The sequence below is a fragment of the Anolis sagrei genome, chromosome 1 (assembly GCF_037176765.1).
Source record: "Anolis sagrei isolate rAnoSag1 chromosome 1, rAnoSag1.mat, whole genome shotgun sequence".
NCBI classification, from domain to species: domain Eukaryota; kingdom Metazoa; phylum Chordata; class Lepidosauria; order Squamata; family Dactyloidae; genus Anolis; species Anolis sagrei.
This window is the reverse complement of record NC_090021.1, coordinates 21,318,458-21,462,636: the sequence shown is the minus strand read 5'-3', so window position 1 is coordinate 21,462,636 and position 144,179 is coordinate 21,318,458. Positions and strand designations below refer to the sequence as shown.

The following is a 144,179-nucleotide window of genomic DNA, read 5'->3' as shown; positions in this document are numbered from 1 at the left end:
TGAGAAAGCTTCAGTGGAGTCCCCCTTTCGCCATGATAACTCTTCCAGGAGTAAATTTCCCTTAATTGAGGGAGGATTCCTTTCACTTCCTGTTGTCTCACTCCCGTTCTTAACTATGAGTCATTTGTAAGTCAGATGTCTGTAACTCAGCGACTGCATGTATTGCATGTTGACAAAAGTTATTACTCTCCAATAAGAGACTTAAAATGAATCAATTGTTCTCTTCCACAAATCCCTGGAGCTGGGAAGCTACCACATGCTTCAGATCCTGCCCCAAAATGGGATGTTAGGAATAAAGTCTCTAAATCAAACTCTTCATTGTTAAGGCTTTGTTTTGTAGAATATGTGGAACACTACTGGCTTTGGAAGCAAGGAGGCAGAGACAGCCAAAGAAACAGGTAGTTCAGATTAGCCAAGGGTACAAGATTCCGAGCAAAATTTAAATGCTTACTCTGAAATCTGTTCAATGCTATGTGAAGGGAGCTGGGTTATTTATTTATTGTGTCAGAAGCAAATTGAGGGTACAGTTATAATGTATTAAAAATACAAAATTAAAAACTTGACATCATGAAAAATGTCCTTTGACCAGAAGCTGGCCACTTGGAGTGCCTCTGCTGTCGCTGTGAGAAGATCCTCCGTTGTGCACGTGGCAGGGCTCAGGCTGCATTGTAGTCAGTGGTCTCTGGTTTGCTCTTCTACACACTCGCAGGGAGATGTGTATTTTTAGAGAACAGACAGTTAAGTTGTGACATGAAAAATAAATGGATCCAATATTTGAAAGGATGTCACGTTGAAGATGGAGCAAGCTTATTTTCCGTGCTCTACAGACCAGTACACAGAGCTATAGAGTCATACTACAGGAAATGATATTCCATTTGAAAATAGAAAGAACTTCGTTATGGAAAGAGGTGTTCAGTAGTGGAATATGCTGCCTGGGTGTTTGTTGGAGTCTCCTTTGGAAGCTTTTAAATAGGATGGATGACTCTCTGTAGGGAGTGCTTTGTGTATTCCTGCATGACTTAATTAATAGACCTTGCAGTCTCTTCCAACCACATTATTATATGTGTACATTAAATATGGTAAAAAGTATTTCCAGAAAATTTGTGTTTCTTTTCACACTTCATAAAGTAAAACATCATCATGCAGTTGGGTCAGTCATTAATCAGAAATCAAGAAACTGAAAGAAGACTAGGACTTGGAAGGGCAGCTATGAAGGAACTAGACCAGATTGTAAAAAGATATAACAAGGAATATTAAATTTAGAATTGTCCACACTATCATATTTCCAATTTCTAAGTACAGTTGTGAAAAGTGGACAGCAAAGAAAGCTTAAAAGGAAAAATCACTTAATCCTTACTTGAAATGTGGTGCTGAAGAAGGGGTCTGTGGCACTCTAGCCTAGAGACACCTTTTCACCGGGGTCCAGTAGTACTAACTACAGAAGTTTATTAAGAAAAGGATGTACATAGGGAAAAAGGATTTCCCAAAAGAGCAGCAGAGAAGGAAATACAAAATAGCAGCAGTCCATATACAAAATAGTAGCAATCCAAAAATGGCAAAGTACAAAGACAAGAGAACCAAAAACACAGGCATAAATCCATGATCATGACAGCAGGAACTTTTTCCAAGGCAAACCCTTCCAGGTATATAGGCCAACACAGGAAACCTGAAGCATGAATTTGAGAGCCAAGACGGGAACACCATCCTTACGGCAACATCGTCTCCTCTGAGAGGCACCAATTAACACCACTTAATTTAAGTACAAGCCCAACTAAGAAGCCATGAGATCATGTTTAGCACACCTGGGCTTCAAGGACATCTCACAGATTCTCTCAGAATGTTTAACTAGTCTATCCTTCATTCCCTCTGTTCTCAAACCTAATTTGGCTTCACGGGAGAACTCCCCATCTCTGAAGGCTGTTTCACAAGGGAACTGAAATCTTCATTTTCTGTTGCTTAGAAACAAACACAGGAATTCCAAACAGGGGATTCCTCGGCCTGCAATTCTCTCTATCACTAGCAGACTCTTCAGTTTGAAACCCATTAATTCCCTCGTCCTCTTAAACATTAGAAGAGACATCAGAAACATCTCTAGCCACTTGCTGAGCCCCAACAAATTCTATGGACACCATGGACAGCTCAAAATAAATAAATTGCCCAAGATCAAATCAAACTGGAACCCTCCCTAGAAGTCAAGGATGACTAAACTGAAACTGTTGTTTTTGGACATATGGGAAGACATGACTCACTAGAAAGGGCCATAATGCATAAGGTAAAAATAGGAAGAGTCAGAATCCATTCCCAGATAGATAGACTCAAGGAAGCCACATCCTTGAGTTTGCAAGCTTTGACCAGGGCGATTAATGCCTTTGAGGGTTTCTCATTCATAGGATCACCATAAGTTGAAGTCAATGTGATGGCACCCAACAACAGCAACAACCACAGACGTACATTTGGGAGAAGTCACACTTTATTAGGCACATTTAACTGGTCATAATAATCACTTGGCATGTTGTGTTAATGCAGTGGTTCTCAACCTGTGGGTCCCAGGTGTTTTGGCCTACAACTCCCATAAATCACAGCCAGCTGTTGAGACTTCTGGGAGTTGAAGGCCAAAACATTTGAGGACCCACAGGTTGAGAGCCACTGTGTTAATGGGTCAAACAGAAATATAGGTGCTCCTATGTCTGCCTTCTCTGGGAAATTTATGAAGTGTGAAAAGCTGGACATTGGTGACTCACGGCAGGTCTCCACCCAGAAACCAAGCTTGAAGAGGTGGAGCTTTTACACATAGCAATCTCATCATTACCTTGCAAGGGGCTGGACTGCCCTTTCGTGATGGGAGTCATCTTTCAGAGCCCAGCATGACAGTCTTTCTGAGTGAGCCTCTTGAGTGTAATAGAAGCTCTCCCTCAAGCTGAAGTATGCCCTTGTGTCAGTTTGACCTGTGGCTTTAATAAATGATAGCCAGTAAGATACACAAAGGTTCTTTGGTGATGGATTCAATAACAAGTTAACTCTCATAGTTACTGCGATTATTGCTATATCCAGTGTTTATTAAGATTAGACCAAAAAGATTTCTACGACCAGTTTACAAAAGAACAGAAAAACCATAATAGTGATATTTTAGCAGAACGTAATGCTCTCATCACTGCATCGTCACCCACAGGAAAAGTTCCTTTGCTGAATTTCTTTTGGTTCCTTGAAAATTACTCATTTTAAAAATCTTTTTTGAAATGCTTCCTTTCTAAATTTACTATAACATTTATGTCAAATGGGCAGAACAAGCTTTTCATTATCATCTTTGTGATAATTTTAATCTCAGTTTTTAATTTGTCACAAATTGGAGATTATCAGAAGCTTCGAGAACAGGCCTGGACAAACTTTGGCTCTCTGAGTGTTTTGGACTTCAAGCTTAAGCGGCTGAGGGGAAAAGGAAGGGGCCTGAGGCTGTTAGGAATTATGGGAGTTGTAGTCCAAAACACCCGGAGGGACAAAGTTTGCCCATGCCTGTTCTAGAATATATTTTCTTTCTTGTACAGTATTCCTCCAGAAATGGTAAAACAAGCGAGATCAACTAACAATAATTGTGGAGCACTCCTTCCACTCCCATTCTGAGAAATGGATGTCTAACGGCTGTAAAATGGGTGCGAGGGCTGTTACAATGTTCAATAGCTATAAAAGTTGCCTCCTCCCATCAAACCTAGTGCCATAAAATGCATACAATACTAGGTGTGTAGAAGAAAACACTACAGGTGCAGCCAAAGTCCATTTGGCAGCTAAAACGCCATCGTGCTTTTTCTTTTTTTAAGCGGCTAGAGTTTCACTCTGCCACTTTCTTGAGCTTTGAACGACAACAATAAAAAACATTTGCAACTTTTGGACAGTCCTCCATCCATATTTCATCATGCATTTCCTAAGTGTTAACTTCAATAGGAGCCCCTGGTGACCTCCAGAAAAGGAGCCTGCCCATACTCTGGGGCAGAGAGTTCCACTGCTGAACAGCACTCAATCAGGAAGTTCTTCCTAATGTTCAGGTAGAATCTCCTTTCCTGTAATTTGAAGCCATTGTTCCGTGTCCTAGTCTCCAGGGCAGTAGAAAACAAGCTTGCTCCCTCCTCCCTATGACATCCCCACACTTATTCATACATGGCCATGTCTCTTCTCAGCCTTCTCTTTTGAAGGCTAATCATGCCCAGCTCTTTAAGCCGCTCCTCATAGGGCTTGTTCTCAAGACTCTTGATCATTTGAGTCACCCTCCTCTAGATATATTCCAGCTTGTCAACACCTCCTTTCAATTGTGATGCCCAGAATTTGTCACAGTGTGATTCCAGGCGTGATCTGACCAAAGGCAGAATAGAGGGGTAGCATGACTTCCCTGGATCTAAACACTAGACTGCTTTTTTTGCAGGCCGTTGGCTTTTTTAGCCATCACATGGCATTGTTGGCTCATGATTAACGGGTTGTCCACAAGTAAATCCTCATTTAATATTTCAATGGGTTTTCGTTTATAATAGGTATTTACAGGACTATGAAATACAACTTTGTCCTCCACATTTGTGCATTTGACTTTTGCAAACTTGATGATTTGTGCAGAAGTTCTGGTGCAACCTCTACCTGCGTTTGATCACATGAATGTGCTGGAAGGTACAGAAATGCATGGAGATATCACTTTTCCAGGCAGTCATACGTCCTTGAGCACAATTTTCTAGTCAACTTTCAATGGAAGTTACACTAGAGGATCTAGAGAGGTAGTCTCTCAGATTTTTTTTAAAACTTTTAAATTTTTTTGCCGCTTTTCCACTTTTGCAGGGTAGGGGGACTGCACCCCTAACACCAATTAATATGGAGACTGACTAACATGAATGCAAGAGTGAACTAGCAATCACACGGCCAAACTCTATATGTATTGTCGAAGGTTTATTGTCGAACTCTATGTGATTTGAATATTTTCAAAATGAGAGCAGCTGAATTACCTCAATTGCAGAAGGGGACATTTTGTCCCACATGCTCTCTGTGCACACTGGTGTTTGCCATTTGCAAAGCCACAATTATAGTTAGGATCTTATGGTGCAATATTTTGGGCAGAATGTCAGAGGGAAGTCTCTTGAGACTCTGGTGAGCACTGTCCAAAACCTGTATGGAATACTCTCGTCTGTGGTCACAGTTTTCTGTTGGTTCGTTCTCTCTCTCTCTGTATGTACATACAGCAGGGTGTGTAGCAACTGTCTTGTTGATGGTGGAACCAATAAAGCTGCCTGTCATAAAAATAACCGGTGCTCCAACTTTAGTCACTGAATGGCGACCTTCAATAAATAAGAAACTTCTGACTGATCAGGAGAGATACTCTTCATTAATTAAACTGGAGCCTTTTTTGATTTTTTTTTTTAAAAATGCAAGTACTTAGATAAAACATGGGCAAGAAGAAGCAATTTTCTTTCTCACAGAAGAAAATGCATTTTCTATAATGCATTAGATAAAATAAATACAGTCAACATCATTAAGAGACACTATAGATTCTTTTTTTCCATCAGGAGCAACTTGAGAAACTGCAAGTCGCTTCTGGTGTGAGAGAATTGGCCGTCTGCAAGGACATTTCCCAGGGGATGCCTGACTATCCTGTGGGAGGCTTCTCTCATGTCCTCGCATGGGAAGCTGGAGCTGACAGACAGTGTTGTAGTTTAGCCCATGGTTATAGCTGATACTGAAGTAAATGGGGAAGTGGATCATGGGAACTTTGGGCCTGTGAGACAACATGAGATTTTAAGTGCTGAAAATGATCAGTCTGTGTCTCCAGAAGTTAGTGAAGGTCACATTCCAGAGAGGTGCCGAGATGGTGCAGAAGAGTCGTTCTCTAGGGAAACGAGTTCAGAGGCTGAAATCCCAGGTGGAGAGAATAATGAGTTGCAAGATAATTAGCTGGTTGATAGGAGACACAGTCACAACGCTTGTTAGAGAAATGACCCGTATCATGAAGTCATAGGAGAAGGCATGATTTCATGTGTATATTAGAAAGGCTGGGGGGATTTTCCAGCCAGTCTGGTCAATGTTGGTAATTGAGGAAACAGCTCTTGCCACATCCTAGTCAAGCTTTCAGAGGGAATTCTAATTCCATGTCTTTGTTCCTGTTTCGTGCTTCCAAGTTTAAAGGCTTGTTTCTGAATTTTTGTATTGGATTTTATGCTGCCTTTTACTTCCTGCTTTTCTTGTATTCCAATGCTGGATGTCCTGTTACTTTGGGATTTTGGATTACTCTTGTACCTTGAACCTTGTGGATTATTTTATAAGTACAAACTTTGACGTTTTTACAATTTTTGCTAAAATGTTTTTTTTATATAATCTTCAGTAAACTGCTTTGCTGATTTAACTTGGACTGGAGTGTGGTGGTTAAATACAGAGGTGTTTCCTGTCCTGGAGTGCAACAGACGGGAGCTTACCCCACTCCCTGGGTTCGAACCGCCAACCTTTCGGTCAGCAGTCCTGCTAGCACAATGGTTTAAACCACTGTGCCACAAGGAGCTCAATATTATAGAATTATTTTATGCATTAGCAGATTTATTTGGGGGGGGGGGGGAGTATTGCCATAGTTTGACCAGCAACTTGAAAGCACTGACCCACACAAGTACACAACAATAAATGGAATCTATCGTTTCTTGTTGTGTGCCAATTGTTTTTGACCTAAGATGACCCTTAGGTGAACCTATCACAATCACAGAGTTTACTTGGCAAGATTTGGTACAGGAAAGAGGTGTAACAAATCTGAGAAAATGTGACTTGTCCCCCAATGGGTTTCCATGACTTAATGGGGATTTGAACTCTGGCCTTCAAAGACCTCATCCAATGCACAGACCACTTTACAACTTTGGCTCTCCATGAAACATATAACAGTGCATTATTCGTGTAACAGATACTGGTTCAATATTCAATGAAGGAAATCACAACTCAAGAGCATTCAAGACCTGAGCAAGGCAGTAGATGACCATGGACTTTGGAGGCATCTCATTCATAGGCTCTCCATTAAGTTGAAGTTGACTGGTGAAAATAATGACAAAACCTAACTATCTAGAACTGTAGGATTGTTCTGTCAACAAACCGAAACTCAATTAGTCAACAAACCTGGTGAGAGCTCTGAAAAACAAGAACTCAGTGCTAATTCCTTAAACACAGTTCTGCATTACATATAAAATGTTTTCTTCTACCTTGTGATAATTATTGTTGCCGTGATTGTTCATTGCTTATTCCTAAAAGAGACAAAAAGTGTCTTATCCCTAAGAGAGACAGAATAGTTTAACCTGTTTCCTTTGCTCTTTTCCTTTCTCATATTTCGCTTTGTAAACATTTAATCAGTATCTGCATTGTCTAATCTTTTACACACTGAATCTATATACTTGGCCTAGGATAAATATATTCACACTTTAATCAACTATGTATGCAATGCTTTCTGGAAAAAAGCCACTCCCTATCTTACTAGCTGTCACCAGTTCAAGCCACAGAGGAGGCTGATTCAGCTCTTGGCAAATGCATATCATGCTTTGTGGAATTTGTTTTGTACCTTGCTCCACAGAACCAGTTCAGCAAGGAGGCTCAACTGTAGCTTGTGGCCTGGAGCTTATAGCGATGGCATGGTGATGATGGTGGTGGTGATGATGAGTCCTGTCTCTTCAAAATTTCTGTATAACACAAGACATTTAAGGGTTTGGAAAAAAGGCTAGAGTAGAAGAAGTTGAGATGGTGAAAAGGACTTTGCTAGCATCCAAAGACACTAAGAATATTTGGTGTATCAGATTTCATGGGTGATAAGAGACCCTCTTATTTCACGGGATCATCTATCTCAACAGTGTCTACAATGAGGTGAGCAATCTGTGGTCCTTCAGATGTTGTTGGACAGCACCTCTCATCAACCCTAGCTAGCACAGGCAATGGTAAGGGGTGACAGCTCTTGCAATCCAACAGCATCTAGAAGACTACAAGTTGTTTATCCATGCTTATAGTAATAAGCCCCCGGTGGTGCAGTGGATTAAACTGCTGAGCTGCAGAACTTGCTGACCGAAAGGTCGCCGGTTCAAATCCGGGGAGGAGTGTGAGATCCTGCTGTTAGCTCCAACTTCTGCCAACCTAGCAGTTTGAAAACATGCAAATGTGAGTAGATCGATAAGTACCGCTCCAGCGCTCCATGTAGTCATGCCAGCCACATGACCTTGTAGTTGTCTATGGACAACACCAGCTCTTTGGCTTAGAAATGGAAATGAACACCAACCCCCAGAGTTGGACGAGTCTGGACTTAATGTCAGGGGAAAACTTTTACCTTTACTATAGTGACGATCAGTGCCATTCTGGCAAATCTGGCAGGTCTTTCCAGGGGTTGGATTTGGATACTTCACATACTAAAATACCCTATCACTAAGATATTGTGGTCTCTCCATCAAAGCCTCCAGTAAAGCTGTGGTCTCTGTTTCATTGATTCCCTTGCTTGTAGTCTTCTAGTTGTTCCTAACTTACGGCAACCCTGAAATGAAGCTACCAAGGCATCTACTATTTATTTCATTTATATCTTTCCTCTCTCCTGGGATTGAAGGTGACATGAACAGAATCAACAGTGAAATGATGTGTGGGGATGGCAGGGTAAGCCTACACATCAACATAGTGCTCAATTTGCAGTAAAATCAAGATTTGCTGGTCGCCCCCCCCCCCCCCGGAATATTCTGTAGATCTTCTGGGGAGGCCCTGCTCTCGATCCCGCCTGCGTCTCAAGCACGGCTGGCAGGGACGAGGGACAGGGCCTTCTCTGTGGTGGCCCCTCGGCTGTGGAACGCCCTTCCCTTTGACATTAGATCAGCCCCTTCGTTAATGGTGTTTCGAAGAAAACTAAAAACCTGGCTGTTTGAACAGGCGTTCGGATAAACGGTGCAATTGTACACGATGAATATAGGATACGGAATTTGGACGACGAATTGGATCATGATTCTAGTTACAAGACGTTAATGTGTTGGTATTGATGTGTTATTACCCTGTATATTATGTTGTTAATGGTTTTTAAATTTTTTATGCCTGTTGGATTGACTTTTTGCTCTTGTTGTGAACCGCGTTGAGTCGCCTACGGGCTGAGAAACTGCGGTATACAAGCAAAGTAAATAACTAAATAATAAATAAATAGTCATGGTTGATTGAATCTGTGGGTACAGAATAATTAGGTAGTTCTTCAGTTGTCCTAATTGTGATGACTGTTGGGATTTGCAGTCCAGCAACATTGGAGGGTCACATTATTTCCATCATAGTCCAAGGAATTCAGGTTGACACATATGCGATTCTCATTTTATCCTAGCAACTGTGGAGAGATTGAGTTTCAAGACAGAGCAAGGATATGAACACACTGGTACAACACTTTGGTGTTCATCTGTGTTTACCTTTCATATTGCAGATGGAGCCCCTGCGGGCGCAATGGTAGAACTGCTAGGTCAGTGGTTTGAATCTGGGGAGAGTGGGTTGAGCTCCTTCTGTCAGCTTCAGCTCTGTATGCAAGGACATGAGAGAAGCCTCCCACAAGGACGCTAAGATATCAAACATCCAGAAGCCCCCTGGGCAATGTCTTTGCAGATGGCTAATTCTCTTACACCAGAAGCGACTTGCAGTTTCTCAAGTCGCTCCTCACACACACACACACACACACACAAAATATTGCAGATTTCTAAGTAATTTACAGTGAAAAGATATTTTAAAAAGTGTTGGGCAATAGGTTGAGCCCGCATCTCCTATGAATCGGTAGAGGCCTTGAGATCTGTTGGGGAGGCACTTCTCTCGGTCCCACCACTGTCACAGGTGTGGTTGGTGGGGACAAGAGAGAGGGCCTTCTTGGTGGTAGCTCCCTGGCTCTGGAATGTCCTCACTAGAGAGATTAGATTAGCCCCTAATCTCCAAACCTTACAGTCTAGCCTGGCTATTTAAACGGGCCTTTGACCTGGAGTAGTGTACTATGGTTGTATGTGATGACCATTGTTGCTTAGTACTTTCGTTCGTGATTAAAGAAGTCCAATGATCCACAGGCTTGACTGTGTCTTAGAAATTTTAAACTCTTTAATTTTATCAGTTGATGTTTTCCATTGTTTGTATTCAGTTAATTTATGTTTTGATTTGATGCTATGCAATTTTATTTGTCTGTGTGGCACCTTGAGTGCTTTTTGGGGAGATGGGGCAGGGTATAAATAAAGTTTTGCTATTTATTATTGATTTATTACAATATAATACTAATACTAGCATTATTTATTTCTTACAATGTAATAATTATTTATTACAATGTAATACTAATAATAACACAATATAATAATTATATATTTCATATTACATGTAATATTACTAATAGTATTACAGTAAAGTGGTAAAATGACTGAATGAATGAACAACAACAAAGTGGTATAGCACAATATGGGAATGTATGTGCTATGCTAAGAATATAATATATTGTATTTACATATAACTTGTACGCCACTTTGAGTCCTCTTCAGAGTGAGAAGGGCGGCATATAAATGTCATAAATGTCATAAATGTCATAAATAAATCTATTATTATTATTATTATTATTATTATTATTACTTTGAGTATGTACTGACTTTCCTACAGTTAACACCTAATTGATATAGGAAAAATCTTTCTTATCGATAGCATAACTCTCTTTTTTATAAATGAAACACTGTCTCTAAGCAAATTTGGCCTGCAATTACATGCAGCCTTGTTTGCCTTGTGAATCAGAAAGGTGTGGAATTCTTATTTTGAAAGGATTTCCCTTCTTTCTTTTGGTTTTGAAATACAACTCAGGTCTTAACTTGCTGCATACATGTGGGGAATTCCTGGCTGGTGCAGCGACACGGCTATTCAGTGGTGCAACAGATCACTTCCCTGAAATAGCTTCAATTACATCTAATTCCAAAAGAACAATTTAACATCAAAACTTTCCATAGCATAATAAGGTCAGAGCAGAGCTTCAAGTTTTACTTTTAAGTTAATTTGTGTGACTCATTACGTTGTAAGGGAATAATTCATTACTATTACTATTACTCAAAAATGCAAGAGAAAAGGAATGAGAAATTCAAAGAGGGGGGAAAAGAGTTTTCAAAATTGCAATCAATAAGAAGGATGGTATAAAACTCTTGACAGGATTTATGCAGGTACTTTTGAAAGTAAGTAGAAACTATTACTCATTGCACCTATAAAGTAGTTTCACTCTTTCTTCTTACATTTCAAAACATAATTTTGTCATACAGCATTACAGCAACTAGTTAAAACCATAGAATCAAAGAGTTGGAAGAGACCTCATGGGCCATCCAGTCCAACCCCCTGCCAAGAAGCAGAAATATTGCATTCAAATCACCCCTGACAGATGGTCATCCAGCCTCTGTTTAAAAGCTTCCAAAGAAGGAGCCTCCACCACACTCCGGGGCAAGGAGTTCCACTGCTGAACGGCTCTCACAGTCAGGAAGTCCTTCCTCATGTTCAGATGGAATCTCCTTTCTTGTAGTTAGTTGCAGTTAAATACATTATCTGATATTCTGCTTGGATCTTATGTTTTCATAAGTGGACTTCTGTTATGCAAAATTGAATCAAGTAGTTTCATAATGTCTTAATTCTGCTAGGGACTGATGTGACCTTATAGCCACTGGTGTGACTGATGTGCCATGAGCCAATGTGCCACAGAGATCAATGTGAATGGGACAGCCTTTGATGCACATCAGGACATTGGCTTGGAAGTGAGTGCCAGAATACAACAATTATTATTATTATTATTATTATTATTATTATTATTTCTTGCATTTATTAACCGCCGCTCTCAGCCCTAGGGCGACTCGCGGCGGTGTACAGTACAAAAAGACACTTTACAAAGAAATCAGAAACAACAACTAACATCACTAGTACATAACATCTAATTTACACTAAAACATCCGCTCCGTCATATTATGGAATCATAGTCAATCTCGTAGTCATAGTTCGTTCCGGTTGTCAATACCATTAACATAGCACTTAGTTGAAAGCCTGCTCGAAGAGCCAAGTCTTCAGGCCTTTACGAAAGGCCATGAGGGAGGGGGCCTGTCTGACGTCAGCAGGGAGGGAGTTCCACAGCCGGGGGGCCACCACTGAGAAGGCCCTCTCTCTCATCCCCGCCAGACGTGCCCAACAAGAGGGACCAATGTGCATTAGAAGTGCCCAACGCACACCAGATGTTCCTGGTGGATGCCTTTACAATTCACTGATAGTTATGGATTGGTAAAGTTATGAGATGTAGGCTTAATGTAGAAAGTCTGTCACTGGTTGTAATTAATGATTTACAAGCCCTGTTTCAGAGCTTATTGGTGAAACAATGAACATATGTTAAAATTACATACATTTTTCAAATGTGGTAGGACCACTGAGGGAGAAATAAAGGTGAGTTGCTGTGAGTTTTCTAGGTTGTATGGCCGTGTTCCTGAAGCATTCTCTCTTAAAGTTTCACTCACATCTATGGCAGGCATCCTCAGAGGTTGTGAGGTCTGTTGGAAACTAGGTGAGTGGAGTTTATATATCTGTGGGTTGATGTCCAGGGTGGGAGAAAGAACTTTTGTCTGTTGGAGGCAGGTCTGAATGTTGCAATTGGCCACTTTGATTAGGATTTAATAGCCTGGCAGTTTAAAGCCTGGCTGCTTCCTGAATGGGGGGATCCTTTATTGGGAGATGTTAACTGGCCCTGATTGTTTCCTGTCTGGAATTCCGTTTTTTGAGTATTTATCTTTATTTACTATTCTGGCTTTAGAGGGTTTTTTTTTTTTATACTGGTAGCCAGATTTTGTTCATTTTCATGCACAATACAACACAACACAACTAAAGGTGACTTATGGCAATCTTAAGGTAAACCTATCACTGGGTTTTCTCAGCAGAATTTCTTCATAAGGGCTTTGCCTTTGCCTTCCTCTGAGGCTGAGAATGTGTGACTTGCCTAAGGTTATCCAGTGGGTTATTACGGTTACGGGAAGTAAAATCTGGTCCCTTGAGACACAATTTAAAACTCAATCCACTTTACCATGCTAGCTCCCAACAAATGTATTACAGTATATTGTACCTTTATTTTGATAATTAATTTCTGAAACTTCACAGAATATATAAAAAAGACGAGTAGATCTTTAGATTTGAAGCAAAAATGTTGTGCAAATCTTCCAGTGTCAATGCCAAAGTAGTGCACCAACAAGGCTTGAGTGATGTCATGATGTTGCTTTACTGAGCATGCTTGCAAGATTATTTTCAGGAAACAGTTTCCTAAGGTCTTTATCTTTTCTCTCTTTAATGCAAATAAGGGATTTGTCAGTAAGCTGAAAAGAAGGGTCCTTCTTCTGACACTAAGGAAAACTCACAAGCCTCTATCACTAAAAAAAAAAAGTGTAAAAAAAGAAGAAGGGTGATAACAGCCACTTGGTAAATAAGAATTACAACTAAGAACCTATTAAGAGGCTCTTATCCTGTTTTTAACATATTCCGGGGAGTACAGAAGACCTGTAAATAGGTGGGTTTATATTTATGGCAATATTTTTATGTGCTGCATATAAGAACAATGAAGTCGCCCAACTATGTTCTCTTTTGCAGGAAGACAGAACTTTAAATATAGTCATTAACGCAGATGTATGCCTTCAGTGGCCCCTTTGGTCATACCGATATGGAATGTTTTATCTTGATGAAAATGTTGTTTTTCCACTTTAGTAAACATTAGCAAGGTGCTCCCTGTGAACTTCTCAGATGGACATACTCAGAAGCAATACTTGTGCATGTCTTGACAGGTTGCAAAGGAACTCAATGTCTCTTGCAGAATTACGAGAGGAAACAGAGAAGATTAATACCACAAAAGTCCTGTATGCATAGAAAGTAAACAGAGCTCGTTGCTGTGCTTCAACTTGTTAAGCTAAAGCGTTGAATTGCAACTCAGCTCCTTCTTTATAAAAATATGGAATAGAGAAAGACACTAGTTTACTTAGTTTTTCCCCATTTTAATGCCCAAATAGCTGCCATAGAAATTAGTGCTTATAGATCTTTCTGGCTTATATCCATTCACAGATTCAGGGAAGTCCTTCTGGGCAAACTCTGTTGTGATAAAAAAAAAACACCCTGTAATCTTCTACATGTACTTGCTTCCCAAACATTTCAACAGAATATATGAAGGAGAACGTCCTGCTTAGCCATGGAATGAAGCAAAGAGCAGCTTCACAGTTAAGCAAAGGGAACAGGCAGCATCTGGGATAGAAGATAAGAAAAAGTCTTCTCGACTCAGACTGAAGACTTTTCTAGACCAGCTTTCTTTTCCTCCATTACCAACTACTTGTGATCAGGACATGAATACAACATCACCACTCTTCTATGTCCCCCATCAGCTCATTTATGTTGAATCATATGGTACTGAAAAACATACTGCCTCAAATAAGAGGTACTATCTGCCATGTGTCTAGCCACTGATAGTCTTGTATTTCATTAATTTGAAATAGATATTGAGGATCTTTAAAATATATTGACACAAGTGACAGACAAGTAAGTAATGACAACTTGATAACTAATCGCCAATGCTTCCTCTTCATCTTGGAAAGAAGTGATGAGTAGAGTGCCGCAGGTTTCCGTCTTGGGCTCGGTTCTGTTCAACATCTTTATTAATGACTTAGATGAAGGGCTAGAAGGCATGATCATCAAGTTTCCAGACGGGACCAAATTGGGAGGGATAGCTAATACCCCAGAAGACAGGAGCAGAATTCAAAATGATTTTAACAGATTAGCGCGATGGGCCAAAACTAACAAAATGAAGTTCAAGAGTGACAAATGCAAGATATTTAATTTAGATAGAAAAAAATGAAATGCAAAGATATAGAATGGGGGACGGCTGGTTCGAGAGCAGTACACGTGAAAAAGATCTTCGAGTTCCCGTGGACAACAAGTTAAACATGAGCCAACAATGTCTGCAGCAGCTAAAAAAGCCAATGGGAATTTGGCCTGCATCAATAGGAGTATAGTGTCTAGATCCAGGGAAGTCATGCTACTCCTCTATTCTGCCTTGGTCAGACCACATCTGAAATCACACTGTGTTCTGTTTTGGGCACTGCAATCGAAGGGAGATGTTGACAAGCTGGAATGTGTCCAGAGGAGGGTGACTCAAAATTTTATTTATTTATTTATTTTGAATTTATTATTGAATATTTGTACCCCACCCTTCTCAACCACCTGGGGGGGGGGGACGACTCAGGGTGGCTTCCAGTCGGCAACAATTCGATGCCTCTATATACGCATAATAAAATACATAACAACCAATAATTATAAATAGTTAAAAACATTAAGGGAATACAATTAAAATCTACTAACAATTACCAGTCTGGTGGCCGTTATGTAGCCAAATTCTGTGATTGAATACTCCATCAAACTTATCCATAATCCATTTCCCAGCCATTGTCAACGTCGTTGTCCACCTAATTACCCAAAGGCCTGGTCCCACATCCACATTTTAAACTTCTTTCTAAAAGTGAGGAGGGATGAAGATGACCTAATTTCCCTGGGGAGTGAATTCCACAGGCAGGGGGGCCACTACTGAGAAGGCCTTGTCCCTCGTCTCCACCAAGCGCGTTTGAGACAGAGGCGGGGCCAAGAGCAAGGCCTCCCCAGTACATCTTAAACTCCGAGGTGGGATGTAGAAGGTGATATGTTTGAACCTTCGGACAGGACAAGGATCTTGAGATCAAGCCCTATGAGAAGCTGGACATGTTTAGCCAGAAGAAGAGAAGACTTCCTAGATCAGAAGAAGAGAAGACCTCCTAGATCTTCCTAGATCTCTCAGTGGCATTCCATACCATTGACTACAGTATCGTTCTGGAGTGTTTGGTGGATATGGGGCTTGGAGGCATTGTACTACAGTGGTTCCAGTCCTTCCTTTTGGAACATCTCCAGAAGGTGGTCTTGGGGGAGTCCTGCTCGACCCCATGGTCTGTGGGCTGTGAAGTCCCACAGGGCTCATCACTACCCCTGATGTTGTTTAACATCTACATCAGTGGGTCCCAACCAGTGGTCCGTGGACCACCAGTGGTCCGCAAGAATTAAAATATGGTCTGTGACCTCACTGTTACTACACAGTTGCAACAAGAGCGACTGGTCTTACAAAACCTCTTAGAGTGCTGAGGCTTATTAAATATGGTTTTCTGTGGCAGATGGCGACTACTGGATGGCATATGTTCTGTATCAGAAACTAGCACTGATGTGGTCTATCCAATGCAATTTTCTGAATCAGCACCCTAAATAACCAAACCGAATCTAAAATACACCAAAAACCAATTTGTAACCCTTTTGGTACTAATGTTGGAGAGTGGTCTCTGATCATAGTGGTTCCTGGTTAAGTGTCCCTGGTCAAAAAAAGGTTGGGAATCATGGGATTTATATTAAACTGCTGGGACAGTTCATCCAGAGTTTTGGGGTGATGCCCAGTTCTACTACTCCTTTCCATCTGATGCTAAGGAAGCAGTTCTGCACCTGAACCGTTGCATGAGGGCGGTAATGGACTGGATGACGGCAAACAAACTGAAGCTTAATCCAGATAAAATGGAAGTACTGCAGGTCTTACGCAGGATCGATCCAGAAATAGGGTTACAACTTGAGCTAGATGGGGTTACACTCCCCCTGAAATCTCAGGTTCACAGTTTGGGGGTGGTTCTGGACTCTGCCTTAAACCTGGAAGCCCAGGTGGTGGCAATGACCAGGGCTGCGTTTGAACAATTAAAATGTGTGCGTCAGCTGTGCCCGTTTCTGGAGAAATCCGACCTGGCCACAGTAGTACATGCGCTGGTTACATCCTTGTTGGACTACTGCAATGTGCTCTACGTGGGACTGCCCATAAAAAGTGTCTGGAAACTGCAATTGGTTCAGCACTTGGCAGCCAGATTGCTCACCACACCACTCCCTTGTTGAAACAGTTCTACTGGCTTTCGATTACTTTCCGAGCCCAATTTAAGGTGCTGGATTTAACCCATAAAGCCTTATACGGTTTCAGTCCAGGTTACTTGAGACACCATGTCTTACCATATAGAATGGGCAGACCCTTAAGGCTGAGTAGTGAGATGCTAATCTCCACCCAGATTAGAGACAGTCTTCACTTAGAACTGTCCAGAGATGGCACTTTCTTGGGCACAGCACCAAAGCTCTGGAATGCACTGCCAGAAGTGATTACAGCAGCCCCCACCCTCATGTCCTTTAGGAAAAATCTGAAGACTTTCCTGTTTGAAATAGCTTTTAGTTGATCTGTAACAGAAGTTCAGGAGTTATAGTACTTTATAATTCTATTTTCTCTCAATTCGGGAAGTTTTTGAGTGTTTTTACTTATTTTAATGATAATTTTGATGTCCTGCAAAGAAGGACTATGCAACCTATTTGGGTTAAAGTGTAGTTGTCTATTTTATATTGTATGTTTCTATGCTGTTGTAAACTGCCTTGAGTCCGTAGATCCCATGTTGGGAGAAAGGCAGAATATAAATAATCTATCCATCAATCAATAGGCAAACACCAATAGTGATGCAGGGATGAAGAGGAAAAATGAATTACAGGTTGATTGAGTCATTTAAGGAAGCCACAGCCCTGTGTTTGCAAGATCTCATCAGGAATATTGATAACAGGGTGACCTGAACATCTTTAATGCATATGAGAAAGCCAACATGTAGAGGCTTGTCTAGGATACTGGGAGGCTATAGGGTTCAAATGCTTGCTCAGCTCTGGAAACAGATTGGGAGATTATGGGCACGTTACACTTAAAGGAAGGTAAGGAAGAAACCCTTCTGAATAAATTCTGCCAAGAGAACCCTTTCATAAGGTGCCTTAAAATCACCATAAATCAGAAATTTTAAGGCCTATGATAACAAAAAGCAGGCATAAATTAAATCCAAATGATAGTTGCCATGTAAATAAGACCTACCCTGAAAGAATCCTAAATTGAGACAGATTTGTTAGTTTCCAAATGATGGCAATGATTGTACTGGCCAACAAACATTTTGGTGCCTCAAATGTTAGCCCTGTTTTTGAGTATATTTGATTTACTGATTCCAAAAATGGCTCCAGTTTTCCCCTATCAGCTATAGTTTTTGAGATACAGAACATATCTAATTTTGATATTTCTAAGTCTTTTGGGTTGGTTTCAGTTCATATAACGGTGGAGAGAGGCGGGTAAGAAATAATAATAATAATAATAATAATAATAATAATATTGATGGAAGTCCATAGTAGAAAACTGTTTAAAGTGCAAAAGAAAAAGAGTGAATACTGTAAAAATATAATGCAGAGCAGAAGAGAAAACTGGCAAAAGAAGGCTCTCCATGATCAGTTCCTGGGAAAAATTAAGAGCAAAACTGACAAGGAAAAAACATGGATGTGGCTCATAAATGGAACTTTGAAAAAGGAGACTGAGGGACTGATTCTTTCAGTCCAAGAACAGGCCATTAGAACAAATTCTATCAAAACCAGGATTGAAAAGTCGACAACAGATTCCAAGTGTAGACTCTGCAAGGAAGCAGACAAAACGATGGTTCACATCCTCGGCTGCTGCAAGAAGATCGCGCAGACGGACTACAAGCAGAGACATAATACCGTTGTTCAGATGATCCACTGGAACCTGTGCCACAAATACCATCTGCCTGTGACAAAGAACTGGTGAGATCACAAGTCTGAAAAAGTTACGGAAAATGAATACATCAAACTACTCTGGGACTTCCGAATCCAGGCTGTTTTGGAGCACAATACTCCTGACCTCATGATCATGGAAAAAAACAAAGTATGGATCATCAATGTTGCAATCCCAGGCAACAGCAGAATCGGCAAGAAGCAACTGGAAAAGCTTACACGATATGAGGATTTAAAGGTAAAACTGCAAAGATTCTCACGCAAGCCAGTAAAGTTAGTCCTAGTGGAGATTGGTACAATGGGTGCAATACCTAAAGACCTTGGCCTGCACTTAAAAACAATTGGCGCGGACAAAATTACCATCTATCAGGTGCAAAAGGCCACCCTACTAGGATCTGCATGCATTATTTGCCAATACGCCACACAGTCCTAGACACTTGGGAAGTGTCCAACGTGAGATCGAATACAAAAGCCAGCATGGTGATCTTGTTTGCTGTGTACTATTCCTGTTGTGTATCAAATAATTATTCCAGTCGAGCTAACCAACCGAGATCAGAGCACTAGAGGTGCTGGTGAAGCTGAGCACTGCGTCATGTACAAGAGAGGGATTACCAAAGACTCTGAGAAAATGTGTCATCGAAAAGCAAGAGATCTTTCTACCAGCAACCACATAAAAAACCAATGAGTAACCGTTTCCTCTGTCTAGCAAAAGCATCATGTGTCTCTTGTCGCGGTGACGCTGGATTATACTCCTCCCCTCCCAGCATCCACCCTTGCCCTTTGCTTCTCCTTTGTACTTCTTTACCTCCTCTGCTTTTATCTTCTGCATCTCCCTTTCTGCTTCTTCTCTCCCTTTCCTGTTCAGAATGCCCTTAGGCACAAAAACAATGTGCTGAACCCAGAAAAAGCCCTGTCTGTTTCTTAACACCTGGATACTCCTCTCTGCTCTAGTTTGGAGAACTATATATCTTTTTGTGCACTTAAAAAAAGTTGAACTTCAGCAGGTACGGCACTTGTAAACAACTTTTTACTTAATGGAGATTAATTGCTAAACCCTGTATTCAACTTCAGATTTGTTCATGATAAATAGAAAGGCAGCATGGTGTAGAGAAGGCATGGGTCAACTTGGGCCCTCCAGGTGTTTTGGACTTCAACTCCTACAATTCCTAACAGCCTCAGGCCCCTTCCTTTTCCCCTTCAGCTGCTTAAACTGAGGGGGAAAAGGAAGGGGCCCGAGGCTGTTAAGAATTGTGGGAGTTGAAGTCCGAAACACCCAGAGGGCCCAAGTTGGCCCATGCCTGGTGTAGAGGTTTGAGCATTGCATAAGGTTCCGGAGACCAGCTTTCGAATCTCTGCTTTGCCATAGAAACCCACTGGGAGATGAGCCACACTCTCTCAGCCTCAGAGGGAGGTAAAGGAAAAACCATCTATGAGCAAACCTTGCCAATAAAAACCTCTGATTGGGAATAAATGCAAAGGCACATAATAACAATAAGAACAAAATATTTACTCCAAAGTATTTATACGTGCATTGATTTGTTTTCTCTTAGAAACAACAATAAATGTCTGCGGGAACTGGGTTGTTGTAGGTTTTTCGGGCTGTATATTCTAGAAGTATTCTCTCTCTACTGGAATTCTTTCTGTTCCTTCATTTTTAAATATTAATAGTCACTTGTGCAAAAAGAATGCAAGAAAATGAGAAGAACAATTAAAATGAATAAAAGGAGGAGGAAAATGAAAGTAAATAAGAAGTATCTGCCCATGTACGAGTATTATCCGGAAAGTAAGTTTACCAGATTTTTTTAAAATGCAAAGAATGAATATATTTTAATAAAACTTACATGGATTGTAGCATAAGTATTACATTATTTTTCCACATAATCACCATTCAGTTCAATACATTTTGTCATCCATGGCATGAGGTTTTGATGCCTGTGTCATAGAAGTTTTCCTTCCCCTTTTTTCAGCCAGCTCATCACTTTGATTTTCACCTCCTCCTCCTCGTTGGAAAAGTTTTCTATCAAGGTGTTCCTTCAATTTAATGAACAGATGATCGTCACTGGGTGTGAGATCGGGTGTGTGAGAGGGGTGGCTTAAAACATCCCAACCAAATGAAGTCAACAACTCTACTGTTGTATGAGTGTGTGCGCATTGTAATGAAGGAAACAGACTCCCGCTGTCAGCATCCCACAACATTTGTTTTGGATGGCTCTGCAAAGTTTCATTCATGGTATCATAATATATTCTGTACCTATTTTGTCACATGCTTTCTTGACATTACATCCTCTCCATAAACTGAAACGAATTCGCAATTAATTGTAGTGGTGTTCATGCCCTTTGTGTTTAGGTAGTGCAGTGGTTCTCAACCGGTGGGTCCCCAGATGTTTTGGCCTTCAACTTCCAGAAACTCTAACAGCTGGTAAACTGGCTGGGATTTCTGGTAGTTGTAGCCCAAAACACCTGAGGATCCACAGGTTGAGAACCAATGAGGACGCTCATCTCTAACCTTCACCACAACGCCAGTCGATGAGCTACTGATGACTGTCACTGCTCGTTCGCTTCTGTTGGCTTCCTGCTACTTAGCAGTGATACCAACTTCCCCCAAGAAAATTCCCTATGAGAGCTACGTGCCTTGTAACCTTGTTTGCCGGATAACGGTCGTATCTTAAAAAATATATGAAACATAGCCAATTTGGTATAATCCCCCCCCCCCCCGGTCTACTTTTTTACTGTATACTTATTGGTGGAATAATCATTCCCATCTGTGACCGCTTATGGATGCTGAATGTGTGGGAGGTAGCTATTTTGGATTAATTAAACTGAATAAAAGGGTGTGCTCTTACATGTGTTTATAGAATTGTGTCATTGTGCATGTGAGAAACTCCATCTCTTCCATGAGTGGTAAGTGCCTGAAATACTATTTTTGTTTCACTGAATTCTGTGAAATACTTGCCAGTGGCAGAAACGGAGGAGCAAGGCAAAATTACAAAATTGTTCTTTATTAATCTTTAGTACTAGTCTTATTTATGTAGCATTTTACAGAGTAACAGGTGCTTTATAACCTCAGTAATGTTTATGTGCCTAGATTATAAGTATTTCTCTTAGACACAGATGAGAAGAAAGTGAGAATGTTTCTTTTGTGGAATTGCAAAAAAGAGGGAGAGAAATTACTGGTCTTTGACTACAGACAAAAGAATAACCTCAATCCAGCTATCAGCCAGAGATAAAGCAACTGTAAAATGTGTTGTTGAAGGCTTTCATGGCCAGAATCACTGGGTTGCTGTGAGTTTTCTGGACTGTATGGCCATGTTCCTCACAACCTCGAGGATGCCTGCCAATAGATATGGGTGAAACGTCAGGAGAGAATGCTTCTGGATGGCCATACAGCCCGTAAAACTCACAGCAACCCAACTGTAAAAAGCTTGCCTCCTCCTATTCCAAACACATTTTGTCTAAGGATGAATCTACACTGTAGAATTAATGCAATTTGACTTCTCTTGAACTGCCATGGCTGAGTGCTATGGAATCTCAGGATCTGCAATTTGCTAAGGTATCAACAGTCTTTGGCTGAGAAGTCTAAAGACCTTGTATGTATGTATGTATGTATTTATTTTGGACATTTGTATCCTGTCCTATCTCGACATCTGCAGAAGGACTCAGAGCGGCTAACAACCTGCACACCATGGTGCCCACACCAAAAGCATAAATATACAATTTAAATAAAACAATATAAAAACAGTATAAAAACATTCAAACAGTAAAACAGTCACCGATTTAAGTCATCGTCCTAAAAGCAGTCCATCAAGTCCATTAAAGCCGTCACTTTGCCAGCAGGTCAGCCTAGCCTGTAAAGGCCTGATGCCATAGCCAGGATTTCACTAGTTTCCGAAAGGTCAGGAGGGATGGAACAGATCTAATTTTTCTTGGGAGGGGGTTCCACAGTCGAGGGGCCACCATAGAAAAGACCCTGTCCCTTTTGTGATGCGATGATGGGGGGACAATGAGCAGGGCCTCCCCGGATGCTCTTAGGGTCATAGTTGGATCGTAGCAGGAGATACGTTTGGACAAGTAAAACCACAACTGCCATTATTCAATCGCACTGAGTCATGACAATTAAAATGGTGCTGAATTGCATTAATTTTACAGTGTAGATTCACCCTAAGTCTGCAAGTGTTAGGAAAAGGACACAATAGTACCTGCCACTGACTAGAGCAGGGGTACTAACCTCATTTTCAACTAGGGCCACATCAGCCTTATGGTTGTTTTCAAAGGGTTGTTGAACCCCCCGATGGAGAATCTGTGGATACAGAGGGCTAACTATATATATTTTATAGGCGGTGGTGCTCTTTAGGTTTTCCCCAGCTTGGGTCCCCAGATGTCATTGAGGGACAATTCCCATCACATTTGATTATCCATTAGTGGACTGGGGATAATGTGAATTGCATCCCAATAGCACTTGTGGCTCTGAGGTTGGGGAAAGGTTAAAGGGCATTTTAACACCAGGCATCATACCCACAAGCCTTGTATTTCAAGTCAAACCCCACTATCCTGACTAAACAGAACAAACTGCAGCCATCCAGATGTTACTGTAACACAACTCCTATCAGCTATGGACATGATGCTGGATGATGAGGAAGACAAGAGTTGTAGTCCAGCCACATAGAATGACATAGTGAGCTGGATTTGGCCCGTGGGCCTTGCATTTGGCACATCTGGACTAGAGAAACAGAGGCCACTGGGAATCTAGGAAATTTCTATTCCAGCAAATTTCTATTCCAGTGTCAGCTTTGAATATTCCTTGCCTAGGAAAACACTATGAAATTAAAGAGGCTGCCACAGGCGATATGAAGCATATATATTATATGCGTACACACACACTAGCCAACCACATAGATATTATTCCTTTGAGTATTCAATATATTTGTACCTTGCCCATAAACCAAAAAGGCTTCCAAAAAGCTTATTATTGTTACATGGTGCCTTTCAACTTATGATGACCTTATTATGGGGTTTTCTTGGCAAGGATTGTTCAAAGGAGGCTTGCCTTTCTGAGGAAGTTGAGAGAGTGTGACTTGCCCAAGGCCATCCAATGGGTTCTGCGGCTGATTCAAACCTTGGTTTCCAAGTTCAAATCACCACATCACACTGGCTCTCTCCAAATAATTAATATGACTGCTCCCTGCCCTCAGGCTTATAACCTAAATAAGGCAGGACACCCAAGGAAAAGGGGATTGCACTGGAGGAGAGGATTCCCTTTATATAAAAGACATACCTCTCTTAGCAAAGACTCTGACATTGAAGTTCTTTTATTTTTAAACAAAGGCTTGTTATGCCAACCCTGACCCCCCTCCCTTTCCTCTTTGTCTTCTTTCTAGGTTTTATTTTTTTTCTTTTCTTTTAGTAGCATTGACTTTGGTATGGTGGTGAAAGACTGCTGGACAAACAGAAACTCTGATGTAAACAATGCAGTAATTAAAAGTTCAATCTGGGAAGGAGCTAGATGCAACTCTAGCTGTCCTGCTGGAGCACTATTCATGCTTGCCTTTAATAGATAAGGTATAGCAGCTGCCTTCCATAATCTCTAACTAAACAAGTGTTAACTGAAAAGCAGAGAGAAAAGAGGAGAGGTGATCATTCTGCCTTATTCCCCCAGCAAGATAAGAAGCATAGATTAGTAGGTTCAGCCATCAAAATGGTAAGAAAAGAGCAGGAAGAGGAAGTAATTCCTGGTTGCCTTTTGGAAGAAGTCTTTAAATGGCTTCCAGAAGGTTCAAAATGCTTTTGTCTGCTCACCTGGCTGTTTCATTTCATGTTGTAGATTTCAAATAAAAGTTTGTTTAAACTTGCTGAACTACTCTTCTTTGTGGCATAAGAAAATACTACTCAGCAGTGGAACTCTCCGCTTCGGAGTGTAATGGGGGCTCCTTCTTTGGAGGCCTTTAAACAGAGGTTGGAGACCATCTGTCAGGGGTGCTTTGAAAGCGATTTTCCTGCTTCTTGGCAGGGAGTAGGACTGGATGGGCCACAAGGTCATGATTCCATGATTCTATACTCCCTTTCTTTCTGTGTTATTTCTGCTTCCACTTCCAAATCCTTTACAAAAAATAAGTAGTGTCCAGGAACCCATCATCAAGATCATTCACTCATTCATTGCAACAGTCTAAAACAGAGAGAAGGACTGTGTTTCATTTTATTTAAATGAACCTGCCATTATCACAGAATTTTGTTTTTGATATACATGGTGTAGTGGTTTCAGCACTAGGCTATGATTCTGGAGCCCAGAATTTGAGTCTCAATTTTGCCATGGAAACTCACTGAAGTCTCATATTCTCAGCCCAGAAAACTGTATGATAGGTTCTGAACAGGACCATAGCCAGAAAATGGGAGGGGGGGGGGGGTGTTTGAAAACCTACCTCTTAGCTCACGCTGAAGCAAAGAGCACAGCAGGGGGCAGAGCAGCCTTCAATAGCCTGCAGCTCCGCCCCTGTCAACCACCTCCACCGAGTCTGGCCTCCTTAATGAGAGCATTCAACACCCCCCCCCCCCCCCAACTTGGTTGCTTCGCTACATCGGCTATTGCTGCAAGTAATGACAGTGTGAATAAATTGTCAAGCTTGAGATAGTGCTTGCAGTTCTGGAGGGACTCTTAATTTTTTGCGTCTCATAGACTTAGCATGGCGATTTGGTTAACCAGTTAAAATTCATGAGTAAACCAGTTTTTTTTTTATTTGAAAAATTTCGGGGGTGGGGGGTTTGAACCCCTAACACCCCCCCCCCCCCCCCGGCTACAGACCTGGTTCTGACTGTAAGTTGGAAATGTCTTGAAGGCCAACAAGAACAAGAACAACAACAAAACAACAACATGCTGCTTTGGAAGATTACACTGGTCGACACATTTTAGTGCCTCAAATGTTAGATTAGACCTGTTTCTGGGTATACAGGCGGTCCCCAGGTTACAAACAAGATAGGTTCTATATATTTGTTCTTAAGCTGAAGGTTGGTTGGAGCTTGGTAAGATGAGCATGAAGAGTCAGCATGGTATAGCGCAGTCAGGGGTAAACTTGAGCCCTCCAGGTGATTTGGATTTCAATGCTCACAATTCCTAGCAGCCAGTAGGCTGTTAGAAATTATGGGAGTTGAAGTTCAAAACACCTGGAGGGCCCAAGTTTTCCCCTGCCTGGTATACACTTTGGGGTAATCCTTGCCCCAGGTGAACCATGCAGACGTCTGTGTACGCATCTGTAGGAATGGGTGTTGTCTGAGGTTAAAGAAGAGAATGAAATATTAAAAGGCAGAGTAAGCAATATCTATAAATTAATATTAATGGACAAACAGGAACAAGACCACTTGAGGGAAGTATGAGAAGTAGATTTAGGAAAAAAGTGAATACTCAAAAATGGGCAAGGATATGGAGTGTGAGATGACTAAAAAATATGTCCATAAGAATTAAGGAAAATTATTACAGAATGGTATGGAGATGGTATCTAACCCCCATTAGACTATTATTTATTTATTTATTTTCTTTATTTACGATATTTGTATACCACCCCTCTCAACCCAGAGGCGACTCGAGGCAGTTTTCTAACTGACTAAATCAGATAGATCAAAAATATTCAAAAATATTCAAATCAGTGCTGGAGAGGCTGTCAAGAAATAGGATTATATCTTCATATGTGGTGGTCCTGTAAAATTATACAAAAATTCTGGGAAAGTGTATTTAAAGAAATAAGAGCAACAATAAAAATAGAGATAGATAATACACCAAATTCAGCATTATTATTTATGCATGACAATATGATTCCCGCACAAGAGGAGAAGGAATTAGTATCTCATTTACTAACAGAGGTGAAATTGCTAATAGCAAAAAACTGGAAAGAAAGAAGGGCAATTCAATTAGAAGAATGGTACAGAGAAATTTGGAACATAGCTATTAATGTCAGGCTGACTTGTGATATTAAAGTTAAAAAGGGAATATCAAAACAAACAGATTTTTGGAAAATATGGGGAAAATTTATCGAGTATATTTTAAATGAAAAGGTTTTAAAGGTTTGCTACATCTCCTCCCCTACAAAGCCTCCAAATCCCCTTTGGGCTAGGAGGATTGAATGGAAAGCGGCCTCAATTGGACTATCCACATCCCTTTTGCTCAAAATTCAAAATGGCACACAAGAATCCCTGAAGCAAAGGTTGCGAGGCATTGCCCTGGGTGCACCTAGAGCCTGCTCAAATTCATCATGCTCTTCCAGAGTCTTAAATGTGTCATACAGAGAGCCATTTACTTTATCACACTAGAGAATGAATCCACTTTAAATTCGGTTTCTATCTCCTGCAGAATTCTGGGGTTTGTAGTTCAGTGAGGCTGTCAAAGGCTGTTCTCTAAACTACAAACTCCAGAATTTTGCAGGAGGCAGAAACCGGATTTAAAGTTGATTCATTCTCTAGTGTGATGAGGTTTGACATGCGAATACCTTAAAAGTCTTACAGTGATCAAATATCGCAGATTCTTTCCAAAGGCGAGATTAAATGTATTTCCCTCAGAGCTGCTAAGAGGCAGATTATCTGGAACTCCTTACTCCCAAAGACTATGCCCCTGTGAAGGAAATGAAGTAGAAACAACAGAACACATTTTATTGAAGTGCTGCTATTACACAATGCAGCGTAGCCAACTTTTATATCCAGTTTTGTCCCGCATGACCAGCCACCCCCCGCAGGGGATTGTTAGGTGTCTTTTAAAGGACAAGTGCCACAGGATGACCCTCATAGTGGCAAAATTCCTCGCAGTGGCAACAAGGCTGAGAAAGAAACTAACCTTGGGTAGGGGTATTACTTGAAACCATATATATTAATTGTCGACAAGGAGACGGGAGAATTTATTAAGAACTGTTTGTTCACTGATGGGTCTATGGACCGTAATAAATATTGTTGTTGTTGTTTAATGAGGGAAATGTCAGACAGTTTGTTACGTCGGGTGAGAGTATATTTATTTATTATTTATTTAAAACTTTAATATCCTGATCTTCTCTACCTCTGCAGAGGGACTCAGAATGGTTAACAGCAAAGATTCAATGCTAACATTAAAAATCTAAAACATAAAACAACAACATTAAATTATCAAATACATATAGGATAAATTACATAAAAGCCGTTCACCAAGATAAGATACAGTCTTGGGGTACTCTTTTCCTAATCTTGAACCAGTGGGTTGTTCCATAGTCTGTTCCAATATATTGTAAAAAGGGGGAAAGGATATATATTTATACATGTTAATTGACAAATCTATATAAATAAAAATGAAATGTTCATTTGTGGGATTAACATAACTCAAAAATTGACACCAAATTTGGACACAAGACACCTAACAACCCAATGTATGTCCTTCACTCAAAAAAATTAATTTTGTCATTTGGGAGTTGTAGTTGCGCGGATTTGTAGTTCACCTAAAATCAAAGAGCATTCTTAACCCACCAACAATGGAATTGAACCAAACTTGGCACACAGTTCTCCCATGACCAACAGCAAATACTGGAAGGGTTTGGTGGGCAGTGTCCTTTGGTTTTGGAGTTGTAGTTCACCTACATCCAGAGATCACTGTGGACCCAAACAATGATGGATCTGGACCAAACTCTACAAAAATACTCAATATGCCCAAATGTGAACACTGGTGGAGTTTGGGGAATATAGAATCTTGTAGTTGCTGGGATTTATAGTTCACCTACAATCACAGAGCATTCTGAACCTCACCAATGAGAGAATTGGGACAAACCTCCCACACAGAACCCCCATGACCACCAGAGTGGGCCACAGCAACGCATGGCACGGGACGGCTAGTCTATATAAATAAAAATATAATGTTCGTTTGTGGGATTAACAGAACTCAAAAACCCCTGGACGAATTGACACCAAATTTGGACACAATACACCTATCAGTCCAACAGGTGACAATCAGTCATAATAACATTGAAAAACACAGCAGAAGTGACTTAAAAAGCCAAAAAACAACAATTACATTACAACATATGCGCAAATCCACAGGATAGATAGATAGATAGATAGATAGATAGATAGATATGCAGCCACACATATACACACACAAAATACATATACACAGACTGGGCCACAGCAACGCATGGCAGGGGACAGCTAGTCAGGGGCGGCTTGTCCATTACGCGAAGTAAGCGGTTGCAGAACACTTCTTTTTGCCAGGGGCGCAGAGGCACCTCTGTAAATGCCCCTCGACCGCCACTTGAGGAGCACCCCCTCAGCTCACAACAGCCCTACAGTCCGGGGAGAGCCTCGGCTTTCTTGCCTCGCTGCCGGGCGATCCTCTTCCCAAAGGGGCCGGGCCCTTGAGCCTCGCCCCTCTCGTTCCTGCTCCACCCGGCCACCGGGTGCGCGAGCAGAGCCGGCGCTCAATTGTTCTCCGCGTTCGATCCCTTCCCCATGACCGGCTCCCTTTCCCGATCCCTCGGCACTCCACCCGCCTCCTCTCCCCAATCTACGGGTGGGCCAAGGGGCGGAGCCACTGAGCCTGGCCCGCTTCTGGTCCGGAGGCGTGTCTGAAGACCCCAGCATGCGCACCAAAAGTTGCCTCTTCTCCTGACTTTCTCTTCAGCCATTGGGACCAAGAGAGAGAGAGAGGGAGCCCTTCTGGCTGGAGGTATCTCCCACCTCCGCTCCCTCCTTTGTTTTTGCGCCTACCTTCAGGAAAGGTGGGCATCTCCACCTCTGTCTCTCTCTCTTGGTCCCAATGGCTGAGGAGAAAGTCAGGAGAAGAGGTGACTTTTGACACGACTCCAGACCCAAAGCGGGCCAGGCAAGGGAGCAAGTGCAGCAAGTGTAGTTACTGGGATGTATAGTTCACCTACAATCAAAGAGCATTCTGAACTCCACCAATGATGGAATTGAACCAAATATGGCACACAGAACTCCCACAACAAACAGAAAATATATATCAATGATTGGTTGGGGGGAGGGTGCCAAAATACTGTTTGCTTACCGTTGAAAATTACCTAGGGCCGCCTCTGCGGCTAGTCTATAAATAAAAAGGTATACATAAAAAAAGGAATGGTGGGAGTTGAAGTCCCAAACACCTGGGAGGGCCAAGTTGGCCCCTGCCTGCCTTAAATAGAGCCATAAAGTTGGCAGAGCCCAGTTTCCCTCTCTGCCTTTCCCCACCTGCGCCTCCTCTCAGGAAAGGCCATATATGGCTGCAGGTGAGTCTCCCAAGCGCCGCCTCGGGGATCAGGCCGCTCCCAGTTTCGCTCAGGTGGGGCGGAGGCCAGGTATAAGGAGCCAGCGCTGGGGGGAAACCAAGCTGGAGCTGGAAAGGAAGGAAGGAAGGAAGGACAGGAGGGCCGCCCTTGTAACCCGAGCAGAAGGAGAGAGAAGAGGGCGAGGCCGGTGGAGGAGGAGAAGGAGAAGGAGGAGAAAGCCAGGGGCCGGGCTTACCTGTGGAACCAGTCCAGCAGCTCCACCGAAGGAGAAGGAAGCTTTGAGAGAGAGAGAGGAGGGAGGGAAATAGTACCTCGACTTGGATCTTTTCCCCTTTCACCCACGCGCGATGGAGTTCCTTCGTGGGGTTGCTTTGCTGCTGCTTCTTGCTGCCACTGTTTCTTGCCAAGGTGAGTGAGTGAGTGAGTGAGCCTTACAATGGCTCAGTGTTACAAAGGTATCCTTACAATGGCTCAGTGTTGCATGGAACCCTTGGAGTTTGTAGTTTGGCAGAGAAGGCTAAAGGCCTTCTACAAGGCTATCATAGTGCACAGACATAGAAAAAAAGTCTGTGGCCACCTCCTGATGATAACACTACAGCAGCCTGTTACACTATGTAACAAAATTAGAAATATTTTCTGCTCCTGGTTTGAAAGCGTTATTTCCTGTTTAATTGTGCGGTACTTTTGCTTTGAAAGTAATTATTACTATACTCCAGAAAACCTTTTTTTTGTGCCTGCCCCAAACTATGTTGGATTGGTTGAGTTGCAATGAGATATTGCAGTTTGATAAACATCATTTCCCAGTTGATAAACATGGAAAAAGTTTATTACCCAGGAACAAAAATTGTTTTACATAGTGCTGAAATTATTATAATTATTAATATGATTTTTGTTCCTGGATTGTAAACGGCATTTCCTAATTGGTCTCTGAGTTCTCATGTATAGTTTTCAGTCTCTTTTAGGAGAAAAAGGCGGAATATTATTATATTAATAATACTATTTATTTATTTACTTACTTCATTTCTACCCTGCCTTTTTCATCCAAAGGGACTCAAGGTGGGTTACAACTCTGGCAAAAATTCATTATATTATATAAACTGTTATATTAGTATAATATATTACATTAATATTATATTATATTAGTATACTATTACATTAATGCTTTAATATATTATATTATATCATTATTATATTATATTAATATTATATTATATTAGTATATTATTACATTAATGCTATTTATATGATTATATTAATTATATTATTATATTAGTATATTACTATTATATTAATACTATTATATTATGTTATAATAGTAATATTGTTATTAATATTATATTATATTGTAGTAATATTAACTATAGTATTATATTATATAATATTAATATTGAGTCCCTTGTGGGGTGAGTAGGGCGAAATATAAATACTGTAAATAAATAATTTGTGCTATTAATATATTACTATATTATAATATTAATGTTTAGTCACCTGCGGGGTGAGTAGGGCGGAATATAAATACTATAAAGAAATAAATAAATTGTGTTAGTATCTTACATTAATATATTACTATATTATATTATAATAAAATATTGAGTCCCCTGAGGAGTGAGTAGGGCAGAATATAAATACTGTAAATAAATATAGTGTATTAGTATATTACATTAATATATTATTATATTATATTATAATATTATTGAGTCCCCTCTGGGTTGAGTAGGGCAGAATATAAATACTATAAATAAATACATAAACAGTGTTAGTATATTACATTAATATACTATTATATTATAATATTAATATTGAGTCCCCTGCGGGGTGAGTAAAGTGTAATATAAATACTATAGTATTATATTATAAGATTAATATTGAGTTCCTTGCGGGATGAATAGGGCCGAATATAAATACTGTAAATAAATAATTTGTGCTAGTATATTGTATTAATATATTATTATATTATATTATAATATTATTGAGTAGGATGGAATATAAATACTGTAAATAAATTTGTTTTAGTATATTACATTATATATTACTATATTATATTAATTATAATATTGATATTGAGTACTCTGTGGGGTGAGTAGGGTGGAATATAAATACTATAAATAAATAAATAGTGTTAGTATATTACATTAATATATTACTATATTATATTAATTATAATATTAATATTGAGTACCCTGTGGGGTGAGTAAGGTGGAATAGAAACACTGCAAATAAATAAATAAATTGTGTTAGTATATTATATTAATATATGACTATATTATATTAATACTATTATATTATAATATTGCGTTAGTATGTTATATTAATATATTGCTTTATTATATTAATAACATTATATTATATTAATATTATATAACTATATTATATTAATACTATTATAATATTGTGTTAGTATGTTATATTAATATTTTGCTTTATTATATTAATACTATTATATTATATTAATAGTTGATTATATTATATAGTAACTATATTATAATATAATATGAATAATAGTGTGATATAATAATAATAATCCACCTTCCTCTCCTCAAGGAGACTCAAAACCATACAAGAGAATTTTTATTTTTTATTTATTTATTTTGGATATTTGTACCCTTCCCTTCTCAACTCCTAATATTTGATTATATTATATAATTATACTATATTATAATGTGATATATATCAATAACAATCCACCTTCCTCTCCTCAAGGAGACTCAAAACCATACAAGAGAATTTTTATTTTTCTATTTATTTCGGATATTTGTACCCTTCCCTTCTCAACTCCCTGGTGGTATAACACTCTTGGGACGTTTTGTACCACCCTGTTGTCGTGTTTTTATCCCACTTCAGCTGCCATGTTGAGACTCTTTTGTATGGAGGAGGGTTGTAGTTCTATTAAAGAGGCTGAAAATCCCAAAATTTTCTCTCAAGGGAGGCTTCGAAGAGTTCTTTAGTTTGAGAAGCCTAATTTTAATTCACAGGGCTGTACAGGATGGTGGCCTTGGGCACAAAATGGTGCCATTTTGTGGGTGAATAAGCCTCACAAGGGAAGTCTGGCCCCATCTAATGCAGTTCAGAACTGACTTCCATAGCAAACACCCTGAATAGGCCTCTGGGGTTTGTGTAATCACAAACCCTCAAAACTTGGCTTGTGAAATTTCCTATGTTATCCCTTCCACAAGGAAAATCCTGTCTTCAATTCCAGTTCGAAAGTGTCTTAAATGTTCACTGTAGATGGGGGCTTTGTCTTCAGGGTCTGTGTGGGGATCAGTGGGGTTTTACTTCCTCACAAAAGTGAGGGAAATGGCGGCTGAGGCTCCTGCCTTGAGGCGTCTGTGAGGGAAACGCCCTGCAAAGCGTTGCTCCTGCAAACAACTCTGCCACCCCACACGGGTTGCATCGACGCCGTGGAATGCATGCAGTTTGGCGCCACTTTCAATGCCAGGGCTCTGTAGTATGGGATGGTGGGAGTTGTAGTTTGGTGACGTGCCCTTATCCTTTGTGAAACTACAAGGCTCAATGATATCCCAGAATGTGATAGCATTGAGCCATGGCCATAAAAGTGGTGTTGTGCTGCATTCGGTCTATAGTGTAGACCAGGTCTGGGCCAATTTGGGCCTTCCCTCCAGGTGTTTTGGACTTCAACTCCCATCATTCCTAACAGCGTCAGGCCCCTTCCCTTTCCCCCCCTCAGCCGCTTAAGGAGAGAAAGAGGGAGGGAAGGAAAGAAAGAAAGAGAGAAAGAAGGATGGAAGCAAAAAGTGAAAGAAGAAAGGAGAGAAGGAAAGAAGTAAAGGGAAGGAAGGAAAGAGGGAGTGTAGGAAGGAGGGAGAGAGGGAGAGAAAGAGGGAAGGAAGGAAAGAGATGGAAGGATGGAAGCAAAAAGCGAAAGAAGGAAGGAAAGAGGTAGAGAAGGAAGAAAGGAGAGAAAGAGGGAGAGAAGGAAAGAGAGAAAGAAGGATGGAAGCAAAAAAGCGAAAGAAGGAAGGAGAGAAGGAAAGAAGTAAAGGGAAGGAAGTAAAGAGGGAGTGAACGAAGGAGAGAAAGAGTGAGGGAGGGAAGGTTGGCCACAGCAACGTGTGGCTGGTACAGCTAGTCTATATAAATGAAAATGTAATGTTCGTTTGTAAGATTAACATAACTCAAAAACCACTGGACGAATTGCTGCCAAATTTGACCACAAGACCTACTAACCCAAAGAGTGACCATCACTAAAAAAAATAAAATGATTTTGTCATTTGGGAGTTGTGGTTGCTGGGATTTATAGTTCACCTACAATCAAAGAGCATTCTGAACTCCACCAACAATGGAATTGAACCAAACTTGGCACACGGGACTCCCATGACCAACATGGGCATTGATGGCATGGACCTTGACTTGGGGAGTTGTAGTTCACCTACGTCCAGAGAGCCCTGTGGACTCAAACAATGATGGATCTGGACCAAACTTGGTACGAATATTCCATATACCCAAATATGAACCCAGGTGGAGTTTGGAGAAAATAGACCTTAACATTTGGGAGTTGAAGTTACTGGGATTTATAGTTCACCTGCAATCAAAGAGCATTCTGAACCCCATGAACCACAGAATTGGGCCAAACTTCCCACACAGAACCCCCATGACCAACAAAAAATGCTGTATTTTCTGATTGTCTTTGGCGAACCCTCTTAACACCCCTTTATGACCTCTCCAGGGGTCCTGACCCCCAAGTTGAGAAATGGTGCCTTAAAGCCATCCAGGAAGTGGCAGAGGCCTCTTTCCAATACTCAACCTCGCAATGCTTGTCTTCCATCCTAACCTAATAATGTCTTTGTGGGTTCTTGTAGGTTTTTCGGGCTGTGTGGCCATGTTTCTAGAAGCATTCTCTCCTGACGTTTCGCCCGCATCTGTGGCAGGCATCCTCAGAGGTTATGAGGTCAATGTCTTTGAAGCACAATGCCTTTGTGCTTTTTCGACTCTTGAATTCATAGCTAACAAGAGGCATTCTACTCTGTACATATTTTTTTATATTTTGGATTACTAAATAAAAAGACCACAGGCCCCTCAGCACATTCATATATCCCAGAATATCAAGGCAGAAAATCACATAATATCTACTTTGAACTGGCTTATCTCGGTCCACACTCAGATAATGTGGGATTTTCTGATTTGATATTCTGGGATATAGGGCTGTGTGGAAGGGCCCTAGACCAGAGTTTCTCAACTTGGGGGTTGGGACCCCTGGGGGGGGGGGGGGTCGCAAGGGGTCACCAAAGACCATCAGAAAGCACAGTATTTTCTGTTGTTCATGGAGGTTCTGTGTGGGAAATTTGGCCCAATTCTATCGTTGGTGGGGTTCAGAATGCTGTTTGATTGTAGGTGAACAATCCCAGCAACTACAACTCCCAAATATCAAGGTCTATTTCCCCAAAACTCCACCAGTGTTCACATTTGGGCATATCGAGTATTCGTACCAAGTTTTGGTCCAGATCTGTCATTGTTTGAGTCCACAGTGCTCTCTGGATATAGGTGAACTACAACTTCAAAACTCAAGGCCAATGCCCACTAAATTCTTTTAGTTCTGTGTAGGAAGTTTGACCCAATTCTGTCATTGGTAGGGTTCAGAATGCCCTTTGATTGTAGGTGAATTATAAATCCCAGCAACTACAACTCCCAAATGTCAAGGTCTATATTCCCCAAATTCCACCAGTGTTTGCATTTGGGCATGTCGAATATTCGTGCCAAGCCTGGTCCAGATGTCATTGTTTGAGTGCACAGTGCTCTCTGGATGTAGGTGAACTACAACTCCAAAACTCAAGACCAGTGCCCACCAAACCCTTGCAGTATTTTCTGTTGGTCCTGGGAGTTCTGCGTGCCAAGTTTGGTTCCATTCCATTGTTGGTGGAGTTCGGAATGTTCTTTGTAGATGAGACTATAAATCCCAGCAACTACAACTCCCAAATAACAAAATCAACGCGCCCCCCCCCCCCACCTCACCAGGATTCACATTTGGGCGTGTCGGGTATTTGTGCCAAATTTGGTCCAATGAATGAAAATACATCCTGCATACCAGATATTTACATTAAGATTCATAACAGTAGCAAAATTAGAGTTATGAAGTAGCAACAAAAATAATTTTATGGTTGGGGGTCACCACAATATGAGGAAATGTATTAAGGGGTCACGGCTTTAGGAAGATTGAGAATTACTGCTCTAGACTAACATAGCCTTTGGAATCCATTTTCTTTGGATAGGGACTTTTCCTCCCAGTTGCAAAGGTTGAGGCTAGGAGGCTCCTCCTGTGAACTCCTGAAGAGGAAGTACCTTTAAAATATATCTGATGAGCATATACTTCCTCGAAGCCTTATGTAATGGTGGCTGCAACATAAAAATGGCTTTAAGTTTCTTCCCTCCCCACACATTGCAGACAATAGAATTGGCCCTGTGAATACATAAGTTGTTAGCACTGCCTACATCCTGCTTCTGAAAGGGAGTGCCTAAAAGACAAAAGAGCAGGCAGATTGTTTTGAGTTCATCCCCTGGTGTCAATTGAGCTGAATGGGGGGTGGGGGGCTCTTCCTCTTTCCCAATACTTGCATTCCCCCAGGAGTAACTTTAGGGTGTGATAGGCATTCAAAGTGACAGGTATGCCTTAACTGTAAAAGACACAAAGAAACCCAGTAGCTCCTTTTGAGACTTAACAGGGAGAAAAGTGTCTAGTGTGACCTTTGTGGTTTTGGTCCCAAAACCGAGTCAGTTTGCAGTTGTGTGCGGTCAAAACCAAAATGAGATGGTGTTGTCTTCTTTCGGGCCTTCCATTCTCTTTCTCTCCCCTGTAAGCTGTAACTAAGGGAGTGGCAGGTTGCTTTTGTAAGATGTATGTTGCATTGCAGAAAGTGTTTAAATTTAATTTGTCTTCATGCAGCTCTGCTTGGTCACCTCTGGGTTAAAAGAGTACAAAATACAGCTGTGTGGGTTTTGCTAATACCCTCTCCTATTAAGAAAATGGAAGCTTCTTTTCAGATGCTAAGAGGCCAAGAGCAAGCTAGTAACATGCTTTGTCACGAACACAATGAGGATAAAAGGCATACTTCTTGTTGGAAAATGGGAACCTTCTATAGAGATCATTAACTGATGGTGTTGAGGGCGATACTTTATTTGACCCTAGAAGTGGAGTATGGTGACCCTTTAAAGAAATCCTGTCATTAGCAATTTCACGCAGGTCTTAGAATCAGAGTTGGAAGAGACCTCGTGGGCCATCCAGTCCAACCCCCTGCCAAAAAGCAGGAAAATCACACTCAAAGCACCCCTGACAGATGGCCATCCAGCCTCTGTTTAAAAGCCTCCAAAGAAGGAGCCTCCACCACACTCTGAGGCAGAGAGTTTCACTGCTGAACAGCTCTCACAGTCAGGAAGTTCTTTAACAAGTCAGGAAGTTCTTTAACAAGACTATAGTTTTCTGGACTAAATCAAAATATCTGCAGTTCAATGTGTTGTTGAAGGCTTTCATGGCCAGAATCACTGGGTTGCTGTGAGTTTTCCAGAATGTGTGGCCATGTTCCAGAAGCATTCTCTCTTGAAGTTTCTCCCACATCTGTGGCAGACATCCTCAGAGACTGGGGTTTATTACCTGTGGGGTTTATACCTGTGGTTCACCTCCTTTTCCTCCTGTCTTCTACTTTACAAGCATTATTGTTTTCCCCCAGTGTGTCATGTTGCTTTACGCATCCAAATTACGACAGTCTCGGTTTAGTCATCTTGGTTTCTGATGAGAGTTGTGGCTTGGTTTGCTGTAGCATTCATGTGTCTTTTTTGCAGTCCATGTTCTCTGTAGGCATCTTCTCCAGAACCACATTTTAAATGTGTTAATTCTCTTCCGGACAGCTTTCTTCACTGTCTAGGTTTCACATCCATATGTAGAAATAGAAATTGTTTGGTTTTGTCAAGTAGGTTCCTGCCCTCTCTCACCTTCCAAACCCCAACCATCAACTGCAGCAGTTCCTCCGAGCTTAGCTATTGCTCCACCAGTGGAGGGTGTTGTGTGCTGTGGCATTCAACAAGAACAGAGCACTAAGTTCCTCTTTATGTATACTTTTCTCAACAACGCCATACAGTATAATCTTGCTTATCCAACCTTTGTTTATCCGACATTCCGTCTTAGCTGACGCACTTATCCAAATCGTCCCCTTTCCAGCAACATTTTCCCTCCAATTAAAGGAGTGCTCCCAACTCTCTCCGTTCCCAGTAAGTAAAAAAGGAAAGACGAGGAGGAGAAGAGGGGAAAGGGGGGGAAAAGGCAGGACTGAAAGCATCCTCCTTCCTTCTCTCTGTGATTTTCACACTTTTCTTCCACATCCAGGCACTTCCTGCTGGGCCCAAGGCATTGCTTTGCCTTAACCCTTTGAATCCCTGTTAGTATTATAGGTGTCTAGTGCCACGTCAGATGGATAACAGTAGGAGACTCTGTATTATCCAGCATTTTTGTTTATCTAATGTTCTGCTGGCCCATTTATGTTGGATAAGCGAGACTCTACTGTAGCTATGATTGACCGCTGGGACTTGGAAGATAAGCAGGGGACAGGACAGGTACTTTTGCCCATCTTGATGAAGTTCCCTAGTCCTGCTTCTAGATCTCCTAAGGATTAAACGTAGAGAGTCCTGGGACTCTCATTGACTAGCTCAGATTTTCCGGCTTCCATGGCCCCACCTCAATTGATATTTGATCATTCACATATAGTAGGCCACACCCTTGGTCTCCTTTTTGCTGAAAATGGTTATGGTGATCTTAGGGTAAGGAGTTCAAAAGAAACTCATTGTTAGGGATAGTTCTCTATTTGATGGGGTTGAGATTTGCTGAGGCTCTTAACCCCTGCAGGGGCAGTGAACTGCCCCAGACATGAATGGATCCTAAAATATTTCTGAATGCTTGATTTTCAAGGAGCTGGAGTTGATTTGGAGGATGTCTTAGTTCAGTGGTTCTCAACCTGTGGGTGCCCAGGTGTTTTGGCCTACAACTCCCAGAAATCCCAGTAATTTTACCAGCTATTAGGACTTCTGGGAGTTGAAAGCCAAAACATCTGGGGACCCACAGGTTGAGAACCATTGCCTCTGTGGAATAGGGAGATGGCTTGGGTAATTGACACAGTTGTGCCCTAGCAGCCTTTACTTAGGAACAGAGCATGGTTTTCTGTGGCAGAATCTACACTGTGATATATCCCATAATCTCACCCCAGATTATCTGTTTTGAACTGGATTATATGTGTCTACACTGCCAGATAATCTGGGATAAGTATATAATCTGGGATCAGATCCTGGAATATAGGGCAATGTAGATCCAGCCAAAGGATCTTGGAGCAGTGAAGTATGCAGGTAGATGACTAGAGTGACAGTGGAGAAAAAAGCAGGATTAACCCAAATGAACACAGGTTAAGGGACTTTTCAGAACTTGGTTAGTAGCATTGAGAACATAAACTCATCTCATCAGCACAGCTTTTCTAGGTAGTCAAAAGACTATTACTTCCTAGACCATACACTGCTGAGAGAAAGCCCTTGAAAAGCACTTTAATTAATTTGTTAAATACTTTGTAGAGAAAATTGCTTAAATTCTCAGTTGGACTCCACACTGAAGGTGTGATGGCAACACAACTTCAGACTTCCTTAGATTCTAATTGGCAACAGGCCTGGTGATGGGACCAGAAGCAGCCTTGGTAGGTGACGTAACTGGGACTTGGACAGGGGGATTGAGTCCCCATTTATCCTTTTGGATCTTTCAGCAGCATTTGATACCATCAGCCATTTTATCCCTCTAGGTCCTCTGACCAATATAAGACTTGGAGGAATTGCTTTGTGGTGGTTCTGGTATTTCTTGGTTGAATGTTCCCAAAGAGTGATGCTGGGGGACTGTTGTGTTCAGCCTTTTGGCCAGTAGCCCAGGTCTCATCAGGGACCAATACTGTCCTCTAGTCTTTTCAACACTTACATGAATTTGTCAAGAGCATTTTGTAGCTTTGGAGTATTGTATTGGTATGTTGACGATACCTATCAGTATGTTGACGATACCAACTATCTCCTTTCAATTGATATCAAAGACGTGGTAGTTGTAAAAGACGTGATATAGGTGAATAGACTTAGGAATAATCTAGATAAGTATTGTTGATAAGTAGGAAAACCAATGTGGGATTGGGGTCACAGCCTGTACTGGATGAGTTTGCACTGACTCTGAAAAATCAGGTTCATAACTTGGAGTTGCTCTTGTACCTGGTGCTGCTCCTGAAAAAGCAGATTGCTAGAGTAGCCAGGAGTGTCTTTGCCTATCTTTGGCCAGTGTGTCAAATGCATTGCTACAGTGATTCATGCCTTAGTTATGTCTTGTTCACACTGGTGTAATTTGTTCTACATGGGGCTGCTCCTGAAAAGTGTTTGGAAGCTGCATCAACTGAGACCATAAAACGCTGGTCCTGCAAGAACTGCTCTGGTTTCCAATTTGCTTCTGCAATCAATTCTGGATCCTGGTGTTGAACTACAAAGCCCTAAATGAACTTGGGGCCAAATGGATTTGGGGTTGCCTTCTCCATTTGAACCAACTAGACCTGTCATGGGCAAACTTTGGCCCTCCAGGTGTCTTGGACTTCAACACCCACAATTCCTAACAGCCGGCAATGTGTTTCAATGTGTTTTACTTTTATTGGTATTTTATTTATTGCCTCAGGAGCCTTTGTGGAAAGGGAAGCGATATATAGAAATACTTTAAACAATTAAGTATTAAATTAATGTGGCAAAAGGGGCTGAATTTTTCTCAGTTTCCAAAACTAAAGATGTTCTTAGGATGGGGATGTTAATCTTGCAACTGAAGCAAGGCTAGTTCTGACATTTTATGTCTCCAAATGGAAAATCATTTTTAATTATTCTACAAGTGCATAACTGAAAGTAATGCAAAAATATAAAATTTGTTGGATAATCTTGCTTCTGTTAGATTCAAGTAAAGATTGTAGTAACATTTACAACACTATTACAGTGCAAATATTTTTGTATAGTAATTAATTTGGAACTGTCCTCAAAAGCTCAGTGCTACTTTACATAGTGGGAACTCAACTGAAATGTCAAATCCTTTGCTTTAGGGCATTGATTCCCAACCTGTTTTTGATCAGGGAGCACTTGACCAGGGACCACTCTCCAACATTAGCACCATAAGGGTTATGAATCAGTTTTTGGTCAACTTTAGATTTGGTTTGGTTATTTGGTGTGCTGATTCAGAAACTTGCATTGGATAGACCACATCAGCTCTAGTTTCTGATACAGAACATATGCCATCCAGTCATTGCCATCTGCTTGCCCACAGAAAACCATATTTAAGAAACCTCAACACTATAAGAGGGTTTCGCGAGACCAGTCACTCTCGTTGCAACGATGTAGTAACGGTGAGGCCACAGACCATATTTTAGTTCTTGCAGACAACATGTTGGGAACCATTGATTTAGTGGGTATTTTACAAATAACTTGTTCCCAACTTGTGTAAGCGGTCAGTGATACTGTGAGACCATTTTCCTTCTCCCTCTAATATAATTACTGTTTGTGTTTTTGAAAATGGTAAGTAAGAACATTTTCTAACTGATGGGTTTTAAATGTTACAGAGGGATGTGTGTGCGAGAAGAACAAACGGACAGGAGACTGCGTTCAAGTCGGCAACGTCTGCCAATGCAGATCTCTTGGATCTAATACCACAGTGAACTGTTCAACATGTAAGTACAAGAGTACAGGAAAGCCTAGAGAGCTTGCTTTTCCGTTCTGAATATGAAATGGAAATGTGTTGCTGCATCACAACTTATTATTTATTCAACATTTTGAAATGAAATGTCTGATAACTTTGAGATTTATATCAAGTGTCTTTTCTTTTTAGTGACATCAAAATGCCTGTTGATGAAAGCAGAAATGTTTGGCACAGGGAGTGGCAGAAGGGGAAGACCCAAAACAGCCTACATAGATAACGATGGCATTTATAACCCGGAATGTGACAACAATGGTAAATTCAAAGCTAAGCAGTGCAATGGGACAACTACTTGCTGGTGCGTGAACAGTGCTGGAGTTCGAAGAACTGAAAAGGGCGATCTAGACCTGACATGCAGCGAGGTCGTAAGGACAAGGTAAGTCTTCTCATGGTCAGTTGAACATACCTTTGGTCCTGTGCGTTTCACCTTAGAATCATTGAATCATAGAGTTGGAAGAGACCTCATGGGCCATCCAGTCCAACCCCATGCCAAGAAGCAGGAAAATTGCATTCAAAGCACCCCTGACAGATGGCCATCCAGCCTCTGTTTAAAAGCTTCCAAAGAAGGAGCCTCCACCACATTCCAGGGCAGAGAGTTCCACTGCTGAATGTCTCTCATAGTCAGGAAGTTCCTCCTTATGTTCAGAAGGAATCTCCTTTCTTGTAGTTTGAAGCCATTGTTCCATTGCGTCCTAGTCTCCAGGGCAGCAGAAAACAAGCTTGCTCCCTCCTCCCTATGACTTCCTCTCACATATTTATATATGGCTATCATGTCTCCTCAGCCTTCTCTTCTTCAGGCTAAACATGCCCAACTCTTTAAGCTGCTCCTCATAGGGCTTGTTCTCCAAACAATTTTAAATGGGAAGATACAAATACCATACCTATCAGATATGGGCAAACTTTGGGACTTCAACTTCCACAATTCCTACCATCCTCAGCCCCTTCTCTCCCCCCCCCCCCATCCACTTAATTATATGGAAGTGTAGAACAGGCCTCACAATAGACTGAGTATTTGGTCCCTGTCCTTAGGCTTGCAATTTAGAGCTGTTCTGTAAGGTGTCTAAACATCTTTTGAGTGTTCTTTAAGCTTATTACTGTATGGACACACTGGGGTTTGTTTGTACTTCATTTTTCAGTTGGATTATTATGGAAATGAAACATGACGACAGAAATAGTCCTGTGGACCAAGCCACCCTTGCAAGGTAAATCTTAATACTATAGTCTTCACAATCAACATATATATATATAAAATTATGATAATGGTGCTCGTTTATGAGTGAATGCTCTGCAGAATGGATCTTAATGCTTTGTATATTTGTATGGTCTGAGTTACCACAATTTAAACCTTTCTCCTAGCTTCTAAGCTTAGATTGATAGCACAAAATAGGTGACCCCCAAAGGGTTGGCTCAGTCTCTATCACTTCTGTCAAAAGGGAGAGATACGATTGGAGAGTTGGGAGTTAAGGAGCCAATAAAAATTACTGAAGACTTCATGTGTCTGTTGGATCACTTAAAGACTTAGGGCTCTTCTACACAACCATATAACCCAGAATATCAAGGCAGAAAATCTCACAATATCTGCTTTGAACTGAGTTATATGAGTCCACACTGCCATATATTCCAGTTCAAAGCAGATAATGTGGAATTTTATTCAGCTGTGTGGAAGGAGCCATAGTGATTACATATGACATGGGTTTTAGAATTGATCACCATGTTAAAATGTGTTTTAGGGTAAATATTTTTGTTCTTTTAATTTCCAGGGAAATCAAAGATTCATTCAGTCGGCGTTATGGTTTGGATCCAAAGCACATATATGTTGAGGTATGAATGGGAATTCTTGTGGGTCCAGGGCAGGCTATGCTTGTGTTCTTAAAGAAAGCAGATACATTTTTACTTGCCTTAACCCATGTTCAAGATACTGCTATCCAAATCTCTCATGGAGGAATTCTGGAGCTGCAATAGAACAAGCCTCAAACATTCCTGAATCTTTTGGGGTTGGCTTCAGGGGCTGCAAAATAGAAGTCACATGTAGTCTTTTTGCTATATGTGCCCCACCCAGTAATGGGAGTCTTCATCAAACATCAATATGTAATACAGTGGTTACCAACCTTGGGCCTCCAGGTGTTTTGGACTTCAGCTCCCACAGTTCCTAACACTGGGTAAGCTGGCTGGGCTTTGTGGGAGTTGAAATCCAAAACACCTAGAAGCCCAAAGGTTGGGAACCACTGATGTAATAGAATCCTAATTTCATAGTTGAAAATATGGAATTCTTGTTTGTTGCACTGTTGCATTACGTGTTGGTGTTCTCCATTTATTTGCACAATGTCAAAGCTAAGCATCGGGAAGCATGCAAATCAGGAACACCAAATTGCTTTGATACTTGATACTTTACCTCCTGTGATGCATCTTTACCTCCTGTGATGCATCTGCCCTGAGCCCCCCCAGGGGGTTGAGAAGGGCCGGGTAGAAGTGCCCGAAATAAACAAACAAATAAATAAATAAATCTTACTGAAACATAAATGGAGCTGGGCTTTAGCACAGCAGGTTAATCAATAGCTGCACTAAATCTTGCCAATTGAAAGATTGACAGTTTGAAGCCTGGGTTGAGGCGAGCTCCTGGCCTTTAGCCCAGCTTCTGCCAACCTGGAAGTTTCGAAAACAGCAGTGTGAGTAGATAAATAGGTACTGCTTTAAAAGCAGGGAGGTATTTAAGGCACCCATAAGTAAATGCCAGAAAATGCCAGTGGTAGATCAAGGAGGAAGCTCTTCAGCAGGGAAGATGGGGCGACAGCACCCCCTGTGGCTGGAACCGAGCATAACCTCAAAGATGCTGAAGATGGGAAAGCCTATATATGTACAGCTGTCTGTCTTGTCAGTGTATAACAGCATTGAATGTTTGCCGTATATGTGTTCTGTGATACGCTCTGAGTCCCCTTTGGGGTGAGAAGGGCAGAATATAAATAAATGTACTGAACTGTGAAGTTTTCAAAGGAATATGATACTTAAACTCTCAAGACTTTGAAAAACATTGAAAGTCAGAGGAAAAGTGATTGGATTGTGTAGTGGTAACTTTCTGCCTTATTCTTTCCAGTATGAAGACCCTTACATTTTTATTGATTTGAAACAAAATGTTTCTGAGAAATCTGTTGGAGATGTGGACATAGCAGATGTGGCATACTACTTTGAAAAAGATGTAAGTATGCTGGTTTGTTGGAACAAGATGGAATGCAATGGCTTGTGTAAATTTAGTGATGTATTAAAAAGTTTATATCATTTGGAAAAATAGTTAAATTATTATATATTTTGTTTTAGGTTAAAGAGGACCCCTTGATCTCAAGTGGCCGACTTGATATTCCGGTTGCCGGAGAAACTCTGAAACTCAGGGATGCTGTAATCTACTATGTTGATGAAAAGCCACCAGAGTTCTCAATGAAAGGCCTGACAGCTGGAGTTATTGCTGTAATTGTGGTTGTAATCCTGGCAATAGTTGCTGGTATTCTTGTATTGGTACGTTTTTGACTTTTACTTTGGAAACGATCCCCATTCTTTATACAACCTCCACAGTGTCTAATATTTAAATTGTTTATACTATAATAAGCTTTCGGTGAGTCTGGAGCTGAAAGGACTTCTGAGAGATCTGTAGTAATGATGATGTACATCATCCTCATCATTATTATAGATTCTCTCAGAAGGCAGATCCATGTTATGTCCAAGGGGGCATCTACACTGTAGAATTAATGCAGTTTGACACCACTTTAAGTGCAATTTCTCAATGCAATCATTGGAATTGTAGTTTTATAAAAGCTTGGTGGTGGTGCCTCACAAAACTACAAATCACAGGCTTCCATAGCATTGAGCTGTGGCAGTTAATGTGGTATCAAACTGCATTGATTCTACAGTATAGATCAGGTGTGGGCAAACTTGGGCCCTCCAGGTGTTTTGGACTTCAACTCCCATAATTCCTACTGGCTGTTAGGAATTGTGGGAGTTGAAGTCCAAAACACTTGAAAGGCCTAAGTTTGGGCAAGCCTGGTATAGATCCAGCTTGATAAAGGTTTGGCAGCCTTATCAGGTTATGCCGTTTACTGGCTTGCTCCTAAATATATGATAAAGTTTAGATTAACTCTAGAGCTAAATAGCAAGCCAGTCACACCATTGATTCATCAAACTCAATTCAACCTACATAGACTGGCAGCAACTCTCCAGTATTTCCTAGTCCTCAATGGAGATAACCAGGGATTATTGTAGACACAAATGTCTTGCAAATAAAATAAAATAATAATGATAACAGCACTGTGTTTGTATTCCACCCTATTTCCCTGAGGGGACTCAGGGTGGATTTCGGCATATACAGACACAAGGTAAATTTTCAGTGCCTCGAAACAATAAAACACAGTAAAGACTTCCCCTTCATCTCTGGGCGTGGTGCGCATCTCCATTTCTAAGCTGAAGAGCTTGCATTGTCCATAGACACCTCCAAGGTCATGTGGCTGGCATGACTGCATGGAGCGTTATTTACCTTTCCACTGAGGCAGTACCTATTGATCTATTCACATTTGCATTTTTTCGAACTGCTAGGCTGGCAGGAGTTGGGGCTAACAGCAGGAGCTCACAGCCAACCTTCCAGTCAGCAGCTCAATGGTTTAACTCATTGTGCCACTGCAGCGGGTTATACCTTTAGTATTTTGAGAGCAGTGTCGATTTGTTTAACAGAGTCATCACTAATTGACCTTAGTAACATCAAGATAATATCTGTACATTGTATCAATGTTTTATAAGTCTTAGGTCTTTCAAACACCTTAATTTTTTTTAAAAGATGTGGCCTAATGTATATATTTTTTTCACTACAGGTCTTTACTAGAAGAAAGAGGGGAAAATACGAAAAGGCTGAGGTAAGTGCTTGTTTTTTTTTAAAGAAGAGGTACATAAAGCCTGAGTGATAAACTTTTCCTGTAATAATATATGCATTTGATTATTTTGTGGACTAGTTAAAGCAGTAGTTGAAAAGCCAAACAAAACGTATTTGCAACTTAGTATTTGAACTGCATGCATCTCAAAGCTCGCCCATACTATTTAAACATTGTCCATAAGGTTTTTTTTTTATCAAATTAGATTAAGAAGGCTTGTCATAATGAATTCTCCCAGAGCACATTCAGCCCCATTTTACCTTAGAGTACACAGTTGTATTCATGTGTCATAGGTTTTAACTTGTTCAAATTGTACTGCCATTTAGTGACCGAAATTTATTCTAAAGACATATGTTTGAAAAAGAATAAAAATTTATTTTTTCCTTTGCAGATAAAAGAATTGAATGAAATACCAAGAGAACGAAACTCGTAAATGCTGTAATATGAAACAGAAGAATGAATGCAGCAAAGGTGTAAAAACTTCTTGAAGTCTAGGCATATGGACACTTCAGTTTTATATTTTCCTGTAGTTTAGTGAGAGGATTACTTTTATTGAGCCTAGAGTGTTCCGTTTTGGGGGATGTAAACTATTTTAAAATTTGAGAAGTGTTTGTCCAGATTAGTGTCATTCCTTTGTCACCGTTACGATTGTAACACTTGCAAAACCTTATAATTGGATGTATGCTTAGACACCATTTCATGTAAACTTTTAGAAATGTCTAGCAAATGTTGGTTGCTAAATAACTCTTGCATACAGTAAAATGCAGCGTGTTTTCTAATGTTTGTACATATTTTTCTTCAAATTTGCTGGATTTTTTTTACACATAATTAATAAATTCTGGAACAAACTCTTGTGCTCTTTGTGGTATCAATAATGTTCATTTACATGACACCCTTCCTGGTACTGTCTCTTTTCTCTCCTTAGCTTAAGATCATCTGTAGTACTAGGAAATGCATTAATAGGTTCTGCATTGGATATTTATTAATTATTTTTATTTACTATATTTGTATGCTGCCCTTCTCAACCATCAGGCAACTCAGGGCAATTTACACCTCATCTAGACTATTGTGCCCAGTTCTGGGCACCACAATTCAAGAAAGATATTGACAAAAGGTTGGTCAACATGAGCAAATGAAGCCAAGCCTAAGAGGAGCATCTTAGGGAGCTGGATATATTTAACTTGGAGAAAAAGAAGGCTAAGAGGGGACATTATAGCCATGTTTAAATATTTGAAAGGAGGTAATATTGAGGAGGTGGCAAGCTTGTTTTTTGCTGCTCTGGTCACAGAGCAATGGATTTAATTGGAAGGAAGAGATTCCACCTAAACAGTAGGAAGTACTTCCTGACAGAAAGAGCTGTTCAGCTGTAGAATATGCTGCCTCAGAGCATGATGGAGTCATCTCTGGAGATTTTTAAGCAAAGGCTGGATGACCATCTGTTGAGTGCTTTTGTTGTATTTTTCCTGCATAGTAGAGGATTGAATTGGATGGCCTTTGTGGTTTCTTTCTGTGATTCTCTCTATGCATGGTGGATGTCTTTGGTGTAAATATGGAGGCAGTTGTCCTTGCTACAGCTACTGATTCAAGGAGTAAGTGGCCACTGTTCATTTCACAGACAACAGGACGTGAGGGACATCTACCCCTCAGAAGGGAAATTCACTCCTGAAAAAAAAAAAGGTGATACACTGACGCAGTATCACCAATCCTTGTTTCCACATCCAATTATCACAGGGACAGAAAGTGAGATGAAATCATCTGAATAGCAGCATGGACAACAAAACAAATGTCACAGTGGTGTTAACACTTCCCTATGCTATCCAAAGCGTGTGTGTGTGTGGCTAGAGTTACACTTAAAAATGTACCTGTTCCAACTTACAAACAAATTCAACTTAAGAACAAACCTACAGAACCTATAATGTTTGAAACTTGGGGACTGCCTGTTCCAAGCTTCATTTCGAACCCACAATTCTGCAAGCACTCCTGTGTTTTTGGTTATTCTGTGCAATCCAAAAAACATAATGGCTTCTATTTGCAATACATTTAGCCATGGAATGTGTTCTTATAGCCAGACTATATATTGCTATGTGGTTTGAGATCCTACTATGAGATGGAAGCCTTTACCCTCCTCCCAAGCCTAGACTACAGTTCTTTCATTCTAAAAAAACTAAGTTTTTTTTTTTAAATGAGGTGGTTCAAGTGGAAAAAGATGGGGAAGCCAGATAAGGCATTAATAAAAACTGCTAGCTAGAAAAGACCAGTGAAGGAGAGAACTACAGCCAAACATCCTCCATACCTTAATCCATTGGCAACTGAAACTGGAGTGAAAGAATATTATCGGGGCATTCCAACCCAGGGCAATTCTTGTCAGATTGATCTTGTTCAGAAGCTCACATTAAAATGTATACTTATCTGAACTGTTTTTATTCCTCTGTTCTCTTCCTGCTCTTAATTAAATTACATTATTTACAAATTTGCAAATTACACCCTCACTACCTCTGAGGATGCTTGCCATAGATGCAGGCAAAACGTCAGGAGAAATTCCTCTAGAACATGGCCCTATAGCCCAAAAAACCCCACAAGAACCTAGTGATTCCAGCCATGAAAGCCTTCGACAATACAAATTACATTATGGCTGGATTTACACTGCCATGTAATTCAGATTATCAAAGCAATTCAAATCAGATAATCTAGATTTTATATGGCGGTTTATATCCCGCCTATGTAACACAATATTTGTTCCTGTGTTATAAATGTCATTTCCTAATTGGTTCTATGATAAAAGCATGGAAAAAGTTTATTAAAGCGCAAAAACTTTGTTTTTGCGGGACATCCTGTGATACATTTTGCTATGGTTTTTCAATGAAGTTCTCATTGAATCTCAACCGATTCAACATAGTTTGTGGCAGCCACAGAAACAAAGTTTCTGGAGTAGAACCACTACTTTCAAGGTAAATATTTCACGATTAAACAGGAAATAACACTTTCAAACCCAGAAAGTCTGAACATTTCTCAGACTTTGTTACATAGTGTAACAAAGCTGCTGGAGGCTTGTTGTCAGCTGATGGACACAAAATCCCAGCTAGCCTTAAAAGAAACAGTACTAGATCCCACTGAAGTAAATAACTATCAGCCCGTTTCAAATCTCCCCTTTTTGGGCAAGGTTCTGGAGAGAGTGGTGGCTTCTCAGCTCCAAAGTTTCTTGGAAGAAACCGATTCTCTAGATTCATTTAAATCTGGTTTCAGCCCTGGCTATGGAAGAGAGACGGCATTGGCCGCCTTGGTAGATGACATATGAAGAGAACTGGACAGGGGGAGTGTGTCCCTGTTGGTTCTCCTGGATTTCTCAGAGGCATTCAATACCATCAACCATGGTATCCTTCTGGGTCGTCTCTCAGGGATGAGACTAGGTGGCAGTGTGTTACAGTGGCACTGTTCCTTTTTGGAGGATTGTACCCAAAAGGTGGTGCTGGGGGACTCTTGTTCAACCCCTTGGCCAGTGGGTGATGGGGTCCTTCAGGGCTCTATTCTGTCTCCCATGCTGTTTAACATCTAATGAAGCCACTGGGTGAGATCATCTGAAGTTTTGCAGTTCGGTGTCACATATATGCAGATGATGCCCAATTCTATTACTCCTTTCCACCAAAAGCCAAGGATACCGTCCTGGTCCTGAAGCAGTACTTGTAAACAGTAATAGACTGTATTAGGGCTAATAAATTGAAATTAAATCCTGACAAGACAGAGGTGCTCCTGGTCAGTTGAAAGGCCGATTGAGGCATAGGGATACAACCTGTGCTGGATGGGGTAACACTCCCCCTCAAGACAGGTCCGCAGCTTGGGAGTGATCTTGGATCCCTCGCTGACCCTGGAGGCCCATGTGTCGGCGGTAGCCAGAAGTGACTTTGCACAATTAAAACTTGTGCGCCAGCTGCGCTTGTACCTTGAGACGCCATATCTGGCCATGGTAGTCCATGTCTTAGTTACATCTCGGTTGGAGTACTGCAACGTGCTCTACGTGAGGCTGCCTTTAAAGAGCGCTCAAAAGCTTCAGCTGGTTCAGAGGTCAGCAGCCAATCTACTAACAGGAGCACCATGCAGGGAGAGAATGATTCCCATGTTGCGGCAGCTCTGCTGACTCCTAGTTTGCTAGCAGGGAAAATTTAAAGTGCTGATTGTTACCTTTAAAGCCCTAAACGGTTCAGGTCCAGACAACCTGGCCAACCTTCTATCTTCATATGAGTCTGCCTGGACACTGTGTTCATCAGGGGCTGCCCCCATCTCAAACCTGGCAGGTGGGGATGAGAGGGCCTTCTCTGCAGTTGCCCCCTCCTCTGGAACTCCCTCCCAAAGGAGATCAGAATGGCTCCATTGCTGTCCTCCTTGAGGAAGCAAATAAAAAGTTTCCTATGTGCACAGGTATACAGAGATGCAAATGTTTAAAGATCTGGCACTGAGAAATAAGGAATAGAATTTAGACATGGCTTTTAACTTTGTTTTATTGAGATTGTTGTAATTTATTATTGTTTTCATGAAATTTGCTTTATTGCAGAATGCTCTGTTATGTTTCCTTTGAATTGTTTTAGTCTATTGTATTTTCTGGCATTGAATGTTTGCTTTTATGTTGTGAGCCACCCTGAGTTGAGACGGAGATAGGGTGGGAGAGAAATAAAGTTTTACTTACGTACTTACTTACAGATTTTTTTCTAATGTGAAATAATAAAACCCAACTGCCGCTCTAAGGCCAGAGTGAAGAGGGGTAGCCAGGAAAATAAGAAAACATCAATGCAGCTACATCTTGCCTGGAGAAAGGCAAGATGAGTCCTTACTGAAAGGAAGACAATGGCAGGAAGAGGAAGGGCCAAAATGGAGAATGACCACATGGCCAACAAGCCAGAGCAATAAAAATTCCTTTAAAGAGGAAAGTACCTCATCCCTCACAGAGATCCCAATGCTATATCTTCAAAGGGGGGAAGAGATAGTAGCAAGGAGGAAAAGTGATGACAGAACCCCTTCTGGGAGAAACATGCATAGGAATTTGGGGAAGCAATCCCTCACTCTAGGCAGTAACAGGACACACCTAAAATCGGCCAGGCCATCAAATGCTAATGGTGGCCAGTTTGAAACATTCACAACTAGCTCCAACAGACAAGAGTTCTTTCTCCCACCCTGGTCATCCCACAGATATATAAATCTTAACAGATTATAGAGATGGGCCAAAACTAACAAAATGAAGTTCAACAGTGACAACTGCAAGATTCTCCACTTAGGCAGAAAAAATAAAATGCAAAGATACAGAATGGGGGACACCCGGCAAGAGAGCAGTACGTGTGGAAAAGACACGGGGTCCTTGTAGACAAGTTAAACATGAGCCAACAATGTGATGTGGCGGCAAAAAAAGCCAATGGGATTTTGGCCTGCATAAATAGTATAGTGTTAGATCCAGGGAAGTCATGCTACCCCTCTAGTCTGACTTGGTTAGACCACACCTGGAATATTGTGTCCAATTCCGGGCACTACAAATGAAGAGAGATATTGACAAGCTGGAATATGTCCAGAGGACAATGACTTCAAACTACAAGAAAGGAGATTCCATCTGATAATTAGGAAGAACTTCCTGACTGTGAGAGCCATTCAGCAGTGGAACTCTCTGCCCCAGAGTGTGGGGGAGGCTCCTTCTTTGGAAGCTTTTAAACAAATGCTGGATGGCCATCTCTCGGGGGTACTTCGAATGCAATTTTTCCTGCTTCTTGGAAGGGGGTTGGACTGGATGGCCCATGAAGTCTTTCAACTCTGATTCTATGAAACCCAAATTTCCTCGTTTCCAACAGATCTCACAGCCTCTAAGGATACCTGCCACAGATGTAGGAGAAACGTCAGGAGGGAATGCTTCTGGAACATGGCCATATAGCCCGAAAAACCTACAGCAACCCAACCTCCCTCTAATTCTATCTAGTCTACCTACTAATTGAGGCCTGGAGACTTGTGCAGTCAGGGGTGAAACCCAACAGAAATCGTCCACCTTGTCGAAGGCTTTCATGGCCGGAATCACTGGGTTGTTGTAGGTTTTTTCGGGCTATATGGCCATGCTCTAGAGGCATTCTCTCTTGACGTTTCGCCTGCATCTATGGCAAGCATCCTCAGAGGTAGTGAGGTCTGTTGGAACTAGGGAAAAGGGTTTATATATCTGTGGAATGACCAGGGTGGGACAAAGGACTCTTGTCTGCTGGAGCTAGGTGTGAATGTTTCAACTGACCACCTTGATTAGCATTTGATTGCCTGGCAGTGCCTGGGGCAATCTTTTGTTGAGAGGTAATTAGATGTCCTTGTTTGTTTCCTCTCTGTGGTTGTGCTGTTCTAATTTTAGAGTTTTTTAATACTGGTAGCCAGATTTTGTTCATTTTCATGGTTTCCTCCTTTCTGTTGAAATTGCCCACATGCTTGTGGATTTCAATGGCTTCTCTGTGTAGTCTGACATGGTGGTTGTGAGAGTGGTCCAGCATATCTGTGGAATGACCAGGGTGGGACAAAGGACTCTTGTCTGTTGGAGCTAGGTGATAATGTTTCAACTGACCACCTTGATTAGCATTTGATGGCCTGGCAGTGCCTGGGGCAATCTTTTGTTTGAGAGGTTTATTTATTTATTTATCGTGTCATCAGCAACCATACCATTGTGTTACAATTCTTACAGAACAAAACAAACACACAGATTAAAAAGAAAAAGAAAAAAAAACCCAAAAAAAAACAAAAACCACAGAGATTTTGCAAATTTGGTATTTGGTTAAATGTCCTTTGACCAGTATCTGGCCACTTGGAGTGCCTCTGGTGTTGCCGCAAGAAGGTCCTCCCTTGTACATGTGGCAGGGCTTAGGGTGCATTGCAGCAGGTGGTCAGTGGTCTGTTCTTCTTCGCACTCGCATGCCGAGGATTCCACCCTGTAGCCCCATTTCTTAAGATTGGCTCTGCATCTCATGGTGCCAGAGCGCAGTCTGTTCAGCGCCTTCCAAGTCACCCAGTCTTTTGTGTGCCCAGGGGGGAGTCTCTCATCTGGTATCACCCATGGATTGAGGTGCTGGGTTTGGGCCTGCCACTTTTGGACTCTCGCTTGCTGGGGTGTTCCAGCGAGTGTCTCTGTAGATCTAAGAAAACTATTTCTTGATTTAAGTTGTTGACGTGCTGGCTGATACCCAAACAGGGAATGAGCCGGAGATGTCTCTGCCTTGGTCCTTTCGCTATTGGCTGCTACTTCCCGGCGGATGTCAGGTGGTGCAATACCGGCTAAGCAGTGTAATTTCTCCAAAGGTGTGGGGCGCAGACACCCTGTGATAATGCGGCATGTCTCATTACGAGCCACATCCACTGTTTTAGTGTGGTGAGATGTGTTCCACACTGGGCATGCGTACTCAGCAGCAGAGTAGCATAGCGCAAGGGTAGATGTCTTCACTGTGTCTGGTTGTGATCCCCAGGTTGTGCTAGTCAGCTTTCGTATGATATTGTTTCTAGCGCCCACTTTTTGCTTGATGTTCAGGCAGTGCTTCTTGTAGGTCAGAGCACGGTCCAAAGTGACTCCCAGGTATTTGGGTGTGTTGCAATGCTCCAGTGGGATTCCTTCCCAGGTAATAATCCTCAGAGCTTGGGATGCTTGTCTGTTCTTAAGGTGAAAGGCGCATGTCTGTGTTTTAGATGGATTAGGGATCAGTTGGTTTTCCCTGTAATAGGCAGTGAGGTTCTGTGTAGTCTGAGATAGTGGTTGTCAGAGTGGTCCAGCAATTCTGTGTTCTCAAATAGTATGCTGTGTCCAGGTTGGTTCATCAGGTGCTCTGCTATGGCTGACTTCTCAGGTGGAAGTAGCCTGCAGCGCCTTTCTTCTTCTTCCTTTCCCCATTGTTTCCCCTCACACACACGTGGCAGCCATTTCCAGACGGCGGCCGGGACGGTCCACGCTGCCGAGAAACGCGTTTTCGGGCATGACGTAGGAGGCCGCTACGGTGGCCGTGCGAGAGAGGGGGCGCTCTGATTGGCCGCGGCGCGCGTGACGACGCAGGAAGAGGCCCTCGCGACGCCCTCGAGGTTGGCGGGAGATTTCAGCATGGCGGCCGACTTCACCCTCAATTCTTCTTCCACCTCCTCTCCGTCCTCCTCCGTCTCGTCTGCGGCTTCCTCGCGCGAGGGCTGCTGGCCCGAGGGGACGGTCGCGGAGACGGGGTTCGTGCGCGCCGTGCTCAGCCTCCCGGAGAAGCCCAGCACCACCATCCGCTTCTTCGAGCGGGGAGACTACTACACCGTCCACGGCGCAGATGCCTTCTTGGCGGCCTCAGAGGTCTTCAAGACCAGGGGCGTCATCCGGGCGCTGGGGAAAGGTAGGCCGCGGCCTGTGAGCCCAGCCAGGCCTGCGCCCACTTGGGCCCGAACTCCAGGTGTTTTGGACTCCAACTCCCACCATTCCTCACAGCCTCAGGCCCTTTCCTTTTCCCCCTCAGGCGCTTAAACACAGGTAGAGTTTGGGGAAAATAGACCTTGACATTTGGGAGTTGTAGTTGCTGGGATTTATAGTTCACCTACCATCCAAGAGTAAGTAATGAATTGTGGTGCCCAGAATTGGACACAATATTCCAGGTGTGGTCTAACCAAAGCAGAATAGAGGGGTAGCATGACTTCCCTGGACCTAGCCACTATGCATTCTTGATGCAGGCCAAAATCCCATTGGCTTTTTTTGCCGCCACATCACATTGTTGGCTCATGTTTAAGTTGTTGTCCACAAGGACCCCAAAGATCTTTTTCACACGTACTGCTCTCGAGCCAGGCATTGTCCCCCATTCTGTATCTTTGCATTTTGTTTTTTCTGCCTAAGTGGAGTATCTCGCATTTCTCCCTGTTGTACTTCATTTTGTTAGTTTTGGCCCATCGTTTTGAATTCTGCTCCTGTCCTCTGGAGCATTGGCTATGCCTCCCAATTTGGTGTTGTCTGCAAACTTGATGATCATGCCTTATAACCCTTCATCTAAGTCATTAATAAAGATGTTGAACAGGACCGGGCCCATTGATTTCCAGGTGGAAGGCGGTCCCAGTTGGGGTTGGCTTGACACACCTTCCTCTTGGCGTGTTTCTCTCTTTCGCCTTCCAGTCGTGCCTCTTCAAATTCAACAGCACTGCTGGTCACAGCTGACTTCCAGCTGGAGCACTCAAGGGCCAGGGCTTCCCAGTTCTCAGTGTCTATGCCAGAGTTTTTAAGGTTGGCTTTGAGCCCATCTTTAAATCTCTTTTCCTGCCCTCCAACATTCTATTTTCCGTTCTTGAGTTTGGAGTAGAGCAACTGCTTTGGGAGACGGTGGTCGGGCATCCGGACAACGCGGCCGGTCCAGCGGAGTTGATGGCAGAGGACCATTGCTTCAGTGCTGATGGTCTTTGCTTTTTCCAGTAAGCTGACATTTCTCTGCTTACCCCCCCCCCCCCCCCCCAAGAGATTTGCAGGATATTTTTTGGAGGCAATGCTGATGGAATCGTTCTAGGAGTTGCATGTGACGTCTGTAGATAGTCCACGTCTCGCAGGCATATAGCAGAATTGGGAGGACAATAAACAAGCACTTTGGTATCCCTATGGATGTCCTGGTCCTCAAACACTTTCTGCTTAATTCAGAAAAATGCTGCACTCACAGAATTCAGGCAGTGTTGAATTTCAGTGTCAATGTTGACTTTTGTGGAGAGGTGGCTGCAAAGTCGTGGAAATGGTCAACATTTTCTAATGTTACACCATTGAGCTGTATTTCCGGCATTGGAGACGGAATGGCTGGTGACTGCTGGAAGAGCACTTTGGTTTTCTCAGTGTTTAATGACAAGCTGAGCTTCTCGTATTCTCGTTTGGTATTCACCTCATTGTTTGTTCCCATCTGAAATCCCCCACCAGGCACATTTCCCTATTCACCCATCTCACCCAGGGTTTTAACATTTTATTCTACCCCTTGTTGGCTCAGCCTGCTGTCCACATTCTTTCTTATTTCATTTCCCGTATTTGATGTTGTATTAACTTGTTTTGTTTACATTTCTTTTGATGTTATTATTTGCTGTATGTATTTTATTTTGATTTGTTGTAATTGTTTGGGCTTGGCGTCATGTTAGCCGCCCTGAGTTCCTACTGGGGAGATGGTGGCGGGGTATAAATAAAGTTTTATTAGTAGTAGTAGTATTAATTGTGGGAGTTGGAGTCCAAAAAGCGGCCGAGGGGGAAAAGGAAGGGGCCTGAAGCTGTTAGGAATGTTGAGTGTTGAAGTCCAAAACGCTTAGAGGTCCGAAGTTTGCCCAGGCATGCTATAGAATCATATGTAACGTGCCAGCCAGATATCTTAAACGTGTTTCTTATCCCTTAGGACCCCGGAAACTTGACAGTGTTGCCCTGAGCAAGAGTAATTTCGAATCATTTTTGAGAGATCTGCTCCTGGTGCGTCAATACAGGGCTGAGGTGTACAAGAACAAAGCAGGAAACAAATCCACCAAGGAGAGTGAATGGTACCTGGCTTACAAGGTATGTCATCATGATAACTGGTTGGAGGAAATAGCAATAAGGCTGTAGGCATGGCAGTGAGAAGTGTTTCAGTGGGGCACCACAGTCAAGGTAACCTCTGGTTTCATTGGTGTTCCTTTGCTGCTGCTGCTATGCACTGTTCCATAAACTGCCACATACTTATTTATTTATTTTATTTTGCATATTTGTATTCCGTCCTTCTCACCCCCGGAGGGGGGCTCAGGGTGGCTTCACAACAGGCATTCATTCAATGCCAGAAACAATTATAAATGATAAAAGCAATTAAGACAATTTGTTAATGCTTTAGAATTACTAAAACATAGTTTATATCACGCAGGTTTGAAATCATAGTCTAGGTCAGTCCATTGTAATTCACACAAATTGGGTCTCATTCTAAATTGTTGCCTCTACTTGTTCGAACACTTGGTACCAGGTTTTGAGTTTCATTCTAAAGTACAAGAGATTATGCAACAGATTACACAGCCCAACCAAAAAAAAAATCCTCATTGAGCATTAAGTCCAAGAACCAGCGATTATACCATCTCTTAGCCCTATGGAGCATCTAAGTTTGTTACAAGTGCTTGATTGTAAAATACAGCACTAAATATCCAAGAAATGAAATTATTTCCGTTCTTTTGCCTACTGTTAAACTTGAAAAAGCAACCTTAGGATGTTGGAGTTGTGAAACTCAATCCATGTGATATGATTAATGGCTGGTGCTAAATCTCTCTGCCAGGTTATGTGAAGAATACATCTGAGGAATGTCGTGTTTCTCTTTAGTTTTCTAGATTTGTCAATCTCTATTGATTTGATTTGCATTATATAATACATTTCTCCTAAAACTTGTATTTATGGTTTTGAGCAACTCACGTAAATACAACAATTTCACATTTTGTCAAGAAATAAAAAAGGGAGTCAGGACCTTCTCAAATTTTTCATAATGGCGACTTGAATTGTGGCTTTAGCACACTATTTATATGTAGACATCTCTTCTCCAGATGAAAGATGGGAAAGTTGTACCTGTAACATGAAAGATGTGATTTTTTTTCTAATTTCTCTCTAGAGCTCCAGCATTATTCCAGAAAATCCCAGATCAGCTGTCTGGGAATGAAGTTGGCTGCAAGGGAAAGCAGTGCTCCCCATAGGGATATTTTAGCTGACATTGTTATGATGTATAATTGTGAATTGGGAAACTGGGCAGAATGGTGTACTATAAATGATTTATTTACATTACTTCCTTTTTAAAAATTATCTAGTGGTTCCTGTATTCTGGACTTACCAGGATCTTATGGCATTGAACCCACATGATTAACCTTTTTATATTTTTGCTGTTTGTTTGGAATATGTTCAAATTCCACTGTGATTCAAACTGGGTCTTTATTTGTCTCTTCATTTTTCTCTCCCCCCCCCCCCCCCCCGCTCCAAAATAGGGTTCTCCAGGAAACATTGCCCAATTTGAGGATGTTCTGTTTGGTAACCATGACATATCCTCATCTGTTGGTGTTATGGGCGTTAAGCTGTCATCAACTGATGGGCAAAAAGTTGTTGGAATTGGGTTTGTAGAAACTTTAATGAGGAAGCTGGAAGTATGTGAGTTTGTAGACAACGAACAATTTTCAAACCTTGAAGCTCTGCTAGTTCAGATGGGACCAAAGGAGTGTTTGCTACCTATGGGAGAAAATGGTGCAGATATGGAGAAACTGAGACAGGTAAGCTCCAAAACTTGATAGATTGTTGTCTTTGTTTACACACACTTGGGACCCTACGAGTGTTATTGCATTGCATTCCCATCATCTCTCAACCTTGGTTCTGCTGGCTACAGTGTATGGACACCGCAGTCAAACAAAACAGTTTCTTTCCATTGCTAGGTAAGGTGTTGTTTCTCTGTCATGTCCTTTTTGCTATGAAGAGGAGAGGGGTCATACTCACTGCCATGGATAGTGAGGGTGAGGAGATGCTTCACTTCACTTCACTTTATTTCTTAATTAGTCGCTCTCCACCAAGGTGCGACTTACATTTTAAAATAGCATTTACACAATATAAAAACATTCGACATAAACTATTTGACTATTTGTCAAATTAGATCTGATCACTTTCCTTAAATGCACAACCAAACAGCCAAGTCTTGAGCGCCTTTACAAAAGGTCGCAACTCCGACATTGCTCTAATATATGGAGGCAATGAGTTCCACAGAATTGGAACATCGATCGAAAAAGCTCTACACCTTGTAGCTTCCAGGTGTACCTCCCTAGGGCCTGGTATGTATAGGAGATGGTGGTTGAAGGGCCTGGGTTGGAGCTGGAGTGCCCAGCTTCTCCCTCAGTTGAGCTTAGAAGAAGAACCTATGGAGGTAGCTACCGCTTCTCAGCCTGTAGAGCAAGTACAAGCGAGCTCCTCTGAATACGTGGAAAAAGGGTTATGTTCTCCAGCATTTGTGGAGTTTCAAAGAGAGAAGGCCCAACTTCGCAGATCCTCTAGATGAGCAGAGAAATGAGCTAGCAATAGATAGCATGTGAGAACTTAGCATATAAGGAGTTCAAGTGTGGTACCATGTTGCTGGCAGCAACGTCAGTGTTGGAACTGTGATTTCTGACTTTTAGTTATCTTGTATGTGGGTCTTCCGATGTCTACGACCCGAAAGCTTCGTATTGTTCAGAATGCGGCAGCCAGGCTACTGACAAGAACGCCCATGAAATGCCATATAACACCAGTGCTGCAACATTTACATTGGCTTCCAACTGAGTACCGTGGCCTGTATAAGATGCTAGTTCTGACCTTTAAAACACTTTACAGCCAGGGTCCATCGTACCTTAGGGACCACCTCTCCTTCTCCCATCATCGAAGGTCGCAACGACCAGCCCGACGTGACTTACTCCATATACCGGGTCCTAGAGAAGTGCACTTGGAAAAGACCAGATGCAGGGCCTTTTCTATTTCTGCCCCTGCCTTGTGGAATTCCTTGCCGCCCTACATGAGATCCATGCGTGACTTAGGGCCTTTTACTCTCGCACTTAAGACCTGGCTTTTTACTAGAGCATTCGATCTCTGTTAATTTTTAATTTTTGTATGTATGTATTTTATCTTTTATAATTTAGCTGTAAATCACCTAGAGCATTCTCGGATGGAGGGTGATTAATAAGTTATTAAATGATGATGATGATGATCTTGGATTCGTGATCTTTGGACTTAGGCTGTTTGGATTTTCGATTGATCTTGGACTCTAGACCCAGTTGGAGTCAACTTTAGACCTTTGAAACGGACTCTTGGCCTCCCTGGTTGTTGTTGCCTCTCGGATGGACTCTTTGGCTTGAACTTTGACTGTTTTGTAACTCTCTGCTCGTAAACAGGGTTGAAACTCATGGCACTCACTTGCCGGAAAGCGTAAAGGACATAAATAATAGAACTTCTGCTGTTCCTATCTTTCCCCAAAACTTTCCTGTCAGGGAGGAAGAAAGATCTTGTCTTTTGTTCCAGCCCTTAGGTGATTGTGAAGAGTTCAAGCCAACATGCAGAGGCATGAATACAATGAGAAAGCAGCGAGATAAACACCTGCTTCTTTTAAAATTAAGGACTGAAACTAAAATAAAAACTGTTTCTCCTCAGAATGTGTCCCAGTATCACACAGGATCTCAACTTGATACAGAATGCTTTTATCTCAAATACATATTTGAAATGACACCTAACTTGTATATACCCTGTTTACTCATGTATAAGTCCAGAAGTTTTAGTCAAAAAGAAACAGCCAAAAAAAACCCTGGGTTGACTTATCCACAGGTCAGTGTAAGTGCTTTGTCTTAACTTTTATCAAAAAGGAAAAAAAATCTCCTTCTCTGAGTAGAGTGGTGAAAGGCAAGAGCAGTCCATCCCTGGAGAATATAAAGAAGCACTGACCCTTTCTGCTCTTTCTGCTGTGGTACAGTTTCTGACCTTTTCGAATGCAGTTGGAAAATGCGGCAGTGGCAAGGGGCAGCTGGCCCTCTGAATCAGCATTGGTGCTTTCCCCTCTGTGGAATGATCCTTGACTTATCCACTGGTCATCCACTGTGACTTATACATGACATTGACTTATATATGAATACATTACATGCATAGTAACTTTATGCATGTAATGTGTTCATTCAAGAAAGGAATGCAGATCTATTTTGACAAGTAGCTGGGAAGTAGTAGATATAGTTTCCAAACGAAAATATTTTTTCAAAAGTATTAGAATTATATAAACTCAATAAAAAAAGTAGAAATAGTAGAAATTTTAATTTTTTAGTGAAATTCGTTATTGGATCATTGATACATTTATAGCGTTAATGCAGTCTTTCAGATAAATAGTCAACATTAGTAGTTACTCTTCCCATCTATATCAGGGATAAGAAGTCCATGGCTATATGGTCTTTGACTACAAGGCCCATCTGCCTTAGCCAGTATAGTCTTTGGTGAGGAGTGGTGAACAGCATCTAGAAGGTCACATTATTTCTCTTCCTTCTGTATATTGTCTGTTTTCCTCTATTTTATGAATTCGCTCAAGTTTCAGTGCTTCTTCATTGGGCACATTTAAAATCATACTTTTGCCCCAGCATGCTTGGAAGAGAATCAGTATAAAAGACAGGTGCCCTGCTGATATTTTGAGCTATAACTCCAGTAATTCTTACCTATTGGCTATACTGTCTTTGCTTTACTGAAATAGTAATCAAGAATATCTCAACAACACTTGCTTATCTGCCTTGTGTTATGGCATACATTGTTTTTTGAGAGAATCTGCAGTTTGGAAAGTTGCAACTTATGATTTCATATCCGCAGGTCATTCAAAGGGGAGGAATTCTGATTACAAACAAGAAAAAAAGTGATTTTTTACCAAAAGACATCACTCAAGATCTCAACCGTTTACTGAGATCAAAAAAGAAAGAGCATGTGCGTAGTGCAGCATTGCCTGAGATGGACAAACAGGTGAGTAACCTAGCTGAGTGATTTAGTTTGTCTCCTGTAATATACAGAGCAGCACAAATATAAGATTTTTTTTTGAAGGGTGTGAAGAAGTGGGAGAGAAAATGCCTATCCTTGTTTCTATGCTCATAGGTCCACTATTTTTTAATATTTATTAACTAAATTTTACATACTGTAATAGAAGATAACATAATAATATATGCCTTGCACAACTGTAATTGCTTACACTACACTGAACACTACACAATATTAGAACAAGTACTAGCACTAAAAACATATTTTTGGCTTTAGAGAAATGTGTAAAATGTGTTAACTAGAATCCCTTCAGTACTGCTCTGTACTTTGAATTGTTTTGATCTGCAGTTACATGCAGTGCCTTAGAGCAGGGGTTCTCAGAACTCTTGGGGCTCTGTTGGTGATAGTCAGGGGCTCTGTAACACCATGCTGCTCCCTGCCTCCTCTTTCCTCCTTCTGAGAAATACAGGGAAATTAAAGTGTTCGGCTCCTGGAAACAATAGCAGCAGGATCCTCCTGGGACACGGATCCCCCGCTTCCCTCACTGCTTGGACCCCTTCTGCTTTCTTTGTTTCCAAAACCCTATTTCCTTCCTACCACTCAGAAGGGGGTGGACTTGTTGTCCCCGGGGGTCTCCAACTGAAATACTATTAAGTTTATGTTGGTTAAAATTGTTCTTCATTTTAAATATTATATTGTTCTTTCCTTCGTTCATTCGTTCCTTTACTTTACTCCATCCATTTTCCCCAGCCTGGCCTGTGCCTAAAATATATACACATTACGATATAATATAATATGATATAATCTGGAGTAATATGATATATGGGCCCTTTTTTGGCACAGCAGGTTAAACCACTGAGCTGCTGAACTTGCTGACTGAAAAGTCGATGGTTCGAGTTGAGGGAGTGGGGTGAGATCCTGTTGTTAGCCCTAGCTTCTGCCAACCTAGCAGTTCGAAAACATGCAAATGGGAATAGATCAATAGGTAACGCTTCTGTGGGAAGGAAATGGCGCTCTATGCAGTCATGCTGGCCACATGACCTTGGAGGTGTCTATGCACAATGTGGGCTCTTCAGCTTAGAAATGAAAATGAGCACCAACCTCCAGAGTCGGACACAACTGGACTTAATGTCAGGGGAAAACCTTTATCTTTACCTCTTCATGTTATATATAATATATAAACATTTCTTGGGGTGCAATGGCTCCGCAGATGAAAAGGTTTGAGAGCCTCTGCCTTAGAGAATAATAGTAAAATTGTGTCTTAATAGTTTTATTACACCTGCATTTTTGTGTCATGTTTGTGTGCCATATAGAATTTTAGGCCCATGAAAAGATGTCTTACACACTTAAGTGATGCATGGGCATTATGTTTGACATGAAGTAGATGCTTCATTTTAGTTCAATACAAAGCTCTCATGTAGAAAGTTCCATCAATGGATGTATCTCAACATTATGGCTGATTTCAGTTATTGGTGGGATTTCTTCTTGTCTCAATAGAACCTCAAGAGCCACTAACTGGAGCAGTGTTTAGAATAGTAATTGGAAGGCTGCTGGCGGTAGACATAAAATGGGGAAGGACTCAGTTACTTTACTGCACACCATATGGCGGCATGACCTTCACGTGTAGTTCTACAACTTAGTTATTGAGACCAGATCTTCTTAACACACCAGTTAAACCTGCCCAGCAGAACTGCAAAAAATAAAACCTGGTCAAAAATCTGATCAATCCTGTTTTACAACAAAACAAATATAAAATTAAAACAGCCACATACCAGCCTTGGGCCCTTTTTATTTTTAGAAACCCTTGCAGATTTGCTGCAGAAGATCAAAAGACCTGTCAATAGATGCTCACCTTTGTTCTTTTGGCCTGATTGTGTATATGAACTATTTTCCTAGATGATGTAAATAACTGCAATCAGTTAGTCATAGAATCATAGAACCATAGAGTTGGAAGAGCCCTCATGGGCCATCCAGTCCAACCCCCTGCCAAGAAGCAGGAATATTGCATTCAAAGCACCCCTGAAAGATGGCCATCTAGCCTCTGTTTAAAAACCTCCAAAGAAGGAGCCTCCACCACATTATGGGGCAGAGAGTTCCACTGCTGAATGGCTCTCACAGTCGGGAAGTTCTTCCTCATGTTCAGATGGAATCTCCTTTCTTGTAGTTTGAAGCCATTGTTCCGCGTCGTAGTCTCCAGGGCAGAAGAAAACAAGCCTCCTCCCTGTGACTTCCTCTCACATATTTATGCATGGCTATCATATCTCCTCTCAGCCTTCTCTTCTTCAGGCTAAACATGCCCATTTCCTTAAGCCGCTCCTCATAGGGCTTGTTCTCCAGACCCTTGATCATTTTAGTCGCCCTCCTCTGGACACATTCCAGCTTGTCAACATCTCTTCAATTGTGGTGCCCAGAATTGGACACAATATTCCAGGTGTGGTCTAACCAGAGCAGAATAGAGGGGTAGCATTACTTCCCTAGGTCTAGACACTATGCTGCTATTGATGCAGGCCAAAATCCCATTGGCTTTTTTTGCCGCCACATCACATTGTTGGTTCATGCTTAACTTGTTTTGTGTGGAGTTCCCGCCTTACTCGTGCTGGTAGAAGGAAAAGGCTTGAGCTGTTCTCGAAGTGTCGCTCCTGCGAGGTAGACCATAGGCCAAGGATGCACTGTTTTATTTCTAGGGATGCTGCTTGATGAAAGAAATCTTGGTTAATTGGATTATCAGCTGCGGATTAAACATTCATATGAGCACAAGTAATAGCTCTAAAGGAAGAAACACATGCTTATTTTTAGATGTTATTCACATGTGTTTTATTAGAAGGCATCATCTTGGAAAGCCAGATACAATGAGTAGAGTAAGACTCTGGTAGATAAGGTTCCAATATTTGCCCAGCCATGAAAATTCAGTGGGTGATCTTAAGCAAGTCACACTCTCTCAACCTTAGAGTAATAGAATCAAAGGATTGGAAGATATCACAGGAGCTATCTAGTCCAACCCCATTCTGCCATCTAGGAACATGCAATCAAAGCACTCCTGACAAATGGCCAGGAAACTCCACCACACTCTGAAGCAGCACATGCCGCTGCTGAATAGCAGCTCTTCCTCATGTTTAGGCAGAACATTTTCCCTAAAATTTGAATCCATCGCTCCATGTCCTAGTTTCTGCAACAGCAGTAAACAAAACAGTGTCAAACCTCCTTTTAAAAAACTTGCAAAGAAACTGGTAGGTTTGCCATAAATTGGAGTTGATTTGTGATTATAATATGACAGTACTTAATGCAAGAGAGGGAAAAGTGGCTCTTAAGATAATGTTTGACCGTTGTAATTTTTAAATCAAAATATAAAACAAATTTTAATATTTCATGTGTATATTTATAGTCTCACTAGTTAGATAAATGTACCAAGTCAACAAAATGTTATTTATTTATAAATAAATACATAAATAAAATGTTAAAACTAATTAATTATGTGAAGTATTGTAGCTGTGGTTGGTTTTGGAGCTTTGGTTTCTTGTAGTTGGCTGCTATGTATTATGTCCACCAGGTGGCAGTCTTCCTATACAGGCACATGAAGGGTCTGCCAGAAACAAGTAGTAATTGAAGAGAATTTTTTTTTGAGTTGGGTTATATGTAGAAATCAAAATGATATGGGCTGCCTAATAATGGAGTTGGAACTAAATTATATGGTTAGTGTAGATACATATAACTGCATTATTGGAGCCCCCAATTGCGCAGTGGGTTAAACCCTTGTTCCGGTAGGACTGAAGACAGTGTAGATACATATAACTGCATTATTGGAGCCCCCGATGGCGCAGTAAGTTAAACCCTTTTGCCAGCAGGACTGAAGACCAACAGGTTGCAGGTTCAAATCTGGGGAGAGTGCGGATGAGCTCTCTCTGTCAGCTCTAGCTCCCCATGTGGGGACATGACAGAAGCCTCCACAAGGATGGAAAAACATCAAAACATCCAGGCATCCCCTGGGCAACATTCTTGCAGACGGCCAATTCTCTCACATCAGAAGTTACTTGCAGTTTCTCAAGTCACTCCTGACACAAAAAACCTGCATTATTTGGCAGTGTAGATGCAGCCATGGTGTTAAAAGAAGTTCTTTTCAGCCATTTCTTGTTTATTTATTATTTTATTTACCATACTTGTATCCTGCCTTTCTCAACCTCTAAGGGGACTCAAGGCAGCCTCACAAAGACAACATTTCAGTGCTGCATGAACATATACATCAATGACTTGATGCTGCTTCCACATTTAGTTGTTCCCATGACTCTTTCTTTCAAGCATCTCTGGAAAGTTAAACCCGTGCTAGTGAAATCATCCAGTGATAATTTAGAAATATTGGTGGTCAGGAGGGGAAAGAATATATGTGTTGGGGTACATTCACCCTTAACCCCAGCAATACATCAGTGGCATGCTACCAGCCTGAATGTATCCAGAATAACCATTATCTTGAATTGTGTTTTCTGTTTAGGTTGCCATCTCTTCCTTGTCAGCAGCGATTAAGTATTTAGAGCTCTTAAATGATGACGCTAATTTTGGCCAGTTTGAACTCTCCACCTTTGACCTCAACCAGTACATGACACTGGATCATGCTGCTTCCAGAGCCCTTAACCTTTTTCCGGTAAGTCTTTTGCGTTTGGGTCTGCCTTCATCTTTTGCCTGTTACTCCCATAAACTGTAGATAAGTTTGGAATTCTGTTCCTTCGTTGACTTTCTATCTCATCGGTTTTCACAGCATCAGTGTTATCCTGATGCTTCTCCAACCTTATATTTCTTACCCTTTGTGTTATCCTGATGCTTCTCCAACCTTATATTTTTTACCCTTTGAGTCAAGGAGCCTCCTGTGCCGGCAGAACTGAAGACCGACAGGTCGCAGGTTTGAATCCGGGGAGAGGCGGATGAGCTCCCTCTATCAGCTCCAGCTCCTCATGCGACTTGAAGTTTCTCAGGTTGCTCCTGACACGACAAAAAACAAAAAACCTTTGAGTCATGCTTGCTGGTCTTTTTATGGAATGGACTGGGCCAGTTTCCATCTCACTGTTGTGCTGCAGGCTCGTGTGTTTGTCACAGTAGATTTCATTCATGAGAGAGCCTTCTCAGTGGCTGCTCCTAATCTCTGGAAACCCCTTTCACAGACTGGCTAGTTTGGTAAGGCACTAGCACTCTTTGTCAGAGAAGGCTTAAGATCTTTTAAACTACAATTCCCAGGATTCATACATTTGCATATGGGTCCTGGCAGTAGTTTTGAAAGCTCGCTTCTTGTTTTTAGATGGCACATAGCTAGGATCCACTTTGGGATTTATTTCCTGCTATAACTTGGAGAAACAAACTTTGCAAGAAAGTCCATCTAACCTTTGAGATTACATTGCACTGACAGAAAAAAAAATGAACAAACCACACTTCTTAAAAATGTCAGGCAGATCACTTGAGATGGCTTTAATTAGGGTTGTGCTGTACTCTTCTAAACTTTTCTAGTTTGAATGGGGACTTAAGGGCTTTGGTGTGTTTGAGATGTTTCTCCAAAGACCACCCAAGGTTTGCTCCTGTGCTGCTTGAAGAGCTATATTATTGTGACTGACAGCTCTGTCTTCATTACCACCAGTTTCTCTCTCTTTTTCCTTTATTCATAATGGCACTTTCCTTCCTCATAACACTGACATCATCTCATAGCCTAATCTGGTTGTATAGTGTCATTGCTGCTGAGAAGAGCTATTTTAAACTGAATGAAATGGTGCTAGCAGGGCAGTTGACTGCCATCACACACAGATTCATGATGGAATTTGGTACACTGATATCTGAAGCTTTTCCCCCTTGAAGAGCATGTACTTGCTTCCAACTGCTGTGGTCCTAGTATTGGTTTGCAACGCTTGCACAAGTATAATGTGCATGAAAGCTTTGTGGCAGGGTTCAGGAGGGGCCATTCCCCATTTACCATGAACTATTGTTTGATGGATTTTCTTGTTTCTATACTGCTGAGTGGCTGAACTTGTTGACTGAAAGGTCACCAGTTCGAATCTGGGAAGTGGGGTGAGCTCCCCAGATTCGAACCTAGCAGTTCAAAAACATGCAAATGTGAGTAGATCAATAGGTACTGTTTCGGCAGGGAGGTAACGGAGCTCCATGTTGTCATGCCAGCCACATGACCTTGGAGGTGTCTATGGACTCAGGGCGGCAACTAATCCCCAGAAGATGTAACTATTGGTCAAAAGTGTTTCAATATGCAATATAAAGATTGCCATTTTTTTTACCTCTAGGCATCCCTTGAGAATACATTTGATATTTGGCTTTCAGTGTGAAAAACACTATCCTCAAAACAGCAGTGGGAAACTGTATGGGAGCCTGGAGTCTATTTCCAACACATTCCCCCTCTTCATGTTTGTTTTTTTTCTCCCTTCCTTCACAAATTGTTGTTAGGAACTGACGTTATGTCAATTTTGGGTACTAGTTTTGAGAGAGACTACAATAACATGTGGGAGTAAGGGCATATGTTCACTCTTCATGGCTTTGTCTGTGGGTTTGGGGCAAAAATGGTTTGAAAGTGTTCTGATTTTGTTTAAATGTAAAGCTGTGGGGATCTGTGAAGGATTGATCAAAGCTTTCCCATGCTCCATGCACATTCAATTCCCCCATTCCTGTGTAGCAAGAGTTTCCCCATTTTTCAGGAAGTGTTCTTTAAAATTGCAAAATAATACATTTATAGAGTTGGGAGAGACCATAAGTACAAACCCCTGCCTTGCAGGAACACACAGTCAAAGCATCTCCAATAGATGGCTACCCATCCTCTAGAAAAGCAGGTTCTACCACGTTCTGATGCAGCATATTCCAAACAGTTCTTATGATCAGGATTTCACCGAATGTTTAGGTGAAATCTCTTTTCTTGCAATTTGAATCCATGTGTCGTAGTCTTTAGAGCAGTGGTTCTTAATCTGTGGCTACCCAGGTGATTTGGCCTACACGTCCCAGAAATCCTAGCCAGTTTACCAGTTGTTAGGATTTCTGGGAGGTGAAGGCCAAAACATCTGGGTACCCACAGGTTGAGGACCACTGATCTAGAGCAACAGAAAACAAACTTTTCTCCTCTCCAATGTGACATCCTTTCAAATATGTAAACATGACTATCAGTTCTCTCAGCCTTCCTTTCTCAAAGCTAACTATACCCAGCTTCCAAAGCCATTCCTCATAGAGCTTGGCCATTTTGATTGCTCTTTTCTGGTCACCTTCCAGCATATTAGTTGTTTGAATCCACAAGTCAATTCTTGAACTGTTGTGCCCAGAACTCTAGTTATTCCAGGTTAAGTCTGACCAAAATAGAAGAGAGTGGGACTATGACTTCCTTTGATCTAGACCAGGTATGGGCAAACTTAGGCTTTCCAAGTGTTTTGAAGTTCAACTCCCTCAATTCCTAACAGCCGGTTGAAATCCAAAACATCTGGTGGGCCGAAGTTTGCCTATGCCTGATTTAGACACTATATTCCTATTAATTCAGCCTAGAATTACATTGGTTTTTTTGTAAATTAATAAATTTTCTTAATTAGATGCCACAGGGACATTTTCATCATGCTTGAGCCCTGTTTTAGGTTGAGGGGAACCTTTCCTCCAAGCTTGGAGTGCCAAAAGATGGCAGAATTGTCCCAATGACCATATGTTGTGTCCCCTAGAGATGGAGTGAGAGACAGCCCTCCCAGGTCTGGGTGAGTGGTATGTTTAGCTGTCCAAGCCACCTTGAATTTGGGTAGCTGCATTTCCTTGCTCTGGAAGCATATGAAATAAATTGAACAATCTTGGTGGATCAGATAGCATTTGAAAAGACAAGATATATTGAAGGAAACTTTTTTATCCACACAATATGTCAGTATCTACTTTAAGATGAGGAAAGGCTGATTATATAAGCCACATTATAAGCCTAGCAGGGATGCTTTCAAGTAGTATTGATCTCAGGATACACCCCTGTGGAGACCAGTGTTTTATTTCCAAGCTCTAAGTGGGTTTTATTTGTTTTTAAAAAGAGGCTGTTCTCTGATTTGGCTTCACAGTTGGGCTCCTAGACTCCCATTTGCTACAAAATGTAGTACATTTGCACAATTACTCATGGAGGGGAGTCTTCTATCCCCTTTTTGTTCTTTTCCTCTTCGTCTGCTCATCTCTTCACTTAACATGTCTGTCTTCCTTTGAATTTTCTCTTCTTTTGTAGGCAAAAGGGTGGGTTATATTTTACAACTGCTTACCCAAATGTTAAGTGGTGCATTACAATAAAACTAAAGCATAAGAGGTATTTAAGGTATAGACTTTTTACATGTCCTCTTCTGCCATATTTCATTTGCTCTTAAAGTGGATTTTAAAATATGAAGACTGCTGGGTTTTTATTGACTTTATACCAGATTGTGTATTTTTTTTCCTTCTTAGGGTTCATCAGGACACACCCAAAGTACACAATCTCTATCTGGATTGCTAAATAAGTGCAAAACACCTCAAGGGCAGAGGCTGGTGAATCAGTGGATCAAACAGCCCCTGATGGACAAGAACAAAATAGAGGAAAGGTAAATAAATAAAAGAAGAAGGAAGCTGGGTTCTTTCTCTCTTCTTGACTCTTGATGCTTGGCAGTGTCTAGACAATTGCACTGCTCCACTGCTGCCACTTTTTGGAATTAGGTCATAGTCGGGAGCTTTAAATAACATCCTGAATATATTTAATTCTGCACATACCACTGGCATGAAATAGGAAGGCACTGGGCAATGCTTGGTGCACTTAAAACATTCTTCGGTGCATTAAACACAATTGTACGTTGTTTTGTTCAAAGCAAGCAATTCGAGGCAAAGAAGCATGGGTGGGATGTGTTCTGAAATTGTGTGAATTTAAGCCTCTGCTTTTTAAGTATTTTTTTTTGCCTTCACAGTTTTGTGCCATTCCCTGTGATTTTTAGAGGCAGAGATATTTTGAAATGAAAATTGCAGTTTTTTACACAGAGTCTTAGGAATTGTACATCTGAAATTGTATTATTAATTTGTTGTTGCTTTGTCCTGTCAAATTGACTTCACTTTATATTGTGAATGGAAACCCCTGTATTAAGAGTCCTTCTCAGATCTTGTGAAGTCAGGGCTGTGATTTCCTTGATTGAGTCAATTTACTGGTAATATAGTCATCCTCATTTTCTACATGTTTCCATCTTAATGGGCTTTATTGGCTTGGCATTATCATCTTTTCACAAACGGCATCTTCTCTCATGATATGTCTAAAATATAATCGCCTCAGTTTTGTCATTTTTTTCTGAAGCTTGATTTGCTCTAAAAACTCATCCGTTTGTCATTTTGGCAGATCAGGGTATCCTTATAAAGCTCTGCTCCAGTGCCACATTTCAATTTCTTTTCACTATACAACTTTCATATTCATATATAGAACCCAGAAATAAAATTATTTATTTATTTTATTTACTTTATTTGTATACCGCTGTTCTCAGCCCTTAGGCGACTCACAGCGGTTAACAACAAGAACAGCAGAAATTCAGTGCTACAACAACACGGTATATAAAAACAATTAACATCATAAACACATTAACAGTTAACAACAATAACCATCCACTGACGTCTCATAACTAAAAACATGATAGTATTATCACTTGCTCTAAATAGTATTATCACTTGCTCTAATTTTAAAAAATAGCGGCCATTATGCCTGCAGTATAGATAGTTATGGGGCCTCTGTGGTGTAGCGAGTTAAACTGCTAAGCTTCTGAACTTGCTGACCGAAAGGTTGATGGTTTGAATTCGAGGAGCGGGGTGAGATCCTGCTGTTACGTTCATTTTCTGCCAACCTAGCAGTTCGAAAGCATACAAATGTGAGTAGATCAATAGGTATTGATCTTCTGCAGGAAGATAGCGATGCTCCATACAGTCATACCAGCCACTTGACCTAGGAGGCATCTACGGACAATGCCGGCTCTTCAGCTTAGAAATGGAGATGAGCACCTCTTTCCAGAGTCAGACACGACTAGACTTAATGTCATGGAAAACCTTTAAAGGGGATGGCTGCTTATGGCATTCTATGTGAGCTTTGAAAAGCATATTTGAATTCAGATGGGGAAATGCAGAGTATAAATTTATTTATTTACTGTATTTGTATACTGCTTTTCTCAGCCCGTAGGCGACTCAAGGCGGTTAACAGGGTAAATTCAATGCTTATAATATCATAAATACAATTAAAAACATAACATATAATAAAACGAAACAAATCAATAAAATATAAATTCATAGTGTTTCCTTGTTAAACACATTGTCCGGTCTAATGTTGTTGTTCCATTTTCCTATGTCAGTTACTCTGCATTTGGAAACGGTTGTTCAAAAAGCCACATCTTGACTTTTTTCTGGAATATTAAAAGGGAGGTGGCTGATCTAATATCTATAGGGAGGGTGTTCCATAGCCGAGGGGCCATCACCGAGAAGGCTCTGTCTCTCGTCTCCGTCAAATGTACTTGTGACAAAGGCAGTAGCGAGAGCAGGGCCTCATCAGATGATCTTAAGGTCCTAGATGGTTCATAAGGGGAGATGCGTTCGGACATGTAAGTTGGGCCAGAACCGTTTAGGGCTTTATAGGCTAAAGCCAGCACTTGGAATTGTGCCCAGTAGCAAACTGTGACTAATAAGTAAGACCTCAATTTAGCTGGAGAGCTTCATGTGCCCTTTGTGGTGAGGATATATTTTTAGTGCCTAGAGCCATCTTTGTGAGTTTTCTCTTACTCACATCTTCTATATTGGCCAGAATGAATTAACGTGTTTCCTACGCATTGTGCTGGGTTGCATCCAAACTATATTAATTGCAGTTATTTGAAAACGCAATCAGTAGTGCTAAAAATATCTGTATCCAACCCAAAGAATTTCCTTCTATTTCTACTATTATAAAGTATTGATCTGACACTAAGTCTAGTTGTGTCCAACTCTGAAGGGTGATACTCATCTCAATTTCTAAGCCGAAGAGCTGGCATTGTCTGTAGACGTCTCCAAGGCCATGTGGCCAGCATGATTTCATGGAGCGCCATTACCTTCCTGCAGAAGCGGTACCTATTGATCTACTCACATTTGCATATTTTTGAACTGCTAGGGTGGCAGAAGCTGGGCTTAACAGTGGGAGCTTACTTTCACTGCCCAGATTTGAACTGCCAACCTTTTGGTCAGCAAGTTTAGCAGCTCAGAGGTTTAACCCACTGCACCACCAGTTGGCCCTCACAGTATACTATACTAGATACTCGAGATCCATCTACACTGTAGAATTAGTGAAGTTTGACACCACCTTAACTGCCATGACTCATTGCTATGGAATCGTGGGAGCTCTAATTTAGTGAGGCACCAACACTTTATGCAGAAAAGTCTGTGGATCTTCTAATAGTAAAACTCCCATGTTTACAAGTGCATTGCTTCATGGTAGTTAATGTGGTGTGGTTTTTCTGTATTGTAAAACTGTTAAATGTTTCTTCTTTGATGGCACCAGCCTGAGTTTTACATTGGGCATGTTAGCTGGGAAAGCAGAATACAGTTGAGTATCTGACCTTTTTATAAAGCTAATGTTGATTTACAGACCCTTTCTTAGAAATGACAAAATCACTGTGAAGGCGGTGTGGCTCCCTTGTGGGTCAATGAAAAATGAAAAGGATTCTTAATGCCAGTCAGTGCCCCTGCTGTGTTACAAGGCCACGGGGCTCCGGCTCATACTTGCCGCTCCAGAAATATCTTCAATAGACGAACATGTTCTGGAAGGTTGACTTACAGTATAAATGGGCAAGAGATGATGTGAATGTAGCTGGTATAGGTTTAGGTTGGTCGTCCTCAACCAGGTGCCTTTCAAATGTGTTTGACTACAGTCCACACTATCCCCAGCTAGTTGGGGAAGATAGACATTATACTGAAATGCTGATTTATATTTAGTTGTGTGATTTTTTAAAAAAAGGAAGATTAGCGAACTCAATATAGGGAATAGTTTGAAATATAATATCTCCTGGCTTTGGTACATGGTTTCAAATATATCTCTGGAGGATGTAGGAAACTTTCTCCTGTTTGAACTCAACCACATCCTGCACAAGTTTGTAGTCCTCACCAAGGACTTAGATAAGCAGATGACTTAGTAGACAGGGAAAAGTCCTTTCTCCACCGATCTCTGCCTGCCTGTCACTCTGTTCTCTCCTCCTATTCCCTCGCTTGTTAGATTGGTATTTCTCAGGGACATGCCTCTTTCTATACAAAGTTCCTGAGCACATGGCAAGGATCAGAGTCCCTTATTTTCTTCTTCTCCTGTGAGTAAGCAGAGAGGCGAGATGTCTCCTGAGAGTTAGCTGTTTATATAGCTAGGTCCAAACTTCCCTATTTAGAAAGTAGTTTGCTGTTCTTTAGCTGAGGAGCACTTCTTTAGGAGTGTCTAGGTCAGGCATGGGCAAACTTGAGCCGTCCATGTGTCTTGGACTTCAACTCCCACAAAGCTGAGGACCTTTGTTGCCTTTAACGCTCTCCTGATTTAATTGCCATTATGTTTGCATGGGCACCTTTTATTCCTCTCTGCCAAAGTGGTACCTATTTATCTACTCACATTACCATTTTTGAACTGCTAGGTGGGCAGAAGCTGGGCTGACAGTTGGGAGCTCACACCAACCCAGGCTTGAACTATTGATCTTTCAATTGAAAGGTGAGGAGAGGCACAGAAATACATGGAGGAAGAAGGATACTGGATTTCATCACGCTAGAGCAGGCATTGGCAAACTTGGACCTCCAGATGTTTTGGACTTCACTGCTACAATACCTAACAGCTGGTAGGCTATTGGGAATTGTAGGAGTTGAAGTTCAAAACACCTGGAGGGCCAAAGTTTGCCCATGCCTGCCCTAGAGCATCTATCCATTTTAAATCCAGTTGCTTCCTGCTGCAGAATTCTGGAGTTTGTCGTTTAGGGAGAGACCTTTAAACTAGAGAGGCCCTGGACTTCACTATACTGCAAACCCCAGTATTCTGCAGAAGACAGCAACTGTATTTAAAATGGAATAAAAAAGAAAGGAGGTGGAGAGATTGATAGGAACGAAAAGGAAAAGGAGTTCGGAGAGATGTGGATAAGAAGAAAAGGGAAAGGGAGGTTGGAGAGATCGATAGAGAGAAAAGAAAAAAAGGGGTTTGGAGAGATATGGATAGGAAGAAAAGGGAAAATGCGCTTGTAGAGATCAATAGGAAGAAATAGGAAACGGGAGTGGAGAAATCCAGGCATACTTTAGGTCAGCACTAAGGTTTCATGTCAGGGAAAGAGGGGAGAGGCCCATTCGTAACTATGAGTTATTCGTAAATTGGATTTTTGTAACTCCTGGACTGCCTGTAATTGTCTCAGCCGAGTGACTTTAGATATGTTGGAGTTGTACTCTTATTTGGAGATGACCATTTTAGAAGATGGAAAGGCAGCAACAACATCCTGCTAAAAACAAGAGTTTATATCTAGAAGAGATTTTTCTTTAAAGCTTTTCTTTTGGGACCAAAGCTTGAGAGTAGACAACATGTAGGCTTATAAGGAGACTTTGCGTGGGAAGATCTAAGAATGTCTTTTAAAGCCTAAAGGAAAAATACTTGGAGTTCTGTTAAATACATCCGGATGACTGTTTTGGTTAAAAGATTTGCTTATGCCAGAATCCTGCATGACAAAAATTTTACAGTAAGAAGAGTTTAAATTTGGTATTTGGCTCAAGTTATGAACAGGAAAGGGATGTCATTTTGCCTTGGAATTGCCTCCCTTTTTCTTAGGGCTACTCTGAAGACAAAAGGCAATTGAAATGCTTTACAGTGGTATTGAAATTATTATTTGTCTTTCCTTCAGTTATATTTTCTTTTTGTAATACTAGGGATATTTGTTTCCTTGGTAAATACTCATAAGTAGATATAGCAAGGGGTTGGACTAGATGGCCTATGTGGTCTCTTCCAACTCTATTATTATGTGATTTTAATAAAATAAAATTGCAAGTTTCAGCAATTCAATACAATTCATCCAGTGCTCTAGGCAGTATTTGTAAAATGCCAAGAAGTATAACTAATAGCAGGGCTGGTGAGTGTGAGAGTATTTCTGAAACTATAATCCCCAAAAGTAACTTTTCCAAACTCTGATACTAATCCTTACTGAGTCCAGTTAGAATCTCATCTTAATCTCTTTTTCAGATTGAACAATCCCTCATGTGTTATCATCCTGAGAATATTAAGACAGTAAAAAGACTTCTTACATAGGCTTTTGGAAAATTAAAGTAGCGCATTCACTTACAAACTTTTGGAAAATGCCTTTTAGAAAAGAGCCAAAAACCGTAACGGTGCTCCATGCAGTCATGCTGGCCACATGACCTTGGAGGTGTCTACGGACAATGCTGGCTCTTCGGCTTAGAAATGGAGATGAGCACCACACCCCAGAGTCAGACATGACTGGACTTAATGTCAGGGGACTACCTTTACCTTTATACAACCAGATATATAAGGCAATGGTTCCAGTTGTTAGACTGAATAACCTGTTATCTCTGATCTGTTAGGAAAATAGAGATTTGCCAGTCCATAAAAACAGCAGTTTTAGGTTTTTCAGTGCCCAATATATATATACTATTCCATAAAACAACTTGCTTTATATCATGCACTCAAAAAACAAATATGAAGTAGACTTTGATAAAAAAAATAACATATTTGGTTTATTCAGAACCTTCATGTGTTCATCATACGCTGGTACAAAACTTATCAGTCCAGTTTCAGATATTTTTGAAATAATTCTCTGTGCCATCTGGCCAGGGCATCTCTCTTATTAAAAAAAAGAGAAGCTATCAATAGGTCACATAGTCAAGAGGAGGGGCGGGGAGCATGTGGTTTGCAGCCCCTTCTGTAACTTCTCAGAAACCATAGAGTAAAGGAAGCTGCATACCAGAACATGCATACAGGAAACAATAAGCAACAGGACCATAGACAAACATTACTAGAGAAGGCTTGAAGAATGTTGTCATTTCCAACACACAAACACAGTTTATAATCAAAATCAAAAACCAGGGGGAGAACTGCACATTTTATAAAGTAGATGTTTTATTAAGCCATGTTTCAGTTGCCAATTTGGATTTTTCTTTTTTGCTTCCCTTTCAAATGTATTGTGGATGTTACACTAATATGGGTTTACAGTGCCCACTAATATGCTGCCTGTCTTTGCCAAAAAATGGTGGAAGTGAGTGACGTAACCACCCAATTATTTACATTCTGGTATATCTCTAACATAATGAGACCTGCCCTGTGTTTATTTTGTCCCTGTTGCTCCTTATCAGCCTGTCCTCTTATCATCCTTCCTAGAAATTTGTTGTGTTTCTTGCCCTTCCAACTCATTTCTAAAATTTTAATGAAGCACCTGCTGTTTTATTCAGCACAACTTTTAAAACTTCTATTATTCATTTTGTATTCGATTATTTTGCATGTTGACATTTTCCTCGATTTTCCTCCACCTGGTTTCCCAAATGCTACTATAACATATTATGAGTTTTGAGTTCAAGATCCTTATATTTATCATTGACAGTCATATGCACTTGTATTAATAATTGGCTTCCAGTACTTGTAAGGTTTTGCTCACATTATAAATACTACTTCAGAAATAGTGTAGACTGTAGATTGCGATCATTTTTGCCTTATATGGGGAAGGAGGAGAAGGTAGAACTTCTGGCTGGAATTTCTGCCTCTTTTGGCTTATAGTAATTTGAATTTCATAGGGTCTTTTTAGGCAAGGAGTGATGGTTTTGCCATTTTTTCTTATGAAACAGAGCTTACTGCACCTGGTATTTGTTGGTGGTCTGTTATCCAAGTACTAACCAGGGCTGACTATGCTTAGTGTCCAAGATCAGATGGATCTGGTACCTTTAAATATATTTAGGTATGCCCCACCATAAAACCTAGCTGTGGCTTTATGTAGAAAACTAGATTCTTCATTGCAGTTAACACTTCCCTTTTTTAAAAACGCCCCTTCAACAAGCATATTTTTTCAATAACAGAAGTGCCCCTGGCTTTCATCCGTATAATCGCAGTTGCATGCTAATAAACAATTCATTAAAAGCCGTTGAACACTCGGGTGCTGAGCTCTAGAATCTGTATAATACAAAACCTAGTGTGAAGCTGAATTCTGGCTACCAGTACCAAGTAATGTCTTAATGCCTCTGACAGCAGTTGGTTTTAGCATAAAAATTTAACTTTTCACCACCCACTCCCAACCACTAAACACACCAACTTAAATGGATGTGAAACAGCAATGATGTTGCCTGCTATGTTTTACAAGTAAATCTTATGCAGACCTGTTGTGTAATCCCTTTTCTTCCCCGCCTCCCCCTCTTGCGTTTATTTTGCCAAAATAGCATACAGTTGAAGATTAAATAGGAATGAAAACAGAGAATACTTTCCTAGGCTGTCTCTTATTCTCCTATATATGCTGTGACCCACCTTGAGCCATGATTAAGATCATCTGGGGAGGCCCTGCTCTCAGTCCCACCTCCTTTGCAGGCACGATTGGTGGGGTTGAGAGAGAGGGCCTTCTCAGTGGTGGCCTCTCGAGTATGGAACCTTCAGGAAAAAACTTAAGATGTGGCTTTAAGACCAATCTTTTAACGAGCAGTGTAATAAGTGACTACAAATCAATGTGATTGACAAATAGAACAGCCCTGTTTTGGATGGTGTGTTTTAATTGATGTTTTAATAATTCATGTTTTAATTATTTGTTTTTAAATTGTAATTGTTTGTTTGATATATATGTGTATGGCATCAAATTGCTGCCTCCTTGAGTCCCCTCTGGGGTGAGAAAGGCAGGACATTAATATGGCAAATAAATAAATAAAGTTATTATTATTATTATTATTATTATTATTATTATTATTGTATACACAACAAGATTAGTACATAGCAAACAAGATCACTATGCTGGCTTTTGTATTTGATCACTGGTCGGACACTTCTCAAGTGTCTAGGACTGGGTGATGTATGAGCGAATAATGCATGCAGATCCAAGTACGATGACCTTTTGCATCTGACAGATGGTGATTTTGTCAGTGCCGATTGTTTTTAATTGCAGGCCAAGGTCTGTAGGCACTGGACCCAGTATGCCGATCACCACTGGGACCACCTTGACTGGCCTGTGCCAGAGTCTTTGCAGTTTGATCTTTAAATTCTCATATTGTGTAAGCTTTTCCAATTGCTTCTTATCAATTCTGCTGTCATCTGGGATTGTAACATTGACATTCCATACTTTGTTTTTTCCTTCGATTGTGAGGTCATGAGTATAGTGCCCTCATAATAATAATAATAATAATAATAATAATAATTTGAACCTGATACCGAGTATAAAAGCCTCTGGGCAGCGCCACCATCACAGATCTGTTTGGGAGGACTCTAGAGATAACCTTTTCAGTGACTGTTCCCATCCTGTGAATTCCCTATTGTTCAGTCCGGCTTTTAATGAGTAATTGCTTCCAGGGAGCCTTCATATGGGGGTGGGTACACTAGTTTTTTACTTCTTTATGTTTTAAAATAATTTTATATCACTTACTTTATGATACTAAAAATGGCAGTATTTTATTTATCTTCCTTTATGTTATTGACTGATTTTGATTTATGGATTTACCTCCAGCATACACATTCAGTGATAATAAATAAGTAATTTCCTTCCAATTCAGAGAATATTTCATGATGCTTGGATCCATAAGAGTGTTTTCTTACTTACCTTATCCTCTTTCCGCAACCAGTGAACAGCAGTTCCCAAGCGAAGTGTTCTTTATCATTATTAATGATTATTATAAATTTTATCTGCATCCTCCCAATTCCTCAAGATTAGATTTGAGTAGGCTTACAACTCCCATAAGATAAGCCATAGTTGTCCATGATCAAAAAATATGACCATTATAATCCTCAACATATCTACACAGTGTCAGGTCATCAGATAGGAATCCTTGCCTCTGGTTTCTTTTGCTGCAGTTGTAGCAGTTCATTTTGCCTTTTGTGAAGCCTCAGATCCTGTTTGATTTTAGAAACTAAGCAGAATCAGCCCTTTTAGTACTTGGATAGGGAAACTGCCAATAAATATCAGATACTTTAGGCTAAATTTCAGAGGAAGAAACTGCAAAACCATCTTTGAGTATTCGCCTGAGGGCTGAGAAAAGCGGTATAGAAATAAAGTAAATAAATAAATAAATAAATAAATATTCCTTGTATAAGAAACCCCTATGGAATTCATGGAGTTGCCAAGTTGACAGATGTTTTGAAGGCACATATACTGTATATACTCGAGTATAAGCCTAGTTTTTCAGGCCTTTTTTGGGATGAAAAAGTCCCTCTCGGCTTATACTCGAGTAAAGATTATTTATCATTTTACTCTATTATACATTTATTATTTTACTTTATTGTTGTTGTTATTATTATTACATTTATTATTTTACTCTATTTATTATTATTGTTATTATTACATTTATTATTTTACTATTGGAAAGGGTATGCAAATTTTATGTAAAATTTGCAGTTTTTTGTAAATATTCAAAAACATTTAACCTCCTGATGCCTCAATTAATGTAATTTTATTGGTATCTATGGAGCCCCCAGTGGTGCAGTGGGTTAAAGCCCTGTGCCGGCAGGACTGAAGACCAACAGGTTACAGGTTCGAATCCGGGGAGAGGCGGATGAGCTCCCTCTATCAGCTCCAGCTCCTCATGTGGGGACATGAGAGAAGCCTCCCACAAGGATGATAAAAACATCAAATCATCCGGGCGTCCCCTGGGCAACGTCCTTGCAGACGGCCAATTCTCTCACACCAGAAGCGACTTGCAGTTTCTCAAGTCGCTCCTGACACGACCAAAAGAAAATTGGTGTCTATTTTTATTTTGAAGTTTACCAGTATCTGTTGCATTTTCTACCCTCAGCTTATACTCAGAGTCAATCTGTTTTCCGAGTTTTTTGAGGTAAAATTAGGTGCCTCGGCTTATATTCGGGTTGGCTTATACTTGAGTATATACGGTATATTCATTATGTGTGGTTGGATAGATGGGTAGAAAAAAGGACTTTTTCTGTTTTGAGGTCTTCCTCTCTTCCTTTCCAGAATCTTTGGTCCTCTTTCTTTCTTGGAGAACGGATAGCGCTTAACATAGAGGATCAGGAGGTTGGCTGAACTCCATTGCTTGTCTTCTGATAGAATTCACTGCTTACCATCTGGCTACTCAAAGACTAGGGTTAAAATAAACTTACATTGGCTGAACTTCCCCAAAGCCAGGGAAGCTAAGTCTAAAGCTTTAGGATGTGTCCTGTGATCCAATAATAATCTTCAAGTTGCAGATTGTGTTTCTCTGTAGCTTACTTTCCATGCTCCCCACTTGGTGTTTCCGGGCCAAATCCAGATGTGCAGGATGGAGTTTTATGGAACCAAGATATCATCTTATCTATAGTTATTCTGATGCACATTTGCCTTTGATTCCTGGAGGTTATAATGGCACACATCAGAAACTTGCTTTTACTAGAGAGGCATTCTAATGTCCTTGTACATTAAATAATAGGTTGTACCATGCCCACTACTTTCCATCTCATTATAACTGGAGTTTGTTTGCTGACCGCATCATGGCTTTCCTCTAAAAGAAGTAATCAGTGAGTGTTTTCCTCCTCCCATCTCAGCCCTCACTGTGCCTTGTCAGTCTGCATTGGTCCTGATGGAATGAGAAAGCACAGCCAGAGTCTAAGCAGCGCTCCTTCGGAGTTAATAGTATTGGCTGATATTAAGCTGTTGCTGTGGCAGTCGCTGTTGTGGAGAAGCTCTTCTCGTCTATAATGCTGAACTCAAAATAGAATTTTTGCCTTTTCACAAGCAATTAGAACTGATTGCATGCTTGGAGTTCATTGGTTTTCAATAATTGCAAGAATAGATAGCTATAGTAGGCATGTTGGCAAGACTCTGCTCTGCCTTTTGTCTTGCCCCCCAAGGCTTAGATATGTAAGGTCAGGTTTTCAAACACTGTTAGTGCCCCCGGCTAATTACTCTTCCTACTGTAGCATGTTGACTGCTTCAGTCACAAGGTTTACTTTGGATATTATGAACTGATGACAGAATGAACTGGGAGATTTCGTAAAATTCTAGCAGTGGCTATAGCAGCACTACCTGAACTTTTGCATGCAATTGTTGTCCAGGTTTCATATAATTCAATGACTTTTTAAATAAATAAAATAATCTTATGAAACTCAGATTGAATTGTTAAAACTTTAAGTCAAATTGCATTTTTAAAACAATTCGTAAAAACCTTGTGGATAGTGCTTATACAACTTTTAATTATATTTGAACATATTAAAAGCAAGGACACAGCGGGTTAAACCACTGAGATGCTGAACTTGCTGACCGAAAGATTGGTGGTTCGAATCCAGGGAACGGGGTGAGCTTCTGGTGTGAGAGAATGGAAGGACGTTGCCCAGGGGATGTCTGGATATTTGATGTTTTACCATCCTTGTGGGAGGCTTCTTTCATGTCCCCACATGGAGAGTGTCAAAATATGTTGAGGTATATTGTGTGTTTTAAATGTAATTCTTGTATTGCCAGTATGGATGCCACTTAGAATGTAATGCTATGCTGAAATGTTTATGTTGAGGCTGTGATTGAGTGACTTTAAGATAAGCTCTCTGCTGCTGAGAAAATTTAGGGAGTTAACAGTTTGGAGCAGCAGAGCTAAGCAGCTGCAAAGAACTGTTTTGACTTTCAGTTTTCCTGTGGGTTTCCTGTGTGTCGCTCTCTGTAGATGAACGTGTTTTAGATGTGCTTAGTAAACTGAGTTTTCCTTGTAACCGGACGTCTCCAGAGTCCATGATTTTACAGAGCTGTATCTGGTGTATCTAGCATTTGCTTCTGTCAAGTTGCGCCTTAGCTTGACAGAGAGGTGGAGCTGACAGAGGAAGCTCAACCTGCTCCCTGGATTCAAACCGCTGACATATTGGTCATCAGCCCTTCCGGTGTAAGGGTTTAACCCATTGCTCCACCAGGGGCTCCGGTGGTGAACTGTGGTGGTGGTGAATTGCTGTCAAGGTAACCTTGAGTTTATTTATTTATCGTGTCAGTAGTAACCAGACAACCTTGAGTTATGGTGACCTTAATGTTGGGACCTACTGCTGTGTCCCTTTAAAAGGCAACCCCAGAACCCCTAGGGTCTCTACTCAATTAGACACTATGAAGCGAGGAGATCAAATACAACAGATTTATTTGGACAAATCTCTCTGTTGGGTAGGCAAGGAAAAAGTGCCACATCTGAGATCACAGCTCAGGGGGATTATAGTCAGAGGTTTTAAGCATGCGCGCACACACTATTGCATTCACACTTTTCTTCCCTTTGTTCTTTTCGGATGCTCCCCTTATCAGCATTTTACAACAGCAATTCAATTAGCCCCTTCACTACGAATGAGAGATCTCGGAGTCATGCTATCATCAACAGCTCTTTTCAAGCCTTGCAGACTCGGCTGTAGCTTTCAATTGAATCTTTCACTTTCTCATGTGATCTTCTTTTCATATTGCCTTCTACTATACCAAGTATTATCGTTTTTCTTTATGAGTCATGTCTTCTCATATATGTTCAAATTATGACAGTCTCAGATTAGTCATCTTCAAATGAGAGTTAAAGCTTAATTTGCTTTTGGATCTTTTTTTTTATCCAACTCTGGGATCCATAGAATTGTTCTCCAGCATCACATTTCATGTGAATTGATTTTCTTCATGTCAGCTTTCACAGCCACGCAAAGAAATGGGAGGTATGGTCAGCCCTGATCTTGACATTCAGTGATTTTTTATATACTTGAGGATCTTGTTTTGTTCATTCATAGTTGCCCTTCCAAGTCTTAGTCTTCTTCTGATTTCATTACCACAGTCCTAATTTTTGTGAAATAATGGAATTGGAAGAGACCACAAGTACCATCCATTCCAACTCCCTGCCATCAGGAATATACAATGTAAGCTCTCCAGGGCATTTGTATAAACCCTCAAAGAAAGTTTATACAATAAGCCAAATCTTTATTTTATTATCTTCATTCTCTACTTTATGTAAATTGTGTGTGGTCATTATTTTTATTTTCTAAATGTTCAACTGTAATCTGGCCTTACATTTATTTCCTTTACTTTTTTCAGTAGTCATTCCAAATATTAACTACTTTTTCCAGCTACACCGCCATAGGCCTTCCTGGTGGCACAACTGCTGAGCTGCTGAACTTGTTGACCGAAAAGTTGGCGGTTTGAATCTGGGGAGCAGGGTGAGCTATCGCTGTTAGTCCCAGCTTCTGCCAACCTACCAGTTCAAATACATGCAAATATGATTAGATCAATAGGTATCGTTTCTGTAGGAAGGTAATGGTGCTCCATGCAGTCATGCTGCCCACATGACCTTGAAGGGGTCTACGGACAATGCCGGCTCTTTGGCTTAGAAATGGAGATGAGCACCACCTCCCAGAGTCCGACACATCTAGACTTAATGTCAGGGGAAACCTTTACCTTTACTTTTACAACATCATTAGCCGTCCCCTGCCACGCGTTGCTGTGGCCCAGTATTTTGTGTGTGTATATGTGTGTATTTATATCTTTGTGTATATGTGTATTTATGTGGTTATGTGCATGCGTTGTAATGCATTTTTTTTGGCTTTTTAAGTCTCCGCTGCTATACTTTTCAGTGTTTTTATGAGTGACTGTGGCCAAACTTTCCCTACCTCTTTCTTTCCTCTTTCTCTCCTTCCTTCCCTCTTTTTCCTTTTCCTTCTTCTTTCCCTTTTTCTATCTTCCTTCTCTACCTGTTTCTTTCCTCCCTTCCTTTGCTCTTTGGTTCCATCCTTCCTTCTCTTTCCTTCCTTCCTTCCCTCTTTTGTTCCTTCTCTCCTTCCTTCCCTCTCTCTTTCCTTTCTTCTTTCATTTTTTGTATTTCCTTCTCTCCTTCCTTCCTTCTTTCTATCCCTCCTTCCTTCCCCCTTTCTGTGTATATGTGCTTTGCGTGTGTGTACGCCTATATGTGTGTGTATATATTTGTGTATGTGTGTTTGCATGTATATATGTGGTTTTGTGCATGCATTGTAATGTTGGGGTTTTTTTTTTTGGCTTTTTAAGTCTCTTCTGCTGTGTTTTTCAATGTTTTTATGAGTGATGGACACTCGTTGGCCTGATTGGTGTATTGTGTCCAAATTTGGTGTCAATTCGTTCAGTGATTTTTTAGTTATGTTAATCTCACAAACAAACATTACATTTTTATTTATATAGATATACAATTGCATTCCTCCTTTTTTCTCCCCCTCTTTTCCCTCCTCATCCATCTTTAGGGGCTATCAGGTGGAACCTAGAGCAACACAGTCATTTCTTGACAGAAGCTGAAGATGTGAATATGTTTTTTGAATACTGCCTGTAATTATGGTGCACTAAACAAACATTCATACACGTTCAGTTTTGAAGTTCTTGTACTTCGAGTTGTTCTCCCAGTAAAAGCAGATGTGGGGACTCGGGACTGTGCTTTGAAAACAATGAAAAGTACAAAACAGAAATGAGAATTTTTTTTAATTGAAGTTTTGAAATAACCTTAAAAGCAGAATATAGTGTCTTTTTTAATTAGCTCTAAAGAGAGAATTACTGCATCATCTCTTCTTTTCACATCCCTGTGACTCAGGACTGTTTGTCAAAAAGAAAGGATGACAATTGAGCAATAGAAATTGTCTTCCTCAGAAGATCGGGATAAGGCTGCATAGCTGAATTTGAACTGTCAGACTAAGTTGTGTCAAATGAGTATATGCAGCATTATTGAATTGTATATCAGAACTATCAGATAAAAGACAACACTGTGCTACCCCTGTTAAGGTGATATAGATACATATCTGAGTGATAAGGAGCATCAGATAAAATGTGCATGGCATCAACCTTTGCTTTGGGGTTGCAACAAGGAGGAATCTAAAATAGCCATCTATAGTTCAATTGATTAAATAGATTTACTCTATTTGAGCCTAACAATCAAGTGGGGTTTTTTGGGGTGTGTGTGTGTGTGCTTCTGGCAGAGCAATACTGCCTCGCTTCTCAAATTTGCAATAATGGATTTTGCTGAGTGCTAGTAAAACTGTGTAGGCTGTGCCATACCTAGATGCCTCAGCATGTAGCTTCAGAACTTCTCTCCAGGCAGCTGTTACAGTATGCTTCCATTTAATCATATTGAAGAACCGCAGGAAGGGAGAGGATTTTAATATATATCCGTAACTATATTTGTGTAAGAGCTTTGTGAACTGCATGACTCAGCCTTTGGTTGGAGTATAAATGTTCTCTTGACCCTTACCCATTCTGACTTACTCAAGCTAGCTAAGTGGATTTCACTGGATGAGTCATTGGGGGAATTGATTCCTGCTGCCCTTAAGGAAACAGGGGTACAGCCATTCCTGAAAGGGATAATCCATTGACCATAAGGTTTAGAATAGTTACTGGTTAGTGTTGACTCACCGTTTTGGGGGTAAAGTGCTCAAGATGAAAGGGGTGGCTCATCTTTAAGTTCTCCTGGAGGCTACTGACCAGTGCTACTCAAAGACTTAGACCAGTCTTCCGGCCATTGGTTGCTGGTCCCTGGTCAATCTTCAAGAACGAAAAAAAACCCCCTATCATTAACAGGAGCATGTATGGTGCAACTCCCTGATATATTGAAGAAAAAAATAATGGCTGATCCCTCACATCAGATAGCCTGAGAAGCTTTGATCCAGAGGTCCTTCAGCCTGATTTTTGTCCTGTGTCGCCCTGAGGGATGGCTTTTTCAAGAGAAGGGCATACAAACTGCAACTCTCTTTAGAGTTATAAGGGCCAACAAGGTCCATATGGTCCAGACATGGCCAAACTTTGGCCTTCCAGGTGTTTTGGATTTCAGCTCCCACAATTCCTAACAGCCAGTCCATCCCCTTGCCATGAAGGAATGCAAAAATGAAATACTACTGAAAGATTCCTGTTGATTTCCATCAGGAGCTTTTGATTTCAGTAGTCATGGTATCCTCCTAGAAAGGCATGGCAAACTTTCTAACTTGGAAGCTGCATGGCGGGCCATTATGTGGTGGGCAGACCAGAAGGGAAGGTTCTCCCCAAGCACCCTCTCTGCCCAGGAAACATTTGGATCCCAAAAGAGTTGGCTTTGGTTAGGATGAGATAGTGGATGGGAGAGAAACAGTATATCCATTGGACCCCGTATTGCCTACTCCTGATAAAGAATCTTAGAGCTGGAAGAGACCTCCAGAGAAGAAGACTCCATCACACTCCCAGGCAGCCTATGTCACTCTCCAGGAAGTTCTTCCTAACATTTTCAGTCAAATCTCTTTTCCCTGCTATTTGAACCCATTGCTCCCTTGTACCCTGGTCTCTAGAGCAGCAGAAAGTCAGCCTCCCCCCCCCCCCCCCGCCTTCTCAATGGGACACTCTTAAATGGTTCTTATGTTCCCTTTGTACCTTCTCTTCTCCCAGCTAAACATACCCCAGGAGGAAAGGAGGAAGGAAAAAGAGAAGGAAGGGTGGGTGGAAGGGAATGGGGGGAGGGGAGGGAGGAAAGACAAAAAGGAAGGAAGGGAGAAAGAGAGGGGGGAGAAGGAAGAAAAGAGGGAAGGGAGGAAGGATGAAAGGGTGGAAGGGAAGAAAGGAGGGAAGGAGAAGGAGGGAGGGAAGGAAGGAAGGGAGGGAAGCAGGAAACTAGGCAAGTGAGGTTTATAAATATCACTAACAGCCAAAAGTCCTTTGTTCTTTCCACCTGTAAAATGTGTTTCTTGGTTTTCTCCTTGCATTCCAGGATTCTTGTTTGTTTGTGGACTTTCTTCCTGTAGTTGGAACTCTCTGAAAATATTCCAGCAGAGAGACCTAACTGGAAACTGAACAATTGCTGAATGTAGCCTGCAATGCTCAGCATTCAAAGCAACAGCAGTATCATGTTGGTGCTGCAGTTAGTAGTGATTCATGAATACTTTCTGGATTGTCTCTGCGGTTCTTGGCAATGCTGCTCTTTAATTCAGCGTCTCTCTCTTTAGAGTTCGACCATGTTATTCCCAACCTTTGATTTGAAAGTAAATATCCAGAAGACGGTTGATGACACTTAGCTGATACAGAAAAGGACATGAGTCTTCCCCCCCCCCCCCCCCCATCTTTCAAGTAGTCTTGACAGGAATAAAGCTAGTGCTGAGAAAGCTAGAGACAGAAGAGTACAGGCAGTCCCCAAGTTACAAACAAGATAAGTTCTGTAGGTTTGTTCTTAAGTTGAATTTATATGTAAATTGGAACAGGTACATTTCAGCCAAATATTTATATCTTTCAGCTTTGGATAGCACGGGGAAGGATCAACACCCCTGTGGTGTTTATTTTGCTGTCTGGGTCCCTCTTCAGAAGATTTAACCTCACTTTCTGTCCCTGTGATAATTGGATTTTGAAAAAAATGGCTTGTTGTGGAAACAAGGATTGATGAGAAAGCTTCAGTGAAGATATCTTTTCCCCATGATAACTCTTTCAGAAGTGAATTTCCCTTCTTAGGAGTAGATTTCTCTCACTTCCGGTTGTCTCACCCCCATTCTTAACTATGAGTTGTTTGTAAGTCGGATATTTGTAACTTGGGGGCTGCATGTGTTCTCTAGGACCAGAGATTCTTTGAAGTCCAACCATATGTTGGCTTTTTACGAACATAAGAATCTGATTAGGATCAGCTCAAAGACCAGTCCCATCCACCATGGACTATCCAACCAGTTTCCCATTAGAAGCCCTCAAGGAAAACATGAGTGCAATTGCACCTTGCTTCTTGTGGTCTCATGACAGAAAACTGATAGACAAAAACATAGGGACTCTGATAGTGCAGTTGGCTTCTGGTTAGTTTTTACCAATAGTGTCAGGAAGTGCAGGCCTATAGGAAGGAACCTACTTACAGTTAGAGCTTGGGGATTCTTTTTCCTCCAAGTCATACAGGCTAGAGAAAACATTAAGCATGGAAAACCCAGTGTTATATCTCAAGATGCAACCTTTTCCTTTTCCTCTCAACTCAATTGTTTACATGTTCTCATGTGCCCTAAGCTTACATAAATAACAAATGTTATGGCTGCGTGGCCAGGCCTGGATGGCAGCAATTAACAAATTAACAGGTCTTCGTAAATTTCCTTTCATGGCATGGATGTCGCTTAAGACTTCTTTGAAGTTTTAGATAGATCCATGAGAGGTGGCTAATTAATAGTGCTAACCTCTGTGAGTCCTATTGTTAGTAACAATTTGTAGTCCCTTTGTTTTTAGGCAAGACTATCACAAGAATGGAGTTTCATTATCCCTGCCAGCATGTCTAAGGGGGAAATTTTAACTCCTTAAATTTCATGAATGCAGTCCATTAGTTCATTTAGATCAGTGGTTCCCAACGTTTTTTGTTTTTGTTTTTTTACCAGGGACCATGTTGACCAGGGAGCACTCTCCAACATTAGTACCAGAAGGGTTACAAATCAACTTTAGATTTGGTCAACTTTAGATTTGGTTTGTTTATTTGTGGTACTGATTCAGAAAATTGCATTGGATCGATCACATCAGCTCAAGTTTTTGATACAGAACATATGCCATCTGCTCACCCACAGAAAACCATATTTAATAATGTAGAGTTGATGTGGTAGAAGTAATATTTTGTTAGTAGTCAACCTCTCCCCTCCCGACACTCCTCTTGCCTTGGCACTATAAGAGGGTTTTGTGAGACCAGTTGTTCTCATTGCCACATGCTTTTGAGGCAACGGTGTAGTAATTGTGAGGCTGTGGACCATATTTTCATTCTTGTGGACCACTGGTGGTCCACGGACCACAAGTTGGGAACCACTGATTTAGATATGCTCGGCACAATATAGGCATTGGCATACATGCTTATATCAAGCATGATTTCCATACTATATGCCACACTTGTTTTCTGCATCTTACACTAATGTTGTGTCTGTTTTCATTTCAACTGAACATGTCTGTGTAAGAATATGGTTAAGGACACGTACAGTATTTCCTATTTTGTCTCCAGCATGGTTCTATCTTTTGTGTACCATATGGTCACTTTCTGATCTTTTCTCTTTATATAAGTTGTTTCTTACTGCCACATCTTGGAGCAATGGGTTCCATAACAAATTCACCTTGTAAAGATGTATGTCATCTTATGTGTCCTGGATCTTGCACTATTCCGCTTTAGTGGAATACTAAACCTTTTGGAGTTAGGATAGAAGCCTCCCTTTCTGTGCTCTCTACATTCTGCTTGCTTCTGTGCATTTTTATCATGCCTCTTTGTAGTCAGTCTTTGCCCTTCAGATGAAATAACTCCAAATGTTGTTACCTTCGGAGGGCAGCTGCTCATGTCCCTTGATCATTTTGATTGCCTTTTTTCTGCAACTGGAATCCCACAGCCACAACGATGTTTGTGAAGACCAGAATTGCAATGCTACTAACACTCTTAGCAAGATCACACTAGAAGTTTGTACATAATTCGGGAGCATTTATCAGAATGCCAGCCTTAGCCGCCATCTGCTTGCAAGTGCATGATTTAACAAGACAGCTGTGCACTGAACTGATGGCAGATCTCAGCCCTCTGTGCCTTTGTGGCCATCAAAGCCTTACCCCAATTTGTTCTTCCTAGTACCAAAAAGAAAATGAGGGAGTGGGGGGAGCCTTGCATCTAAGAAAATCTCCATTTATGAGGGTGGGAAGCAGGTGCGGAAGAAGTAACAAAAGCAGAGAGCACTTAGCTTTGCTGCAGAGGCAAGAAGTGGAATTTTAATGTTAAGGAAGAACTACAACCATGGAAGGAAAATCATTCTCTGGAGGAAGTCCCAGAGACTGCATTATGTTTTTGGGAAAATATAGTTCATTGCCTTTGTAATCATCATTTGTCATAAAGTCTTCTGCTTTATTACCTTCTTTTAAGAGTGCTTTAAAAATACAAACTGCTACACAATGCCAAAAACAAAAGCACTAAAGAGAATTAGAAACAACGAGTTTTCTTAGACTCGCTTTTATTATATTCTATTTAAAAAATATCCCTTCTTTCTTCCAGAGCAGTGGTTCCCAACCTTTTTTTTGACCAGAGACCACTTTGGCCAGGGACCACTCTCCATTAGTACCAAAAGGGTTATGAATCACTTTAGATTCGGATTGGTTATTTGGGGTGCTGATTTAGAAAATTGCATTGGATAGACCACATCAGCTCTAGTTTCTGATACAGAACATATGCCATACAGTAGTCACCATCTGCCTGCTCACAGAAAACCATATTTAATAAGCCTCAGCACTATAATAGGGTTTCGGGAGGCCAGTCACTCTAGTTGCAACAGTGTAGTAATGGTGAGGCCGTGGATCATATTTTAGTTCCACTGTTTCAGAGTGAGATGCAAAGCAGTTCACATGATATTCAGAAAAAAGTACTGTCTAGTAAAGATGTATTCAATACAAAGATTAAAAGAAAAAAAATACCCAATCTGAAAAATACTTTTGGCACAATAACCCAGGCACCTAAGGCTGCCTAAATAAGAAAAAGGCTTTACCTGCTAAGGAAAGAAGTCTAGACAGGGCCAACCAAGTCTCCTCAGGGAGGCAATACCATAAGTTGAAGTATTCACCAAAAAGACATTCTCCCCAATCCTTGCTAAATGCATTTCTTAGGATGTTGGGACAGCAAGATAACTCTCTCCTGAAGAGTCAGGCAGGCTTAAAGGAGATAGTCTTCAGCTTCAAAGTTAATCTCGAGGGCAAGGATGTATGTTTTGACTCAGCAGTTTCTCACAAGACAGAGCTTTGGCAAGTGATTTAATAAACAGAAATATTTACCAATGCCTCCCCTTCCCTCCCATCCCTCTGCAGACCTGTACGTTACAACCTGCACAACCCTGGTCCTGGTGCCCATGGTTTCATTTACCCTTGTCTGACAATGCATGTTCTCGAGCATTTTCTAGGCCCTACAGGTGACTTTATGTTATGCTTCCAATGCAAGTTGACCATAGAACCTTGCAGTGCCTAAAGAGATGTCCTTTGGAGGCATTTGCTGGGTCCTCAAACACAACATTATGCCATACTTGGTTTTGCACATCCATGTGAAATCCTGGAACACATCCCCTGTGGATATGGGTTTTTTCCTGTATATATAGAACACATACTGGATTTCCTATATCCACTTCCAAAATGGAGAAGATGATAGTTCAAGTGGGCACACCTTGGAAAATCTGGATTTTTGAAGTGTAATACTGCTGGGGATTCTGGGAATGGTGTTGTCCCCCCAAAAAGGAACTTTTGCATTGTCTTAATGATGGAGGGTGGCATGTGGAAGTGCTAATCAAAGGTAGAGATTCTCCCTGACCTACACACTGGGTTGCGATGAGTTTTCCAGGCCTTATGGTCATGTTCCAGAAGCATTCTCTCCTGATGTTTCGCCCACATCTATGGCAAGCATCCTCAGAGGTTGTGAGGTATATTGGAAACCAGACAAGAGAGGTTTATCTATCTGTGGAAGGTCCAGGGTGGGAGAAGGAATTCTTGTCTGTTGGAGGCAGGTGACGTGAACGTTGCAATTAATCACCTTGATTAGCTTTGAAAAGCCTTGCATCTTCAAGGCCTGGTTGATTCCTGCTTGGGGGAATCCTTTTTTGGGAGGTATTAGCTGGCCATACAGCCTGGAAAACTCATCACAACCCAGTGATTCCGGCCATGAAAGCCTTCGATGATACACTTAAACACGGATAATCTAACTGCTTCTACTTACTAAATATGGCCAGGTGTAGTTTGACTACATGACACAGGTTCTGAAACCAGTATGGGATGCATCCATTACAGAGTATATTGGTTTATTTTTGCTTAAGTGATTCAAGTCAGAATGTATTAGTGCCACATCTTCAGTGCGTGTGCGTGTGTGCGCGGCTGCCCGTCTTCCAAGTTGCGTGTCAACTTCATGAAATTCAAAGCATTGTACTTTAAGGCACATATGCATACATATCGATAATAATAAGAGCAACTGAATTTAATCTCCTTTCAAATATGACCTCAGGGAAGGTGTTGCTAAATCATTGAAAAGTCGCTTTTCTCATTGATTTTCTTTGAAATATTATTGTTTTAAAGTATTTAGTAGATGCTGCCATTAATGTTCCCAGTGGCCACAAAGCGAACTGACTAGAAGCTGCCAAGGTCTGTAAATGTTGGCTCTTCTCAGTGTGTTTTTCCCTCCAGCTACCATAAGAGAGTTGCCTGTTGGTGAAAGATAAAACCTTTGTGCCATTATTTATTGAAGTAATGCTCTCAAAACAATGAAACCTTGTGCATTTTAACTATTTTTCCCCTTTCCCCTAGGCTAAATTTGGTTGAAGCCTTTGTAGAAGATGCAGAGCTAAGGCAGTCCCTTCAAGAAGACATCCTCCGTCGCTTTCCAGACTTCAGTCGAATTGCAAAAAAATTTCAGAAGAAGGCCACTTTGCAGGATTGTTACAAAATATACCAGTCTGTTAATCAGATACCTAATGTGATTCATGTCCTGGGCAAAACTGATGGTAATTGGCTTTTCCTTCTTCCTTTAAATTTGGGGTTATTGGTTACTGGAGGAAGGGGGACAAATTACACTGGTATTTTGCATTCCCAATAGGCATGCTGGGAGTGTTAGTCCAAAAAGTGACTTAACGCTGACATCCTGGTTCTTCTATAATGGAGAAATTTTGCAGTTGTAAGAAATAGTTTTCTCTCTGTTTTGAGAACTGTGTGTGTGTGATAAGCGAGGAAAAAAGGGAGAGTGTGTGATAGCTTAGCTACCTGCTGAAACAGTGGTTCTTAACCTGGGGTCCCCAGATGTTTTTGGCCTTCAACTCCCAGAAATCCTAACAGCTGGTAAACTGGCTAGTATTTCTGGGAGTATGAAAGTAACAACTCCTTGCCCACCATAACAGGAGGCATTATTTTCTTGTTCGCCTTTTCTAATCAGGAAGAAAACTGGGGAGGTTTAGATAGTATAGAAAACAAGAGAGTTAATATGAAAGCAATACAGTGACTCTCAGGGCTACAATTTAGATTCTGAGAAAAGTAAACTATAAACCAATTAAACACAATACCCACCAACCCCTGCAAACAGCTGAGGCAATAATAATCAGGAAACTGATATAAACAGCAAAGAATAAAAGAAAACTAGGTAAATAAAACTGGATTGGAAAGACTTGGGGTAAAAAGGTCTCTGCTGAACCTGGAGCTTTGGGCTCTCCCCTTGAACTTTGCTTACAAAGTAAGTCAAGTATATTTCTAACAAATCTCACAACCTTTGAGGATACCTGCCATAGATGTGGGTGAAACGTCAGGAGATATTGCTTCTGGAACATGGCCATATAGCCCGGAAAACGAACAGCAACCCAAGTCAAGTATGGTTGATCTTCCATATCAATAGATTCTGCATCCTGAGATTAAACTATGAAAACATTTTGAGAAGTTCCCAAAAGCAAACCTTGACTCATATAAGGGTTTCCATTTTACTATTTCATTGTATATATATGGGACCTGAGCATCCACAGATTTTGCTATCTACAGTGGTCCTGGAACCAAACCCCAGCTGATACTATTGAGTACCCACTGTACTTTACGTCAACAAATGGGGACTATAGCACCTTCAAATAGGACAGGTTTCAAAGAATGGTATTAAGAGACGAATGAATCCTAGGCTGTTCTTGATGGTAATTTTGTCAGTGCTGATTGCTTTTAAGTGCAGGTCATGGTCTTTAGGCACTGCACCCAGTGTGCCGATCACCACTGGAACCACCTTTACTGGCTTTTGCCAGAGTCTTTGCAGTTCTATCTAATAATAATAATAATAATAATAATAATAACAACAACAACTTACCCACTGAAGACTTTAAAAAGTATCTGACACATACATGGAGAGTGTATTCGTTCATTCTTAAGTATGCATGTGCTTTGTTTTGTTAGGAAATCATGATATGCTGTTGGAAGCTGTGTTTGTAAAGCCTCTTAAGGAGCTACACTCTGATTTCTCTAATTTCCAAATGATGATTGAAGAAACTTTGGACATGAATACGGTAATGTATAAAAGCAGAATGGTGCATTTTTCACTCTGTACAAACTGTGGCGCTGCTGCTTTATTGCGCAATAAATTTTAATTATTTAACCTATGCTTACAGTGACAAATATTAAAACCACCTCACAAGCCAAAAAATCTAATCAATGTAAACTGCAATTTAAAATCATTAAATATTAGGAAAGAATGGAATAAGCAGAACACAACTGATTAATTTACCTGGCCAGGGCCTTGTGTAGAGGGGATTACAGATACACCAACAACAGAAAAGGCTCTACATTAGGTAGCCATGAACTCCTCCTCCCACATACAAGGTGATGTATAGTAGCCAAAAGATTGGCAGAAGGGCAGTGCATGCCTGAATTATCATTCCTGTTTATAACATAGAACTGAAAAAAATATCAGACCCCCCCCCCCCCCCAAGTCCTAAACTTACCTATCTAAGGCAACAACAATAACATCCATGGATCAAGTCACTGAGTACAGCTCACCACATCAGAAAGCTTATTATTAATTTGGATGCTTTATGATTAAGTTGCTCTTTATGTGGGGTTATCTTGGGTTTTTATATTTGTATTTACTGTCATTGAGGCATTGAGTGTTTCCTTTTTTGTTTGTTTGAATATGCTGCGAGTTCCCCAGGGGAGATAGGGTGGAATATAAATAAAGGTTTCTTATTGTTTATTCCTCCTCTTCCTCTTCTTCTTCTTCTTCTTCTTCTTATTATTAGATAAAGCTGCCATATTTTATTAGCTAAAAGTTAAAAGTCTTCAAGGCTCAGGTGTTAGTCATATTGTGAAAACCCCACTTGAAATAGGGAGGAAACAGGAAGTTAAACATACATACTGGAACAGGTAATTTTCTGGACTGCAATTCCTAGAAGCCCCAGTCAGCTTGGCCAGTGGGAGATTCTGGTAGTTAACTTTTCCAAGCTATAAGTGTGTTGTTTCTGCTCCTGTAAAAAACTGCCATCAAGAAAAATGCTGATAAAATTGCTTTATATATTGTCTTCTCCTTTCTGAAGCTTGTTCTCTTGGCCTGCAAGAACTCTGCTGAGGAAATATCTGTCCTTTGGGATTTTTCATTGTGTTGGAGACGTGCTTTGATGGCAATAAGAGCTAGAAACCTTTAAAAAATCTCAGGTTCACCAGATACTACATTCAGTTCTCATGTAGACTTCTGGAATGAGTACTGCATCAGTTGGGTCATTGTCCTCATTTTATAAGACTGAATGAACTCTTCCATTTTTTTTCTCCTTGAAAAGGTCCAATAACACTTGTTTGTAGGCCCAAAAACCTAAATCTCATACGCACAACTGTTAGGTTTATAGTTTTGGGAATGAGTGTTTTGCATTCTTAGGAAACACAGCACAAAGTTGTTGCCTCCTATTTTAATTTGAGTTTTTTTTTAAAAAAAAGAAATAAATTCCCTTATTAAACAAGAAGAGAGGCGTGTGAGAGAGATTCCTGGTCTTTCTCTCTGGAGTTTTCATTCCTTATGGGTGCATCCACACTGTAGAAATAATGCAGTTTGAGAAAACTTTAATGTCCATGGCTCAATGTGATAGATTCCTGGGATTTGTAGTTTGGTGAAACATGAACACTTTTGGACAGCAAAGACTAAAGATCTTGTAAAACTGCAATTCCTGTGGTTTTATTTATTTCTTTACAGCATTTATATGCTGCTCTTCTCACCCTGAAGGGACTCAGGGTGGATCACAGAACACATACATGGCAAACATTCAATTTAAAAATGTTTGCCATTAAAATATTAACACAACCAAGTCTGAGTCCGCAAATCCATATCATAGTCCAGAGTTCTAGTCAGTCTCTTAATTGACAATTCTCACAAGTCATTACAGTTGTTGCTCAGCCAGCTGCCCGAATGCTTGGTCCCAAAGCCAAGACTTGAGTTTCTTCCTGAAGGAGAAGAGAGAAGGAGTCACCCTTATTTCACTGGGGAGTGCATTCCACAGACAGGGGGCCAAAACCGAGAAGGCCCTGTCTCTCGTCTTCGCCAATCATGCTTGTGAGGGTGGCAGGATCGAGAGCAGGGCCTCCCCTGATGATTGTAAACTCCGAGGTGAGTCATAGAGGGAGATACATTCGGACAAGTAAACTGGGCTTTATAGGTCAAGACCAGCACTTTGAATTGTGCTTGGTAGTGGACCGGCAGCCAGTGGAGCTGACAAAACGGGGGTGGGTGGGTGGTATGTTCCCTGTAAGTCGCTCTGGTGAGTAATCTGGCTACTGACCGTTGGACTAGTTGGAGTCTCCAAAAAGTCTTCAAAGGCAACCCCAGGTAGAGTGCTTTGCAGTAATCTATTCGGGATGTAACAAGAGCATGGACCACTGTGGCCAGATCAGGCTTCCCAAGGTACGGGCACAGCTGGCTCACGAGTATTAATTGTGCAAAGGCTCTTCTGGGGTTCCAGGCTCAGCGATTAATCTAGGATCACCCCCAAGCTGCGAACCTGAGTTTTCAAGGGAAGTTACAGCACAGGCTGTAACTCTATGCCCTGTTCAGTCTTTCGACTGACCAGTAGCACCCCTGTCTTGTCTGGATTGAATTTCAATTTGTTATCTCTCATCCAGTCCAATCCAGTTCAATGCCATTAAACAGACAGGACAGACAACAGGTAGAGGTATCATGTCGGCAGTTTTCCCAACTTCAGTGTCCTGGAGGTTGTACTCGATTCCAGCCACAAGGGGGTGCTGTCACTCCATTTTCCAAGACGACAAGCCTTGATCACAGACTTCTTCCTTTGATTACTGCCATTTTTCTGGTATTTCTTTTATGGTGCCATAAAATACTTTCCCGTTTAAGTGGTGCCTAATTTCTCTACTCACCACTCACAGCTGTTTTCGAACTGCTTAGGTAGACAGTAAACTGGGCTGAAAGTCAGGTGCTCACCACGACCCGGGCTTCGAACTGCCAACCTTCTGATTAGTAAGATCTATTGCTACTGGTGATAAAGCCCGTACTAAAGACATTGAACCATAGCAGTTAAAGTGGGGCCAGACTGCCTTAATTCTACAATGTAGATGCAGCCCATGGCTCCATTTCAAGAATCTGCTGCTGCAGTGCAGGGCTACCAAGTCATCTTATTGGACTGGAGGGGGTTTCTGTATGCATCTTGTCTGCGCCTTCTGTTGTATATAAATGAACATTGTGGTGCTTAATGAAGCATGGCTGCATGTGCATGAAAGGTAATGATGATTGATGCCGGGAGGAGAAGGACCCATCCTGCTGCAGAAAACTACATTTAATGCCAGAAATAGTATGTGGGGACACACTTGTGCAATTTTTCCCTGATCCGTAGTACCTGAGTATTTTGGATTTGCCAAGGCAATATTGATCTCTTTTTGGCACATGTGTCCTTTATCCTTTGAAAAAGGAGAAAAGGAATACACGAGAAATCTTGAATTTATTGTCTGATGTTGCCAAAGCGATGAATGCATGTATTCTAGTTGGAAGACGGCGTCTGATACTATCAGGACTTTTCACTCGAACAGATAGCTTTCCCTGTTATCTCTCCAAAGCTTCCACTTGTTTTACTTCTTGACATAAACAGGTTGTTTGAACCCTTCAGATTTTCAAGAAAAGCAACAACAGAGTGAAGATTTTTTGTAATGAAGCCTCATAAAACATGATGTTCCAAGCTTTGTTGCCTTTTTTTTTTTAGTCCACTGCAATTAATTGAAGTTGATTTTGGAGAGGACAGCTTGAAATCGCTGTGGCTGCTGAAATGGTGAACTTTCCACAGTATAAAAATCAGCAGCTCCCGGCTTGAGAATTTATGGACTTGTGTTTTGTGTTAAAATCTGTTTTAAAAAAATTCAATCCTTCTCCTCTTTAAGAGAATATGGTAAAGCTGCTGCAAGTTGCCAAGGCAACCCAATTATATTGTTAGCCTGTTCTGAGTAAAGTTCTTGGTTATGGACTGAGGTTTATAGAGCCGCAGATATGCTGCATTAGGTAACATGCATTTATTACTCCTATTTATATAGTGCCATCGGTGTATATTGCATTTTACGGCGTAGGCAATAAAGGGCTGTCTTCGATCCAGGGAAGCTACAGTTTAAATACTGAGAGGAGTAGTAAGAGAGAAAAAGAAGGACGGTTAGCTCTTGGTTTTCTTCTAAGAGGTAGTGTAGCTGTTGCACTGAAAAGAGAAAAGAATTGCAGCAGAATTGAGAAAATGGGTCTAATTCAGAGAGGATTACACGGGATGATTTCAGTCTCATTGTAGCTCATGTAGTGAACTGCAAGATTTCCCCATGTTGTAGAGTGCTTTGGCTCCACAGCGTAAAACATAAGTCAACATGCTCCCGTATAGATCTATCTGAAGGGGAGTCTAAATAAAGGATTTATGGCCTTGACATTTTAGAGAAGTTTTTCCCTATTTATTAAAAAAAATAATTCTTACAATGTATGCCCCGGTGTTGCAGTGGGTTAAACTGCAGAACTTGCTGACCGAAAGGTTGCCAGCTCGAATGTGGGGAGCAGGGTGAGCTCCTGCTGTTAGCTCCAGCTTCTGCCATTCTAGCAGTTCAAAAACATGCAAATATGAGTAGATCAATAGGTACAATTCCAGTGGGAAGTTAACAGTGCTCCATGCAGTCATTTATTTATTTCTTTATTTGGGGGTATTTGTATCCCATCCTTCTCAACCCCCGAAGCGGGACTCAGGATGGGTTACAGTTGGCCATCATTAGATGCCGACAAAGAAACAGAGCACAACAATTAACATGAACAGGCCAACAGCAATAAAAATACATTAAAAAGTGATAAAAATACATTAAAAATATTGGCTCTTAAAATATTAACACAAGTCTGAGTCCGCAAATCCAAATCATGGACCAGAGTTTCAGTCCAAGGTCTCTTAATTGACAGTTCTCACAAGTCATTACAGATGTTGCTCAGCCAGCTGCCCGAATACTTGGTCCCAAGGCCAAGACTTGAGTTTCTTCTTGAAGGAGAGGAGAGAAGGAATCACTCTGATTTCACTGGGGAGTGCATTCCACAGACGGGGGCCACCACCGAGAAGGCCACATGACTTTGGAGGTGTCTACGGACAATTCCGACTCCTCGACTTAGAAATGGAGATGAGCACCAACTTCCAGAGTCCGACACAACTGGACTTAATGTCAGGAGAAAACTTTTACCTTTAATCTATGCGCATTATATAAAACATCACAATTCAGTTACAAATCGCTGTTTACATTATCTTATCCCATCTACTTTCTTCAGCTCCCCAAGTCACAGCCTTTTGCAAAGAATTTCCCTGTCAGGTCTCTAGTAAATTATTCTCTAGAGACTATTATCTAATATTCTTAGTAATAGGTATATCTTACCCTTAGTCATTTAACCAAAATCTCACTTGATCTGAGGGTGGTTTAGATTTGCTATTACCGTATATACTTGAGTATAAGCTGAGTTTTTCAGCCCTTTTTTAGGCTGAAAAAGCCCCCCTTCAGCTTATACTCAACTCAAAGTTATTTATCATTTAAATTATTATTATTATTATTATTATATTACATTTATTATTTTGCTCTATTTATTATTATTATTGCATTTATGTTATTTTACTCTTTTATTATTTTATTGTATTTATTTCACTGTTGTTACATTTATTTACTATATTATTACTTTTATTATTTTACTCTATTATTAGAAGAAGAATACATAAGCACATTTTCATTGAAGAAGGATAGAATAATGATTTAATCAGAGTTGGACATTTTTATCTTAAATTACAGTTTTATATAAATATTCAGAAATATTTAACCTATTGATGCATCAATTAATGTCATTTTATTGGTATCTATTTTTATTTTGAAATTTATCAGTAGTTGTTGCATTTCCCACCCTTGACTTAGCTCAAATCAATATGTTTTCCCATTTTTTGTGGTAAAACTAGGTGTCTCGGCTTATATTCGAGTTGGCTTATACCACTTGCCATGACTCAATGCAATTAAATCCTAGGAGCTGTATTTTTACAAGACCTTTAGCCTTCTCTGCCAAAGAGTCCCAGTGTCTTGCCACACTAAAACTCCCATGATTCCATAGCATTGAGCCATGGCAGTTAAGAGTGGACTCAAATTGTATTCATTCTTCAGTGTCGATGCATCCTAGGAAAACTGTCAGCTCTTTATTTTTCAGTCCTTTATTCCTAGAAACATGGTAAGAAAAAAAGAGGGAAGGCAATAGCTGTACTTGTTTTGTAACTTCATTAATGAGACTATTAATTTTAAGTCAGGATTGGGTTGTTTGGGAGCACTCTAGCCACATGTGTCAATCAGGCCTTTACAGTCATAACCTCTTTCTTGATCCATAAAAGTTAGCATTTATACATTATAGTGTATTATAAATTGGTTCCAAGACTGCCATGTATTTTGACTAGCAGCATTTTGCCATCAGGATAGATCTTGCTGTCAAAGTAAGGGAAAGAGATAGGTAGCATGGAGAGATGAGTGAAAATAGAATTTGATGAGCGTAGGATTAATTTTCTAGTGGTCAGCAAAAGTTTTGAAAAGACCAGAGGCTGGAAAATTACTTTTTGGCTTCTAGCTGTCAGAATAACCCAACCATTATTGTTGTCTAAGTGATTCTGGAAGTTAGTGTCTTGAAAAATGAATTCTTCTGGGCTCTGGAAAGGCCATTAGCTGTTTCTGTCACAGACAGAAACTAGATTCAGACTGGCAGCCTTCTGTAGTTGCGTAATAAATGGACAAAGCTGCATTATATTATTTATAATTTCATTTCTCCACGCACTGTGGATTGGAGAAAATAGCACAGTATGGGGAAGAAACAAAGTAGATAAAATATAACAGTCATTTAAGACGGAGAGAGCATCTGGTCATTGAGTCTGTGTATTTTTCCCTGACTGGCAACCGCAGTCCAAGAGTTGGGACCTCATGTCCTGAGATGTTCTTAATGGTAAAGATTGAGCCAAGTAGCGTCTGCATTCAGAACATGTTCTCTGCTGTGGAGCTATAGTCCCAAAGACAGAGGAAGAGGTTCACAGAAGGAAAGGAAAGAGAGAGAATTGATATGCCTTTCATTCAGTCTAGATATGCCCCAAGAGAGAGGTATGGAAAGATCGTTACCTCTGCTAACAACTGGTTTGTTTTTCAAGGAAACTTTGCCTTATGTGGTGCCGTTCCTGGTCCTCAAACCAGCAGGATTTCCTGCGTCGTCGGAGCTGACATTGCAGTCTGATTACTAAGCTCCATCCCTCCTCCCTTCTTCCTGCAGGTTCTCAATGACTTTTCTTTGCTGCAGTGCAGGTTTTAGAATATAATGTGCTTAGGTACAGAGAGTACATAAATCCTTGGCAAGATTTCTCATGTACGTATCTCTCTCTCCCTTTCTCCATATATCATCCTCCCTGGCTTGAGAGTGGGGGAAAGGAGCCAAAAAGATGCATAAAAATACAGCTCTTTTCATAATGTTTTCTCCCAAAGGTTTTGTCAAAGTGAAGTTATTTTTCTCCCCTATTTCCTTTTTTCAGCACGGTCCCTACAAAGCCTATTTTCCCAATGTGGTGGCTGCTTTGAGAGAGCATTTTGAGCTCAGACCTTGCCAAAAATGAAAGGAGATTTTATTTATTTGTTGGACTCGTACTGCCTTCGTCATAGGGACTGAAGGAGGTTTATGGTAATATTGAATAAAAGTATTACTGAAGATCAAAGCAACATCAAAGATTAAAGAACTAAAAGTTTTATAAAGTAAAAATATAACAAAAGCTCCAAATGGGAGTAAGCCCCTTCCCAAGAAACTACTAAATGAAATTAAGGAAAATATTTCCTCCAAGTGAATTGCTGGGGAGGCATTTAGTGCAAAATCCTTCATAATTTTCCTTTCACAAACATTATGTGGATTTTTTGAAAAAAATCACACTTGCTTTGTATATCTTAAGAGTTCTTTTAGATAATACTTTAATCCATCACATATGTTAGCAGTAGGTAAAGTAGAGCCTATTGGTGCTTACCTTACAAAGCCATCAACTGTTGTTATCTCATGGTTTTCTCCACCAAAGATGTATGTTTCAAAAATTATAATTAGAGCTATTTACAGGGTACAACGGAGCATTTTATCTCTTTCCTTGCTTGCTTTGTTTTAGGATCCTTTTAAAATTCTGAAATTATCACTTCTGATTTTTTGGGCCCCCAGAGTGTTGGAAATAGCAACCCTATTTGTTTGTTAATGTATATATTTGCTAACCTGAACTGTATGTATATGGTGATTTGCCAGTTTGACTATACCCCTTTGATGTGGGAGGGGCTAAAGACGTGGTTGTACTGAGCATGTTGAGACTCAAGACTACATTTTGTTACCAGTATGATTTTGGACTTCAATGTTAACAGTTCGCTTTAGACCTCAGTGGAGGTGGATGAAGTATGCTTTTGGTCTTCAATAGAAGCAGATGTCATTTGGACTTATGTAGGAACAATTTACTATATGTTTGCTTTGAGAAGCAGTGAGTACAGTTATACAGTTTGGACTTTCATAAGATGTATATGCTGTATACTTAAAGACTTTGGACTATGGACTATTAAATGATATTCTGTGTTCTCATCAGAGAGAAACTACAACCTATCTATAAATGTGCCTGTATGCTGAATTAATACAAGATGTTTGTGAGTAAACAAGATAAGTTACTTTTTAAAGAAGATTTTGTATTTGGTCTCTGAGTGTATATTTTAAACTAAGAGGTTTCAAGGGAGAGTATATGTTTTGGACAACTGCAACTTCAACTTCAAAAAACATTTTAAAACTCTGCTAGCTAAGTATATGTTTTCTTGTGCAGTGGCATGTCTTTGTCCCTGGCAGTTCAAAGACATGGTTTATCAGTTTAACAGCTGAATTATCTATGCGCTATTACATGAATGCTTGTGATAATCACTTTTTCAAAGGCTTGACTTCTAACAAGGTCATCTTTCCTTGACTAGTGTTTTCCAAAAGGTGGTCTCCAGATGTTCATGGAAATTCACATTTGCCAAAAAGGATATGACATGATTTTTCCTTTTCAGAAAGGTTATGAATGTCATTTTTCCAAAACAGAGAGTATGATTGGCCTTTTGTAGTAAATGGAAGTGCCTACAAATGAGAGTGAAAGTGTCATTCAGACATATGGAGGCAGTTTAGTGAGATAAGTATAACTTCTAGACAATAAAATAAAGTAAAAGCAATGCCAAATATCCTCAGAAATGTTGGCAAAGAGCAGTTCTTCTCTGAAACTACCTTGTTGCTTCTCCCCTAGGCACATGTTAGCTGAGAAGATGAATGTACTTTTTAAATAGTTGGATTATTTTCTGTACTTCTTTACATGGAAGCGCTGCTGAAGCTTAGGACAGGCAGTAGACCATTACTACAGTTTCATTTTCTTTTTTCCTAATGTGTCCCTGTTGAGAAAATGTGAGAACATCACTGTGACAAAATGATCACAGAAGCAGCTGCATCTTTTCACAAATACTCTTCTAAGCAGAAGGGAGCCTCCGGGAGGGCACCACTTTCTGTTTTGGGTCTGCCGTGACATTTTGCTAATGGAAATGCAAATTTCCAAATGGGGACTTCACAGGAGGATCCCTGCTGCCTTCCCAAAAGAGGGAAAGGTATGTGTTTGAACTAATATGCTGCCTCTTTGTACAGCAACCACACAAGCCAGGCACAAAAGTAGAAGCCATCTGTACTGTTGCCCCTTGGTAACTAGTTTTTGGATTATACTTCCTTGAGAAGATGGAGGTTCCACTTAGCCTTTGTTGTTGATAGTGAGGGTGCTTTCTTTTACTCATTGAGAATGTGATTTTCTATTCTTTTCTGACTTACTTGCAAAAATTTCTTTCTGCGAAAAGCTTCCTGGTAGAGCAATGTTTTTGTGCACCTCTTTCCACTTGTTATTTGGCAGGCCGAACTAGTCAATTTCAAACTGAATTTTAAATGCATTGGTGCTGGTCTTTGTTATATGCATTTTGTTGTATGTATATATGCATTTTAATAGTATTGTATTTGCCTGGCTGTTTTAACCATGATGTACTCCTGCTCGAGCCATAGGAAGAGGTGGGTAATAATTTAAAATTATTATTATTATTATTATTATTATTATTATTATTATTATTATTATTAGCATCATCATCATCACCGGGAGGGCACCAGTGATTCAAAACCAATTTATTTAGTTTAATTTATTTTGGAAAAATAAATAAATAAAACTAAATACATCTAGTTAAACATGTGGATATATCGTTGCACATGTGCATCAACTCATCTCTCCACTTGGAAGAAAACTTTTGATATTCTTCGGTCTTGTAAGTGATAATATAAATTGATGTGAATCATATGATTACATGCATTCTTAATAACTACTGGTAGATCCGTAAATTTGGCCATGTGCCCTTTACAAACATTTCAGCTTGTGGTTTTGACCCTATTTCCATGCTTTCTAGTTACTTCTGACTGGTACCTGTTAGAAGTGGGTTGTTGGACTACATGGGCCTTTTAACGGATTCAGCCAAAGTTTATGGGACTTGTATTGGCCATTATCTCTATCTTCGCTTTGATAAATATGGATACCAACTGAACATTTACACTAGAGCCTACAGATATGAAACTGGAACCAGGAGTTGGGAGGGCAGTCTGAAAGGGAGGCTAAAGCTGAGTAAGATTTTGAGTACCTCTCTCAGAGATCAAACAACAGGAGTCACTTCAGACCAAAGTAGTGGTTGCAAGCTCTTGCTTATTTATTTTCAGTAATTCATCTGTGCTGGTTTTCCCAGACATCTGCTCAAGCTTCTTTTATTTAAGGTGATCTTTATTTTCATGAGTCTCCCTTTTTGCACATGGATACAACATTGGTACAATTTGCACATGTTATACATATAAACACAGCCAAATTCATCTTAAAAACCAAATTAGCATCAGAATTAACAGTCATTGAAAGCAGCATCATGGGTAAAACTTTTGGAAAATGGCATTTATAATCTTTCAGAAAACACCTTTTGGAGATTATAACTTTTTAAAAAGCATGATCTTTCAGAAAAGAGCCAAAAGCCTCCCACAGGATAGTAAAACATCTGGGTGTCCCCTGGGCAAGGTCCTTGCAGATGACCAATTCTCTCACTCCAGAAGCGACTTGAAGTTTCTGACACAAAAAAAACCCTATATTCTTGTTACCAGCATTCTTTGAAGGAAAGTAGTGTACAGAGATGGAGATCCACCTTGGGGTTTTGTTATCACGTGTTTCTAAACCTAATCTTTATGTATTTTCATATACCTAATACGTCTTGCACCACCTAATCAGATAACAAGGATAGAATCACAAATTCTATGATGATATTGGAGATAGTCGCAACAGTTTTACATTGCCAGACATGACTTCGGCAAGATATGGACTGTACAGTTAATCTTTTGTATCTTTTCTTTTAGCATTTCACAAGCCAGTTATGTTAAGTCAAGTGCAATTTGAAATTCTATTCCCTTTCTGGTACGGTTTTGGTGGAGTCTACTTTCCGTTCTCCAATGTGTTTCTTATCTGCAGGATAGATAGTATTCAGCAGGATATACAAATGGATCTGAACACAATGGAGAGAGTCCTGGATCTATTGTAGTGATTCAGCAGCCAAGAAGCAACATGCATTGAACAAACTAAATTCTTCAAGAATTTGCTTTTATCTTCCTTATACTTGGGGATCTTCATTAGTGCTTTGTGGTTTGAAGCAGTTCCAGTTAACCCTTTGACCTCAAGCAAAGCTACTAGGCACCGATTAATCAAAGCTGAAACTGAAGCCTAATGAAGACAAGACAGAGGTGCCCCTTTTCAACAGACAGACCAGGGAATAGGGATGCAACCTGTGTTACTCTTCCCCTGAAATTTCAGGCTTGTAGCACTCAACCCTCACCTTGGATGCCTATATTTCAGCAACAGGCAAGAATGTATTTGCTCAGTTAAATCTAGTGCACCAGCTGTGACTGTTCCTAGAGATGTCAGATCTGGCCACGGCTAACACATGCCTCGATTACATCCTGTTTGGATTATGGCAACATGCTCTACATGAGGTTGCCTTGGAAACTTCTTTAGGTCCAAAATGCCCCATCCAGAGTGTTGACTGGGACTGATTACAGGGTACATGCAACTTCACTGGTGACTGTTCTCTTTCTGGGCACAATTCAGAATATTAGTTATGACTTATACAACCCTGTATGGCTTAGATCCAAACTGTCTGAAAGAGCATCATCCTCCCATATGAACCTGTCCAAGACTTCGATATTTAGAGCAAGGCTTTCTCTTAGCTACCCAAATGTCCCAAGACAATTGGGTGAAAAAAATGATAAAGAGCTTCTTTGTGGCTGTTCCGAAACTTACAAATTCCCTTCTATGGGAGGTTGAGCTTCCCTCCACTTGGTTATCTTTTCACCAGCAGGCAAAGTTCATTTAAAGAAGGCTTCAGATTTTAATTGGTGGTGGCAGAAGGGCAGTTTAACAGAGTCTGTTGTTGTTGTAGTTCAGCATTTGTTTGTGCCTGCACCTGATACCTCTGAGGATTTTGGGCCTATTAGTCATTCAGATGACACTGGGGATTCTGGGTCTGCAAGTCAGCAGAGGAGCCAGCAAGAGATTTTAAGTTCTAAAAATAACTGGTCTGTGTCTGAAGGCAACATTCCTGAAAGGCAGTTCGCTTGGGAAGCAAGGTCAGGAGTAGATCTGAGATCAAAGGATGGAAATGAAAGTCCAGATGGCCAGTCCAATGAGCAGTTAGCTAGGAGATTTACGTTCCGTCAACATAGGGCTTCTCAAGAGAGAGTACTAAGGTCAAGATGCTTATTAGACAAGAACTATTTATCAGTTTCTCAGGGGGATAGCATGATTTTCACTAGCCCAACAGATGGGCTCATTAGCCCTGGCAACATTGGTGTTTAGATCCATGGTTAAGTCAAGGGATTTCTAATTGCATGTTCCCTTTTGTTCATGTCCCATGATTCTAAGTTTTGAGGACTGTTCCTAAATTTAATGTTTTGGAGTTATTCTGCTTTTGTATTCCTGGTTTTTGATGCTACTCCTGTACTTTGATTTCTGTGGACTATTCCTGATATTTGGACTTTTTAAAATACTATTTTGCTGAACTGCTTTTCATACATATTCTTCAATAAACTGCTTTGCTATTTTACCTTGGACTGGAGTGTGTTTTAAGTACCGAGGTGGTTCCCAGCCTTGGAGTGCAACAGCTGTATTTTTATCTTTACTATGCTTTGAATGTGTTTTTCAACTATCTTAGTATTTTAAAATGTATTTGATCAATATTATATATTTTGGCTCTATTTTCTTTTAATTCATATTGGGTACCATATGAAAGGTGAGCTGTAGATTGCAACTATAAGTACGTAAGCTTCAAGACATGGTATCTTTGGGTAGAGTCTGAATCTCTGGGGTGATTTGGCAAATGCCATCACTAAACTGGTCTCTCATTCTTTTAAAATTATTCCTCTTCAGTATTCTGATCACCATCAGGGAACTAGTTCATTACATTTCCTAAGCACACTATTGGGTGGATGCGATGTGGCAGCAACATCAAACCATTTGTTGGCCAGAGCCTTTCTAATTCCTGACGTCATTAAGCATTTGTGTTGCCTTTAAATTTTATCACCAAAAGCTAGGCCAGGATTAGGTCATCAGGTCCTGAATTTGCTATAACATTGGCTCTGTAAACCTATAGTTCATGAAATACTTCTGGTGGAAACCTTCTTTTTGGAGTGAGATGACTATTGTAGTATAGTGGTGAAGAGAGCAAGTTGGGAGGTTTGAATCTGAGTCTCCTCCTCCCATAGATAGATTTAGATTGAGGGTGACTGGGATATGAAATTCATCTCAATAATGCACTGAGGTGGAGGCAGAAACATGGTGAGAATAATTCATGAGTCTGAGCTAAATGTTTAACAAAGTCATCACTTAGACTTTGCAATTCAGCTTTTCTGCCAGGAATTTTTTTTAAAAAGACTATTATTTCACATAAAGAGTCTGTGTTTATGTCACAAGAGCCCTTCATTGAAAAACCATCCCTTCTTCATCTACAGGACTTTGTGGGAGGTCTAGATTTTTGTCACATTCAACAATCTGCTGTATTCTTTCTTATCTTATCGCAAGAAAATCCATTGAGGAGGTGGAAATGGAATAGCTGCACACATAGCGCTATTTGATTGATAGCACTAAGATACTTTCATCTAGGAAATCTGAACTTGCATCTCAAAGTGTCCTGTTTTCAAAATGAAGTGTGATGTGCCACAGGGCTCCTGTGCACACTTGTCTAGGCCATTAGGTTTAGTATGAATGGAGTTTATGTCAGGTAATGTTCAGAAACATGTTTTGGGGTGAGTGATTCAGACTAAGAAAGCTTCAAGAGTTTTTTTTTAAACCAAAAGTGATGATCAGATCTTAGGCTGCAAAATAGAAACATTCTATTAAAATGACAAATATTTTACAAAATATTCAGACACTTTAACTGGGCAAAATGACATAGTTTTATGTTGCTTTGTTGAATTAAAAGTGTTTTACTATTGCAAGATAAATGTGATTATGAAGTCTGATTTTGAGGAATTCCCCCCCCCCCCCTTTTGTATTCCAGGTTGAGAATCATGAATACCTTGTGAAGCCTTCTATTGATCCAAATCTTGCTGGCATAAGAAAAGTTATGGACAAACTAGAAGAAAAAATGCGAGGTGTGCTGAAGATTGCAGCTTCAGAGCTAAGTATGTTGAGAAAATATATATTTTTTAATCTTCTTGTTATTCCAAAACCTTCATAGTCTCACAGCTTAAAAAACAGTGTTACACTTGGTTTAGGAAAAGCTACAGTCTGAAGTGGCCATGGAAGCCAGAGAGGTTGGTAGCCTCTTTCCTAGAAAGATTGTAATTTTGAAGGGAAGAGTGGAAGATTGAAGAAGCTGGATTAAAACAACCCTGCATGCCCTTGCGGTACCTGTTTCGGGATATTTTTTCTGTCAATCTAATGCAGGTCAATAAATGTTTATATTGAGAACGCTCCCCTGCCTTTTGCCAATTTAGCTGAACTTAGGTGGTATGCCATTACAATTCAGAAATCCTTATAGTGCAAGGAAACCCATAGCTCCAAAAATAATAAGCAAAACCGACCTTGACTCTCTTGTCTCACCATCTAGGTGTTAGGACTTGTTGGCTTGTGACCATGAGTTAACCTCTCAGCAGGTGGCCTGGTACAATATCAAGCAGCAGAAACCAGCCAAGAGAGACATTTGACTCATTGAATGGTGATAATGGAAATGTGAGTTGTGTTTTTATAAAGCCACAGTCAGTCATGCCTTTTCTTCCCCCTTTGCTTTGTGTGGAACAGGTCTGGAAGCTGGGAAGAGCATCAAATTGGAATGCAATGCTCAGTATGGACATCATTTCCGAATTACCTACAGAGAGGAGAAAGTTCTGCGAAACAATCTGAAATATAAGGTTTTGGAAACACAGAAGAACGGAGTGAAGTTTGCCAACATGTATGTAAAATGTAGAGAGAAATTCTAATCCTGTCTTTAAACCTAAATTATAGCAAAAGAATGTATGCTCCTTTTTCCTTGTGGGAAATCAGCTTATTGTGCCAACATTATTTGTTATGGGTTGCTTTGTGTTTTCCGGACTGTATGGCCATGTTCCAGAAGCCTTTCCTTCTGACGTTTTACCCACATCTATTTGTTTGTTCACATACAGTGCATTGAAAGACCTGAATGAGGAATACATTAAGAACAGAAAGGAGTATGAAGAAATGCAGGATGTTGTCGTTAAAGAAATCATCAATGTTGCATCAGGTAAAACAGGCAAATGACATTGCCAGATGTGCCCCAAAACATTTCAGCAGCCCCTTTCTTATCAATTATGCCATGCCTAATTGAGAATGAGTGGCATTTGCCAGTTGTGAGAAATCTCCACCCAGATCCCCATTATGAGATCAAAATATTAGAACTTGGGAAATTCTTTTTAAAGTATTTTCATTCCACGTCCTAGTCTCCAGGGAAGCAGAAAACAAGCTTGCCCCCTCCTCCCTATGACTACCCCTCACATATTATACATGGTGGCCCTCATCATGTCTCCTCTAAGCCTTCTCTTCTGCAGGTTAAACAAGCTGCTCCTCATAGGGCTTATTCTCCAGACCCTTGATCATTTTAGTTACCCTCCTCTGGACACATTCCATCTTGTCAACATCTTCCTTCTGTTGTAGTGCTCAGACTTCAACCATAGATAGGTAGTTTCACTTGCCTAAGTGGAAGTGTGAGGTTTAGAGTCTCCTTAAGTTTTTCTGGGGTCACAGTAGCTCTGCTGTTGGTTGGAGAAGTTGTTAAGACTGGCTGCAGTTACTAACCTGTGCATTTATTCCCTTTTGCTGTTTTTGTCACTGACATACTCTTATACTCTTTTTCTCATTGCATTATTTTGATAGAGTGGTGCTCTTAATTTGATATTGTATTCAAAGAGATAGCAGTGTTTGTCTCTTGATTAATATCCTCTAAAGTTCAAGCTAGAATAAACCAATTAGTCTCAGAGGTGCTACTGGATGATTTTAACTTGATAATGGGCATCTTTGCATCCATATGTATGCTAAAATAGTGTCCACATAGATACTTTGTTCTCCTTAATTGAGAACAAGCATCTTTGATTCAAATAACTCTTCCCTTAACCTATTTTGAAGGCATAGGAGAGTGAGCTTTTTTGGGATGACAGGAAGATGATGAATTGGCAGTATAACACATGAGTTAGGCAGTGATGCAAACAAATTGAACAGATTACAGCTTTCTTTTGCATAAGATGTTCCAGATTGTCTGAGTGCTCAGGTCTAATGGCCGCCTAAACATTTGGTCATGGCTGCTAAAAGAACATGTCGTTCGAAACAAAATGAGCAATGTATGTCAGGTTGGGCTTTGTGGTAATCAACAAATTTGCAACAGTCTGCACAGCTAACAGCTGCTTTGAATGAAACAAAAATGCTGTGTACAGAAATACCTTGATAGGAACTCACAATACATATTTGAAATACATTTGTGAGCTTGAATGTTACAGACATGTTCTCTGGGAATCTCTTAAGTCCTCCTATGCAGTTCTATTTCTGTCAGTTGCTTGTTTTGCAGTTTTCACTTTCGCTGGAGTCCTGTGCCCCTAACCCCAGTGAATGGGGTTAGTTCACTGCAAGTTGTTATTTTTAAAAGCTTTTTTCAAAGTCTATTTTAAGGCTCATTCACCCAAGCCATATGTGCCCATCCTACACGTTGACTCATATTCAGTGTGTAGTTGTAAGGGGATGGCTTCTGACGGGGTTAAGTTCATTATAATGCTTGCACTGAAAGCTCAATTATCACAATTTCCCATTGTGTTGGACTTCTTTAAATACCGTATATACTCAAGTAAAAGCAGAGTTTTTCAGCCCCCTTTTAAGGCTGAACACCCCCCCCCCCCTCAGCTTATACTTGAGTCAAAGTTATTTATTGTTTTTCGTTGTTGTTGTTATTATTATTATTATTATTATTATTATTATTATTATACTCTATTATCATAATCAAATTTATTATTTACTATTATTGTTATTGCATTTATTATTTTAACCTATTTATTATTGCATTTATTATTTTACTCCATTTTTATTATTACATTTCCATTATTTTACTCTGTTATTACTATTATTACATTTCCATTATTTTATTCTATTATTATTATTTTGTTACACATATTATTTTACTCTCTTTATTATTATTATTGGAAGGATACGTAAGCACATTTACATAGAAGAAGGTTAGAATAATGGTTTAATCAGAGTTGGACACTCTTATCTTAAATTATAGTTTTATAGAAATGTTCAAAAACATTTAACCTTTTGACGCAATTAATGTAATTTTATTGGTATTTTTATTGTGAAATTTTCCAGTAGCTCCTGCATTTCCCACCCTCGGCTTATACTTGAGTCACTAAGTTTTCCCAGGTTTTTTGTGGTAAAATTAGGTGCCTCGACTTATATTGGTGTTTGCTTAATATTTTATTTATTTATTTGCTATATTTATACCCCCCCCCCCTCTCACCCTGAAGGGGACTCAGAGTGGCTTACAAATTGGCAACAAATCAATGCCGCATGAACAAACATAAAAACAATAAGCATATACATTAAACTATAAAAGTTAAGAAAACATCTATACATTAAAAATCAATTATTATGATTATGATTATAATATTACTGAAATATAACAACATATACCCCTTCCCCCCCACCACCTCCCTTTCCATAGCATTCATAGCATTTCTTTTATACCCTCCCCACTCCCCTGATTCCCTCAAAACACAAAGTTCTCTAGGTACAGATTGGGAGGGCAAAGAACATTGTGGGCCTTCTTGGGGGATGGTAAATGTGATATGAGGTTCTTGGGGGGGGGGGAGCAGTGGGGAGAGCCTTATCTGATGATAGTAGCAGATTACTGATCAGTTTGGTAAAAGGAAACACAGATTATAACAATTGTGGTGTCATAAGTGGATTGTGTAAGAGCCCACGGCCCGAGTCAGTTATGATGTGTTGTTGCTGGCCTTGAGTTGCAGAGTCAGGTGCTCAGTTCTGCCAGGAGTGAGTCCCCAGGAGCTGAGCCAGAGGCAGCCAGAAAACAAACACTGCCCCTTCTCTCAAAGCCCCTGGTGATGGTACCCTCACTCTTGCTTATACACGAGTATATGTGGTAATCTTTTTATTCATCTATATAAATAAAAATGTAATGTTTGTGGTATTAACATATCTCAAAAACCATTGGACGAATTGACACCAAATTTCCACAGTATGCACCTACTACCCCAAGGAGTGACTATCACTTAAAAAACATGGATTTTGTCATTTGGGAGTTGTAGTTGCTGGGATCTATAGTTCACCTACAATCAAAGGGCATTCTGAACCCCACCAATGATGAAATTGAACCAAACTTGGCACACAGGACTCCCATGACCAACAGAAAACACTAGAAGGGTTTGATGGGCAATAACCTTGAGTTTGGGAGTTGTAGTTCACCTACATTCAGAGAGCACTGTGGACTCAAACAATGATGGATCTGGACCATAGATATAGATAAATAGATATGATTCCCTCCCTCTCTCTCTCACACACACACACATGTATATGATAGATATAGCATCATAGATTTGAAAGGGACCCCTAAAGAAGGACAGTTATAAGTTGCATGTTCCAAAGTAGGCAAACCAGACAATCTCTACATCAACACTGACAAAGAAACAACAACAAATACTGTGTGCCCACAAGCATAAATGAATTACATATATTAGAAACCAACACTTTCTTATTACTTTATTTTTTACATCACCAGGTTGGGCCACAGCAACGCGTGGCAAGGGATGGCTAGTTTATCATAAGATTGAAACTGTGCTTTTCTGCTCCAGAACAGCAACTGCTAGGGGCAAAAGAGATAAATAAAAACAATAGCAATCCTATTTCAATAGGAAAATCAGAATCGTAATAGAAACATTAGCAAAGATGACTGGCATTTCCATGCTCCGTTTGTTTCTCGCTGCCATATCAGTGGGCAGTACAGCTTTCTATTTATCAGTCCCATGGACTCTCATTGTAATGTTCAATATAATGTTGCATTCACTAATTTGACCCCCAGCGTATAAGAGGCGTATAACTGATGTTAAACCAATGGTTTATGTTTCAGATGTAACAGATAATTGTGGCTTACTTTAACAAGGACTGCTGTGCTTAAGCTAGTGTATAAAGAGATGTGTAAGGATCATTATTTATGAAATAACGATTATTATATCCAAATTGCTGTATTTCTGCATTTGATGCCTTTTAAAAATAACGACTAATTGTCACAAAACGTACTCATTTATTGTCCATTCCTATCTTGAGTTTCTCCTTTCCCTTTCTCACTGTTGCTGCTTATTTGTGTGCGTCATCTTTGATGACATTTTAACTGTTCTGATGTTGTTTTGAAACTTTGATTTCTACTCTTTCATGGAATGCCTAGGGAATTTTAGATTGATTGGGCAGGATATGAAACTCTTGAATAAAATAATGATGACAGGCAGGTGGCTTGGGATGGGAAGGAACTTGAAGTGGCCTCAGACTGAAATGGGATTTCTTTTGTGTTGTGAGAATAAGGCACCGTCAGTTTAGCCATTTCTGAACAATATCACTGAGGACAGTTCTAAGGAAATGCTTTGATAAAATTCCAATTTTTATTCTCCTGAATGAATGTAGAAAACCATTGCACCAATTAGTCTTTTCGTTTTTCATTTGTCATATTCTTTGGTGCATAGTTAGGTCACGAGCTCAGCTATTTTTTTGTTTTTTAAAATTGGATTGTGGTTTTACTGTCTAGAATGGAATATATGTAGTGTCAGAGGAAGAGCAGAAGAGAGAAATTTAAGAGGATTTGTGTAATCAAATCCACTACACAGATGGTCTTTCTCCAGCAGAATAAAGATTGAAGATGATCTCTCTATTGACAGCACTGTCATCAAAGCTTAGAATATGTTTTGGGCAAGGCTGTGTTTCACTCCATGCTCACTTAGTCCTTGCAAGGATAGGCACAATTTGCCATCTTGTTGGGCAGCTAGACATAAGTGAACCTGATATTCAGAGACAAATCCCAGACACTTGGACCTAATGTGCATGTGTGCTGTGTTGTTATGTACATGTAAACAATACTACTAATAATAGGAGCAACTCCCGGGTCCACCCAGTCCAACCTGTTTCTGCCATACAGCAAAAGCACAAATCAAAAACGAAATGCAAAGATACAGAATGGGGGACAATGCCTGGCTCGAGAGCAGTACGTGTGAAAAAGATCTTGGAGTCGATGTGGACAACAAGTTAAACATGAGCCAACAATGTGATGTGGCGGCAAAAAAAGCCAATGGGATTTTGGCCTGCATCATTAGGAGCATAGTGTCTTGATCTAGGGAAGTCATGCTACCCCTCTAGACCACACCTGGAATATTGTGTCCAATTCTAGGCACCACAATTCAAGAGAGATATTGACAAGCTGGAATGTGTCCAGAGGAGGGCGACTAAAATGATCAAGGGTCTGGAGAACAAGCCCTATGAGGAGCGGCTTAAGGAGCTGGGCATGTTTAGCCTGAAGAAGAGAAGGCTGAGAGGAGATATGATAGCCATGTATAAATATGTGAGAGGAAGCCACAGGGAGGAGGGAGCAAGCTTGTTTTCTGCTTCCCTGGAGACTAGGACGCGAATCAATGGCTTCAAACTACAAGAGAGGAGATTCCATCTGAACATGAGGAAGAACTTCCTAACTGTGAGAGCCGTTCAGCAGTGGAACTCTCTGCCCCGGAGTGTGGTGGCGGCTCCTTCTTTGGAAGCTTTTAAACAGAGTCTGGATGGCCATCTGTTGGGTGTGCTTTGAATGCAATATTCCTGCTTCTTGGCAGGGGGTTGGACTGGCTGGCCCATGAGGTCTCTTCCAACTCTTTGATTCTATGATTCAAAGCACCCCTAACAGATGGCCATCCCGAGCCTTTGCAGCAGCAGCAGTAATAGCAACTCCCCGGGGACCCAGTCCAACCTTTTTCTACCATGTAGTAAAACCACAAATCAAAGCATAGGGAAACTTCTTTAGCAATTCAATGTTCTCTGCCTAAGAAAAGGGCAATTAGCTTTGCTCAGGGAATGTGAAAAAATGAATCTCAATGGAAGTTACCTTTCTGTTTCTAATGAGTTGAAATTTTATCGCCTGTCTTTTATTGCCCTTGTCACTAGTGTCCACATGGCTGTGCAAAGGAGAGGCTTCTGACTGCATAGATATCCTGCTCTAAATGATCTTAATGAACAAAGTGACATCTGAACAAAAGCCACATGTTTTTTTAAAAAATTTTTTAGCCTGATGAAGAAGCTGGAGAAGCTTTGATGCATTTTGTGCATTTCAGTTGACCAATAGAGTTATCACTCTTTTGTGGGACCTGGGTTTTGTTGTATTCCAGTGACAAATTGTTGGATTAGACAGTTTGTGATTCGTGTGTCATGCCGCTCAGGCATGTAGACAGCTCATTTGAGATGTTAACAGTGTGCCATTTGCTCATTCAGCATATGAATCACGGCAGCATGCTCATTTGCAACAGTAGAGATTACAGTAAAATGACATGCTCAGTTGCTACAAGTGCTTTGAATTGTTGCTGGAAGTGTCAGCAGCATTACTTTGTGTGAATTGTATCACTCTGAGCCAATGAAATAATAATAATAGTTACTGTAATAAGTAGTATTATCAATTGCATTTTAGTCCTGGGCATGCTCTAGGAAGCTTAGAGGGGGATGCGGACGTGTCTCACTTGGTTTTCCACATCGAGCCTGTGGAAGTGATCAAGGTGGAGTGATTTATGTAAACTCACCCTTTGGATTGTCGAAGGCTTTCATGGCTGGAATCACTGGACTGCTGTTAGTTTTCTGGGCTGTATGGCCATGTCCCATAAGCATTTTCTCCTGTCGTTTCGCCCACATCTGTGCCAGGCATTCTCAGAGGTTGAGGGATCTGTTGGAAACTAGGCAAGTGAGGTTTCTATATCTGTGGAATGTCCAGAACTCTTTGCTTGAGGCAGGTGTGAATGTTGCAAATGGCCATCTTGATTAGCATTCAGTGGCCTTGCAACTTCAATGTCTGGATGGTTACTGCCTGGGGAAATCCTTTGTTGGGAGGTGATAGCTGGCTCAGATTGATTCTTGTCTGGAATTCCCTTGTTTTTTGGGTGTTGCTCTCTATTTACTATCCTGATCTCACAATTTTTAAATACTGGTAGCCAGATTTTGTTCATTTTCATGGTTTCCTCCTTTCTGTTGAAATTGTCTACATGCCTATGGATTTCAATGGTTTCTCTGGATAGTCTGACATGGTAGTTGTTGGACAGTTTCAACTTGCAGCAACCTCACCCTTTGGACTTTTAGAGTGGAAATTTGGGCCAAAGACTTTTCTGTTTGTGGGCCAAACTATACAGAACATGGAAAATTTGTGAATGGATCCTCCCTCGCTTTAAATCTATATCTTATGTATCTACCATCTACCTATATTAGAGGAGACTGCTTTCCAAAAATGTGTTGCCTCCAGGAGCTACTGTTTGAAGAAGTTACTTTGGGGAAGTTCCCAATGGCAGAGCACACATGTAATGTGCAAATGGTCCAATGTTCCTAATACAGCAGCTCCAGTTTGTAAGGTCAAGAAACTAGTGTCTAACACATTAAAGAGCTATTTCCAGTAAAGAACTGCAAACTTAAATTTATGCTTGTATTTGACCTGTGAAGAAACTTTCAAGCACACCATCACCATGGCCGTTTTAAATAAAAATAGAAATGGGACATGCTATTCATTATCTAGCATCTCATCTAGATAAGGGGATATGCTATTCATTATCTAGCATTGCAGTTGCTCAAGTCGCTCCTGACACACACACACACACACAAAATCTCATCTAGCTTGGCCTTCAGCCTGAGTTCAGCTCTCCTGCTCCACAGTAGTTCAGGAATTGTTTCAGAAGGAAGTTACTAGATGTAAACCATTACATTGGAGAAAGGTGTAGTGGGAGCAATATCATACATCTCAATGGATATGTGAATAGTAGTTTTGATATTTTATTAGCCGGCACTTCTCATCTCTTAAACATCTCCTTCTGGGATAATTGCCCTGTGATTGTTTCCTCAATAGCCTTTTGTGTGTTGAAATTAGTCTCTAAACATCTGGCCCAAACATACTAACACAATAGTTGTTAGCACTGTTTTTGTGTAATAAAACACACAGTTGGGAAGCTGAAGTAAATGAAATTGTTTCAGGCCAGGAGAGGATGCCAAAAAGACCAAAACAAATTTTCTGTTAAAAATGTCAACCAATGAGGGAGATGGTGCTCTTTCATAGTCAGGAGGGATAAACAGCAACATAACTACATTTTGCTCCTTATGGCTTTCTAATTTTGTGATGGAAGTGGTTTTTCTTGGGAAACTTTCCAGAGACAGTACTGAAATGTGCAAGAGAGATGACTGTGGTCTAGCTTTTTGGAACAAACTTTCAAAGCACTAAAATGCTGCCTGTTGACAGAAAGTTTTAAATGCATGCTCGAAGATTTGTGATATTAGACTTAGTCCTGAGCTGACTCCGTGCAAAGTACAGTGAGCCCTCCTTATCCATGGATTCTGCATCCACAGAATCCATCATCCACAACTTGAAAATATTCCTTTCTTTAAAAAACCCCCAAAACATCTTGATTTTGACATTTTATATAAGAGACACCTTTTACTGTGCCATTGTGTAGTATTTAAGAAAACTTGAGCATCCGTGGGTTTTGGTATCTCTGCTTTTTAAAAATGCTCAGAACATTTTGCATAGGTTTCTAAATACCAAGTTAGAACATTTGTGCATTTGGACTGTGTTGTATATTTTATGATTTTGTTTTAATGTCTCTTCTAATGTCTGGATCTTAATCTTGCATTCATAGTTTTTTGGTGGGTAAATAGGATGGGTCATGTTATAAATATCCCCAAAGCAGTTCTTTATAACTTGCTAGCTGAGTATAATGGGACCTGTATCTTAACTCCCTGAATATCTCAAGAGTGTAATGTTAGTGAATATTGCTCAAAGAACAAGGGAAAGGTAGTCTTCTCCTAGCTCTTCTTTTATCTCAGTCCTGTAATTCACCTTTATCCAAGCAGAAACTTTCTCTTCTCCAATCATTCTTCCTCTCTACTGGACAAAACAAAACACCATAGAGAAAAGGCTTCTGTATTGCAGGGTCCTATTTAAAATTGACATTTGTTTTTGAAGAAATATTAAAATTATGAAGCTGTGGCACCTGCAGAAAAATGGCACCCAAAGCAACAAGCCTGGAAGCATTTTTCTGTAATTCATAAAAAGAAAAATCGATGCTGATCAATAAACCACAGGCAGTAGAATTGCAGATTAAAAAGCCAATGGGAAATTTAAATTGTTGCAGATTTTGAAAGATCTCCATTGAGCTGGCAGGGAATACTCCAGGTCTTAACTTGGTGCCCAGACGCACATGCCAAATAAATCTCACTTGTACAGGGTTGGTCTCAGCAGAGAGAGAGATAGAGAGAAAGAGAGAGGGAGAGGGGGAGAGGGAGAGAGGGAAAGAGAGAGGGGGGAGAGGGAGAGAAAGGGAAAGAGGAGGAGGAGAGAAGGAAAGAAATAGAGAGGGAAGGAGAGGGCAAGAGTGGGGAGAGGGAGAGAGGGAAAGAGCGAGAGGGGAAAGAGAGGGCAAGAGGGGAGGGAGAGGGAGGGGAAAGAGAGGGGGATAGAGAGAAGGAAAGAGAGGGAAAGAGGGCAAGAGGAGGGAGAGAGAGGGAAAGAGGGAGAGAGAGGGAAGGGGGAGAGGGAGAGGGGGAGAGAGGGAAAGAGGGAGGGAGAGGGAAGAGAGGAGAGAGAGGAGGAAGAAAGAGTGTGCGGTGGGGGGGGGGAGGAGACATACATACATACACATATATAGGGCTTAGAAACTCTTCAAGCAGTTGAAGGTCAGCACCAGCACTTTGAAGTTGGTTCTGGATGACAACCACTGTGGTTGAGTTCGGATCAGTTTTCAGTGACTTCCTCTGCAAAAAAGATGAGACATAATAAGCTTTAATCTTCCAGCTCATTTTTTTTACAGTTATAAGACTGACAAAGGATGCACCAGCACTCTAGAAATATGCTAAATAACAATTGGAATGGCTACGGTGTATGATTTTTTGATCATGTGATTTTAATGCTTATACTAGGATGCTTTTAATGCTTAAATGTGTATTTCTTATGTTTAATGGTTTTAATGATTTTAATTTATAGTTACATGTTAGTGTTTAGTTATTACAATTTTCTTTCTTTCTACATATATATGGCATTGAACTTTTGCCACTAATATGTTGTAAACTGCCTTGAATGCCCACCCCAGGTGAGAAGGGCAGTATATAAATATAGTAAGTAAATAAGTAAGCAAGTAAGTTAATAAATAGAATGAATGCAGTTTGAGATCACTTTGACTGCTGTGGCTCAATGCTATGGAATATGAGAGTCATAGTTTTTACGAAGTTTTAGCCTTCTCTGCCAAAGAGTGCTGGCATTTCACCAGACTACAAACATAGCACGGAACCATAACAGTCAAAAGTGGTGTTGAGAGATTCTGGGAATTATAATCTTAAAATGTGGTTCAGTCATAGATTTACAAAATTCCCAACTACTTCAGGATGTAATGAGAGAGGCAAATTGTGCTTTCTCTGTCCAAAAACTTGTTATGATCAAGACTTCAGCAGTGGTTAGATGCTGGGCTGGAACTGTTATGGGATGACTACCAAGTCAGAAGAGTCCAAAGGGACAATTCCCCAAAGTGTTGAAATTAAACCCTTATACTAATCCTGAATCAAGGCAGCTCAAGGACCTCCCCAAAGTGAAGTTCTCTTGTCAATAAACCTTGAAGGCCTTTCCCCTAAAGAATATACAAATGTCTCTCCTAATGTCTCTTATTTTGATTCTGAATGGATTAATACATTCACAGCTGTGGTTCATCTATGCTGAAATAATCAGATAATGATGTGGTTCCATTTAAGAATGTGGGTTCCTTTGGTAAGAGTAAAAAGTGCATTGCTGTTGCATTGAGCAGTGCTTCTCTCCCAACAGGTTACAAAGAGCCCATACAACGCCTGAACGATGTCATAGCCCAGCTGGACGCGGTGGTCAGCTTTGCTCAAGCCTCCAATGCGGCACCAACGCCATACGTGCGCCCCACCATTCTGGAAAAGGGGAAAGGGAGCATTGTGCTGAAAGCTGCGAGACACCCCTGCATTGAGGTCCAAGATGACGTTGCCTTCATACCTAATGATGTGACCTTTGAGAAGGGCAAGCAGATGTTCCATATCATTACTGGTAAGGAATTCATTTATGTGCTGCATTTATTCTCAGATAAGTTGTGTGTGTGTGTGTGTTGCTTTTCAAATTCAGTAGAGTCTCGGTTCTTCAACATAAAGGGGCTGGCAAAACGTCGGATAAGGGAAAATATCAGATAATACGGAGTCTCCTACAGACCCATCCCTCCCAGATTCCTTGTCTTTGGTGCTACCTTTCAATTGTTTTGTGAGGCCTCCGGAAAGGAGTTGGTCAGGCCCAGGTGCTTTGTGAGACCTCTGGGGGCAGCCAGGTCTGGGTGTTTTTCAAGGCCTCTGCAAAGGAGGCAGACAGGCCCCATGGAGCAACAGGCCCCGATGCTCAAGAAAAGGCCCCAGAGAGGAAAAAGGAAGCAGCAGGCTCCAGAAGTGGGCCACAAGGCCTGAGAAAAAAGTAAGGCCCCAGAAAAGATGAGCCACAAGGTGCAGGTGAGGGGGGAGGTAGCAGGCTTGGCCGATGCCTCCTACTGTTTTCTCCTCCTCGTTGCTTCCTGCTCCGCTCACACTGGAAGATACGCTCAGCCTTCGCAGAGGGAAGGAGGGAGGACACTTCCACTTCTGGTTCTGCGTCCTCCCTCCTTCAGATAAGAGAGTCTGGTAAGGCAGAACGTTGAATCAATGAAGGTCGGATAAGTGAGACTCTACTGTAACAACAACAACAACAACAATGACAATGATGTTTCCTAGCCTTAAAATGAAGAGAAAAAAATTCCAATCACTATTTGGTATATAAACAGGTAAGCAATTTGGGAAGGTGTTGAGGGAGAGGCATTTCCAAACAATCTGAATGTTTCCTATTGCAGTTTTAAAGAGTGCTTGTTGCACAATTGCACCAAGAAAAGAAGTAGTAGGTATGAGTTTCATGATACCCAGAGGAAGCAATAAACAAGGTAGCGGTAGTTGTGTGGGTGGTATCGGTGTTTACTGTGCAAGAAGTCTGCAGCATCCTTCCTCTTCAGTTTGTTCTTCTGTGCTACTTATTTACTTGTTTTGTACCTTTTCCTCATCTCCTCTTCCAGGAAGCCCCAGATAGAAATGATTTTCTGCTTCCTCTCACCCTGCTATTGTCAGTCCCTTGTGCTTTTTTCTGAACATCCTTAAATCTTTTTTCTACAGCTTCATTGATCTGCTCAGGCAGATCTCCAGGTGGCAAACCTGGACATGACATCATCCTTTTGGTCCCCAATGAAAACCCGCTACCTCAAGAGCCTTCCCTATTCTTCTTCTCTGATTTCATTGTACCTTTACTTTATAACTTGTTTCTGGAGGTACCAAATCTCACATGAATCATCATCAGAGTTTTTATGTTCTTGCCCTCCCCAATCTGCCTCCATGACTCACCTTCAGTTGGTAGATACTAGTCATGGGCCTGGTAACTGTTACAACTGTTTAATATGTGTTTTCATACTGTTTGTTAAATTTGGATGGCACAAAACGATACACTCCCCTCCAGTACAGAAATATCAGTGAAACGAAAGGAAAGTGAGAACAGTAACAGTTTGATGTAATGTCGAAGGCTTTCATGGAGGGAATCACTGGGTTGTTGTATGTTTTTTCGGGCTGTATGGCCAAATGCCTCTAGACCATGGCCATACAGCCTGAAAAAACCTACAACAACCCAGTAACAGTTTGGTTGCCTGATTTTTGGTGCTCAGCTGCAGTCCCTGGCAGGTGTGGATGCTTTGCTCCTGCACACCACACACACTCTTTTTCCAAGGAGTGTGTGTGTGTGTGTGGCTTGCAGGCCCAAGGCACCCGACCTGCAGCCAAGTGCCTCTTACTTGCCGCTCACCATTGAGCTGCAGGCCCTAGCAGCCGCGAACACTTTGGATTTGCAAGCCACACATGCACTCTCCTTGGAAAGTGTGTGGGTGTGGGTGGCGTGCTGGCCCAGAAAGTACCCACGCCTGCCAGTGCCTTTCTGGGCCTGCACAGTTGCGTAGCAGGGCCACCAGCAAATGTGATGAAGGGCAATCCTAAGCCACCTGCAAATGTGGCGCGTTCCAGCCCTGCCCAAGGATCCCACCGTGGATCCGCCTCTAGCTCTGATAAAAAGACCTCACCAGTGGTGCAAAGGAGGTTTCCCAATTGAAGGAGGAAACGGCAGGGAGAAATGGCAGTGAAGCTGGTTAGTTTCACCCCTCTAGCCCTAAACTGAGGGGAAGGGTGAGCGTGGGAAGCCTGCCCATTACCGCCAATGGGATGAAAATATTGGCTTTTTTGGACCTGAGACAAAAAAGCTCATTCGGAAAGGCACCGGTTTCTGGGAGATGTGCTCAAAAATGAAACGGGGCCTTATGAATGAAACAAACAGCAATTCTATATAAATGCACAAGGCAAGTAGATACAGGGATCACGGGAATGATGTATATAATCAATCTCATTTCAAATTGACAACTTCCCCACTGCTTCAGTATTTCCTAACTTCCAAAGTAATAACCTCGATTGTGAAATTGCCTTGTCATCGTGGGTTTGGTGAGCTTAGCTTGTTTGTCCACCTCACATATCTTTTGTTGGTTAGAGCTTCTGAAATATTTTTGGACTGCAACTTCCAGAATTTTTAGGAGTTGTCATCAAAAAGCATAGCAACTCCAAGCTCTAGCTTGGTGGGGGTGGGGTTGTTCTTCTCATTTAGGTTCCTCATAAGAAACCTTTTGTCATTGGATTATGCATTTTATTTTTTAAAGCTGTTTTTCTCTGGCTGTTTTTTAAATAAACATACTAATTTGTGGCTCTTTTGCATAGCCTGAGGATAGTTTTACTCAAATGGTTGACAAGACTTTTAGCCTGGTATAATGAAATTTAAATGAGGTCTGTCCTCCATCAATGGATTACCCTTGTGATCAGGTTATTAACAAAGTGATAGATGCCAATTTTTCTCTGAAATATGGTTTTATGGAAACGAAGGAACAAGCTCCAGTTTGTCACATTGCCTCTGTTTCTTTCCCCCAAATGGGTACATTAGTGAAGCATTTTCTAGCGCTGACAGGCAATTTGGCAAATAGAAGTAACTATTGCTTCTGGATATTGCCTTTCTTTCTGGTTTACAGTTGCCAAAAATTGACTATACCTGGTTTTCAGATATTAATATAATTTGGGATTTAGAAGTACATTTAGTGACATGCTAAAGCCAACAATAATTACAAAATATTTCTACTAGATAGCTCTTCCATGACAGTGAAATGCTAAATGAAAAGGAGGCTACAAAAAATAACAATGCTGTGGATCTTAGGTTCCTGAAAATACCATTGCCTCCTTGTTTAAGAAAACCAGCATGGCTCCTTTTAATTCTTGGTTATGCTTACTCTACAGGTCCAAACATGGGAGGGAAGTCAACCTACATCCGACAAGCTGGTGTTATTGTTCTTATGGCCCAAATTGGATGTTTTGTGCCATGCGATTCTGCAGATATAACAATTGTCGATTGCATTCTTGCTCGGGTAGGAGCCGGAGATAGTCAGCTGAAAGGAGTTTCTACCTTTATGGCAGAAATGTTGGAGACATCTTCCATCCTTCGGTAAGAGTTAGATTGCTTTTTGCTTGGGAAGGATATATCTCTGTATCTGTGTAAGCTTAATTTGGAGGCTTCTGATCTGTTTGGTGTTTAGGACACACAAACTTTATCCCTTTGTCATTAGGCTGGGTATTATTTTAATTTGTCAATTAATATATTTTTAATCTAGTTTTTATTTAATCTGTCAGTTAGTATAGTTGAGTATATCCAATGAGTCTCCTAACCTAGATTTGAAAAGAACCCTGTCTAATTTTGTGATGGCTCAAATTTACTTCTAGATTGATAAGCATAGGATTATCCCAGTCCTGTCTTAATCAAAGTATGCAAAACCTGTTCAAAATATTCCTTCAGATGCATATCTTAACGTTCTCATGTTCTCCTCACTTTCTCAACAGTAGCCAACGTTCTTTGACTACTGAGAATTGTCTGTCCTTGTTGGTTGAGGCAAGGTTGCCCTTAATTTAGTTTTATACCACAAAATAGGTTTCTACTTCTGCACATTTGGGATTCCAGCATGCTTTGTGCATAGGTGTTGCTAATTTGGCTGCCCAAGTGTCTATGCCAAGACCATGCATTGAAAATCATCACATGAGAGCATCGGGTCTGTGGCACAGCTGGCTTGGGAGTAAGCTGCATTAAGATCATTACTGACCAAAAGGCCGTGAGTTCGAAGCCTGCCCAGGTTGGAGTGAGCTTCCGACCAATTTGTGTAGCTTGCTGTTGACCTTTGCAGCCTGAAAGACAGTTGCATCTGTCAGATAGAAAATTTAGGTACCGCTTATGTGGGGAGGCTAATTTATGATGCCATAAAAATCTCCAGCAGGCATGCAAAGAATGAGGAAGTACTTCATCAGTGTCACAAATGGACGGTGAAGCAACAGCTCCCCTGGTCACCAGAATACCCTCATGAAAAAGCTGGAATGTTAAATAGCCTCTGTGTGTCTGTTTGTATATGTTGTGTGTCTATGGCATTGAATGTTTGCCATGTATATGTACATTGTAATCCACCCTGAGTCCCCTGTAAGGTGAGAAGGGTGGAATATAAATACTGCAAATAAATAAATAAATAAATAAATAAATAAATAAATAAGAGGATAATTATAATCTGCAGTTGATCTGTAGGGAGCTTTTCAATGAAAGGTGTAAGTATGAAACAGTAAAAGTGTATTCTTAAATCGTATGCCTGATGTTTCAGAAGTTTGTAACAGAGGGCATACTATGGTACATACTCTTGAAGCTCTCCTAATTTAAACTGAGACCAGATCTAATAATATGTTATTTCTTGTAGAACTGCAACAGAAAATTCGCTGATTATCATCGATGAGTTGGGGAGAGGAACATCTACATATGATGGGTTCGGATTGGCTTGGGCAATCTCAGAATATATTGCCACCAAAATTGGAGCCTTTTGCATGTTTGCCACTCATTTCCATGAACTGACGGCACTTGCTGAAGAAATTCTGACTGTGAATAACTTACATGTCACAGCACTAACCACAGACGACACCCTCACGATGTTGTACCGTGTGAAAAAAGGTAAGATGCAGCACAGAATGAGGATGGAGAAAACCTGTTCAGTGTATTGTACTGTATAACAAACATATTGTTCTGACAAAAAGTCCATGTCTGGTTGCCTCAGAGACAGCTTTGTATATATATTTCAGAACTGATAGTTTTTATGCATCTTATTTTCACTAAGGTTTCGTTGCTTTTTCCTATAATGTCAGAAAACACAAGACAAAAAGTTCCCTAAAGGTGATAATATTCCCCAAGGAATATTTTCCTCTGAAGTGAGCTCATTGTTCTGCCTATTAACGTCTACATTTGAGAGTTGTACCCCAAGAAGAGCAGTAGACTCGATACCACCAGATTCTGGAGGCGATACTTCCATAATTTCCCGTTGCCATTTTCCATGCAATGGCCAGATAAAACTTTATAGATCAAAACACATAAGATGCATTGATTTTAATCTTGTATTCTACTCATATCATGCAATTGTAATTTTTGTGTAAATCGTCCTGAGTCCCTTCGGGGAGAGAGCAGTCTAGAAATAAAGTTATTATTATTATTATTATTATTATTATTATTATTATTATTATTTTACTGACACAAAAGCACAGTCTGTCACAGCAAACGAGATCTATATGCTGGATTTCGTATCACAAAATCACAAGTCGAACACTTCCCAAGTGTCTAGGACTGTGTGATGTATTATTATTATTATTATTATTATTATTATTATTATTATTATTATTTGATACACAACAAAATTAATACACAGCAAACAAGATCACTATACTGCCTTTTGTGTTCAGTCACACATCAGACGCTTCCCAAGTATCTAGGACTGTGTGATATATTGGCAAAGAAAGAGTGCAAATCTGAGCAGGGTGGCCTTTTGCAGCTGACAGATGGTAATTTTGTCAGTGCCGATTGTTTTTAAGTGCAGGCCAAGGTCTTTAGGCACTGCACCCAGTGTGCCGATCATCACTGGGACCACCTTTACTGGCTTGTGCCAGTCTTTATTATAATTATAATATAATTATATTATTAGTATTAATATTGTTATATAATTATATAATTATAATATTATATTATTGTTGTACTTTTGCCTCTGATCTTGTATGAAATGTTGTTCCAGGGTAGTTATTTTATCTTTTCTCTTCTTTTTCATTTTAATTGTATTTTACTGTCATTGAGCAATACAATTGAATAGCCAAATTACAGCTATTCAAAAACTAGAAGCTGCAGTTTGAAACATACATAAGGACCGTGCATGTCCTGTATTGTCACACCCCTTTTCCTCTTATTTATTTATTTATTTATTTATTTATTTATTTACAGTTCTTATATTCCGCCCTTCTCACCCCGCAGGGGACTCAGGGCGGATTACAGTAAACACATATATGGCAAACATTCAATGCCAGTTTGACAAACAACATTTAACAGACAAAGGCTATTTAACTTTTTTTCCTGGCCGCCAGGGGAGCTGGTGCTTTTCATTGTCCATCAATGACACCGATGAAGTTCTTCCGCATTCCACATTCCCCGGAGTCTTCTTTCTTTATGGCCTCATAAATTAGTTAAATTTAGCCTCCCACACAAGGTGGTCCCTTATTTTCCTACTTGACAGATGCAACTGTCTTTCGGGTTGCAAAGGTCGACAACGGGCTACACAATGGCTGGACACCCACTCCAGCCCGGGCTGGCTTCGAACTCATGACCTTTTGGTCAGAGTGATCTTAATGCAGCTGACACTCAGCCAGCTGCACCACAATCCCGCACCACAATCCCTCTTGCTATCCTTTGAATCCCTTCCAATTTTCCTTTTTATCACTGTCCATTTGTTAATTTTTGCTGACTTGGCTATGTTTCTGTTAATATAATGGAAGGGCGTTTTAATATTTTGCACTGTTTCCACATTTTCATGAGTGATACTCAGAGTGGGCAGAGTTTCAATATTATTCTACCTGTAATTACTCAAATTATGTTTGGCTCCTTGAAACTGTTTAGCCGTGGTAGTGTCACAGAAGCATGGAGCTGGAAGGGGGCTCATGGACCACCAAGTCCAACCCTTTGCTCAGTGTGGGATTTCCAGTTAGAGCAGGCAAGGGCAGCCTTTGGCTCTCCGGTGTTTTGGACTTCAACTCTCACTCGGCCGTCTCACCCTCGGCCTTCTCATAGACTAAGGCCTACCTCACACTGTGAGACCTTCTCACAGACTGAGACCTTTCTCCCACTGAGGTTTACCTCAGTCTGATGGCTACACACTTGGTTATATAGAACTGCAGCTTTTGCTGAATCATTGCATCCATTTAACCCTTCCAGTGCTTGACTCACATTTTTGTAATTAAAAATACCTAGTTAATTTTTAATACTTCTGACAGTAGTGTCACAGAAGCATAGAGCTGGAAGGGGGCTCATGGACCACCACGTCCAACCCTTTGCTCAGTGTGGGATTTCCAGTTAGAGCAGACAAGGGCAAACTTTGGCCCTCCAGGTGTTTTGGACTTCAACTCCCGCAATTCCTAACAGCCTATTGGCTGTTAGGAATTGTGGGAGTTTTAAGTCCAAAACACCTGGAGGGCTGAGGTTTGTCCATAAGGTAGCTGCTCAGCTTCTTTCTGAAGACATTCAGTGAGGGAGATCCCATCACTTCTCTGTGCAGTTACTTCCACTGCTGAGCCACTCTCAATGTCAAAAAGGTCCTTCTAATGTTTACTTTGAAATCTGTATCCTCTAGTTTCCAATTTGCAGAATTAAACAGTATAAATGACAACAACTGAGTACAAACACATACATTTAAAGTCCACCAAGGCAACAAAAAATCAAATTAGCATTGGCAGCTGGATTTAACAGGCATAGTTTGTGACCACCACTTGATCTCCTTCCTTACAAAATGTTCAAGATGTTATAACCATACACAAATAAAGCAAACAAACTGTATGTCTCTCCTAGCATAAATATCAGAACTGGACACATGTTGTTATGTTTCTTCTGTTGTAACCTGTGCTGCTTCTTCCAGGGGTTTGCGACCAGAGCTTTGGCATCCATGTAGCAGAGCTAACTGCTTTTCCCAAGCATGTAATAGAGAACGCCAAGGCAAAGGCTCTGGAGTTAGAGGAATTCCAGTGTATTGGAAAACCTGAGGAAAAAGAGGAAGATGGCGACGAGGAGCCAGCAGCCAAGAAATTCTGCAGAGAGAAAGAGGTTTGTGGCAATCTGTTTATTCATTAATGCATTGAAAACAAATGTTTCCTTAAGAAGACAGTATTAAAAGTTGCTTCTTCATCTATGGACACAGACCACCTAAAATCACATTGCAATCAGAACCAAAGCACAATCCCTCTCTCCATTCAGCAGAATCATCTAGTCATGCAAAAAGGAAAGGATATCTTGAAAGATGCCACTGTTGCTGTACCTGTTCTTTATGTGTAGGACATATCCACTCATCTCTTACTATACTTGCCTAACGTTCCTCTTTCGCTGTCTCACTGGACTTTTTTGGAAACGTCAACCACACCTCTTTCATTCATCTCTCATCCACAGTCCCTCAGGTGAGCGACACAGGCACAAACTTGTACTTTTCTCTGTTCGGCTCAGTCTAATATTCTGGAAATAAATCCCTTTTCAGACCGGAACAACGCTCTCTAGGGCCAAAAGGGTAAAGATGGAGGTCTTTTGTTTGCACCCTTAACTTCAGGGAAGCCACAGTTACCTCTGCTTTCTCGTCTTGAAGCTCCTCTTGTGAAGAATGAAGTATTTGTTCACTTACTATACTTAATATTATAATTGTAATTACAATTATTTTATTTTTATATCCCGCCACCATCTCCCCGAAGGGACTTGGGGCGGCTTACAAGCGGGGCCAAGCCCAATAAGAACAAAGTTAAACAAGTAAAAGCACAATAAAAACACAATAAACATGTGACAATCTTATTATACAATTAAAACAGTAAAATATAAAAACATCATTAGAATAAACCAAAGCCAAACACAATAACCAGAACCAGGACTATGGTGGGCAGATCAAAAGTAGAGAGGGCTATGTGCTTTCTTCCATATCTGGGGATTGTCAGATACTCATCCGTTAATGCAGTGGTCAGGTACAAATGTGCTTAGCTTCAGCAAGGTAGATGTATCACAGGCATGGGCCTACTGACTGTTAGGAATTGTGGGAGTTGAAGTCCAAAATACCTGGAGGAGGGCCGAAGTTTGCCCATACCTGCTGCATCATGTGCTTTCAGACCACTGTTTGAGAGAGAAGCTCTATTCAGATGTAGTGTTCATAAACATAAGAAGCATAGAGTCATTTGTACTGTTCTTGTATTGAACAGGGAGGACCGCAGGATCTTCCGATTTAGCACCATGCTGAATTCATACAAAGGCACTAGGAATACAGTTCGCTCCCTCCACGGTCATGCATCCTGTGACTGAATAGGAATTAAATGCACGAAATGATCTATCAGTCCTCTTTCCTCAGACTTTCTACTTCCCTGACCATCTCCTATCAATTGAACTTCAACAGAAAGTCTGCTTTTCAGACTTTCTGTTTGGAGAGCTAGAGTGTAAAATTACCTGGTGGCGCAATGGGTTAAACCCTTGTGCTGGCAGGACTGTTGACTGAAAGTTCAGCGGTTCAAATCCAGGGAGTGGGGTGAGGTCCTGCCTGTCAGCTCCAGCTTCCCATGCAGGGACATGAGAGAAACTTCATGTTTCTTTTACCACAGGGTGGTAAAACTTCCAGGCGTCCCCAGTGCAAAGTTGTTGCAGATGGCTCATTCTCTCACACTTGAAGCAACTTGCCATTTCTCAAATCGCTCCTGACACTGCGGGGGACGGGACTGCGAAGTTTTTGTAGTTCAGAATTGAGGATGCTAATTTTTAGTCGAAAGGCTCTTTAAATGCTTGGAGTAGGGCTCAGCAATAGAGTGGAGGCAAGACATGTTTTGGAGGGTAGAGATTAAAAACTTTCAAGAAAATGTGAAGGCGTGTGAGGAAGGGAACCTTTGCTTTTTCACCCTGTTTCTTTGGGAGGAAATGGGAATGATGAGACAATTGTAAATAAAAATGCAATATTTGTACCCTTTATAGCTTGAAAGTTCCTTGCTCTTTTCAGAACATAAAATGTGTACTTGTCTTGGCATAAAAGTATCATGTTTGATATATTAAAAATACAGTTTACTCAGGAAATCATTACAAATACAGTTGACTTGTTAAAATATTGCTGTTGCTAATGGAGCTACAAGGTCCTGCTGTAAGGAAAACCTGAACTATAAAGAACCTCTTTGCTTGTGCCAGTTTATGAGAAGCAGTAAAAAGCAGCAACATTAAAAACAGAAGAAGCCATCAGTGTTAATAAAACAAACAAAAGTATTGTGTCTTCTTTAATCTTCCGTAGTGTTAAGCAGACATAAAATACTCATTCCAATAAAAAGATCTGAGAAAAGGAAAACAAGACCTGAAATCATAATGATGTCATTGATACTAAATGTAATCTTACCTAAATGTCTGTCTACCACGTATTTTTTAGTAGTAAAGTGAGGAAAATACATATTAAAGTGCATCAAGGGCCAGGCTTTAGCACAGCTGATAAATCACCAGCAGCAATAGATCTTACCAGTTCAAAGCCCTGGTCGGATTGAGCATCTGATTTTCAGTCCACCTTAGTATCCATCTAAGGCAAGGATCCTCAAACTAAGGTCCGAGGGCCGAATACGGCCCTCCAAGGTCATTTACCCGGCCCTCGCTCAGGGTCAACTTAAGTCTGAAATTACTTGAAAACATACAACAACAACAACCCTATCTCATCAGCCAAAGGCAGGCCCACACTTCCCACTGAAATACTAATAAGTTTATATTTGTTAAAACCGCTTCATTTTAATTGTTGTATTGTTTTAAAGTGTTTTTTGCACTACAAATAACATACGTGCAGTGTGCAAAGGAATTCCTTCATGCTTTTTTCAAATTATAACCCGGCCCTCCAATAGTTTGAAGGACTGTGACCTGGCCCTCTGTTTAAAAATGTTGAGGACCCCTGATCTAAGCAGTTCAAAAACCAGCTGTGAGCTCTGAGTAAACAAATTAGGCACCGCTTAAGGGGGGAGGTATTTTACGGCACCTTAAAGGAAATAACAGAAAAATGTGGTGATCAAAGGAAGGAGGAAGTCTGTGATCAAGGCTCTTTGTCATAGAGGATGGAGCGACAGCACCCCCTGGTGGCCGGAATCGAGTACAACCTCCAGGATGATGAAGATGGAAAAATGCCGCTGTCCTCTCTGTTTAACGGCATTGAATGTTTGCCATGTATGTGTTTTGTGATCCTCCCTGGGTTCCCTTCGGGGTGATAAAAATAAATAAATAATTGAGTTTTTTTTAAAGTGTTTTTTTTAATGGGGAGAGACAATAAAAAGTCACCTGTCACCCTCAAAAGAAAACGCTATGATTTTCTTCCAAATTGTTCATTCATTTTCCTGATCACAAATGGCAGGGAGTGCAACAAGTTTTCATTGTAAAGCAGCAACACTGCAGGATAAAAATTATTTACTGATCAAATAATCTAAAAATTCCTGTACTTGGCAGATTTGCTACAAAGAACTCACATAGTAGGAATCTTCTCTTTATGTGTGTGTACATATGTTGAAAATTGGTGGTTGATGTATTCTGTTGTCAAAATGTATCAGGCTGCAACTTCTACAATATAGGTGTGTCAAATACATCTGAAGTGCGTTTGCTTGGAGGAATAATTTAGGAAGCCACACCTCAAAGACTGATGCTCCATTTCTTTCTTCTTTTTCCAGGAAGGTGAAAAAATAATCCAGGATTTCCTTACTAAAGTGAAAGCGATGTCCCTGGAAGACATGTCTGAAGCAGAAATCCAGACCAAACTGAAAGAACTAAAAGATGAGGTTCTAGCAAGGAACAACAGCTTTGTAAACGAGATTCTTTCCCGAACAAAAGTTGTGTCATAATGTGAAAGAACTAAACAAGATGCTTCTTGAACTTGGGCTTTTTGGGGTCAGAGATACGTGTCACACTCAAATAAGGGCTGTTGCCAAAAGCGGGCGTATGTGTCATCCGCCTTTTCCCCTCTGTAACATAAGGCAAGACACATGATGCGCCAATGTGATGTTGCAGATTTCTCCACCCACACGAGTGGCAGATAACAAAACAGACTCGAGCTCTGACGATAACGTGAAACAACATTGCATCATGTGTTTTGCCTTTTTAGGGTGAATTGTTGTAGGACTATTAGTTTTGGTGCTGGCCATGCGCTGTCTGTAGGTCTGGTTGCTACAGAAGCAGCAGCTGTTCTCCTATTTTGCCTTGTAATATTTTGCATCAGTCATGGAGATGACTCTTATTTCCATTTGACTTTCGACTTGTAGGTGTTTGTTTCATCTGCTGAAATGTTTTCTGCTTTGCCTTTGGAACGAATCGCATTCTCCCTTTTGTTTTAAAAGACATGTTAATCTCTTAGAAACAAAAGAAATCATGGAGTTTTCCCATCTTTAGCTGGAACCTCTTGGTCCGTGGCAGCATATTCTATGCTGTGATGGCTGTGTTTGACTTGACTGTTTACGACTAATGTTATTTTATGACTTCCGTGGACATTCTGAATATGGTCTGCAACAGAGATAGGAAATGTTTGGTTCTCTTCTCATTCTCTATCATTTGCTATGCTGGCCTGGACCGATGCGAGTTACAGTCTAATAATCAGAATTGCAAAATGGTTCTTCTGCTTTTTTTGTCTGTATTACACAATCTTTAAACAAATGACTTGATGGAAAAAAATAAAATAACATTATATTCACTATTTCAGGAAAAGCTGAAATTATATCTCAGTATCTCTTTACAACGGTATTCCAAAGCATCTTCATGAAATCTGACATATATCACTTTTATTGTGTTAGCCAGCTCCTTCCAAGAAAAATTTTAAAAAAGCAAATGATAGTGTTCTGGGGGCAATTTGATTTGTCTCTTAGTATTTTGAGACTGATACCTTTGATTGTGTTGTTACACATAAAAGAAAAGGTATAATTTTGATATGAAGCAAACTGAAGGGAATAGCTTGCTGAACTTTGGTTATTGTGGAAACTCTATGTGGAATTGGGTATTTGAATATTTCTTGCCAAACCATGGCTTAACTGGATGTTTTATGATCTGCTTTTTGAGAATCATACTTCCAGCACTTCATTTGAAATAGATATCCATGTAGTCTTCCATCATGGGGTAATATTGCTGAGTAGTTCTACATTGATGTTTGATTATGTTTTCATTAAAACTTGTAAAATATTTCATTAAAACTAAAGTTTCTCTTTTCATTCATTGCCATCTTCAACATGACCTTGGAAGAAAAAAAAGTTTGTTTGGGTTATCAGGGGGAATGCATGACACTTCCTTGCTCTGTTTATTTAGGAATCAAGGACCAACCTACAAGCATAGAACGTTTAGTTACAAAAGTGAGTAAACTATGGCATGGCATAACTCCATGGTGAGCCCCAGGTGGTACAGTGGGTTAAACCGCATATTTGTTTGTTTTTTTTTGTCGTGTCAGGAGCAACTTGAGAAACTGCAAGTCGCTTCTGATGTGAGAGAATTGGCCGTCTGCAAGGACGTTGCCCAGGGGACGCCTAGATGATTTGATGTTTTTATCATCCTTGTGGGAGGCTTCTCTCATGTCCCCGCATGAAGAGCTGGAGCTGACAGAAGGAGCTCATCCACCTCTCCCCGGAGCTGCTGAACTTGCTGGCCAGAAGGTTGGTAGTTCGAATTGCTCCTGCTGTTAGCCACAGCTTTTGCCAATCTAGCAGTTTGAAAACATGCAAATGTGAGTAGATCAATAGGTACTGCTCCGGCAGGAAGGTAATGGCGCTCCATGCATTCATGCTGGCCACATGACGTTGGGAGTGTTTACGGACAACTCTGGCTCTTTGGCTTAGAAATGGAGAATGCCTGCCATAGGTGCAGGTGAAACTTCAGGCCATACAACCTGAAAAATCAACAACACAATTACTTCACCTTGCCCTATTATTGCAAAGTTTTATGATATGTGTGATACAGCATAACATTTAGTGGAGGCAGCAGCTTGTATATGTATTAGGTGGAACGATGATCTTATAAGAGAAGAAGTCAACTTCTTAGGATTCCTGCCAAAGATGTGGGTGAAATGTCAGGAGAAAATGCTTCTGGAGCATGGACATAGAGCCCAGAAAACTCACAGCAACCCAGTGATTCCTGCCTTGAAAGCCTTCGACAACACAAACTAAACTGCCCATCACACTGTCTTTGTCACAGTTGATTCAGTAAATTCCAGTGGGCCCTGACATCCACTGAAGTTTGGTTCTGGCACCCCCCACCCAAGGAATACCAAAATCTGTGAATACTCAAATCCTATAGTACATAATGGCATAGTAAAATGGTATCTCTTATGTAAAATGGTGAGCCGCAGTGGCGCAATAAGTTAAACCCTTGTGCTGACTGAACTGCCAACAAGAAGGTCGGCAATTTGAATCTGCGATATGGGGTGAGTTCTCATTTGTCAGCTTCAGCTTCCCATGCGGGGTCATGAGAGAAGCCTCACACAAGATGGTAAAACATCCAGACGTCCCCTGGACAATGTCCTTGCAGATGGCCAATCCTCTCACATCAGAAGCAACTTGCAGTTTCTCAAGTCACTCCTGACACGAAAAAAAAAGGTAAAATGGCAAAATCAAGGTTTGTTCTTTGGAAATATTTTTTTCTAGAATATTTTAAGTCTTGGGTAGTGGAATCCATGGATATCAAATCCATGGATATGGAGGACTAGCTGTACTTGTGTCCTTTGCAAAATAGTGATTTATCTCTTCATCCACCTGCCAGACGTTTTTATTAGCCGTTCCAAGTTTTATTCTTGTTCCGAGAGTATAAGAACACTTTGTGTATGTTCTCTGGAGATGGGCAGCTGTTCCTGAATGGATTTGTTTTGGACTATAACTCTCATAATCCCTCACTGTTTGTCATGTTGTCTAGGAATTATAGCCCCAAACACTTGGAAAGCCATCATTGCTCATCCCTCCACTTCAATTTATATCTCATAGTAAAGATAAAGGTTTTCCCCTGACATTAAGTCCAGTTGTGTCCTATTCTGGGGGTTGGTGCTCATCTCCATTTCTAAGCTGAAGAGCCGGCGTTGCCCGCAGACACCTCCAAAGTCATGTGGCCAGCATTACTGCATGGAGCACCGTTACCTTCCTGCAGAAGCGGTACCTATTGATCTACTTACATTTACATGTTTTTGAACTGCTAGGTTGGCAGAAGCTGGGGCTGAGAGTGGAAGCTCATGCCACTCCCCGGATTTGAACCTGCGACCTTTCGGTCAACAAGTTTAGCAGTTCTTTAGGGCCAAATTCTGCTCTCATATGCATATGAGAGCTAAATATCAGTAGTGGTTCTTGTATCCCAAATTGTGCTTGTTTCTATTCATGAGTAAACCTCAGCAGATGTTGAATTTTTTGATGAACAACCCTTGATAGAATTTCAATCAGTTGGCTGTTGGATGTATTTCCATAGTACAATCCTTTATTCTACTACTAACCCATGTCTTTTCAACAGATTGAAGAGGCAGGAGCCTGCACAAACTGTACCCTATCAGGCTTACTTACCAAATCAGAACAAAGATATTGGTATTTGCCTTCAATTAGACTTTGAAATCTGAGGTTAGTCCTCTCCCTTTTTCTTGAGTATATATGCACCAGCAAAGCAGCGGCAGCAGGAATGGAAAGATAATGAAAGCCTCCCAGCTTAAATGGTGCTGCTGCTGAGAGACCTTGAGTACCACTTAACAGCCAGCCCTTCCTACAGATGAGATTCTCTTTCTTTTCTCTTCTTATTCCCACTGATAGTCATCCTGAGAAGGGATTGAGTGCTTATGGCACATGCAATATTAGTAACATGTTCAGTGGGTTTTCAATTAAGGAGAAGATGTTTGGTGGCAATGAAAGAACCCGTTTTCCAAAACAGCTCAAACAGGCTATTTTCAGACATACTGTCATTCTTTGAAATTATGCCTTCTGTTTCCATTCCGCGCAGGAAATTAGGATATGATACGGTAGAGCTGTGCATAATACGTGGGCAAAATACATTTTCAATATTTCATTTTTAAAAATAATCTGAAGAGTGGCCAGTCTTTATAATTGGGAATACCATGCTCGCATGTCTTTCCTCCTTTATTTTCACTAGATTAGTGCCAAGCTGGAAATGTCAAGTTATCGATGCTGCTTTCACTCATGTCAGCAGTTGGTCCCCATAGTCCAGTCATATCTTATTTTGTTCGTAGACAGTTTTTCAACATCTGTAGCAAGTGACTTTCCTGAATCTGCTACCTAATATGCCTTTTAACTGTGGATACCAGGAATTCAAAATATGCTAAGTTTAATGTATTGTTGAAGGTTTTCATGGCTGGAATCACTGGTTGTTGTTAATTTTTCGGGCTATATGGCCACCTGACGTTTCACCTGCATCTATGGCGAGCATCCTTTTGTTGTTGTTATGGCTGCTGCAACACACTTTTGTTTCATGTTACACCTATACTGTTCCAAACCGCAGGTTCTTTTTGTAAGTATATTATTTTTGTGAGTATATCAAACCAAGTACCAAGCTCATTCTACTAGGGATATGCGGAAAATAAGATTTCTTTAAAAAAAATACAAAGAAAGAATATATTTTAATAAAAATTGCATGGATTATAGCATAGGTATTACATTATTTTTCCACATAATCACGATTCAGCTCAATACATTTTATCATCCATGGGATGAGTTTTTTGATGCCTGTGTCATAGAAGTCTACCTCTGCCTTTTTCAGCCAGTTTGTCACTTCGATTTTCACCTCGTCGTCATCAGAAAAGTGTTTTCCACCCAGGTGTTCCTTCAGTTTAATGAACAGATGATAGTCACTGGGTGCAAGATCAGGGCTGTGAAAGGGGTGGCTTAAAACATCCCAACCAAATGAAGTAAACAACTGTTGTGTTGCATGAACAGTGTGCAGATGCGCATTGTCATGAAGGAGGCAGGAGGGAAACGGAATGAGGACACTCATCTCTAACCTTCATCACAACGCCAGTTGATGAGCTACTACTGATGACTGGTAATGCTCGTTCACTTGCGCGGACTTCCTGCTATACGGCAGTGATACCAATTTCCCCTGCAAAAATTCCCCACGAGAGCTACATGCCTTGTAACCTTTCCAAATAACACTCATATTTTGTTTGCTTTGGCCAGCTCTTTCAAACTGTTATGGCCATTTTGAGTCTTGGTCATTTTCATAGGTGTTAGTTAACCTTACTAGTTTAGTGACCATGCCTTCCGTGTCATCATCCAAATCATTAACAAATGCACATTTGATTAAATTAATCAGTTGCCTCTACTTAGTTCATAAATATGATTAAATTCATCATGGAAACTTTACTAGCAAAACAAAATCCACTCATTTAAAACGAGAGGCTGGATTTGAATTCTACAGATGTTGTGAACTGACAAAAAGGCAAATAAATGAGTGTAAGACCAACCAGAAGTCAAAGTGAGAGCAAAGTGAGGTTATTGTCATTTGTCTATATTAAGAAGAGTACATGAGTTATTGGAGGACAATCATGCTTGGTAAATTGGAAAGTGTTAGAAAAAGAGAAAGACCACATTACAGGTAGATTGATTCAATCAAGGAAATTACAGCCCTGAGTTTGCAAGACCTGAACACACGTTGTTAATAATAGGGTGTCTTGGAGGTCTCTTGTTCACAGGGCTGCCATACATCACAGTAAATTACAATACTAACAACAGAAAGAGAAGCGCTCTGAGATTCTTAAGTGTTTAAAACAGGTTGAAAATTGGTTTGCATTTGTTGGGTAAATATCACATATTAGATAGCATTCAGCAGGCATTTCTACTAGGCTGGAGTGCTAATAGAGTTGGAAAGTTCAGAAGAATTATGCGTGATCCAGAATAATGGCTTTAGGCTTTAAAAGGTAAATAAAGCAAGCTTTGAATCAAAGCGAGAATTGTGTGTTTGCCATCAAAACTGGAATCAAAAGCATCAGTTTGAGGTGGCCAGAATGCTTGGCAGATGGACAGTATAGAAAATAGGAAGATTTCGAATCATAACAAACATGAGAAGAGATTATTTTTTTCTTGCAGCACATACTTCAGTCCAATTATAGTAGCTCTGGAGATCTTGTTACCATCTCTTGCAGTGTAATTGCTCTCCATGACTGGATTATACAGGTTGACTGGTACTGAAGGAAGACCAAAAGATGAATGCCCCGCCTTTGTCAACTGCGTATCACAGTGTTTCTCAACCTGGGGATCGAGACCCATGGCAAGTCGTGAGGGGGTGTCAGAGGGGTCACCAAAGACCATCAGAAAACACATTTTTTTCTGTTGGTCATGAGAGTTGTGTGTGGGAAGTTTGGCCCAATATTTCGTTGGTGGGGTTCAGTTTGCTCCAGATCGATCATTGTTTGAGTCCACAGTGCTCTCTGGATGTAGATGAACTACAACTCCAAAACTCAAGGTCAATGCCCACCAAACTCTTCCAGTATTTTCTGTTGGTCATGGGAGCTCTGTGTGCCAAGTTTGGTTCAATTCCATTGCTGGTGGAGTTCAGAATGCTCTTTGATTGTAGGCGAACTATAAATCCCAGCAACAACAACACCCAAATGTCAAAGTCTGTTTGCCCCAAACTTCACCAGTGTTCACATTTGGGCATATTGAGTATTCATGCCAAGTTTGATCCAGATCGATCATTGTTTGAGTCCACAGTGCTCTCTGGATGTAGGTTAACTACAACTCCAAAACTCAAGGTCAATGCCCACCAAACCCTTCCAGTATTTTCTGTTGGTCATGGGAGTTCTGTGTGCCAAGTTTGGTTCAGTTCCATAGTTGGTGGAGTTCAGAATGCTCTTTGATCGTAGGAGAACTATAAATCCCAGCAACTACAACTCCCAAATGACAAAATAAATCCCCCCCCCCCTCCAACCTCACCAGTATTCAAATTTGGGTGTATCAGGTATTTGTGCCAAATTTGGTCCAGTGAATGAAAATACATCCAGCATATCAGATATTTACATTATGATCCATAACAGTAACAAAATTACAGTTATGAAGTAGCAACGAAAATAATCTTATGCTTGGCAGTCACTACAAAATGAGGCACTGTATTAAGAGGTCGTGGCTTTAGGAAGGTTGAGTAACACTGGAGTATTGGGTACCTTTGAGTGTAATGGCCCCAAAGAACAGGCTAAAATTGCAGCAGACCTTCTTAATACTGCAAGTAATCTTCTTGTAGAAATGCTTGAGAGCACTAAATATCCTCTCAGGGTTGTTTGGTGGAAGAGCTGGATATGGTGGATAAAAATATGATTCTATCCTGCCTACTGTTGAACTAGATATGACAGCCATAACAAGTTTTCCGTCTTGAAAGGTACAGTCGATAGATTCAGCTTGTGTTTTTGTCAGCCTCCCCCAGCATTTTTTAAAAAAATTGCTCAACGTCTGACATCTATATATAATTCTCCCATCCCTATGTTTCAGCTCGGCATTTATCTTTATGGTGGGGGCTTTGGGTTGGTGAAATGTGCCAGAAATGCATTCTGACAAGCGATTACGCTGATGAAAATAAATGACATTTTAATAAAATAAGATATGGACCCATAAGTTGCTTATTAAAGAGAACATAGAAAATAACTGTTCCAGCAAACGGGCACAGACATTGCTAACATTAGAATGTAACATTTCCTTGTCAACTTCACAGAGTCGTCTCTCTCCCACGTTGTTTCCTGCTTCCTCTCCTTTCTAGTGGCAAAGGAAGAGTGAGGATTCATCTAGCGACAGGTGTATTTCAGTTAGCAAAGTAAATGTGTTCCTGTGCTTTACTTCCTTTAGCAGAAACTCTATCAGAGGGAGAAATAACACGGAAATATGCGGATATGATCTTGCAGAACAAAAAAGAACAGTTCAAGAGGTTTCAACAACAGCAACAAAAACTAACAATATGCATATGTGAAATTGAACAACTAGGTCAGGTAAGCCTTGTATAAGTAAAAAACACTTTGAAAGTTTTAAGGACTATTTTAAAGCTTCTTCCAAAATATATGCAGGTTTTTTTCCTTATCTTTCACCATTCTCCATTTTTATTTTGATTATCAGAATTGTAGACCTGTGCTTCTTTAAAATAATGGGGAAGGAGCTAGTAAAGCAGACATATCTGCTCTTCCCTTTTCTTTCTGTTCAAGTATACTCAGTAAGGGATCCTGGGGGCAGCTGCTATTTGCCTTGCCTTTTGTATGTAAGCACACATGGCTCTATTGCAGGTTCACTGAAGTGGAAAATAGTCATCCCTCTACATTTGTGATTTTGACTTTTGTGGATTTGATTTCTTTAAAATGTTCTCCAGGTCCTTCTGTGTGACACTATGGTTGTCATGCTGGATGAACTAGAGATTTCTAGAGATATCACATCTCTAGAAATCAGTCTTTCAGTAAGATTCTGTGGTCAGTTTCCAGTTGCTTATAGAGCAGTTCCCAACCTGTACACACAAGAACTAAAATACGGTTCTGCAGCCTCACTGTTACTACACAGTTGCAACGACTGGTCTTGCAAAACCCTCTTATAGTGCCAAGGCAATGGGGATGTCAGGAGGGGAGAAGCTGACTACCACGAAAGGTGTGACAAGAAGCCTCCTGACTGCTGCTTTTCCTCCTCCTCCCTCCCCCTGAGTGGAGCTGTTGCATGTGGTGCCTGGAAATGCAGGCCCCTTGGTGTCATCATTTTAGCCCTGTTCCTGGGGATATTTGGGGTGTTGATTCAGACAATTGCATAGGATAGACCACATCAGCTCTAGATTATTAAATATGGTTTTCTGTATAGGTGAGCAGATGGCAACTACTGGATGGCATATGTTCTGTATCAGGAACTAGAGCTGATATGGTCTATCCAATGCAATTTTCTGAATCAGCACCCCAAATAACCAAACCAAATCTAAAGTTGACCAAAACCTGATTCATAACCCTTTTGGTACTGATGTTGGAGAGTGGTCCCTGGTCAATGTGGTCCCTGGTCAAAAAAAAAAAAAGGTTGGGAGCCATTGCTACAGAATCTTGTAGAGTCTTGCTCGAAGACCTAGAAATTCCTAGTGAGGTGTTCTCTCAGATTTAAAAAAAGGTGATTACATTACTCACATGTTTTCACTTTTATGGGAGTCCTGTGTTTCCTTAAATCCAGCAAACGTACCATTCTCTCCCAGGCCAAACTTTTACTGCATATTTACTGCAGACACGCTGCTGCAACCTGGAAATATTGTATGTTTCCCCAACCTTCCAACATTTTCATCCACCCTTCTAGTGCTGATGAGCCTGAAAAAAACTTTTCTGCTAAACAGAGGACAAGGGAAAAAGGGGGTCTAGAGGGCATGGTAGTCCATGCTCTGATTACATCCCATATAGACTACTGCAACGCGCTCGCAGATTAATTGGCGGGGATGAGATACTGGCCCTTCTCAGTGGTGGCCCCTCGACTGTGGAATGCCCTATCTAGGGATATAAGATCTTCAGAGATCAGTAATATTTTTTCATATGGGTACGAAATTGCACAGAGAAAAATATACATGTGTTTTTAAACTAGCATTTAAAAACTTTCTTAAAAAGAAAGGTGAAAACCTGGCTTTTTTGAGCAGGCCTTCCCAAATGCAGCATAGCCCTATATCCCAGGATCTGATCCCAGATTGCACTATGTAACAAAATTTGAAAAATGTTCTATTCCTGGTTTGAGAGTTTTTATTTTCTGTTTAATTGTGCGGCACTTACTTTGAAAGTAGTTTTTATACCCCAGAAACTTCATTTTGGTGGCTGCTGCAAAGTATCTTGAATTGGTTAAGACTCTTTGAGATATTCATTGAAAAGGATCCAATGAATATCAATGAATACTCCAATGAGTATCCAATTAATACTCCAATGAGTATCCAATTAATACTCCAGCAAAGGATGATTGCCTTGTTGCGGTGCTGGAGCTTGTGCGCGTCAAGGATGCCACTAGCAAAACCATGAAGGGACACCCAAAATGAGAAGGTCATAGCAGAGAGGTCAGACTAAATATGATCCCTGTGGAAGGTAATGGCAATTTACTCCAATATTCTTGCCATGAAAACTGAAACACCCTTCAGGAGTTGAGAAAGACGGGATACAAATGCCCTAAATAAATAAATAAAGAATACTCCAGGTGT

At 40.6% G+C, this 144,179-nt stretch overlaps 2 protein-coding genes across 3 annotated transcripts; both read left to right on the top strand.

Moving 5' to 3' along the window:
• The first annotated feature begins 29,952 nt into the window (after positions 1 to 29,952).
• On the top strand, positions 29,953 to 124,412 carry EPCAM (epithelial cell adhesion molecule). 2 transcript variants are annotated; one of them, XR_010909015.1, is made up of 10 exons: positions 29,953 to 30,260; positions 41,453 to 41,560; positions 41,719 to 41,962; positions 42,723 to 42,788; positions 43,347 to 43,407; positions 44,678 to 44,779; positions 44,899 to 45,093; positions 46,437 to 46,478; positions 46,885 to 47,099; positions 124,401 to 124,412. XR_010909015.1 is itself a non-coding variant. In XM_060754541.2 (9 exons), exons 1-9 carry the CDS (start codon positions 30,200 to 30,202, stop codon positions 46,924 to 46,926), a joined length of 921 nt encoding a protein of 306 aa, XP_060610524.2. In that variant the 5' UTR covers positions 29,953 to 30,199; the 3' UTR covers positions 46,927 to 47,341. The 2 variants fall into 2 exon arrangements, 1 of the variants encoding a protein (XP_060610524.2); XM_060754541.2 differs by lacking the exon at positions 124,401 to 124,412 and having other exon boundaries at positions 46,885 to 47,341.
• On the top strand, positions 54,523 to 135,253 carry MSH2 (mutS homolog 2). The gene is made up of 16 exons (XM_060780487.2): positions 54,523 to 54,847; positions 56,852 to 57,006; positions 58,437 to 58,715; positions 61,798 to 61,944; positions 66,440 to 66,589; positions 70,372 to 70,505; positions 93,276 to 93,472; positions 94,887 to 94,996; positions 109,617 to 109,740; positions 110,360 to 110,510; positions 110,722 to 110,819; positions 121,653 to 121,898; positions 125,228 to 125,432; positions 126,718 to 126,965; positions 129,955 to 130,139; positions 133,730 to 135,253. The coding sequence occupies exons 1-16, from the start codon at positions 54,577 to 54,579 to the stop codon at positions 133,898 to 133,900; spliced, it is 2,871 nt and encodes a 956-aa protein (XP_060636470.2). The 5' UTR covers positions 54,523 to 54,576; the 3' UTR covers positions 133,901 to 135,253.
• Positions 135,254 to 144,179: the final 8,926 nt, after the last annotated feature.

Excerpts from the sequence above, each read along its gene's own strand:
- MSH2 (XM_060780487.2), top strand. The coding sequence starts at position 54,577 with ATGGCGGCCGACTTCACCCTCAATTCTTCTTCCACCTCCTCTCCGTCC. Across the intron at positions 66,590-70,371 it reads GAGCCCTTAACCTTTTTCCG|GGTTCATCAGGACACACCCA; the intron begins GTAAGTCTTTTG and ends TTTCCTTCTTAG. Across the intron at positions 125,433-126,717 it reads GAGACATCTTCCATCCTTCG|AACTGCAACAGAAAATTCGC; the intron begins GTAAGAGTTAGA and ends TATTTCTTGTAG.
- EPCAM (XM_060754541.2), top strand. The coding sequence starts at position 30,200 with ATGGAGTTCCTTCGTGGGGTTGCTTTGCTGCTGCTTCTTGCTGCCACT. Across the intron at positions 30,261-41,452 it reads TGCCACTGTTTCTTGCCAAG|AGGGATGTGTGTGCGAGAAG; the intron begins GTGAGTGAGTGA and ends TAAATGTTACAG. Across the intron at positions 44,780-44,898 it reads CATACTACTTTGAAAAAGAT|GTTAAAGAGGACCCCTTGAT; the intron begins GTAAGTATGCTG and ends ATTTTGTTTTAG.